The sequence below is a fragment of the Ranitomeya imitator genome, chromosome 5, assembly GCF_032444005.1.
Source record: "Ranitomeya imitator isolate aRanImi1 chromosome 5, aRanImi1.pri, whole genome shotgun sequence".
Taxonomy (NCBI): domain Eukaryota; kingdom Metazoa; phylum Chordata; class Amphibia; order Anura; family Dendrobatidae; genus Ranitomeya; species Ranitomeya imitator.
In genome coordinates this window covers 35,053,715-35,197,893 of record NC_091286.1, presented here as the reverse complement: position 1 = coordinate 35,197,893, position 144,179 = coordinate 35,053,715, and the positions used below count along the sequence as shown (strand labels likewise).

General features: G+C 44.6%; 1 protein-coding gene and 1 long non-coding RNA gene across 2 annotated transcripts; one reads left to right on the top strand and one right to left on the bottom strand.

The window, feature by feature from the left end:
* Positions 1-23,606: 23,606 nt before the first annotated feature.
* LOC138681209 (uncharacterized) lies at positions 23,607-134,210 on the bottom strand. The gene is made up of 3 exons (XR_011321898.1): positions 133,924-134,210; positions 57,482-57,565; positions 23,607-24,001 (listed from the first exon to the last, which is right to left on the bottom strand). It is a non-coding gene; the product is annotated as an uncharacterized lncRNA (long non-coding RNA).
* On the top strand, positions 130,983-142,195 carry ATF3 (activating transcription factor 3). The gene is made up of 4 exons (XM_069768523.1): positions 130,983-131,156; positions 135,488-135,732; positions 135,970-136,077; positions 138,839-142,195. Exons 2-4 carry the CDS (start codon positions 135,493-135,495, stop codon positions 139,055-139,057), a joined length of 567 nt encoding a protein of 188 aa, XP_069624624.1. The 5' UTR covers positions 130,983-131,156; positions 135,488-135,492; the 3' UTR covers positions 139,058-142,195.
* Positions 142,196-144,179: the final 1,984 nt, after the last annotated feature.

The following is a 144,179-nucleotide window of genomic DNA, read 5'->3' as shown; positions in this document are numbered from 1 at the left end:
AACGCTGGACACAGAGGCAGAACGCTGGACACAGGGGCAGAAAGTTGGACACGGGTAGAACGCTGGGCACAAGGGCAGAACGCTGGGCACAGGGGCAGAACGCTGGACACGGGCAGAACGCTGGACACAGGGGCAGAACACTGGACACAGGGGCAGAACACTGGACACAGGGGCAGAAAACTGGACATGGGCAGAAAGCTGAACACAGGGGCAGAACACTGGACACAGGGCCAGAATGCTGGACACGGGGCAGAACGTTGGATACAGGGGCAGAATGCCTCTGGACAAAGGGGCAGAACCCTGGACAAAGGGGCAGAATGCTGGACATAGGGGCAGTACGCTGGACACAGGGGCAGAAAGTTGGACACAGGGGCAGAACGCTGGACACACTGGGGCAGAATGCTGGACAAAGGGGCAGAAAGTTGGACACACTGGGGCAGAACGCTGGACACAGGGGCAGAAAGCTGGACACAGGGGAAGAAAGTTGGACACGGGGCAGAACGCTGGACACAGGGGCAGAGCGCTGGACACACTGGGGCAAAATGCTGGACACAGGGGCAGAAAGCTGGACACAGGGGCAGAACGCTGGACACGGGCAGAACGCTGGACACAGGGGCAGGACGCTGGACACAAGGGCAGAACGCTGGACACAGGGGCAGAAAGCTGGAGACAGAGGCAGAACGCTGGAGACAGAGGCAGAACGCTGGACACAGAGGCAAAACGCTGGACACACTGGGGCAGAATGCTGGACACAGGGGCAGAAAGCTGGACACAGGGGCAGAACGCTGGAGACGGGCAGAACGCTGGACACAGGGGCAGAAAGCTGGACACAGAGGCAGATCGCTGGACACAGAGGCAGAACGCTGGACACAGAGGCAGAACGCTGGACACAGAGGCAGAACGCTGGACACAGAGGCAGAACGCTGGACACAGGGGCAGAAAGTTGGACACGGGTAGAACGCTGGGCACAGGGGCAGAACGCTGGACACAGGGGCAGAACGCTGGACACAGGGGCAGAACGCTGGACACAGGGGCAGAAAACTGGACATGGGCAGAAAGCTGAACACAGGGGCAGAACACTGGACACAGGGCCAGAATGCTGGACACGGGGTAGAATCGAGATACGGGGCATGATTGGAGACACAGGGGGCAGGATGAAAGACATGGCGGCATGACTGGAGACATTGGGGCATGACTGGAGACAGATGGGGCAGGATTGGAAACAGATGGGGCAGAATGGAGACACAGGGGGCATGATTGGAGACATGGGGGCATGATTGGAGACGGGGCAGAATGGAGATACGGGCATGATTGGAAACACTGGGGCAGGATTGGAGACAGATGGGGCAGGATCATGGGGCAGGATGGATACGATGGAGACAGATGGGGCAGGATGGGGAGATCATATGGGGCAGAATGGATACTCATGAGGGCAGGATGGGAGAACATATGGCTGACGCCAGGAATGAGACACACGGGGGCTAGGATGGCGAATATTATTACCATAGGGGCTAATTAAGGGATATTATTACTGCAGTGATGTATTTATTTTATTTTTTGAGTATACTGTTTTAAATGGGGGGCAGTCCTGTTACTGTGTAGAGTGATACTATGTCGCCTTCTTCATGTGGTGTAATGTAGGAGTTGGGAAAATTAAGTAATGTGTTCTGCAAGCGGAACTCGAGATAACAGTGTTATTTCCTGCAGAGATGAGTCCTGGCTGCATGAAGTGATGGCGGTCTGTGCTGGATGAAAGATGAAAAACAAAGATGAAGGACTTCACCTGGAGATGTCACTGGTGAGTCAGTGTGTTACCTATACACTGACGCTATACACTGTATACTATATACAGCGGTCCTGTGTATAATGTCACCAGTGATCACTGTATTACCTATACACTATATACAGAGCTCCTGTGTATAATGTCACTGGTGATCACTGTATTACCTGTACACGGACACTGCATACTAAGTACAGATCTCCTGTGTATAATGGCACTGATGGTGACAATATTGTGGTTTTTTTTTATTACTGATCAGTATTGTAGTATTCAGTCACTATGTGGTGGTAATATGTGGTCTGGTCATGATGTTGTGGTATTTGTTCCTTGTATGTGATATTATTCGGTCACTGGTGGTAATATGTCATCTGGTCATAGTGCTGTGGTATTTGTTCCTTGTATGTGGTATTATAGGTCATTTTAAAAATTGAAAAATAAATAAAAATATACCTAAATTGTATTGCATATTTTAACAAATATTTAATAGGTTACAGTAGAGTAGGGCCTGGCCAAAAGTGTCTACCTTGTCATTTTGGTGGCTTAAAAAAATCTTTTGGCCAAAACAAAAGTTGCCGGCTATATGTGTGATCTGGTGATGGGAACTGTCAATGTGTGATAGGTGAGAAGTGGAGATTTTCCAATAGAGAGCAGTGGGACTGTGGACAGTTCGAGGGGCGGAGCGTGGAGGTGGGGCTGGGGTGGAGCCTGGGCGGAGTCTCAAGGGGGCCCCAAAAATGTTGCCAGTATGGGGCCCCGAAATTTCTAGTGGCAGCCCTGCCTGAAGTTTAACCAGAACTCGAACCCGAACCTCACTGAAAACAATGGAGACTCGAACTTTTGAGCTGGAAAATTCTCTCTCCTCTTGGACTTCCCCCGGAATTCTGAACATTGCAACAAACTTCTGGGAGAAGTCAGTGTTCAGCATTTAGCACCGGACACTAACTGGCTGGTACAAACCCCGAATATTTGAGTTCCATCATCTCCACTTGTGTTGTGATGATAATGAGATGACTAAACTCCACAGAACAGAAAGTATCAGCCTATTGTTAGACTTGTACTTAGTGAAAAAACTGCAAGTGTCTTGTCCCACGACTTGGAAATCATACAGTATTGTATTATCATTTTATTGCTGTTATACTGCTGTGCAATCAGTTTGCCTTTCAGAAGTTTGTCTTGTCTCTCTCCCTGTAGACCAGCTCTGATATCAGTAACCCCTCCCTTCTTCCCCAGGTTGCATTTTTCAGCCAACTTTCTGGGTTCATCTCTGTATATCTCTGGTTCAGAATTGTTTTTTTTTTACCTACTGCTACTATTACTATTGTCCATAATACAAGAATTCAGCCTGAGAATAAACTTTTTCTGGAATCTTCATACGTAACTCTGCAGTAGAATTGAAGCAATCTGATGAAATGTCCTTGTGTGAGTACTGGTTCAATACAGACATCCATAGAAATGTTGTCTAAAGAGCTCCACACTCACCTCACAGCCTCGTTATGGAGGCAGAATAGCAAGTTTTCAGAATGGTTTTAAAGATATATAGCGTCATACAAAAATTGGACAAAAACATAAATACATGTTTGTGAAGGGATTAATTTCTATCATAACCATATACTAATAAATTGCTCCTGATTCAATGTCCTAATATGACTAAATTGGTTCCAAATTAGGGCGTCACTAAATATAACGCACCGATGCTCAATAGTATGATGTGTAAAGCCCGTATACACTTTTGCAATTATTTTTCTTCCAATGCATCCAAAATATAGAATTCATACAAAAATGAGCTGTGTGTGCAAAAGTGAGTATCTTGTTTATGTCCTCCACATCTACTTTATATAGTAGCTCATGTTTTTTTTCCAGATATAGGTGTCATGGGTGTGTCAGATGCTACAGTCTCTCTGCATCTGGCTGCAGAAGGTCTCTGCGTTTGGCATTGCAGATGCCGTCTTGATCCTTCTGACTTTTGGACCCAGTGGCAACCTCCCTCCGTCTCTAATTGACACACCTGGACCTGGGTGTTTATAGACTCCCAGTCTGCTTCAGGGAGTCGCCGGTGATATTCACATTTTCCCTTGTGAAAGCTTGAAGAGATAGCAGTTGACTAACTTCCTCTCTGGAGCTGTTGAATGACGTTTGTTGTTACCTCTCTGAGTCTGCTCAAGTTAAGTTGCTTCCCCCTTGTTTGTCTCCCTTCTTTTCTTTAGTGTACAGTGAGGACTGACCAGTTCTCATCCCCCCTTCCTTATTCAGGGCCTAGCTCTAGGGATATACAGGGCTTAGGTTCCTGCTCAGTGATTGGTGCGGAACCAATATAGGGATGGTAGGGGAGGCAGGATGCTATTGGATCTGCCTAGGGGTCTCCACTCCCTATTTCTCTAGCGGTTCGGTTTCCTTCCCCTCGTATTGCACATAGTCTTCCCACACTGTGCGTGACAATAGCTGTCCATTTTTGGCATCTAATATGTCAACTAATATCCCTGAAGGACATCTAACTGGTTAAATCTTGTAGAAGTGAGATCTGGTACATTCTTTGAATTTTCTTTGCTGTAATCATCACTCTTCAGATCGGCCACTTTCATTACACAAATAATAGTAAAAAGACGACTTAGAAGAGCTTCATAGGCTTTCTAGAAAACAAGATCACAAGATGAATTAACCTTGGGAAAGTTCTCAGAATGGCAGAACATAAATTATTATTTACTAGGGATGAGCAAATAGTGAAATATTCGAATTTGGGAAAATCGGCACAAATAATTGCTAATATGCGCGAATCCAATGCAAGTCAATGGGAAAGCCGAATATTTTTCTGCTGGACCCAACAAACAGGTCTGGGGGCCTGAGAAAAAGCTGAAATGCATGGGAAAGAGCTAAAACTAAATGGGAACAGCATGGAGAAGATACTCACATATGGTATCTGGGAATAATGTCAGACTATTGCGCTGGTTTTACAGATTTTTAAAAAGACCTACCAAGCCAACATTTTTTTTTAAAGGGAAAAATGCTAAGAAACATTTTTTCCTTCATAATTACATGTATATAATGCAAAATAAAAAAAATAAAAAAATAAAAATTATACCTCCCCTTTAGCTTATGTTCACACTGAGCGTTTTGGCATTAGTTTTTCCTTTAACGTTTGGGCTCTCACTCCTACATTTGGGCGGACCCTCCCTCATGCCAAATAGTTAGCAAGATAGTGGAATACATATTCCCCATCCCTTAACAATGCCATTTCAAACATGCCCATTTAAATTTTGGGATTCGCCCGCCACCAGCACCATGTCCACCACGTCATTATGCGGCCCTCGCTTACAATTTGCAGTGTGCCAGTAGGTGCCGTGAAACCTCGGTGATGCCTATAGTGAAGTATGGTGGTGGTTCATGTGATTACTTCACTTAAAGGGAACCTGTCAGCAGGACTGTGCTCAGTAAACTACAGACACTGTCAGGTCAGCGCCGTTATACTGATTAAAATGATACCTTGGTTGATGAAGTCCGTCTTGTGGTTGTTTAATCTTTATTTGCAGTTTTCAGTTAATGATATTCTCCTGCTTGTGCCTGTGGGCGGGGCTGAGACACGCCTGTGGGCGGGGCTGTGAGGGGGCTTTATGTGGTGCTCTGCTTACATATGCATGTTTATTGGCTTATGACGGGTCACTGACCTCAGTCACCTGCCCCTATTTTACATACTGCATGGAATATTGTGTGAGAATCTCATTAATTGAAAATCACACATGCAGATTAAACAACAACCACAAGATGGATTTCATCAAACCAGGGATCATTTTTATTAGTATTACAGTGTCAAACTGACACTGTTTGTAGTTTACAGAGCACAATCCTGTTGACAGGTTTGCTTAAAGCATGATGAGGACTCTTCGATGTCTACAGTGAAACATGGCAGTGGTTAGGTGATGCCTACAATCAAGCATAGCGGTAGCTTGGTGATGCCTAAAGTGAAGCATGGCTCCATGATACCTACAGTAAAGCATGGCGGTGGCTTAGCGATACTCTGGATCTGCTTTTGCTTCCTTTGACACTGAAACCTTGCAAAGTGTGGAGGACAAGATGGATTTAATTATCAGGAAATGTTAGGAGAAAACATGTCTACTGCGAGGAATCTGAAACTTGGGTGTCATTGGACTTTCCAACAGGACAATGCAGGCTCCACTAAGGTTTTGTGTCAGACATCCTGGAAGATTCTGGAATGGATATTGGCCTCATTTGCATGGCAAATCAAACACTGATTTCTCAGTAACAGAGGAAAGAACTGGCACTGTATAGGCATTGCTGGACTTGTTGAAAGAGCGACATGCACATATTTCAGTGGTGAAATCCTGCTGACAGATTCCACACATTGCTTGTTATCTGTGTAAGGCAGCACAGGACAAGTCCCCCAGAGTGAGAGATGCACTTTTTTTAACTGCTCTTCACTTGGTCCAATAGATAAGGATTTTGAACTCCAGACCATTTCCCTCAATTAAAGGGATTTTATGGGATTTATCAAAATGGACTCAAAAGCCAGGAATAAGTTAAAGCGAAGCGGTTGAGATGTTTTACACATGGAAATAGTAGGTGTTGTCCTCTAACAAAAATTGTACTTTTTTTTTGCAGCGTTCCAATGTGACGGTCATGGTAAATCCAGCATAGGAGTCATATGCAAATCAAGGTATAAGTGGAATAAGTCATCATTGCACTCAAAAGAAACAGTCCAGGTGCACTGACACCACCCCAGTGCACTTCAAGCCTGATTTGCATATGACTTGTAAGCTGATTTCCCATGACAGGATCTCTAAAAAAAAAAAAAGGTACAATTTTTATTGGGGGACAAGTGCCTATATAGCCGTACCACTACTTCCATATAATAAAAACTTGTTGACGTCCCGTATAAATAAAAAGATATGCCCACCTCTAACAATCCAGCACTGCAGCTCTGGTGGTTCCAGAGGATCTAAGCTTACTGTCTGAACAGTCGGGCATTGGTCCTGTTCTGCCCTTAACTATATTGAGGTCGACTGACACAAGGTGAGGTTTTAATACTAGAGATAGGATAGGATCGTCCCTATTGGGTCACCTTGTGGTGGTGGAATCTTTTTTACACTTTTTTGATAAAAATAGTGTTAACCAAATACTCTATGTTAGTTAGACACACCATTACTACTTACTTGCTACAGTATATACGCTCATTTTGTTTTTTCTTGTTTTGTTTCTGTGACATGGCCACAGTGTTAATGTGCTCTTACACATTGCACATACAGTGGGGAAAAACAGTAGTCAGCCACCAATTGTGCAAGTTCTCCCACTTAAAAAAATGAGAGAGGCCTGTAATTAACATCATAGGTAGACCATAACTATGAGAGTCAAAATGAGAAAACAAATCCAGAAAATCACTTTGTCTGATTTGGCAAGATTTATTTTGCTAATTATGGTGAAAAATAAGTATTTGGTCACCTAAAAACATGCACGATTTCTGTCTCTCACAGACCTGTAACTTCTTCTTTAAGAGGCTCCTCTGTCCTCCACTCATTACCTGTAGTAATGGCACCTTTTTGACCTTGTTATCAATATAAAAGACACCTGTCCACAACCTCAAGCAGTCACACTCCAAACTCAACTATGGTGAAGACCAAAAAGCTGTCGAAGGACACCAGAAACAAAATTGTAGCCCTGCACCAGGCTGGGAAGACTGAATCTGCAATAGGCAAGCAGCTTGGTGTGATGAAATCAACTGTGGGAGCAATAATAAGAAAATGGAAGACATACAAGACCACTGATAATCTCCCTCAATCTGGGGCTCCACGCAAGATCTCACCCCGTGGGGTCAAAAGGATCACAAGAACGGTGAGCAAAAATCCCAGAACCACACGGGGAGGTGAATGACCTGCATAGAGCTGGGACCACCATAACAAAGGCTACCGTCAGTAACACACTACGCCGCCAGGGACTCATATCCTGCAGTGTCAGATGTGTCCCCCTGGTTAAGCCAGTACATGTCCGGGGCCATCTGAAGTTTGCTAGAGAGCATTTGGATTACCCAGAAGAATATTGGGAGAATGTCATATGGTCTGATGAAACCAAAGAAGCACTGTTTGGTAGAAACAAAACTCGTCATGTTTGGAGGAGACAGAATACTGAGTTGCATCCAAAGAACACCATACCTACTGTGAAGCATGGGGGTGGCAACATCAAACTTTGGGGCTGTTTCTCTGAAAAGGGACCAGGATGACTGATCCGTGTACATGAAAGAATGAATGGGGCCATGTATCGTGAGATTTTGAGTGCAAACCTCCTTCCATCAGCATGGGCATTAAAGATGAAACGTGGATGGTCTTTCAGCATGACAATGATCCCAAGCACACTGCCAGGGCAATGAAGAAGTGGCTTCGTAAAAAGCATATGAAGGTCCTGGAGTGGCCTAGCCAGTCTCCAGATCTCAACCCCATGGAAAACCTTTGGAAGGAGTTGAAAGTCCATGTTGCCAAGCGACAGGCCCAAAACATCACTGCTCTAGAGGACATCTGCATGGAGGAATTGGCCAACATACCAACAACAGTGTGTGCCAACCTTGTGAAGCCTTACAGAAAACGTTTGACCACTGTCAGTACCAACAAAGGATATAGAACAAAATATTGAGATGAACTTTAGTTAATGACCAAATTCTTATTTTCCACCATAATTTGTCAAATAAATCTTGTCATATCAAACAAGGTGGTTTTCTGGTTTTGTTTTCTCATTTTGACTCTCATAGTTGTGGTCTACCTATGATGTCAATTACAGGCCTCTCTTTTTAAGTGGGAGAACTTGCACAATTGGTGGTTGACTAAATACTTTTCTCCCCACTGCATATAAACTTATGTTCTAGCTCATTTTCTTGATTTTGCTGTAGTTTTTTTGTACCTTGTACACACAGGGTCGTGACTCGCCTGTTTGGGCTAGGCTTTTCATCTACGGTATATAACTTCCCATGGACAGGTGGCTGCACAGTCGGGGCCCCTGTCCTGCTCTGCCCTTATCTATACTGAGATTGGCTGATACGTCATAAGGTTTTAATGCTAGAGATAGGATAGGACCGTCCCGATTGGGTCACCTTGTCGTGGTGGCATGGCTTTTATGTTGTTTTTTTAAATCAAAATAGTGTTTACTAAGTTCTCTATGTTATTTACATGTACTATTACTCTTTACTTACTGCAGGGCATATACTGTTCTTATTTTTTTTCTTGCATTCGGTCTATGCTTCCTTCCTGCACTGATCACGTGGCGCACATTAATTATGGCTGCAGCGATCATGTGAACAACGCAACAAAGCAGCAGTCGGTGGGGACCACCAGCGCTGTGGTGCCATAGCAGAGAGAGATTAAAAAAATAAAATTAATTTTGATTTAACCCTTTCATGGCTCCTATCGACATTTTTATAACCCCCTATTAATTTAGAAATTCCCAAATAGGGCACACGAAAACGAAGTTTCTAAATTGGACAAACAGGGGATGAAATAAGTCGCTGGAAATGTTTTTCTTTCCCTCTGTCATTAGTATCAGATAATGACTATGCCGTAATTAATCGGATTACTAAATCTTGGATTGCGGGAAATACTTCTAAATATAACCCGTCTGGCAGCACGCTCACTATATAAACTCTATAAATGGGGTCTGTCCATCAAACTATCTTTTGCGGCGACTTGTCATTTTCGGGTCCCCATTAGTGCGGATCTGTGGATCTATTCATCCAGGCACAATGCTTCTATTAAGGAGCTGCTCTCCGACATGAGATACAAAGGAGGAAGCCGTATGAGAAAACAGCTTAGTCACCGCACGTGGTTTCTGGTCCACCTACCGAGCCCCGTGCGCTGTGGTTGTCAACAAATGATGTCACGCTGTACAATACATGCTCCAAACAAAGGACCCTCACTGTGCTCTGGTTTATTTCCCAGACGATGCTTAAAAGTTGCCGTCATCCAACCCTACCCCACCCCCATTCCTATCACACTTGCATAAAAATGTCATATAGATTTTTATTTTCCTCCATATTCTTTTTTTTTTCATTGTATAATTTTGCAATCTATTTTGGAAGTACAAACAGAAAAAAAAGGCAGAATTAAGATATCATAATCGGCGAATAGCCATAAAGGGTGCAGCTCATGAAACGTAAGTATAAAATAAATGATGTAATAGGTCCGAACCTTCAAAAGAAATTCTGAACATGATAGTAGCAGGAAAACTAATTAGAACAGAAAGGAAAAATAAATAAGTATAGAGAAAGGAGAGAAGGGACATGGATGTAGGACGGCAGGGTGACATAAAAAGAAATCACAAGATTTTTAAAGGGGATCTGTAGGTTTTTGCTATATAATCCCACAGCAGCACGATGTAGAGGCTGAGACCCTGATTCCGGCGATGTGTCACTTAGTTTACTGCTCGCAGCAGTGGTGATACAAGCACAGTTTTTTCTGCTGCAGATCTAGCAGAGCTCAGAATGCTGAGCTCTGTATTACCCCGCCCACACCGATTGGCAGATTTCTGTTTACACTGTGCATAGGCATAAAGCTGGCAATCAGTGGTGGGAGGTGGGATTACACAGAGCAGGATGCCTATATAGCACGAGACATCTAGTCCTGTATTGATAATCTCCTGCTGATAAAACACTGATTTAACAGAAACCAAAACATACAGTCTAGTGAGGCTACTTTCACACTTGCATCGGGCCGACGTACCGACGCACGTTGTGAAAAAAAATGAACAACGGGGGCAGCGGATGCAGTTTTTCAATGCATCCGCTGCCCCATTGTAATTTTCGGAGGAGGAGGGGGCGGAGTTCCGGCCGCGCATGCGCGATCGGAAATGGCGGACACGACGACAAAAAAACGTTACATGTAACGCTTTTTTTGTGCCGACGGTCCGCCAAAACACGACGCATCCATCGCACAATGCGTCGGCTAATGCAAGTCTATGGAGAAAAAACGCATCCTGCGGGCAAATTTGCAGGATGCGTTTTTTCTCCAAAACGACGCATTGCGACGTACGTCACACAACGCAAGTGTGAAAGTAGCCTAAGTTACACATTTCTGGAATCAGAGTTTCCGCTCCTACAACATGCTGCTCTCAGATTTGAAAGCAAAAAACTTGCTGACAGATTCCTTTTAAAGGGATAGGTGACATACAGGTGCTTCTCACAAAATTAGAATATCATCAAAAAGTTTATTTCAGTTCTTCAATATGAAAAGTGAAACTCAGATATTATATAGTCATTACAAACAGAGCGATCTATTTCAAGTGTTTATTTCTTTTAATGTTGATGATTATGGCTTACAGCCAATGAAAAACCCAGAAGTCATTATCTCAGTAAATTAGAATAATTAACAAAAACAGCCGCAAAGTTTTCCTAAGTGTTTACAAGGGTCCCTTAGTCTTTTTCAGTAGCTCCACAATCATGGGGAAGACTGCTGACATGACAGATATCCAGAAGGCAGTCACTGACACACTCCACAAGGAGGGGAAGCCACAAAAGGTCATTGGTAAAGAAGCCGGTTGTTCACAGAGCGCTGTATCCAAGCATATTAACCCCTTCATCCCCGGAGCTTTTTCCGTTTTTGTTTTTTGCTCCCCTTACTTCCAGAGCCATAACTTTTTTTATTTTTCTGTCAATATGGCCATGTGAGGGCTTATTTTTTGCGGGACGAGTTGTACTTTTGAACGACTCCATTGGTTTTACCATGTCGTGTAACAGAAAACGGAAAAAAAATTCCAAGTGCAATGAAATTGAAAAAAAAGTGCAATCAAACACTTGTTTTTTGTTTGGCTTTTTTGCTAGGTTCACTAAATGCTAAAACTGACCTGCCATTATGATTCTCCAGGTCATTATGAGTTCATAGACACCAAACATGTAAAGGTTCTTTTTTATCTAAGTGGTAAAAAAAACAAAATTTAATTTAAAAAAAAAATTGCGCAATTTTCCGATAACGGTAACGTCTCCAATTTTCGTGATCTGGGGTCAGGTGAGGGCTGATTTTTTGCGTGCCGAGTTTTTAATGATCTATTTTGGTGCAGATCGGTTCTTTTGATCGCCCGTTATTGCATTTTAATGCAATGTTGCAGTGACCAAAAAAACCCATAATTTTGGCGTTTTGATTTTTTTCTCGCTACACCATTTAGCGATCAGGTTAATCCTTTGTTTTTATCGCTAGATCGGGCAATTCTGAACGCGGCGGTACCAAATATGTGTAGGTTTGATTTTTTTTTTGATTGTTATATTTTGATTGGGGCGAAAGGGGGATTTATGGCAATGCACCGATGACCCCAATCATGTGACGGGGGTCAGCGGTCCGAGCACTTCCGGCCGCACAGCCGGGAGCGCTAGTTAAATGCCGCTGTCAGCGTTTGACGGCGGCATTTAACTAGTTAATGGGCGCAGGCGGATCGCGATTCCGCTCGCGCTCATTGCGCGCACATGTCAGCTGTACAAAACAGCTGACATGTCGCGGCTTTGAGGTGGGCTCACCGCCGGAGCCCAACCGCAGCCTTAAAAGGATTGTAAAGAAAAGGCCATTCACAAATTTGGGGATATTCACAAGGAGTGGACTGCTGCTGGAGTCATTGCTTCAAGAGCCACCACACACAGACGTATCCAGGACATGGGCTACAAGTGTCACATTCCTTGTGTCAGCCACTCATGACCAATAGACAACGCCATAAGTGTCCTACCTGGGCCAAGGAGATAAAGAACTGGACTGTTGTCAGTGGTCCAAGGTCTCATTTTCAGATAAAAGTAAATTTTGCATTTCATTTGGAAATCAAGGTCCCAGAGTCTGGAGGAAGAGTGGAGGCCACAATCCAAGCTGCTGGAGGTCTAGTGTGAAGTCTCCACAATCAGTGATGGTTTGGGAGCCATGTCATCTGCTGGTGTAGGTCCACTGTGTTTTATCAAGACCAAAGTCAGCGCAGCCGTCTACCAGGAAACTTTAGAGCACTTCATGCTTCACTCTGCCGACAAGTTTTTTGGAGATGGAAATTTCATTCTCCAGCAGGACATGGCACTGTCCACACTGCCAAAAGTACCAATACCTGGTTTACAAACAACAGTATCACTGAGCTTGATTGGCAGCAAACTCGCCTGACCTTAACCCCATAGAGAATCTATGGAGTATTGTCAAGAGGAAGATCAGACCCAACAACATCAGACCCAACAATGCAGACGAGCTGAAGGCTGCTATCAAAGCAACCTGGGCATCCATAACCCCTCAGCAGCGCCACAGGCTGATCGCCTCCATGCCACAGCGCATTGATGCAGTAATTGATGCAGAAGGATCCCCGACCAAGTATTGAGTGCAGTTACATACATTTCAGTAGGCCAACATTTCCAATTTTAAAATCTTTTTTTCAAGCTGGTGTTATAAAGTATTCTAATTTACAGAGATAATGACTTTTGGGCTTTCATTGGCTGTAAGCAATAATCATCAACATTAACAGAAATAAACACATGAAATAGATCACTCTGTAATGACTCTCTATAATATATGAGTTTCAGTTTTTGTATTGAAGAACTGAAATAAATTAACTTTTTAATGATATTCTAATTTTGTGTGAAGCACCTGTATATACTCAAATACAAAAATTATGATAAAAAGTATATTTATGTTGTTACACCGTTGGTTTTCTGGATTTATTTTATTGTTTGTTTAGTCATCGTTTGATATGAGCATTGTGCCTAGTCCTACCAATCAGTATTCTGCTCTTGTATCAGAACTTAGGTTGAGCTTCATGATCAGTTTAAAGCTATGGGGCTTCTCAAAAAAAGGTCCCGTAATATATTTATCATTAGCCCACTCCATACCATGTAGACTTGTGTGCAAAAAGTGTTTGCCCCCTTCCTGATTTCCTCTTCTTTTGCATGCTTGTCACACGTAAATGTTTCAGATCAACAAACAAATGTAAATATTAGATAAAGATAACACAAAATACAGTTTATAAATGAAGGTCTTTATTATTGAGGAAAAAAGAAATCCAAACCTACAGGGCCCTGTGTGAAAAAGTGATTGCCGCCCTAGTACAACCAGTCTTACATTATTTTACCCTCTTCATATACAATATTAAAGCACAGACTGGAAATCCTACTGAAATCTTAAATCTGGCAATCGAGCGCATTCAAGACCAGCGATGTACAATACCAACAACTGGCCGGACCAGCATATCTCTAGCTTAACTATTTTCCAAACTTGATGTGGAAATGAGTATTTGAATATCGCTCCCCCCAATATCGCTGCCTGGAAAGCCGACTTTCAGATATGAAGGAATATGAACTGGTAGAGCGGGTCATCTCTTAAAACATGTCAGCTACAAGGAATCTCTTGCTCTGGAATCATATAGACAGCAGATTGCCTTCAATCAGAACTATGTAATGCTCCACATCCCCTGTAGGGGCACTACAGGGAAATTTACCACTTGCTCTGTCATCATCTGATCCCTTCTTTAACGGGAACCTATCAACTGATTCATGCTCCCTAAACCACAGGCAGCATGAATCAGAGACCATGTTTTACTGTGGAACCAGGGCTGTGGAGTCAGAATTGTGGAGTCGGTGACCATTTTGGTGGAGTCGGTATAAAATGGACCAACTGCGAATACTAAAATATGTAATCACTGGGTGCAGTAGTACAATGCAGGATGCGCTGTAACTGTTTTCATAAGAATTTGGAAAATGTACAAAATGTCCTGTAAATGTCTGTACTGTTGGATCTCTGCTTTTAGTTCAGATGAGTCTGTGCTGCACTTTATGTACATGGTCAGTAGAGTCGGGAGTCAAGGAAAGTGAAGAGTTGGAGGTTTGGCTGACCCACTCCACAGTCCTGTGTGGAACGCCGTAGAGTTTCACAGAAAACATAGTTTGAAAAGCTATATGCCTCGGATAACTAGTCTGAGCAGGGCTGTGGAGTCGATAAGACAAACCTCTGACTCCGACTCCTCAAGTTCCATGACATCGACTCCGACTCTACCAAAATGGGCTCCGACTCCACGACTCCGACTTCACAGCCCTGACAGGACTGTGGAGTCGGTAAACCAAACCTCCGACTCCGACTCCACCAAAATGGGCTCCGACTCCACAACTCCGACTCCGCAGCCCTGACAGGACTGTGGAGTCGGTAAACCAAACCTCCGACTCCACCAAAATGGGCTTCGACTCCACAACTCCGCAGCCCTGATCTGAGGCATAGTTTGCGGGGACTAGTCATCTCAGCCACAAAGCCCTTTCTGGCTTTTAAAAGTATGTTTTCTACTAAACGCCGCAGGGTTTCAGAGTAAAACACAATCGGCTGCAATAACACATCCAGACGCTAATTCACGCTGCCTGTGGTTTAGGCAGAGTGCATCAGTGGACAGGTTCACTTTAAGGACTTTACTCCCACTCAGTGCAAAGCGTATAAATGTTAATAACTGATCATAAAAGTCTAAAATTACATTCAACTTCCCTGTTGTATAATTTTCAAATTCCTTTCCTGTCAAAGCCTTGTAAGAAAACGGAAGGTAAACTTAGAAATGTATGTCTACACCTCAAATTTACAACTCCCAGCAAGCTGATTTCACTTTCTAGATGACTATTGCAATTGGCTCAACAGATCCCTTTACAGGAATTGCACATTCCAGCCCAGTTATGAAAAGCAATATATGCATTAACCTGAGCAGTGTACATGTGCCGCCTGTGCCATACCCTGACCTGTGCCCCCTGTGCCTTATCCTGACCTGTGCCCCCTGTGCCATACCCTGACCTGTGCCCCCTGTGCCTTATCCTGACCTGTGCCATACCCTGACTTGTGCCCCCTGTGCCTTATCCTGACCTGTGCCATACCCTGACTTGTGCCCCCTGTGCCACGTCCTGACCTGTGCCCCCTGTGCAATACCCTGACCTGTGCCCCCTGTGCCATATCCTGACCTGTGCCCCCCTGTGCCATATCCTGACCTGTGCCCCGTGTCATACCCTGACCTGTGCCCCCTGTGCCATATCCTGACCTGTGCCCCCTGTGCCATACCCTGACTTGTGCCCCCTGTGCCTTATCCTGACCTGTGCCATACCCTGACTTGTGCCCCCTGTGCCTTATCCTGACCTGTGCCATACCCTGACTTGTGCCCCCTGTGCCACGTCCTGACCTGTGCCCCCTGTGCAATACCCTGACCTGTGCCCCCTGTGCCATATCCTGACCTGTGCCCCCCTGTGCCATATCCTGACCTGTGCCCCGTGTCATACCCTGACCTGTGCCCCCTGTGCCATATCCTGACCTGTGCCCCCTGTGCCATTCCCTGACCTGTGCCCCCTGTTCCATACCCTGACCTGTGCCCCCTGTGCCATATCCTGACTTGTGCCCCCTGTGCCATACCCTGACCTGTGCCCCCTGTGCCTTATCCTGACCTGTGCCATACCCTGACTTGTGCCCCCTGTGCCACGTCCTGACCTGTGCCCCCTGTGCAATACCCTGACCTGTGCCATATCCTGACCTGTGCCCCCCTGTGCCATATCCTGACCTGTGCCCCGTGTCATACCCTGACCTGTGCCCCCTGTGCCATATCCTGACCTGTGCCCCCTGTGCCATTCCCTGACCTGTGCCCCGTTCCATACCCTGACCTATGCCCCCTGTGCCATACCCTGACCTGTGCCATATCCTGACTTGTGCCCCCTGTGCCATATCCTGACCTGTGCCATATCCTGACCTGTGGCCCCTGTGCCATATCCTGACCTGTGGCCCCTGTGCCATATCCGGACCTGTGCCCCCTGTGCCACATCCTGACCTGTGGCCCCTGTGCCATATCCTGACCTGTGGCCCCTGTGCCATATCCGGACCTGTGCCCCCTGTGCCATATCCTGACCTGTGGCCCCTGTGCCATATCCGGACCTGTGCCCCCTGTGCCATATCCTGACCTGTGGCCCCTGTGCCATATCCTGACCTGTGCCATATCCTGACTTGTGCCCCCTGTGCCATATCCTGACCAGTGCCCCATGTGCCATATCCTGACCTGTGCCATATCCTGACCTGTGGCCCCTGTGCCATATCCTGACCTGTGGCCCCTGTGCCATATCCTGACCTGTGCCATATCCTGACTTGTGCCCCCTGTGCCATACCCTGACCTGTGCCATATCCTGACCTGTGCCCCGTGCCATACCCTGACCTGTGCCCCCGTGCCATATCCTCACCTGTGCCCCCTGTGCCATACCCGGACCTGTGTCCCCTGTGCCATACTGACCTGTGCCATTTCCTGACTTGTGCCCCCTGTGCCATACCCTGACCTGTGCCCCCTGTGCCATATCCTGACCTGTGCCCCCTGTGTCATACCCTGACCTGTGCCATACCCTGACCTGTGCCCCCTGTGCCATATCCTGACCTGTGCCCCTGCGCTATATCCTGACCTGTGCCCCCTGCGCCATACCCTGACCTGTGCCCCGTGCCATACCCTGACCTGTGCCCCCTGTGCCATATCCTGACCTGTGCCCCCTGTGCCATATCCTGACCTGTGCCCCTGCGCCATATCCTGACCTGTGCCCCCCTGTGCCATACCCTGACCTGTGCCCCCTGTCATACCCTGACCTGTGCCCCATGTACCATACCCTGACCTGTGCCCTCTGTGTCATACCCTGACCTGTGCCCCCTGTGCCATATCCTGACCTGTGCCATATACTGACCTGTGCCCCTTGTGCCATACCCTAACCTGTGCCCCCTGTGCCATACCCTGACCTGTTCCCCGTGTCATACCCTGACCTGTGCCCCCTTTGCCATATGCTGACCTGTGCCCCCTGTGCCATATCCTGACCTGTGCCTCTGCGCCATATTTTGACCTGTGTCCCCCTGTGCCATACCCTGACCTGTGCCCCGTGTCATACCGACCTGTGCCATACCCTGACCTGTGCCCCCTGTGCCACATCCTGACCTGTGCCATATCCTTACCTGTTCCCCTGTGCAATACCCTGACCTGTGCCCCTTGTTCCATATCCTGGCCTGTGATCCTTGTGCCATATCCTGACCTGTGCCCCCTGTGCCATACCCTGACCTGTGCTCCCTGTACCATACCCTACCCTGTGCCCTCTGTGTCATACCCTGACCTGTGTCCCCTGTGCCATATCCTGACCTGTGCCCCCTGTGCCATATCCTGACCTGTGGTCATTGTACCATAGCCTGCCCTGTGCCCTCTGTGTCATACTCTGACCTGTGCCCTCTGTGCCACATCCTGATCTGTGCCCCTGTGCCATATCCTGACCTGTGACATATACTGACCTGTGCCATACCCTGACCTGTGCCCCCTGTGCCACATCCTGACCTGCGCCCCTGCGCCATATCCTGACCTGTGCCCCCTGTGGCATATCCTGACCTGTGCCCGCCTGTGCCATACCCTGACCTGTGCCCCCTGTGTCATACCCTGACCTGTGCTCCATGTACCATACCCTGCCCTGTGCCCTCTGTGTCATACCCTGACCTGTGCCCCCTGTGCCACATCCTGACCTGTGCACCTGTGCCATATCCTGACCTGTGACATATACTGACCTGTGCCATACCCTGACCTGTGCCCCCTGTGCCACATCCTGACCTGCACCCCTGCGCCATATCCTGACCTGTGCCCCCTGTGCCATACCCTGACCTGTGCCCCCTGTCATACCCTGACCTGTGCCATATCCTGACCTGTGCCCCCTGTGCCATACCCTGACCTGTGCCCCCTGTCATACCCTGACCTATGCCATACCCTGACCTGTGCCATACCTACCTGTGCCATATCCTGACCTGTGCCATATCCTGACCTGTGCCCCCTGTGCCATACCCTGACCTGTGCCCCCTGTGCCATACCCTGACCTGTGCCCCCTGTGCCATACCCTGACCTGTGCCCCCTGTGTCATATCCTGACCTGTGCCATATCCTGACCTATGCCCCCTGTGCCATACCCTGACCTGTGCCCCCTGTGCCATACCCTGACCTGTGCCCCCTGTGCCATACCCTTACCTGTGCCCACTGTGCCATACCCTGACCTGTGCCCCCTGTGCCATATCCTGACCTGTGCTCCTCTGTGCCATATCCTGACCTGTGCCCCTCTGTGCCATATCCTGACCTGTGCCCCTCTGTGCCATATCCTGACCTGTGCCCCTCTGTGCCATATCCTGACCTGTGCCCCTGTGCCATATCCTGACCAGTGCCCCCTGTGCCATATCCTGACCTGTGCCCCCTGTGCAATACCCTGACCTGTGCCCCCTGTGCCATATCCTGAACTGTGCCCCCTGTGCCATACCCTGACTTGTGCCCCCTGTGCCATACCCTGACCTGTGCCCCTCTGTGCCATATCCTGACCTGTGCCCCTCTGTGCCATATCCTGACCTGTGCCCCTCTGTGCCATATCCTGACCTGTGCCCCTGTGCCATATCCTGACCTATGCCCCCTGTGCCATACCCTGACCTGTGCCCCCTGTGCCATACCCTGACCTGTGCCATACCCTGACCTGTGCCCACTGTGCCATACCCTGACCTGTGCCCCTCTGTGCCATACCCTGACTTGTGCCCCCTGTGCCATATCCTGACCTGTGCCCCTCTGTGCCATATCCTGACCTGTGCCCCTCTGTGCCATATCCTGACCTGTGCCCCTCTGTGCCATATCCTGACCTGTGCCCCCTGTGCCATATCCTGACCTGTGCCCCCTGTGCCATACCCTGACCTGTGCCCCCTGTGCCATACCCTGAACTGTGCCCCCTGTGCCATACCCTGAACTGTGCCCCCTGTGCCATATCCTGAACTGTGCCCCCTGTGCCATATCCTGAACTGTGCCCCCTGTGCCATACCCTGACCTGTGCCCCCTGTGCCATATCCTGAACTGTGCCCCCTGTGCCATACCCTGACCTGTGCCCCTGTGCCATATCCTGAACTGTGCCCCCTGTGCCATACCCTGACCTGTGCCCCCTGTGCCATATCCTGAACTGTGCCCCCTGTGCCATATCCTGAACTGTGCCCCCTGTGCCATACCCTGACCTGTGCCCCCTGTGCCATATCCTGAACTGTGCCCCCTGTGCCATACCCTGACCTGTGCCCCCTGTGCCATATCCTGAACTGTGCCCCCTGTGCCATTATCCTGACTGGTGCCCTCTGTGCCATATCCTGACCTGTGGCTCATGCACTATATCCTGTGCTAGTAAAATAAGTTAGTGAGTTTTTTCACAGTTACCCCACTTAGGATTTTTTCCTGATTTTCAGGACAAGGTATGGTAACGATTGGTGTAATTTAAAACTACAATTCATCCTGCAACGAACAAGCCCTAATACGGGAATATCGGTTGAAAAATAAAAAAAAATATGGCTCTTCGAAGAAGAGGAGGAAAATGACGACTTCTTAAAAAGCCACAAAAATATGGCACAAATGTCCTCTAGTCCCCAACCCTATTCAATTTTTTTTGTTTTACCATACCATACAATTTTTTTCTGATGAAAATGATTGATTTTGCGCAAATTTGAAGGATTAGGTGCAAAACGCATCAACAAAAAAACAACAAAAAACTGACTTAATAAAAAAAAACAAAAAACTCAAATGATGAGTAAAACCTTTGGTCTTTTTCTATTTAAAAAAATCAATTCAATATGTAGCCATAAAATAAATGTAAAAAACATACAAAAAAATACACGAATGTGGCTATGACAGAAAAAAAAGAGAAAAAAAATACCTATGCCTGTCATTAAGTGGTTAAAATTACCTTAGTAAATAATAAATATATGGAATAATTTAGTGAAAAAAATGTACAAAAAAATAAATTATGAAAAAAATACAATAAAATAAATCAACATAAAATCCGCCTGTAACGTCCAATGTGTCCTCTAATAACAACCTGCAGCCACACATAAATCTCCTGATTTTCCGACAACAGCTCATTCTATAGAGAAGTGGATATTTCCGGAATCCGTTCTCTCTTCCGGAAATTCTCACGTTCTGCACTTCCAGTAAACGGCAGCAGCCGGCAGAACCTCCTCGAGCTGGAGAATCAAGAGAACAATCGTTACTAGGCAACAGGATTCCAAAGCAAAATAGTAACCACCAGGATTCGCATCACGTGACCGCCGCTCTCTCCTCACCTGCCTCCGGCGTGCGCTGTGACGTCACGAGGCTTCGTTTCAGTACGAAGAGTAAATCCCCTTGCGCATGCGCGGTTGCAGCCTCTTCCCTTTCGCATTGTCCCTGTGGCTGTGACGTGTCTGGTTTTCCGGGCAGTAACGTGTCATTCGGAGGAGGAGGGAAGGGGCGGGGCTTGCGAGAGGCATTAACCCCTCATTGTACTGCCGTAACGGGAACAGGAATTTTCAGGCAGAATATTTAAAAGAAATTATTAAAAAGAATATTTAAAAGACAATACCAGGAGTGCTATAAAACTTGTGTAGGTTTTTTTTTTATTGTGATTAAAAAAATTCAAAACTTTGTAAAAATTAAAAATGAAAAAAAAAAAATGTATGGTCACCGTATCTTTTACATTTTTCCATTCAGGGGCATTTACAACATTTTAATCAATTTTATTGCGTTTTTAGGGGAATTGAAATCCATCTTTTGGTGTTTCCGTTTTTTTTCTTTGCAGCGTTTACCTTATGGTTTAAATCGTTTTATATTTTCATAGATGTGACGTTTACAGATGCGGCGATATTGATTATTCATATACAGATATAATTTTTTATTTTAATTTTGTTAAGGAGAGGAAGAGGTGATTACATTTTTGGTTTTTTTTTAAATTTGTCTTATTATTTATATTATTATTTTGATTACATTTCAGTTTATATTCAGTCTCCTCACAGGAGCACTTAGATACCAACGACAGGAGCACCAGATGGCAATGTCAGGAGCGCCAAGATGGTGGTGACAGGAGCACCAAGATAGCGACGATGGGAGCACCAGATGGGGGTGACAGGAGCGCCAAGATGGTGGTGACAGGAGCACCAAGATGGTGGTGACAGGAGCACCAAGATGGTGGTGACAGGAGCACCAAGATGACGGTGTCAGGAGCACCAAGATGACGGTGACAGGAGCACCAAGATGGTGGTGACAGGAGCACCAAGATGACGGTGACATGAGCACCAAGATGACAGTGACAGGAGCACCAAGATGGTGGTGACAGGAGCACCAAGATGATGGTGACAGGAGCACCAAGATGGTGGTGACAGGAGCACCAAGATGACAGTGACATGAGCACCAAGATGGTGGTGACAGGAGCACCAAGATGACGGTGACAGGAGCACCAAGATGACAGTGACAGGAGCACCAAGATGGTGGTGACAGGAGCACCAAGATGACGGTGTCAGGAGCACCAAGATGGTGGTGACAGGAGCACCAAGATGGTGGTGACAGGGGCACCAAGATGACGGTGACAGGAGCACCAAGATGACAGTGACAGGAGCACCAAGATGGTGGTGACAGGAGCACCAAGATGGTGGTGACAGGTGCACCAAGATGACGGTGACACGAGCTCCAAGATGGTGGTGACAGGAGCACCAAGATGACGGTGTCAGGAGCACCAAGATGGTGGTGACAGGAGCACCAAGATGACGGTGACAGGAGCACCAAGATGACGGTGACAGGAGCACCAAGATGGCGGTGACAGGAGCACCAAGATGGTGGTGACAGGAGCACCAAGATGACGGTGACAGGAGCACCAAGATGGCGGTGACAGGAGCACCAAGATGGTGGTGACAGGAGCACCAAGATGACAGTGACAGGAGCACCAAGAGGTGGTGACAGGAGCACCAAGATGACGGTGACAGGAGTACCAAGATGACGGTGACAGGAGCTCCAAGATGACGGTGACGGGAGCACCAGATGGCGGTGACAGGAGCACCAAGATGGCGGTGACAGGAGCACCAAGATGGTGCTGACAGGAGGACCAAGATGATGGTCACAGGAGCACCAAGATGGTGGTGACAGGAGCACCAAGATGACGGTAACAGGAGCTCCAAGATGACGGTGACAGGAGCACCAGATGGCGGTGACAGGAGCACCAAGATGGTGGTGACAGGAGCACCAAGATGGTGGTGACAGGAGCAACAAGATAGTGACGATGGGAGCACCAGATGGCGGTGACAGGAGCACCAAGATAGCGATGATGGGAGCACCAGATGGCGGTGACAGGAGCACCAAGATGGCAGCATCAGGAGCACCAAATGGCGGTGACAGGAGCACCAAGATAGCGATGGCGGGAGCAATAGATGGCGGCATCTGGAGCACCAAGATGGCGGTGACAGGAGCACCAAGATGGCAGTGACAGGAGCACCAAGATGGTGGCATCAGGAGCACTAGGGGATTTCACCAGGCTCCCTGCTGCTTTGGCAACACATCAGCTCCCAGGGATCGCGATTTGGGCTGTGAATAATTGTATTAATAATGGGACCAATGAGATGAGAATATTGGGTTGTGGCTGTGTAAAAGGGTGGTGCTGTTATGGACAGTAAGGAACACGCTGTCACTTTAAGAGGCTGCACCCCCTTGTCTGGCGTGATGGAATGTTCTGCTTCTCCCCTGCAATAATCGTTTTAATGAACCAGTCTGTGCAGAGTGCAGGTGTGGAGCTGGAGCAGCATGTGTGGAGCTGGAGCAGCATGTGTGAGCTGAGGCTGCTGCACAGAGGACTTTTGTGCTGATAGCTGAAAGAGAGAACTGTGTCCTGATATAGCTGCAAGAGAGCCACGAAGATACAGAGAGAGGGATTTACAGTGTCCAGGAGCATCCCTAGGATCAAGAAGCAAGGAGAAGACCACGTTTCACAGAGCTGACAGAAAGCCGTGCGCACCACTGTATTGGACTGCTGGGGGCCCCCCTGGGACTGGACCTGATTCTCCAACATCACCATGAGTTTGTTCCTGTTTTGTTGCACCTGTTAGGGCCTAGTGTAGGCTTCAATAGTCAGTACACGGGAGCCATGTGGCCTGCTTAGTAAAGGCCAGGGAGGTTATACGTAAAGTAGCATCATCACTTGTTTATTGTTTACATTTGCTTGTTAGACATATTTTGAGTCTGCAATAGTTGTAGCACCGTGCTGTTTTACGGAAAAGTTAAAGTTCATAACTCTTGTAAATTGTCTGTTGCCATTTTATACCCGTTTGCATCTTCCTCATTCCCTTCATTCCTTGCCCTCCAATAAATCTTCCCTTTGTTGTTTGCACCTGCCACCTCATCTTGTGTACAGTAGTCTTCCTGCACCGTGGTGGTCCCCCGGCCATCGCTTCAGCTGAACGTTGCGACCTTTGTGCATCTGTTTAACAGTACAAAAAAAACACATTAAAAAATAGAATAAAAAACACAGCAGTTTTCTACATGTATTTTTGACCACCAAACAGTCTCCACCAACCATCTCCCCTTATATCACAAGGCCCCTATTGTAGATATACCTGCAGGAAGTCACGGGATCGAATCGCCGTTATGTCACAATTTATGTTGATCCCTACAGGAACTAAAGGTCTCAAAAATCCCAACATTTAGTCAACATTTTTTCAGACTTTTTACAAAAGTAGTAAGCATCTTCATAAAACAACTGTGATTTCCATAGTTCCAAGCTTCATGTCACTGTGTAGTCCCAGCCTTACATAGGACTGCAGCTTCATGTCACTGTGTAGTCCCAGCCTTACATAGGACTGCAGCTTCATGTCACTGTGTAGTCCCAGCCTTACATAGGATTGCAGCTTCATGTCACTGTGTAGTCCCAACCTTACATAGGACTGCAGCTCACATCTCCCATTTGTGTCGCCCAACAGGAAGTAGGGACAGAACAATCATAATGATGATTCTGTTCTAGATGGGACGGACATATCATTGGTGCAACCCATGCAGCCATACAGGGGCCCTAGGGGTAAGAGGGCCACATCCACCACCAATGCAGGTGAAACTGTGCATTATGATGAGTTATTGGACTATAAAGGGCCCATATATGGTTCTTACACAGGGGCCCTTTTCTGTCTGTGTCCACTAATGATTCTAGACTTGGGGCAAATCTTTTTGCACAACCCATTTGCAGCACCCCGGGGTCCTGGTCGTTGCAGTAATATAATTTTCCTCTAGGGGGAAGTGATGTTACGTTTGGAGGCAATAAAGGAGATCTCTTTGCCAGGTACCACAAACATACAACACATTTCATACTCCAGTCCGCGAGGGGGAGCTATACTCCTATTTATTAGGGCACTCTTCACACTTAGGTAAAAATGGTGGCCTGGAAAGGAAGTTAGGCAGTTGCTGGCTGAGCTTTGCTCAGGTAGTTGGTCCCTGACAGGGGTGGGAGCCTGTCAGAGGCCCAGACGGAAGGTCACGGAGCTGCGCCTGCCCCACGTGCGGCAGTTCCTAAGAAAGGACACGAACAGAGAACTGTATTGTAGAGAGGGTGAAGAAGTCATAGCAAAAGATTGGATACCACTCCTGCACATCCTGCACAGGCTGCCTCCTTCTGAGGTGCAGGATCCCGGTAGCCGGAACACTGAGGGAGCAACAGTCCTTTATGCCTTGCCCGAGAGACCGGCAGGACAGCTAATTGCAAGTTACTAATCCGCCCTATACCCAGGAGGCACGGTGGCACCCACAAGAGGCCGGGGCATGATAGAGTCCCTGTAAAAAGCCTCAAGCCACCGGTCATACGGGTTGTCCTATCCATCTGGGGGACAGAGAGAGAGACATAACATCGATAACATCTACAACATCTGTGAGGACCTTATGAGAGGCTTAGCAGTAAGGTACTACAACATCAAGGTGCTAGAGGAAGGCTACTGATTTCCACCTGGATAAGGAGACTCTGGATTTGCCTCCAAACCGGCCGGACTCTGCCTTCCCTGTAGTCTGGTACCCTGGACTGTGGATGCTGAAGTCTTCAGTAAAATGGTAAAGAGACTGCAACCTTGTGTCCTCGTTCTTCACTGCGCCTCACACCATCCACCATCTACACACCGGGAGCCCTGGGGACACTCTTCACCTGTGGGAAGGTATACCATCTAGCTGCCGTAACATCACCCCAGCGGACCCATTAAAGCAGCGTCGGTCACCCTGACCAAAAACCGCAGGTGGCGTCACAAACATTCCCTTTAAAGACCTTTCCCCCTTTTTACAACAGACGTCCCGAGGGCCACGGACTGGATCAGCTACCGTGACATCCCCCTGTGAACCGAAGGACCCGGTTCCGAGTATTCTGCTGCCCTCGGGGGCGCTCCACATTCTTTGAGCCACAAAAGTGGTCGCTGGCTGCAGGATGGGAGCCCTGAGGACCACCTCCTACCTTCTGACATCTATGGGTCTTACTTTCATTAGCCAACCTGGCACGACGCCACATGAGCGATGATGTCGACCCAGGCCGGCTAATCTCAAGAAGATAGACATATAAGAAAAAATAGTAATCCAGCACCAAGGAAAATTGAAAAATATTCATTAAAAACAGGAAAAACCCTAAAGCGAGAATGAGAAAGCGTATTTGAAGCTCACGCGTTTCGGAAACTAGTGCCAGGTAACCTAGGAGTGAGGACTCGCTATAGTCCGAAATGCATGAGATCAAATATGCTTTTATTCCTCTTTTTAGTTTTACCTGTTTTTATTGAATATTTTTGAGTAAATTAGATTTTTTTTAACTTTTCCATGGTGCTGGATTACAATATTTTCCTATCTTCCTACTTCCTTCGAGCAGCTCAATCAGGAGATTTTTCATTATTTCTTTCGGTAACGGGTGAGCTGATGCACCTTACCTAACTACAAGAAGAGACGCAGATGCCAGGAAGGTAGGAGGCGATTCTCAACGCTCCTGTCCTGCGGCCACAGAATACCGATACGGCCTCGGTTGTGCAAATTATTTCACACTCTATTCTGTTCCCAACGGTTTTATTTGTACTGTGTGAATAGGCGCTGTTGACTTATAGGTGAGCAAAAAGATTGGCAGGACCCTTATCCGGCGGCCGCGAGGGTAGCATATGGTCAACGGACCGGAGTCCTGCAAAACCTCCCCGATGCGGCTACTGAAAAGTAATGACTCTGCAGGGTCTACTAGTCGCGTGGCCGGTCCGTCTAGGGCTATTACCCTTTCTGTGAAACTTCATCCTCAATTAGACTCTCGTGGACGAGTTTTACTACCAGAATCTGTATTTATCCGCGGCGGTGACTGTGCCACATTTAGCAGCTGACGGTACAGATGTCCACATGGCCGCGATTACACATCTCGTCTGTTCCTATTTATAACATTTCGGATTACTTTACTATCTAGAAAGAATCAGCTTTTTCGGCTGGATTGTAATTGTTTGCGGTAAGACCCGGGAACAATGAGGTCCCATTAGCATTACTCATCCCATACACAACAAAAGATGCCTTTTCTCCCCTCTCTTACGTGAGAGAGAAATCTGGAGAGCACGGCTCTTTTTTTTTTTTTTATTTTTTTTTTTACTTTTATTGTAGGTTTTTTTTTTTGTTAGCTTCAGTAATTGGCCCTTTGGGCTATGAGTCACCGCGGCTTACTCATGTTTATTATTGAAAAATATGATCCCGGTTAAATTTATGTATATATTCTGAAAATGATTCTCCCGCCCGATTGCTACGGATAGAATCTTTTTTCCTCCTCTTTCACTCCCCTCCTCGCACCCAGATTGCAGTTCTCACTGCTACGACTCATGAGTTTTTCCATCAGACGTAACTCCTGTGAAATTATGTCACCTTCAGCCGACCGAAAAGAAAGAAAGAAAGAAAAAAAAAGCCCGGTTAAGACATATGGAAGGAATGAGTCGTAATAAAATATTAATTGCTAGCACAGCTGTACGCGGCTCTAATCCGCACCAGTTATGTCGAAAATTTGAGAGCATTAAAATAAAAACCTCTCCATCTCATCTGTTATTACGGGCCCGATGAGCTGTGTGGCTCTTACTCACAGGTCTATGGAGTCATGTTTTGGTCTTACATCATGATCTTTCTTACATTCTGTGACTGCGGTGAGGGTGTATGTCATGTACAAAGTACTTTCTACTCACATAAGTGGTAGCAGATCCACGTTGGAGCCAGATGTATGTGCAGGTGGAGACAGAAGCCATACAGAGCCGGTACTGGGGGCGCCCGCCCGGGTCATGTAAGTAGATATCAGTCTTTATTTTATATGTGCTTGGTAAGATCTGTGGGAAAGCTTATGTTAAGGCTAACGCTCTCTTTCCACAGTCAGTATTCACAGCACTTTGGATGAAGCACATGTCCGATCCGTCCAAAGCGCTGCCAGCTTTTGTCCGCAGAATCACCGCATCCTATACATTGGACTGTGATATTTATCTTGCGGAGACTGAGCGTCTCCGCAAGATAAATAGACATGCTGCAGTCTAGAAAGACGCGCCGCATGTGCGTATACGCAGTCCCTGCACACATAATGGAGATGGGATTTCATAAAATCCCATCCACTATGCAGTAACATCTGGCCGCTGCGGATTGGATGTTGCGGATGTACGAACCTTCAAATCACAGCATTTACTGACCATGGAAACATACCCTAAGGGCCTATTCACACGTCAGTGTTTGTCATCCATTTTTTTTTATCCCCAGACAGAAATTTTGGGGTAAATCACATGGATGTTTTTTACATAAAAAAAAAAAAGAAAGCGTCTTACTTTGGTCCATATTGTGGACAGAACTATGCTATTTGAAGGAATGGGTTCGGTAAAAAAACGGACAGCACACAGGCGGCATCTACGTGTGGTCAGTTTTTCATGGACCAGTTGGTAAGGGAAACTTGGGAAACCTTAAGTGAAAAACCCGTTTGAGAAAGACGGATGACAGATGGATGGTAAAAATGGATGAAGAATTAACCATCACACAGAGGGACCGTCACATGGATGAAAAATGGACCATAACACAGAGATGAAAAATGGACCGTCACATGGATGAAAAATGGACCGTCATATGGATGAAAAATGGACCGTCACATGGATGAAAAATGGACGGTCACAAGGATGAAAAATGGAACGTCACATGGATGAAAAATGGACGGTCACAAGGATGAAAAATGGATCGTCACATGGATGAAAAATGGACTGTCACATGGATGAAAAATGGACTGTTACATGGATGAAAAATGGACTGTCACATGGATGAAAAATGGACCGTCATATGGATGAAAAATGGACCGTCACATGGATGAAAAATGGACCGTCACATGGATGAAAAATGGACGGTCACAAGGATGAAAAATGGAACGTCACATGGATGAAAAATGGACGGTCACAAGGATGAAAAATGGATCGTCACATGGATGAAAAATGGACTGTCACATGGATGAAAAATGGACTGTTACATGGATGAAAAATGGACTGTCACATGGATGAAAAATGGACCGTCATATGGATGAAAAATGGACCGTCACATGGATGAAAAATGGACCGTCACATGGATGAAAAATGGACCGTCACATGGATGAAAAATGGATGGTCACAAGGATGAAAAATGGATCGTCACATGGATGAAAAATGGACGGTCACAAGGATGAAAAATGGATCGTCACATGGATGAAAAATGGACCGTCACATGGATGAAAAATGGACCGTCACATGGATGAAAAATGGACCGTCACATGGATGAAAAATGGACGGTCACAAGGATGAAAAATGGATTGTCACATGGATGAAAAATGGACCGTCATATGGATGAAAAATGGACCGTCACATGGATGAAAAATGGACCGTCACATGGATGAAAAATGGACTGTCACATGGATGAAAAATGGACCGTCAGAGATGAAAAATGGATTGTCACATGGATGAAAAATGGATCGTCACATGGATGAAAAAAGGACCGTCATATGGATGAAAAATGGACTGTCACAAGGATGAAAAATGGATTGTCACATGGATGAAAAATGGACTGTCACATGGATGAAAAATGGACTGTCACAAGGATGAAAAATGGATCGTCACATGGATGAAAAAAGGACCGTCATATGGATGAAAAATGGACTGTCACAAGGATGAAAAATGGACTGTCACATGGATGAAAAATGGACTGTCACATGGATGAAAAATGGACTGTCACATGGATGAAAAATGGACCGTCAGAGATGAAAAATGGACTGTCACATGGATGAAAAATGGACTGTCAGATGGATGAAAAATGGACCGTCAGAGATGAAAAATGGACCGTCACATGGATGAAAAATGGACGGTCACATGGATGAAAAGTGATCGGTCACATGGATGAAAACCAAACCATGACACAGGAGAAAAACAGATCGTCACTCGGATGAAAAATGGTTCTTTTTTTTTGTGGCTGGAAAACCCTTCACAGATATCTGAACAAGACCTATATTTCTCGTATGTGTTCTCTCTGTGTCTTTTGCGGAGTAGAATACGAACCCAATAGAGATTTTGAGTCTGTCTGTCACACTATCAGTATTTGGTCAGTATTTTACATCAGTATTTGTAAGCTTAAACCAGGAGTGGAACAATCAGAGGAAAAATATAATAATATAAACACGTCACCTCTTCTGTATTTATCACCCACTCCTGATTTTGGCTTACAATACTGATGAACAATACTGACCAAATACTGACCGTGTGAATGTAGCATAACATTTATTTAAAAGAAAAAATAGACTGAATGAGGCCCAATGCTGAGATTTTGCACACCGAACCTGAACCCATCTGACATTGCGTCATCTGATTGTGGGGTATCTGCTGCGGTCAAGGGGTGACATTGTGTAATTGCTGATCTTGGTTGTAGTTCTCCGCTTTGCCTCATATCGAGAAGGGGGCGCTCCGATCCCAGATAATCTGCCCAATACGGCAGAAGGGAAAAAGACCATATAAACCAGGGAACGTTTTTAAAAGTTTTTCTGAAATTTTGTAGGATTTTAATTTACTGTCATAATGAAATTGTGACGTGTGTTTGGGGTTCATAAGGTGAGAATTCACCGAAAATCATATTCATGCCTATTTACATTAGTTTGATGGAGATTTGTTATTATTATTACGGTTTTAAATTTAGACTGCATAAAACATCACTGGACAGAAGATGCGGCAAACTTCTCACTGGTTCACACTGCGTTAGAGATTTGCACCATCTCCCGAGACGTGCTGGTGAATTTCTCCACCGTGCGGCACTTCTTGGTCGGCCTACTCTAGGCTGGTAATAATTTGGCACATTTTAAGACTTTAATGAGCCCTGCTTACCTTTTCTTACTTTTTACTATCTGGTAAGGTGCTAACGCTGTGTAAAATAATACATCTAGTACATCCGTTTTTTTAGTGCACTTTGAGCCACAATTTTTCTGAATTTTGCTATATTCACACTGAATTATTTTCTGCCAGGAAAATTTTCCACTGAGAACTATAGAGGTTTTTGGTGCTTTTTTTCTGCTTGTGATTTATTAAGGGTATTTTTACACTTTGCTTATTTGCTGTAGATTATGTTACAGAAAATTCTGCTACTGTCCCATTCATCAGAGGCACTGTCCCATTAATCTGAGGCACTGTCCCAATTATCTGAGGCACTGTCCCATTCATCTGAGGCACTGTCCCAATTATCTGAGGCACTGTCCCAATTATCTGAGGCACTCTCCCATTTATCTGAGGCACTCTCCCATCCATCTGAGGCACTGTCCCATTTATTTGAGGCACTCTCCCAATTATCTGAGGCACTGTCCCAATTATCTGAGGCACTGTCCCAATTATCTGAGGCACTGTCCCAATTATCTGAGGCACTGTCCCAATTATCTGAGGCACTGTCCCATTTATCTGAGGCACTCTTCCATTTATCTGAGGCACTGTCCCATTTATCTGAGGCACTGTACCAATTATCTGAGGCACTGTCCAAATTATCTGAGGCACTGTCCCAATTATCTGAGGCACTGTCCCATTTATCTGAGGCACTGTCCCATTTATCTGAGGCACTGTCCCATTTATCTGAGGCACTCTCCCATTTATCTGAGGCACTCTCCCATTTATCTGAGGCACTGTCCCATTTATCGAGACACTGTCCCATTTATCTGAGGCACTGTCCCATTTATCTGAGACACTGTACCATTAATCTGAGGCACTGTCCCATTTATCTGAGGCACTGTCCCATTTATCTGAGGCACTGTCCCATTTATCTGAGGCACTGTCCCATTTATCTGAGGCACTGTCCCACTAATCTGAGGCACTGTCCCATTTATCTGAGACACTGTCCCATTTATCTGAGGCACTGTCCCATTAATCTGAGGCACTGTCCCATTAATCTGAGACACTGTGCCATTAATCTGAGGCACTGTCCCATTAATCTGAGACACTGTCCCATTAATCTGAGACACTCTCCCATTTATCTGAGGCACTCTCCCATTTATCTGAGGCACTGTCCCATTAATCTGAGGCACTGTCCCATTAATCTGAGACACTGTCCCATTAATCTGAGACACTCTCCCATTTATCTGAGGCACTCTCCCATTTATCTGAGGCACTCTCCCATTTATCTGAGGCACTGTCCCATTTATCTGAGACAAACCCATTCAGATGAAAAGAACCAATTTTCAGTCACCAATTTTTGCCGCAAAATCAGCAGTTTGTGAATTCTCCTTAATTTCGAGGGTTTTTGTTGTTGTTCAGACAACAAGAAATTGACACTTTTGTTTTCTACAAGAAAAAAAAACACCTCTTAAAAAAACATCAGCAGGTGCGAAATAGGTGTGTTTTCGTTTTCACATTTAAATTAATATAAAGTTTATTCAACGAGCATTTTTGCATAATCTGCTCCAAAATCCACCCAAAAAATGCTCTGTGTGAACATATACTAAAAACCCCCCATTGTGTTCTAGCATTGCTGTGAAAATCTCCAAGGTTGGAATATGGGAAGCAGCACCACGGAGGGTCCGGGCATTGGGAAGGGGGGGTCCATCTGCGTTTACAGAATGTTAGATTTTAGCTGGATTCTCTGTGACATATAATATACTGGTTTCAAATAAAAAAAAATATTAATTGTCTCTAATCCTACAATATGCAGTAATATATCATTTAGGAGATGAAAAAAATATCATAAAACTGATTTCTGGTCTTCTCCAGCATGAATTACAGTAAAACATCATTTTTAAAATGTAAAACAATTGTTAAAGTTGTAGTATATGATACGAGAACATTTGTGGTGCCGAAGATTCCAGATGGAAATTTAGTCCAGTGATTACTTTCCTTGATTCTGACATGACAGTAGAGTTTTGTAGATTTATCCGAAAACATAGGAGTTCCAAAAAAATATTTCATCTTCAAATCCAGTGTTGGAAAAATAGTTTTGACCCTGCGGATCTCCGACATGATGGATGACGAATATGTTGTATGTGAGGCCCCATTTCCAAACAAAGGGCAAAAGTTTCAGTAACTACAGGATAGGTGATAAGTGTACGATCGCCGGGAGTCAGACCGCTCATCCAGAGAACAGGGGTCCCTAAGTCCCCTATGTGAATGGTCAGGGAGTGAACATTTGCCACCAATGTTCCATTGATTTTTTATTAAAAGGGAGTCAGAGTGTTTTACATCCGGAACATCGATGTACATAATTCCGCACTTCGGCCTCTATTACATTCCGTGTCCAGTTCAGCATGAAAAATTTGGTGAAAGACCCTCTAAAGCCTTGTTCCCACGTAATGTAAACTCTGGGATTTTTTTTTTATGTTGAAAATCCACTGTGTTTTAACAGCTCAAAGACAATGGACATGATTTCATAAAATCTCACGTCCTCTGTTCATTAGAGTAGCTGTTGACCTGTGTTTTTTATGCCTTTTTCCTCTATAGCCTTTTATTTCTAAACTGAAAACAAAAAGCGCAGTTGCATTTTTATCTGTTGGATCCCACTGTTTTTGTGCTAAAAGCGCATGAAAAAAAAAAAATCTTCAAATCTGCACCAAAAAGGTATAAAAAAAATTGGAAAAGGCATAAAAAATGCAGCAAAAATGCAATATCCAAAGCAGATTACTATTGCGTATTTTGGAGAATAAACAGCAGAGAAAAAGCAGAGTTTTTGCAGGTGGTAACATGGCCTTATTGAACACAATTAAGGCTATGTGCACACGTCAGGATTTTTTGCGGATTTTGTGCGGATTTTCCCGATAAAAACGCTATAAAATCGCTAAAAAAAAACGCAAACAATATGCATCCTATCATTTAGAATGCATTCTGCATGTTTTGTGCACATGTTTGCATTTTTTTCCGCAAAAAAAAAAACGCATTCCGCAAAAAGAAGTAGCATGTTCATTATTTTTGTGGATTTTTTGCGGATTTCCCATTAAATTGGAGTGTCCGGAAAAAAACGCAAAAAATCCGCTAAAAAAACGCGTAAAATCTGCACAAAAACGCGCAAAAGACGCATGCGGATTTCTGGCAGAAATGTCCTGATTTTGTTTTACTGTTTTCTTCTGGAAACCAGGGGATCATTCATTACAGATTATCGTAGCACAAACACATTGATCCTGGAATAGTATATGCTATATACTTACGGTATATTAAAACATAATAAATATTACATATATGTATACATACATTTTACTTATAATACCTTAAAAAATATATTTTTCAAAACATGTAGAAATCAGAAATTAGTAACAGGTTTTTACCTATCAGGGGGTTGACATTTTTTGAGATATATCCATAGAATAGGAATTAGCCCTTTAAGGACACAGCTTCTTTCGTCCTTGAGGACCTTAAAAATAGTTTTATTTTTGACTCCTGGCATTTTGTTAGCCATAGTTGTGTTATTTTAACAAGCTGTATAAAGGTTTGTCTTTTTGTCAGATGGGAAGTAGACTTTTTAGGAATTATTTTTGGGGTGTAGCGCCGCACCGCTGATCTTTGTTAGGACTCAGTATAACACCAGCAGCAGCCCCAGCGATCACTATGCCAGGGCTGACATACACAGTCACATAGGCAATAAATGGAGAGGGGGGTGCTTGCATGACTTTTCTTAATAACCCTTTAAAAACCAAATACTAAGGGTATGCTCTCACCGTTTTTGGATGTGGATTTTGCAGCAGAAACTCTTCAAAATCCAAGACAAATAACCAGGGGTGTAACAATCACAAGCGCAGTGCGGGTAAAGGGCCCACCGACACCAGTGCAAACTTCAACCAGATGCACAATCAGCTGAAGTGTATTGCAGTGCAGAGACCCGCCGGGTCTGTGCACTGCAATACACACTGCCGGCCAATCAGAGGCCAGCAGCTGACGTCAGCGTGCATGTGATTGGGGGAGCATGGCAGTGGCGTCGTGCAATCCCATCGCTTGCACTCCGAAGTCAGCTGTCAGCTTCAGAAGAGGACCTCACATGGCAAGGGAGCGAGGGAAGATCGTTAGAATCATTTTTTTTCTATGCATTGAAGAACAGTGGCAGAATGGGAGACATATTCCAGGATGGAGGACATGCAAGTGTTTCTCACAAAATTAGAATATAATCAAAAAGTTAATTTATTTCAGTTCTTCAATACAAAAAGTGAAACTCATATATTATATAGAGTCATTACAAATTGAGTGATCTATTTCACGTGTTCATTTCTGTTAATGTTGATGATTATGGCTTACAGCCAATGGCTTACAGCTGCTGTTTTTCTCTGATGTTTTTTCCCTGTCTTAGGCTGCCGTCACACTATCAGTATTTGGTCAGTATTTTACCTCAGTATTTGTAAGCCAAAACCAGGAGTGGGTGATAAATGCTGAAGTGGTGCATATGTTTCTATTATACTTTTCCTCTATTTGTTGCACTCCTGGTTTTGGCTTACAAATACTGATGTAAAATACTGACGAAATACTGATAGTGTGATGGCAGCCTTTGTCTGTCAGATTGGCACCGGTTTTAATCTTCCCCAAAATAGGATAGGGAGCCATGTGTACGGTCTGACCTACGCCTCTTCTGCCTTTCCATTGGTAAGGGACGAACCAGCACTGATGACTAGGGATGAGCGAAAGGTGTTATCTGAGCATGCTCATGTACTAACCGAGTGTCTTCATAGTGCTTGAAAAATATGTTTGAGTCCCAGCGGCTGATCAACAGCTGCAACATATGCAGGGATTACCTGTGGAAAAGCCGCGAGACATGCAACCGCGGGGACTCAAACATATTTTTCGAGCAAACCGAAGACACTCCGTCATCACTACTAATGACCTTTGTGTTATGTCCCACAACAGAGAACATGTGGCGGAGGTGTGGGTCACAGTGCACCCTATGACTCTGTACAGAGGAGGAAAAATGGGAGTTGATCAGCAGCAAAGAGGAGGACACTAAATACGGCATACATTACATTACAGCAGTATTATATTGGTCCTAGCAAATTAAAGGGGTCCACTGCCCTATTTGCCAACTATCTGTAAAATTCCTGGACAGACGGTAAAAAGGGCAAATTTTTTCCAGTGCCTGTAAAAAAATTGATGCAGCCATTATTTTTATTATAAGTCTGAGAAGCTTGTGTAAATTATTGTGATAGTCATTATTATCATATATTTCGTTATATTATTACTAATCTGTGTTATAAACATATACCCATCACAGTCCAGCCCTGGTTTCAGGAGTAAATTAAAACAGTAAAAGCTCAAACCAAAGTAAAAGATATGGACAACTGTTCCATTTTCTCTTCTGCAGCTTTAACATTGTGTTCTTTACCACGATCAGTGGCCTTATGTTCAAACCACCCGCAAAATTGGATCAGGAGTATGTCTGCCACGTCTGGGTGTCCAAGTTCAGTAGGTATATACGCCTGAAAATGATGGAAGGCAGAGCACACGCTGACTCCTTCTGCACCATCAATGGCCCCGTCGGCTCATACTCCCCAAACCCGTTTTGCCGGGGAGATTGAATGTAAGAGCCGAAGGGACACCAGAAAGTGGTGAAGAACATTGTGTAAATGGGGCCTTACTTTAATGGAGTTGTCCAGGTTTGGGGATCAAGTCTGCAGATCCTCTATGTGACTGCTGACTTGTGAATCCTTACAGTGTGCAGTGTGCGCTCTGTCAAGACTCTCCGGTGCCGGGAGTAGGCGGGCGCGTGACCAGGAAAAACAAAAGTGCAAAAGTGAAAAGTGCTGTCGAGAAGGGGATAAACAGTATTATTATTATTATTATTTATTTATACAGCACCATTGATTCCATGGTGCTGTACATGAGGAGTATGCAGCAAGCTCCCCGCTGACGGCAGCAGGATGTTATTATTTACCTTTCTGTGTCTATTCTGAAAGCTATAAGATATATTGCAAAAAATTATCACAAATCTGGTGTTAAAGAGGAACCATCGTTTTAATTTTCATGTCATAAATCAATACTACACAAGAAAATAAGCAAATTTAAAACAATTCTTATCAGAGAAATCAGCTTCTTTCTCCTCCTGGATTAATCTTTTACTCCCAGTTCACCGGGGTAATGTCTGTGCTGGGTCCTGCACCCTCTGTTTCCAATTCGGTCGCTGTGCCTTTATTGTGGGGGACACTTTACAGCGACAGTCCTGTTTTATTCCTGATTTTTTTTCCCTGATGTAACCTAGTGGTATGAACCCTGTGTGATTACCTTTCTTCTTACCAGCGTGCTCCACCGGTCCGCAGCTTATCCCATGGCCCCAACCCAGAGGTCGCTGTGTAAGTCCAGATCCATCTATAGAGGATGTATAAGAATCCGGTAAACAGAGTATCTCGCACTAAACCTGTCCGTGGAACTCTATTAACAGCTGCCAGGCTTCCACAAACAGTAACTGTGACAATGGGTACAATCTTCAGTGAAGAAAATGTTTTCAAATTTCTGAGATAGAAGATGACACTTGGTGCTTTTAAAATTCTATGGAGAAGGGAGTAGCTAGAGGCCGACACGAACAGTCTGATGGCGCAGTCAAACGGCTGTATAGCACGGACGACATCACAATACTTTGGCTAGCCGTCAGCTAGCATAGAAATACATGCTGCCACACTCGGGTCAGGAGAGCCACCGGCCAGTTCGAGCATTACAAAGCGCTCATCGTCCTTGTTATACGTCTGAGTGCTCACTGATTCTAGTTCTCCTGACACCACAGTCACGGTTCTCCATAGACCTTTATGAGCACTAATTGTCATCTATCTCGATAACATAAAAGTATTCATTATGCACTGATAGATTTTACTCGTGAATTGAGAATTTTGAGAGTGAAAGATTAGTCTAGAAAGAGAAGGTATCATGCTATGACGGTCTTCGGTAAGGAAAGGGGACTTCAAAGTGTCCCTAGAACTGGGACCCTAACTATCCCTGTCCCATCCCAAGGGTACTTTTAAAGGTAGAGAAGCCGGAGTCTCTGACCTTACTATGCCCCTTAATGTCCTAATCTGTCTCCTCCCCCAGGGGGTATGGGACAGATATGTTAGGGTATATACACGTAAGACCTTACTATGTTCCTTAATGTCCTAATCTATCCCCTCCCCCAGGGGGTATGGGACAGATATGTTAGGGTATATACACGTAAAGGTACCGTCACACTAAGCGACGCTGCAGCGATACAGACAACGATGTCGATCGCTGCAGCGTCACTGTTTGGTCGCTGGAGAGCTGTCACACAGACAGCTCTCCAGCGACCAGCGATCCTGAAGTCCCCGGGTAACCAGGGTAAACATCGGGTTACTAAGCGCAGGGCCGCGCTTAGTAACCCGATGTTTACCCTGGTTACCGTTGTAAATGTAAAAAAACAAACACTACATACTTACATTCCTGGTGTCTGGTCAGGTCCCTCGCCTTCAGCTTCCAGCACTGACTGAGCGCCGGCCGTAAAGTACAGCGGTGACGTCACCGCTGTGCTTTGCTTTACGGCTGGCCGGCGCTCACCAGTCAGTGCTGGAAGCTGACGGCGAGGGACATGACCAGACACCGGGAATGTAAGTATGTAGTGTTTGTTTTTTTACATTTACAACGGTAACCAGGGTAAACATCGGGTTACTAAGCGCGGCCCTGCGCTTAGTAACCCGATGTTTACCCTGGTTACCAGTGACGACACCGCTGAATCGGCGTCACACACGCCAATTCAGCGATGTCAGCGGGAGATCCAGCGACAAAATAAAGTTCTGGACTTTCCCCAGCGACCAACAATCTCCCAGCAGGGGCCTGATCGTTGGTCGCTGTCACACATAACGATTTAGTTAACGATATCGATGCTACGTCACAAAAACCAACGATATCGTTAACGATATCATTCAGTGTGACGGTACCTTAAGACTTTACTATGTTCCTTAATGTCCTAATCTGTACCCTCCCCCAGGGGGTATGGGACAGATATGTTAGGGTATAAACACGTAAGACCTTACCATGTTCCTTAATGTCCTAATCTGTCCCCTCCCCTAGGAGGCCTGGGACAGATATGTTAGTGTATATACACATAAGACAAACAGGGATAACAAAAAGCAAGTAAAAGAGAAAAATGTTCCAGCTTCTTGATAAAATGTTAAACTTTAATCCATCATATAAAATAGTAGAAGACACACTCCTGGGACAATGCCATATCACAAGTGAAGAAAGCTACGCGTTTCGACCATACGGTCTTTGTCACAGCTGTGACAAAGACCGTATGGTCGAAACGCGTAGCTTTCTTCACTTATCACAAGTGAAGAAAGCTACGCGTTTCGACCATACGGTCTTTGTCACAGCTGTGACAAAGACCGTATGGTCGAAACGCGTAGCTTTCTTCACTTGTGATATGGCATTGTCCCAGGAGTGTGTCTTCTACTATTTTATATGATGGATTAAAGTTTTACATTTTATCAAGAAGCTGGAACATTTTTCTCTTTTACTTGGATTTGCACTACGTCGAGTCAGGACGAAGTTCCGTGCTCCTTGCACATATCGGTGAGCTGGCTTTTTTCTTTCTTTGTGCATAACAAAAAGCAACTTGCATACAAAAACTATTTCCAAGGGTAGAGAAGAATAAAGAGAAGGATAGGAATGGAATAGGTTAATGGAGAAAGCATACACCCAAAAACAGCAAGCAATAATCTCCAGCAGCAACTACGAACTCCAGCTTCAGCACACCAACTCCAGCAAGCCAGGAAGCAAAACTTTCACAGGCAGGGATGAGAAGGTTTGGCCAGGTTTTATAGAGAAAGAAAACAAGCAGGTCAGGAGCATCTGTGCGATGGAGCTGCATGTCTCTAACCAGCATAAAGAGTCGTTAGCCTCTTCAGTGCCAAAGAAAGCAAAGTACATTTAACATGAGGAACAAAACGTCTAAATGGATAAACTGTGATTCACAATACGTAATGATCACCTAACCCCAAATCTCTCAGGAGGACGTAACATAGTAACATAGTAACATAGTTAGTAAGGCCGAAAAAAGACATTTGTCCATCCAGTTCAGCCTATATTCCATCATAATAAATCCCCAGATCTACGTCCTTCTACAGAACCTAATAATTGTATGATACAATATTGTTCTGCTCCAGGAAGACATCCAGGCCTCTCTTGAACCCCTCGACTGAGTTCGCCATCACCACCTCCTCAGGCAAGCAATTCCAGATTCTCACTGCCCTAACAGTAAAGAATCCTCTTCTATGTTGGTGGAAAAACCTTCTCTCCTCCAGACGCAAAGAATGCCCCCTTGTGCCCGTCACCTTCCTTGGTATAAACAGATCCTCAGCGAGATATTTGTATTGTCCCCTTATATACTTATACATGGTTATTAGATCGCCCCTCAGTCGTCTTTTTTCTAGACTAAATAATCCTAATTTCGCTAATCTATCTGGGTATTGTAGTTCTCCCATCCCCTTTATTAATTTTGTTGCCCTCCTTTGTACTCTCTCTAGTTCCATTATATCCTTCCTGAGCACCGGTGCCCAAAACTGGACACAGTACTCCATGTGCGGTCTAACTAGGGATTTGTACAGAGGCAGTAGACGTGACACTCTTGTGACAGAAGGAAGCAGACTTCTCTGATAAAATATATTACAAAGTTTCTTATTTTCACGTGTATTATTGATTTATAGAAAAATAAATAAAACTCTTTAATTACTCTTTAATAAAAATTAGTAGCTTCATCACGGGCTACTTTTTAGAGATGAGCAGCGCCTGGAATCCTTCCCTGCGTGTCTAGAAACCTGTTAAATTGTTTGGATTGGTGTGGACGGTTTTCCAGTATTAATCACACGTCTTATACAGATCTGTGAACACCGACTCTTATCATTAAGTTTTATTTTTAAGCAATAGACCATCGGAGTGACATTCAACAACCCCTTCTAATCTGGTGATAATACCCCTTGGCTTTTCTAGGAAAAGCTCGCCATGAATTAGAGCAAATGTTAAGTTCTGAAAGTGACACCAAGGTGGTCCTGCCGCCGACCGGGGCTGTTCTGTGACTCATTTGACATTAAGAAAACATCATTAGGTGACATAAGTCAAACTGAAACCTACTGTATGACTAAGAGAATACGAGAGAAAGTATTTTACAGGCAGAGGCGCATATCAGCAGGCTGAAGTAAGACACTGCCGATAACAGCTGAAGTAGAGGCTGAGGAATATACTCAGGAGTTATGTGAGCGGGGTCATCGGATTTCATTGAATAGGTTTAATAACACATAGGAAGCTATAAATAATGGAATAGACTAATAGCGCAATAATAGAATCCGCTGTATAATAATATAGAATTCCACATGGCGTAAGATAATAAGGATAGTTGGCCACGACATGTCCACGTAAACCTTTCTTATATTGTCATTACGGAACATACTCTTGAAACTTTAACAACATAAAAAATGTAAAGGGTAAGTAAAGTTGTAAACAATTTTTTATATGGGGGTTCCGCCAATCACTAAAATGTCTATGGATCTGTTCTCCATTCAGCTGGCATCCAAGGATTAACTTCTTCACGTTGATTAGTTGGGGGGGGGGGGGGGGGGTCAAAGAATCGAGACCAAAAATGCAATAACATGCCAAAAAGTATCTAAAAGTTAAAATTCCATGCAAGCTCTACAGGCAGTTTTGATCTGATATAAAGTTGGTGCAAATCGATCCACAAGATCAGGTCCAGCGGCCATGTTAGTGATCTGTGGCCGTTGGATGGAAGCCCTGGGAACTGTCTTTTACCTGTCGGCATCCATGGCTCTTCTTTTGATTAGCCAGCATGAGGAGACGTCTTAGGTACTTTATGACCCAACGATGATGGCTAATCGAAAGAGAAGCCATAAATGCCATCAGGTAAGAGGAGATTCTCAAGCTTCACGTCTAGCAGCCACAGACTACTGCCACGGCCAATGGACCGGGTCCTGAGAATTGGTGCACACCAACTCTCGTCTGAAGTAGAGATGAGCAATTCAATTCGCTCTGCCTTGGTCCGTTGTCCTGTTTGGTCCACCGAGACACCCGGTCCACCCGGTCATCACCTCCGCACCCGGAATCCTGGCCAACTATGGCGCTTACTAAAGGCCGTGACATCATTGACTCACGAGAGATCTAGTCATTAAACCATTATGACGTACATTGTGCTATAGGACCCATTAAGCACCTGAGGTGCCGGGGATGACATGGCAGAAGTAAGAGATGGCGGAGGATCAAACTGGACACCAGGCCAGGGAAGAACAAATAGAATTACTCATCTTTGGTCTGTAGTGATTTTTTTTTTTTTTACTTTTTGCCTTAGGCTGCCGTCACACTAGCAGTATTTGGTCAGTATTTTACATCAGTATTTGTAAGCCAAAACCAGGAGTGGAACAAATAGAGAAAAAGTATAATAGAAACATAGACACCACTTCTGCATTTATCACCCACTCCTGGTTTTGGCTTACACATGCTGATGTAAAATACTGACCAAATACTGCTAGTGTGACGGCAGCCTTATACTCACATGTTATGCTCTCATGTTGAATTTTTGCAGCATCTCTTGACAGGGAGATGCGTTTTTATGCTTTTTATCCCCTTGCATTTTCATTGTTTTTCAGCTGCGTTTTTCCCAATCATGTGAATGTGTGAAATAAGCTGCAAGAATTGACACAATGCAGATTTGAAATAAAAAGCAACAAAAACATTTAGATGGTTGAAATAAACAAGAAAAAAGCAACATGCACATGAGATTTCAGAAATCTCATTCATTGTGCTTGTACTGTAAAACGAGTAAAGAGCGTATTGCAAAAGAAAAAAGAACTCCGCAAAAAATGCAGCATGTGAACAAACCCTGGTACAGCTTGACCACAAAATAAGAAAAGACATGGCTCTTGAAATGTGATGCTAAAAAGATTTACTCCGTGCTTGACCAAAAGATGCATTAGAAAGTGGATAAAATGTGATGCGGCAGCCGTAGTCCTGTATAATGATACAATATGAAAGTGCTTGGTCATGTTGTAGGTACATGTATATACAGTTAGGTCCATATATATTTGGACAGAGACAACATTTTTCTAATTTTGGTTATAGACATTACCACAATGAATTTTAAACAAAACAATTCAGATGCAGTTGAAGTTCAGACTTTCAGCTTTCATTTAAGGGTATCCACAATAAAATTGGATGAAGGGTTTAGGAGTTTCAGCTCCTTAACATGTGCCACCCTGTTTTTAAAGGGACCAAAAGTAATTGGACAATTGACTCCAAGGCTATTTCATGGACACGTGTGGGCAATCCCTTTGTTATGTCATTCTCAATCAAGCAGATAAAAGGCCTGGAGTTGATTTGAGGTGTGGTGCTTGCATTTGGAAGGTTTTGCTGTGAAGTAAACATGCGGTCAAAGGAGCTCTCCATGCAGGGGAAACAAGCCATCCTTAAGCTGCGAAAACAGAAAAAAAAAAAACGATCCGAGAAATTGCTACAATATTAGGAGTGGCAAAATCTACAGTTTGGTACATCCTGAGAAAGAAATAAAGCACTGGAGAACTCACCAATGCAAAAAGACCTGGGCGCCCACGGAAGACAACAGTGGTGGATGATCGCAGAATAATCTCCATGGTGAAGAGAAATCCCTTCACAACAGCCAACCAAGTGACCAACACTCTCCAGGAGGTCGGCGTATCAATATCCAAATCTACCATAAAGAGAAGACTGCATGAAAGTAACTACAGAGGGTTCACTGCATGGTGCAAGCCACTCATAAGCATCAAGAATAAAAAGGCTAGACTGGACTTTGCTAAAAAACATCTAAAAAAGTCAACACAGTTCTGGAAGAACATTCTTTGTACAGATGAAACCAAGATCAACCTCTACCAGAATGATGGAAAGAGAAAAGTATGGCGAAGGCGTGGTACAGCTCATGATCCAAAGCATACCACATCATCTGTAAAACACGGCGGAGGCAGTGTGATGGCTTGGGCATGCATGGCTGCCAGTGGCACTGGGTCACTAGTGTTTATGGATGATGTGACACAGGACAGAAGCAGCCGAATGAATTCTGAGGTATTCAGAGCCGACATACTGTGTGCTCAGATCCAGCCAAATGCAGCCAAACTGATTGGTCGTCGTTTCATACTACAGATGGACAATGACCCAAAACATAAAGCCAAAGCAACCCAGGAGTTTATTAAAGCAAAGAAGTGGAATATTCTTGAATGGCCAAGTCAGTCATCTGATCTCAACCCAATTGAGCATGCATTTCCCTTGTTAAAGACTAAACTTCAGACAGAACGGCCCACAAACAAACAGCAACTGAAGACCACCGCAGTGAAGGCCTGGCAGAGCATCGAAAAGGAGGAAACACAGCGTCTGGTGATGTCCATGAGTTCAAGACTTCAGGCAGTCTTTGCCAACAAAGGGTTTTCAACCAAGTACTAAAAATGAACATTTTATTTAAAATTATTGAATCTGTCCAATTACTTTTGGTCCGTTTAAAAACAGGGTGGCACATGTTAAGGAGCTAAAACTCCTAAACCCTTCCTCTAATTTTATTGTAGATACCCTCAAATGAAAGCTGAAAGTCTGAACTTCAACTGCATCTGAATTGTTTTGTTTAAAATTCATTGTGGTAATGTCTATAACCAAAATTAGAAAAAACGTTGTCTCTGTCCAAATATATATGGACCTAACTGTAACTGACGTTGCGCCATTATCTTTCCCGCTCCTGATTACTTTGTGCTTACCCTCTTGTTGGTAGGGTCATGCTCTCCAGCTTTTAGCACCCTATATTCTTATTTATTAGTGTAAAATATGGATGTTTTCCAGAAACAAGCAGTAGTGTATGTTGCTGAGTGAAAATTGCACACTGTCATTTTAGTGATCAGTGCCTAGTGACCAGTACGTTGTAGTGACCAGTACCTTATAGTGACCAGTATGCTGAAGTGACCAGTATGCTGTAGTGACCAGTATGTTGTAGCACCCAGTACATTAGGAACAGCTCATTCTTCTGTAGACACCAAGCGTAAATTAGGCGGGCTCTATTCAGTACAGAAATGCCAAACATGTGGGCTTTAAATGTGGTTTAGACACACTGGGGCTCAGACGGGAAAGGGCGTAAGATTTGGGAGCGCAGAATTTGCTGAATTTATCCTTAGGCCATCAATGTTAAAATCCTGGACAACCCCTTTAAACGAACGGCATCAGAGAGAGGTATATAAACCTCCATAAGTTACCATTACACCCATAATGTGGTTGTGCACATGGCGTCTCCTGCTACGTCTCTACCAATCAGAGTATTCCCTATGCTGACTTCCTGCTGACCGCCATCCTGCTTCCCACCAGGGACAGGGCAGCTGTACTCGCCGAATCTCATGTGCACAGTACGTTACCCAATCACAAAATCTCTCTTTTTTGCAATCTGCAGAAATGATGCAATGCAACCTCAGTTTCACTTTATGCCAAGGGAAGAAGAACTGTAGTAACCCTGAAATGATGCTCATGTTTTTTGCACTTTCTTGTCAGCTACAATGGGGTCTCTGTTTCCAGCCCATCAATATCACTGCGGTTATTTGCTTCTTTATGGTCCATATTATAATGACACTTGTAGATTTCACTTTCAGTGGTCCCAAGTTTTTGACTGAGACAAAGATCTTTATTGTTTGCTGAATTAAGTAAGGTAATTAATAACTTATATGGATTTAGTCGTTAGAGCTTGACAGGAGGGGGTTCAGGTTTAAAGTCTTGTACAGAATGAAGATATTGATTTTATACCCTTTTTATAGGCCATCAATCTCCTATCAGGGTGAATCCGACACTCAGCAGCTCCATGATCAGTTGTTTGCAGGTCCCATGGCCATTGGAATAAATGGTGTAGGAAAGCACAGCTCCAAACTCTGCGTAGTCACAGGGGCTCTTCTCAAGTATTGCAGCTCAGATAACAATAACTTCAATGAGAGCTGAGCTGCAGTACCTGAGATCAGCCATTACGTACTGGATGGCGCTGTGCTGTTCCAGCTATGAACACTTCTTGTGGACAGACCTGCTAACATCTCATCAGGGACTTTGCCAGGTGTTGGATCCCCACTGACCTGACAGTGATGACCTAGCCTATGTTAGCTAAGTCCTTGACAATTATGAGGACAGAATGGAGTAGGCTTGATCACACTGGTAGTCCTGAACTGTTATACCCTCAATCACACTTGTTAAAGCCAGGGCTACACGGTGACTTTGGCCACGACACCTATCGTGCAACCATAGTTTTGTACATTGTTGCACAATACAAATGAGCAGGGTCGCATTGCACCCCCAAGGTACTACGATTGTGACAAGCAAGTCACAGAAAAACCATCACGTTCACAGTACCCTCAGAACCGCAATGCGACCCTGTTCACTTGTATTGTGCCGCGATATAGCAAGAACACCCAGCGACCAAAGTCGTGGAAAAAGTCACCTTGTATTCTCAGTCAAAAGGAAACCTGTTACTGGATTCATCCTGGCCAAACCATGGGCAGCACGAATCGGAGTCTGGCTGCACAATGGCACCCAGGAATATTTTTCTTTGAAACACTTTGGCAAATTCAGAGAAAATATACTTTAAAAATCCATCCGGGTCCAAGGCTGGAGACATGAGACTAGTCCGGTGTTGACCCCAGCTGGCTATTCCCAGTGCTATACCGGGTGATTGACAGGTCTCTTGTTATGGAATAGACCTGTCATTCACCTGAGACCTATTGGGAGAGGCCAGCCGTGGGAGATGTCGGACCAGTCAGGCCTCTCCCTAGAGTCCCTGGCCGGAGCATTTAACTATATTTTATCTGAGCTGCCAGAGAAAAACATACCTGGCTGCAATCATACAGCCAGACTCATGCCGCCCGTGGTTTGAATCAAGGGACAGATTCCCTTTAATTACTTGTGCAGATAGTCAGGCTTAGGCATGCTTCCACTCATGCAGTCCGGACAAGTGAGTGCTCCTCACACTCATCAGGCATGTGCTCCCTGCAACATTCATACCAAAGCCTAGGCATGTGCACATACATACAATCCTCTCATATGTACGGACAACCAGGGACAGGCATGTAGCTCCTGAACCACACCATGCACCGTACTCAACATTTCAACACCTCCAAACAGGACATGTAAGCCTTTTCCCCTGGACCACCCGAAAGCATCCAGGAGCATCTACTTTTGGGTTAGGTTTCCCTTTTGTGGTTCACAAGATTGTTCTGTCAAAATCGGGATTGGACAAGTTTCCTTCCCCTTAAAATACATATATAACAACTTTTTTTGGTGCATGACAGTCAACTTCCGACATCTTTCATTCGCTGTAAATCAAATGCCCAAGTTGTCACCAACCGTTCATACATGGCGGCAATCTCAAAGTTAAAGCTTGTGCCAAGTAATCTTTACAGTCACAGGTATCTTCTTCTTGCTGGATCACTTCTTCTAACTGCACCTCATTTAATGCATTCGTTACCCCATACACTGTGTGCAGAATTATTAGGCAAGTTGTATTTTAGAGGATTATTTTTATTATTGATCAACAACTATGTTCTCAATCAACCCAAAAGACTCATAAATATCAAAGCTTAATATTTTTGGAAGTTGGAGTGGGTTATTTTTAGGTTTGGCTATCTTAGGAGGATATCTGTTTGTGCAGGTAACTATTACTGTGCAGAATTATTAGGCAACTTAATAAAAACCAAATATATTCCCATGTCACTTGTTTATTTTCACCAGGTAAACCAATATAACTGCACAAAATTTAGAAATAAACATTTCTGACATGCAAGAACAACCCCCCAAAAATTAGTGACCAATATGGCCACCTTTCTTTATGATGACACTCAGCCGCCTCCATCCACAGATTCTGTCAGTTGCTTGATCCGTTTATGACCAACATCGCGTGCAGCAGCCACCACAGCCTCCAGACACTGTTCCGACAGGTGGACTGTTTTCCCTCCCTGTAGATCTCACATTTTATGAGGGACCACAGGTTTTCTATGGGGTTCAGATCAGGTGAACAAGGGGGCCATGTCATTATGTTTTTTCTTTGAGACCTTTACTGGCCAGCCACGCTGTGGAGTAGTTGGAGGCATGTGATGGAGCGTTGTCCTGCATGAAAATCATGTTTTTCTTGAACGATACCGACTTCTTCCTGTACCACTGCTTGAAGAAGTTGTCTTCCAGAAACTGGCAGTAGGTCTGGGAGTTGAGTTTCACTCCATCCTCAACCCGAAAAGGTCTCACAAGTTCATCTTTGATGATACCAGCCCAAACCAGTACCCCACCTCCACCTTGCTGGCGTCTGAGTCTGAGTCTCTGCCGTTAACAGATCCAGCCTCTGGCCCATCAAGAGTCAATCTCATTTCATCAGTCCATAAAACCTTTGAAAAGTCAGTCTGAAGATATTTCTTGGCCCAGTCATGACGTTTTATCTTATGTTTCTTGTTCACAGGTGGTCGTTTTTCAGCCTTCCTCGCCTTGGCCATGTCCCTGAGTATCGCACACCTTGTGCTTTTTGTTACTCCAGTAACGTTGCAGCTCTGAAATATGGCAAAACAGGTGGCAAATGGCATCTTGGCAGCTTCACGCTTGATTTTCCTCAATTCATGGGCAGTTACTTTGCGCCTTTTTTGCCCAACACGCTTCTTGCGACCCTGTTGGCTATTTGCCATGAAACGCTTGATTGTTCGGTGATCACGCTTCAAAAGTTTGTCAATTTCAAGACTGCTGCATCCCTCTGCAAGACATCTCACAATTTTGGACTTTTCAGATCCCGTCAAATCTCTCTTCTGACCCATTTTGCCAAAGGAAAGGAAGTTGCCTAATAATTAAGCACACCTTATATAGGGTTCTGATGTCATTAGACAACACCTCTCCTCATTACAGAGATGCACATCACCTGATTTACTTAATTGGTAGTTGGCTCTCAAGCCTGAACAGCTTGGAGTAGGACAACATGTATAAAAAGTATCATGTGATCAAAATGCAACTTGCCTAATAATTCTGCACATGGTGTACCTATAATTCACAACTGACTTTTCTTTACAATTGCATGCCCCAATTACTAGGGAGGAGCACAGGACCGTTTATATCGGATTAGTGCTATCCAAGATTTCGATGGCTAGCACTAGTACCCATGTTATTCTGTGGGGCCTTGCATATGTCTGATTTTTTTCCTTGGACAGAGTGGTGACATGTTCAATTTTGATCTGAGTGTCAGATCAAAATATGCAACACAAATCTATGGGTCCGAGGAAAACATCGGACCGCACTCATATGACATGAACTGGCTGAATGGAAAAGGTGGAGAAAGTTTTTTTTACTCTTCACCTTTGAGAAAAACTGATTCAACTCTGATCTCTACCTGATCAGCATAATCAAACTCTTTTTCTCGGACGGAGAGAAGATTGTAGCGTGCACCTGCCCTTTGAATACGAACAAATTGAGCTCCTATAGCATGAGCAAATGTATTTCAAGACTTCACCATGGGCATTATTTATCGATTTAATTTTAATACTTGTATTGCGCCATCATATTCCACATCTCTTTACAGGCAGCATCATCACTGTCCCCATTGGGGCTCACAATCTAGATTCCCTATCACTATGTCTTTGGAATGTGGGAAGAAACCGGAGGAAAGCCACACAAACATGGGGAGAACATACAAACTCCTGGCAGATGTTCTCCTTGGTAGGGTTTGAACCCAGGAACCATAAGATACATTAGTAGATAGATATATAGAGAAAATTAGTGACTTGTCTCCAGATAAAAGAGAACAAAAGTAATTAAAAAAAATAAATAAATAAACAAAAAATGCAAAACTTAAAAACAACAACACTGTAACCTGCACACTGTGCGGCTTGAGGCCATATCTAGAAGCATTGCTTACATAGGGTAACACAATACCATAAAGGGTCCATGTGCTGCCAGATGGTGCACTCTTACAAATTGTAATATTTGTGAAATACAACCTGAAATACAACCTGTAGATACAGTATAGACCTATAGATTTCCATTGTACTTATAGCACAGTGCCATTGTCAGCCCCTGCCCTATAGCTGACACTGTGGTCAAATTCGGGGAAGTTTGAGGTTTCACTTGTATGATGAAAAGCAGATCAACTCGCAGTAGTTTCATTTCACTGTAATCATAATTTTATAGATTACAGTTCTATAATGAACAGAAATAAATCTATTCTGTATGTCATATTACAGTTTTGTTTATTTGGTGGTATTTTACTTTTTCACAGAGATCCAGATTTTATGGTTTAAACAGCTGGGGCAAATGAAAACTATCAAGATAGACATTTATTCTACCAAACGATTACCAACTGAATAATACCGCCAAACAATGCTCAAATAATACTGCCACACAATGCTGAAAATAATACTGCCATACAACCCTGAATATAATACTGCCATACAATTCTGAAAATAATACTGCCATACAATGCTGAAAATACTACTGCTAAACAATGCTGAAAATAATACTGCCATACAATGCAGAAAATAATACTGCCTTAGCAGTATTTGGTCAGCATTTTACATCAGTATTTGTAAGCCAAAACCAGGAGTGGAACAATTAGAGGAAAAGTATAATAGAAACATATGCACCACTTCTGTATTTATCACCCACTCCTGGTTTTGGCTTGTAGTTGCAAATACTGATGTAAAATACTGACCAAATACTGCTAGTGTGACGGCAGCCTTACAGTGCTGAAAATAATACTGCCATACAGTGCTGAAAATAATACTTCCATACAGTGCTGAAAATAATACTGCCATACAGTGCTGAAAATAATACTGCCATACAGTGCTGAAAATAATACTGCCATACAACGCTGAATATAATACTGCCATACAATGCTGAAAATAATACTGCCATACAGTGTTAAAAATAATACTGCCATACAATGCTGAAAATAATACTGCCATACAGTGCTGAAAATAATACTGCCATACAATGCTGAAAATAATACTGCTATACAATGCTGAAAGTAATACTGTCTTACAGTGCTGAAAATAATACTGCCATACAATGCTGAAAATAAAACTGCCTTAGGCCGGCGTCACACTCGGCGTAAGACAATACGGTCCCAAAATAGTGGTCCGTAGCTCCTCCGTAGGCAGGGTGTGTCAGCGTATTTTGCGCATGGCATCCTCCGTATGTAATCCATATGGCATCCGTACTGCGAGATTTTCTCGCAGGCTTGCAAAACCGACATACGGATATACAAGGGATCCATGTGCTCAAAAAATAATAAAAACATATATACTGTCTATATACAGTTAGGGCCAGAAATATTTGGACAGTGACACAATTTTCGCGAGTTGGGCTCTGCATGCCACCACATTGGATTTGAAATGAAACCTCTACAACAGAATTCAAGTGCAGATTGTAACGTTTAATTTGAAGGGTTGAACAAAAATATCTGATAGAAAATGTAGGAATTGTACACATTTCTTTACAAACACTCCACATTTTAGGAGGTCAAAAGTAATTGGACAAATAAACATAACCCAAACAAAATATTTTTATTTTCAATATTTTGTTGCAAATCCTTTGGAGGCAATCACTGCCTTAAGTCTGGAACCCATGGACATCACCAAACGCTGGGTTTCCTCCTTCTTAATGCTTTGCCAGGCCTTTACAGCCGCAGCCTTCAGGTCTTGCTTGTTTGTGGGTCTTTCGTCTTAAGTCTGGATTTGAGCAAGTGAAATGCATGCTCAATTGGGTTTAGATCTGGAGATTGACTTGGCCATTGCAGAATGTGCCACTTTTTGGCACTCATGAACTCCTGGGTAGCTTTGGCTGTATGCTTGGGGTCATTGTCCATCTGTACTATGAAGCGCCGTCCAATCAACTTTGCAGCATTTGGCTGAATCTGGGCTGAAAGTATATCCCGGTACACTTCAGAATTCATCCGGCTACTCTTGTCTGCTCTTATGTCATCAATAAACACAAGTGACCCAGTGCCATTGAAAGCCATGCATGCCCATGCCATCACGTTGCCTCCACCATGTTTTACAGAGGATGTGGTGTGCCTTGGATCATGCGCCGTTCCCTTTCTTCTCCAAACTTTTTTCTTCCCATCATTCTGGTACAGGTTGATCTTTGTCTCATCTGTCCATAGAATACTTTTCCAGAACTGAGCTGGCTTCTTGACGTGTTTTTCTGCAAATTTAACTCTGGCCTGTCTATTTTTGGTATTGATGAATGGTTTGCATCTAGATGTGAACCCTTTGTATTTACTGTCATGGAGTCTTCTCTTTACTGTTGACTTAGAGACAGATACACCTACTTCACTGAGAGTGTTCTGGACTTCAGTTGATGTTGTGAACGGGTTCTTCTTCACCAAATTAAGTATGCAGCGATCATCCACCACTGTTGTCATCCGTGGACGCCCAGGCCTTTTTGAGTTCCCAAGCTCACCAGTCAATTCCTTTTTTCTCAGAATGTACCCAACTGTTGATTTTGCTACTCCAAGCATGTCTGCTATCTCTCTGATGGATTTTTTCTTTTTTTTTCAGCCTCAGGATGTTCTGCTTCACCTTAATTGAGAGTTCCTTTGACCGCATGTTGTCTGCTCACAGCAACAGCTTCCAAATGCAAAACCACACACCTGGAATCCACCCCTGACCTTTTAACTACTTCATTGATTACAGGTTAATGAGGGAGTTAATTGCAGCCCTTAGAGTCCATTGTCCAATTACTTTTGGTCCCTTGAAAAAGAGGACGCTATGCATTACAGAGCTATGATTCCTAAACCCTTTCTCCGATTTGGATGTGGAAACTATCATATTGCAGCTGGGAGTGTGCACTTTCAGCCCATATTATATATATAATTGTATTTCTGAACATGTTTTTGTAAACAGCTAAAATAACAAAACTTGTGTCACTGTCCAAATATTTCTGGCCCTAACTGTATATATACTAGATTGTGGCTCGATTCTAACGCATCGGGTATTCTAGAATATGCATGTCCCCGTAGTATATGGACAATGATGATTCCAGAATTCGCGGCACACTGTGCCCGTCGCTGATTGGTCGAGGCAACCTTTATGACATCATCGTCGCCATGGCAACCATTATGACATCTACGTCGATACTGTGCCCGTCGCTGAATCAGAAACGTGAGATGTCTACGTCCTTTATGACATCATCGTCGCTGTGCCCGTTGCTGATTGGTCGAGGCCTGGCGGCCTCGACCAATCAGAGACGCGGGATTTCTACGTCGATGCTGTGCCGGTCTCTGATTGGTCGAGGCCTGGTGGCCTCGACCAATCAGAGAGCCGGGATTTCCAGGACACACAGACAGACAGACAGACGGAAAAACCCTTAGACAATTATATATATAGACTAGATTGTGGCCCGATTCTAACGCATCGGGTATTCTAGAATATGCATGTCCCCGTAGTATATGGACAATGATGATTCCAGAATTCGCGGCAGACTGTGCCCGTCACTGATTGGTCGAGGCAACCTTTATGACATCATCATCGCCATGGCAACCATTATGACATCTACGTCGATACTGTGCCCGTCGCTGAATCAGAAACGTGGGATTTCTACGTCCTTTATGACATCATCGTCGCTGTGCCCGTTGCTGATTGGTCGAAGCCTGGCGGCCTCGACCAATCAGAGACGCGGGATATCTACGTCCTTTATGACATCATCGTCAAGTGTCAGGAGGACTGATCAATATAGAAGTGTCAGGAGGACTGATCAATATAGAAGTGTCAGGAGGACTGATCAATATAGAGGTATCAGGAGGACTGATCAATATAGAGGTATCAGGAGGACTGATCAATATAGAAGTGTCAGGAGGACTGATCAATATAGAAGTGTTAGGAGGACTGATCAATATAGAAGTGTCAGGAGGACTGATCAATATAGAAGTGTCAGGAGGACTGATCAATATTGAAGTGTCAGGAGGACTGATCAATATTGAAGTGTCAGGAGGACTGATCAATATAGAAGTGTCAATCAGACTGGCGGCCTCGACCAATCAGAGACGCGGGATTTCTACGTTGATGCTGTGCCGGTCTCTGATTGGTCGAGGCCGCCAGATCAATATAGAATGTCAGGAGGACTGATCAATATAGAAGTGTCAGGAGGACTGATCAATATAGAAGTGTCAGGAGGACTGATCAATATAGAGGTATCAGGAGGACTGATCAATATAGAGGTATCAGGAGGACTGATCAATATAGAAGTGTCAGGAGGACTGATCAATATAGAAGTGTCAGGAGGACTGATCAATATAGAAGTGTCAGGAGGACTGATCAATATAGAAGTGTCAGGAGGACTGATCAATATTGAAGTGTCAGGAGGACTGATCAATATTGAAGTGTCAGGAGGACTGATCAATATAGAAGTGTCAATCAGACTGGCGGCCTCGACCAATCAGAGACGCGGGATTTCTACGTCGATGCTGTGCCGGTCTCTGATTGGTCGAGGCCTGGCGGCCTCGACCAATCAGAGAGCCGGGATTTCCAGGACAGACAGACAGACAGACAGACAGACAGACGGAAAAACCCTTAGACAATTATATATATAGATATATGTCAGTAGACACATATATGTATACTAGATTGTGGCCCGATTCTAACGCATCGGGTATTCTAGAATATGCATGTCCCCGTAGTATATGGACAATGATGATTCCAGAATTCGCGGCACACTGTGCCCATCGCTGATTGGTCGAGGCAACCTTTATGACATCATCGTCGCCATGGCAACCATTATGACATCTACGTCGATACTGTGCCTGTCGCTGAATCAGAAACATGAGATGTCTATGTCCTTTATGACATCATCGTCGCTGTGCCCGTTGCTGATTGGTCGAGGCCTGGCGGCCTCGACCAATCAGAGACGCAGGATTTCCAGGACAGACAGACAGACAGACAGACAGACGGAAAAACCCTTAGACAATTATATATATCGGGTATTCTAGAATATGCATGTCCCTGTAGTATATGAACAATGATGATTCCAGAATTCGCGGCAGACTGTGCCCGTCGCTGATTTGTCAAGGCAACCTTTATGACATCATCGTCGCCATGGCAACCATTATGACATCATCGTCGCTGTGCCCGTTGCTGATTGGTCGAGGCCTGGCGGCCTCGACCAATCAGAGACGCGGGATATCTACGTCCTTTATGACATCATCGTCGCTGTGCTCGTTGCTGATTGGTCGAGGCCTGGCGGCCTCGACCAATCAGAGAGCCGGGATTTCCAGGACAGACAGACAGACAGACAGACAGACAGACGGAAAAACCCTTAGACAATTATATATATAGATATATTAATATTTCATACAGCGCTAGATAGCTTAAAAGCCGGTAATTCAATTGCCAGCTTTTGCTATCTCCTTCCTAAACCCGACATGATTTGAGACATGGTTTACATACAGTAAACCATCTCATATCCCTTTTTTTTGCATATTCCACACTACTAATGTTAGTAGTGTGTATGTGCAAAATTTGGCCGTTCTAGCTATTAAATTAAAGGGTTAAGTGGCGGAAAAAATTGGCGTGGGCTCCCACGCAATTTTCTCCGCCAGATGTGCCAGATGTGCCTTTTCTGGGGTGGCTGGGGGCAGGTGTTTTTAGCCAGGGGGGGGCCAATAACCATGGACCCTCTCCAGGCTATTAATATCTGCCCCCAGTCACTGGCTTTACTACTCTGGCGGAGAAAATTGCGCGGGAGCCCACGCCAATTTTTTCCGCCATTTAACCCTTTAATTTAATAGCTAGAACGACCAAATTTTGCACATACACACTACTGACATTAGTAGTGTGGAATATGCAAAAAAAATGGGGATATGAGATGGTTTACTGTATGTAAACCAGGTCTCATATCATGTCGGGTTTAGGAAGGAGATAGCAAAAGCCGGCAATTGAATTACCGGCTTTAAAGCTATCTAGCGCTGTATGAAGTAATAATATATATACATATATGTGTCTCACTGACATATATATATATATATATATATATATATATACCTATTCTATGTGTACACATTTATTCCACCTATTCTATTGTAAGCTGTCAGTGTGATTTTACTGTACACGGCACTGAATTGCCAGCTTTTCTCGCTAACACCGCTGCGTATTTCTCGCAAGTCACACTGCTGGTCCGTGTGTAATCCGTATTTTTCAGGCCCCCATAGACTTGCATTGGCGATTTTTTTTGCGCAATACGGTGACAAACGCAGCATGCTGCGATTTTCAACTGCCGTAGAAAGCCGTATAATACTGATCAGTAAAATACGGCAGATAGGAGCTGGGGCATAGAGAATTGGGCCGTGTGTAATGCGTGTTTTACGGACGTATTTAATGCGCTCATACGTCCGTAAAACTCGCTAGTGTGACGCCGGCCTTACAGTGCTGAAAATAATACTGCCATACAGTGCTGAATATACTGCCATACAACTCTGAATATAATACTGCCATACAGTGCTGAAAATAATACTGCCATACAATGCTGAAAATAATACAGCCATACAGTGCTGAAAATATGGTAATACTGCCATACAGTGCTGAAAATAATACTGCCATACAATGCTGAAAATAATACTGCCTAACAGTGCTGAAAATAAAACTGCCTTAGAATGCTGAAAATAATACTGCCATACAATATTGAATACAATACTGCCATACAATGCTGAAAGTAATACTACCATACAATGCTGAAAATAATACGGTCTTAGAATGCTGAAAATAATAGTGTTGAAAATAATACTGCCATACAATGCTGAAAACAATACTGCCTTATAGTGCTGAAAATAATACTGCCATATAATGCTGACAATAACATTGCCATATAGTGCTCAAATAACACCATTATACAATGTGCCAATAACAGTGACATGCAGTGCTCAAATGATACCGCCATACAGTGCTCATAAACTACTATACAGTGCTCAAGTAATATCCCATAAATTTCTCAAATAAAACCGCCATACATTGCTCAATTATACAATTGCTCTGCTATCTAGGGCATGAATAATACTGCCATGTAGTGCTCAAATAATATCAACATGCAACACTCAAACATTATTGACCTATCGACATGCCGTTCTCAAACAATACCATGAAAAATGACTCCTGTGGTTCAGGAAGAGCCGTCCTGCATACCCTCTATATAGTGTACAACACCAATTTCCCAAAAATTGGGACGCTGTGTAAAATATAGAGAATAGCAGTATGCAATTGTGGAGCATCACCTATTCTTTTTACAACAGTCTGTAAACATCTGGCAAGCGAGGAGACCATTGCTGGAGTTTTGGGGGAAGAACGTTGTGGTCTGATGTCGGATTGTCGATGCTCCACAGTCCGGGATCTTCACTTCTTCACAATGAGTTCTGGAAGATTTTCGTGAGAACCCAATAGTGACCGTCGGCCTGGCCGCATGTTCCGAACCCATGAATCTCTTGATGATATTATGTACCATAGATGATGAGATATTTAATATCTTTGCAATTTTACCTTGAGGAATATTGTTCGGGAACGGTTCCTTAATTTTTAGATGTAGTTGTTTTCCCTTTGGTGAACCTCCGATCATCTTTGCTTCTGAAAGATTGAATTAAAATGAGAATTAATGAAAAAATAAATAAATAATTGTCTCCCCCCCCCCCCCCCCCACTTCACCGTCCTCGGCTGTTATCACCGATCTGCCATGTTGATGTTATCTTGACTTTCCCAAAAACAAAAATGATAAAGCTTTAGCTGAATATATAATTTAATAACGTGACTTTTATTTTGTTTAGTTTATGTGGATGATTTTTATTTTATTTGAATTTAGTTTTTGGAGATTTTTTTTAATTTAATTAGGGGATTTTTTTTTTTTATTTTGTTTTTAGGGTCTGATTTTAAGTTTGTAATGTTCTCCCTTAGAACTAAACTAATATATTTATCGTTCAGCGTCTCACATTTTATCTAGCACATACTCGGTCACCTACTCCCCGGAGGAGACTCCGTATCACGACCTTTGTGGTTTGTGGCTTTGGTTTATTCCCCCCATGTGTCTCTTCTAACATTCAGAGTTTGTGGTGTCCCCGGTAGAGTCTGATGTAATCGTAGAGTCACAAGCTGTTTTGTGTCACATCGTCACCTTCTCACTTCTGTCATTTCTGCACCTTCTCACGTAACCTCAAATATCAATGTGGGCGACAATTACTCCTATTGCTAACTGTTAGCCGGCCAGAAATCAGGGTTATACCTATTACAAGTGATTTGTACACTTCTATCAAATTTCACAGCCATTACTGTAAAACCTATTGTAAAGAACAAACATTTTCAGGAATTGTATTTGGGAAATTGGTAAAAGTACACAGAAATTACAGCCGTCGTATTGTCCTTCAAGGGGATTTCCACCAATAACAGTGAGGCCATGTCAATTAGAAACGTCATCAATGTCTGATCGGTGGAGGTTGGACTACCGGGAACAAAAAGCCAAACCTCTCCGTGCCGTGATCTGTACAATGACTGGTAACACCTCTATATGCAGTAGATAACACAGGATCCACCATTCACAATAGTTGATAACACAGCTCACCTCCTCCTCCTGTACAATGACTGATAACACCTCTGTATACAGTAGATAACACAGGAACCACCATTCACAATAGGTGATGTCACAGCTCACCTCCTCCTCCTGTACAATGACTGATAACACCTCTATACAGTAGATAACACAGGATCCACCATTCACAATAGGTGATGTCACAGCTCACCTCCTCCTCCTGTACAATGACTGATAACACCTCTATACAGTAGATAACACAGGATCCACCATTCACAATAGGTGATGTCACAGCTCACCTCCTCCTCCTGTACAATGACTGATAACACCTCTATATACAGTAGATAACACAGGATCCACCATTGACAATAGATGATGTCACAGCTCTCCTCCTCCTCCTGTACAATGACTGATAACACCTTTATATACAGTAGATAACACAGGATCCACCATTCACAATAGGTGATATCACAGCTCACCTCCTCCTCTTGTACAATGACTTTTAACACCTCTCGTTGGAGCGCCCCCAGACACAGGGCCACAAGTCACTCGGTACCGGTCCCTTCGCCTTCGGTTCTGCGGTTGTCACGGTGGCTGGACCCGGTCATGACCCTGCTAAGGGGCGTCCAATGAAGGTGGTAGTACAGTCTGTCAGGGGTTCGTGACGCCACCTGTGGTGTTCGGTCAGGGTGACCGACGCTGCTGTGGGGTCCGCTGGGGTGATGGAATGGCAGCTGGATGGTATACCTTCCCACAGGTGAAGTATGTCCCCAGGGCTTCCCGGTAAGGTGGATGGTGATGGTGTGAGGTGCAGGCAATAACGAGGACACAAGGTTGCAGTCTCTACCTTTTTACTGAAGGCTTCAGTACACTCAGTCCAGAGCACGTTCAACAGGGCTATCAGAGACCGGCCGGTCCGATGGGCACATCCAGAGTTTCCCTCGCAGATGGAAATCGTTGCCTACCAATAGCGCCTGTGTGTTGTAGTCCTACCCTGCTGAGCATTCGGAATAGTCCTCACAACTGCTGATCTCGTTCGTTCGTTCTCTACAGCTCTCTCTCTCGTTCTTTGGTTCCAGATGTTGCTAGTTTCTAACGTCCCCCAGGTATATTTTGGCTAGGACGCCACCCGTTTGACGGGAAGGCTTGGAGGTCTTCCGGGACCCTAGAGACGCCCCTCTCCCAATGTTGCCCCCTATGTCTTTGTAGGTGTAGAAGGTAGACAGCCAACCTATAATCAACTGTCCAGCGGAATTTGAAGTAAGGCCTGAAGTCAGTTACTCCTACGGTGATCCGGCCACCGACTACGCGCCTCAGTAAGATGTTGCCTGTCTCTCTCGGCACGACTCTTACTGGCTCTCCTTTGTGCTGATCTCGTTTACACTGTTCCACAATATTCTTCCCTTCTTGTCTCTCTCTTAGGATACCGCCGCAAGGTAGTGCAGGCGCGGTTCCGTTACGTTCTGTTCGCTAGGCACCTGCCAGGTTCCCACGCCTGACAGGGACCCCCCTGTGTCTTCTCCCCGCAACACCCCCTGCCACGGGATGTTGCCCGGTTCCAACCCAGTCAGCTTCTGACTAACTTCCTCCCCAGCCCCTAGTTTTACCAGTGTGAGGAGTGGCCCAATAAATAAAGCCTTTTTCTCCCCCTAGTGGCCGGAGTGTGAAGTGTAATGTGTTCTAGTGCTACCTGGTCAGGAGAACTCCTTAGTGCCATCAGACGTACCGCTGCTCCCTTTAGCGGCAGAGCGCCATACTGCAACGACCAGGTCTCTGGGGCGCTGCACTTATACAGTAGATAACACAGGATCCACCATTGACAATAGGTGATGTCACAGCTCACCTCCTCCTCCTGTACAATGACTGATAACACCTCTATACAGTAGATAACACAGGATCCACCATTCACAATAGGTGATGTCACAGCTCACCTCCTCCTCCTGTACAATGACTGATAACACCTCTATACAGTAGATAACACAGGATCCACCATTCACAATAGGTGATGTCACAGCTCACCTCCTCCTCCTGTACAATGACTGATAACACCTCTATATACAGTAGATAACACAGGATCCACCATTGACAATAGATGATGTCACAGCTCTCCTCCTCCTCCTGTACAATGACTGATAACACCTTTATATACAGTAGATAACACAGGATCCACCATTCACAATAGGTGATATCACAGCTCACCTCCTCCTCTTGTACAATGACTTTTAACACCTCTCGTTGGAGCGCCCCCAGACACAGGGCCACAAGTCACTCGGTACCGGTCCCTTCGCCTTCGGTTCTGCGGTTGTCACGGTGGCTGGACCCGGTCATGACCCTGTTAAGGGGCGTCCAATGAAGGTGGTAGTACAGTCTGTCAGAGGTTCGTGACGCCACCTGTGGTGTTCGGTCAGGGTGACCGACGCTGCTGTGGGGTCCGCTGGGGTGATGGAATGGCAGCTGGATGGTATACCTTCCCACAGGTGAAGTATGTCCCCAGGGCTTCCCGGTAAGGTGGATGGTGATGGTGTGAGGTGCAGGCAATAACGAGGACACAAGGTTGCAGTCTCTTTACCTTTTTACTGAAGGCTTCAGTACACTCAGTCCAGAGCACGTTCAACAGGGCTATCAGAGACCGGCCGGTCCGATGGGCACATCCAGAGTTTCCCTCGCAGATGGAAATCGTTGCCTACCAATAGCGCCTGTGTGTTGTAGTCCTACCCTGCTGAGCATTCGGAATAGTCCTCACAACTGCTGATCTCGTTCGTTCGTTCTCTACAGCTTTCTCTCTCTCGTTCTTTGGTTCCAGATGTTGCTAGTTTCTAACGTCCCCCAGGTATATTTTGGCTAGGACGCCACCCGTTTGACGGGAAGGCTTGGAGGTCTTCCGGGACCCTAGAGACGCCCCTCTCCCAATGTTGCCCCCTATGTCTTTGTAGGTGTAGAAGGTAGACAGCCAACCTATAATCAACTGTCCAGCGGAATTTGAAGTAAGGCCTGAAGTCAGTTACTCCTACGGTGATCCGGCCACCGACTACGCGCCTCAGTAAGATGTTGCCTGTCTCTCTCGGCACGACTCTTACTGGCTCTCCTTTGTGCTGATCTCGTTTACACTGTTCCACAATATTCTTCCCTTCTTGTCTCTCTCTTAGGATACCGCCGCAAGGTAGTGCAGGCGCGGTTCCGTTACGTTCTGTTCGCTAGGCACCTGCCAGGTTCCCACGCCTGACAGGGACCCCCCTGTGTCTTCTCCCCGCAACACCCCCTGCCACGGGATGTTGCCCGGTTCCAACCCAGTCAGCTTCTGACTAACTTTCTCCCCAGCCCCTAGTTTTACCAGTGTGAGGAGTGGCCCAATAAATAAAGCCTTTTTCTCCCCCTAGTGGCCGGAGTGTGAAGTGTAATGTGTTCTAGTGATACCTGGTCAGGAGAACTCCTTAGTGCCATCAGACGTACCGCTGCTCCCTTTAGCGGCAGAGCGCCATACTGCAACGACCAGGTCTCTGGGGCGCTGCACTTATACAGTAGATAACACAGGATCCACCATTGACAATAGGTGATGTCACAGCTCACCTCCTCCTCCTGTACAATGACTGATAACACCTCTATATACAGTAGATAACACAGGATCCACCATTCACAATAGGTGATGTCACAGCTCACCTCCTCCTCCTGTACAATGACTGATAACACCTTTATATACAGTAGATAACACAGGATCCACCATTCACAATAGGTGATATCACAGCTCACCTCCTCCTCTTGTACAATGACTGATAACACCTCTATATACAGTAGATAACACAGGATCCACCATACATAATAGGTGATGTCACAGCTCACCTCCTCCTCTTGTACAATGACTGATAACACCTCTATATACAGTAGATAACACAGGATCCACCATTCACAATAGATGATGTCACAGCTCACCTCCTCCTCCTGTACAATGAATGATAACACCTCTATATACAGTAGATAACACAGGACCCACCATTCACAATAGATGATATCACAGCTCACCTCCTCCTCCTCCTCCTGTACAATGACTGATAACACCTCTAGATACAGTAGATAACACAGGAACCACCATTCACAGTAAGTGATGTCACAGCTCTCCTCCTCCTCCTGTACAATGACTGAAAACACCTCTATATACAGTAGATAACACAGGATCCACCATTCACAATAGGTGATATCACAGCTCACCTCCTCCTCCTGTACAATGACAGATAACCTCTATATACAGTAGATAACACAGGATCCACCATTCACAATAGGTGATGTCACAGCTCACCTCCTCTTGTACAATGACTGATAACACCTCTATATACAGTAGATAACACAGGATCCACCATACATAATAGGTGATGTCACAGCTCACCTCCTCCTCTTGTACAATGACTGATAACACCTCTATATACAGTAGATAACACAGGATCCACCATTCACAATAGATGATGTCACAGCTCACCTCCTCCTCCTGTACAATGAATGATAACACCTCTATATACAGTAGATAACACAGGACCCACCATTCACAATAGATGATATCACAGCTCACCTCCTCCTCCTCCTCCTGTACAATGACTGATAACACCTCTAGATACAGTAGATAACACAGGAACCACCATTCACAGTAAGTGATGTCACAGCTCTCCTCCTCCTCCTGTACAATGACTGAAAACACCTCTATATACAGTAGATAACACAGGATCCACCATTCACAATAGGTGATATCACAGCTCACCTCCTCCTCCTGTACAATGACAGATAACCTCTATATACAGTAGATAACACAGGATCCACCATTCACAATAGGTGATGTCACAGCTCACCTCCTCTTGTACAATGACTGATAACACCTCTATATACAGTAGATAACACAGGATCCACCATTCACAATAGTTGATGTCACAGCTCACCTCCTCCTCTTGTACAATGACTGATAACACCTCTATACACAGTAGATAACAAAGGACCCACCATTCACAATAGATGATATCACAGCTCACCTCCTGCTCCTGTACAATGACTGATAACACCTCTATATACAGTAGATAACACAGGATCCACCATTCACAATAGATGATGTCACAGCTCACCTCCTCCTCCTGTACAATGACTGATAACACCTCTATACAGTAGATAACACAGGATCCACCATTCACAATAGGTGATGTCACAGCTCACATCTTCCTCCTGTACAATGACTGATAACACCTCTATATACAGCAGATAACACAGGATCCACCATTCACAATAGGTGATATCACAGCTCACCTCCTCCTCCTGTACAATGACTGATAACACCTCTATATACAGCAGATAACACAGGATCCACCATTCACAATATGTGATGTCACAGCTCACCTCCTCCTCCTGTACAATGACTGATAATACCTCTATATACAGTAGATAACACAGGATCCACCATTCACAATAGGTGATGTCACAGCTCACCTCCTCCTGTACAATGACTGATAACACCTCTATATACAGTAGATAACACAGGATCCACCATTGACAATAGGTGATGTCACAGCTCACCTCCTCCTCCTGTACAATGACTGATAATACCTCTATATACAGTAGATAACACAGGATCCACCATTCACAATAGATGATGTCACAGCTCACCTCCTCCTGTACAATGACTGATAACACCTCTATATACAGGAGATAACACAGGATCTTATATAAATGCTTTATATAGATGATCGTATAAAGAAGTTTATTGATGCTAATGTCCATGAAGTGCAGAAACCAGGAGTTTAATATTAGGCCTAGTGGCAAGTGTTAAAATTATATATTTTTTCTTGTAATATGAAAATTATTAAATCAACATTTAATAAAACTAAAACCCTGAATTAAACAATAGATCATTTTCTGATGACAGTGTCCCCTGTAATAATCGTGGCCGCTCTCCTTTGCACCCGCTTTAGTTTAGCTCTGTCTTTCTTATATTTTGGTTACATTTTATATCCAGATGCTAATTTCACAAATCACAAGAAGTGTTGGGTAAAGTAATCAATATTTTATACTTGTTTTATCTACATGGGAAGGAGAGGAGTGCTGTACATGACATTTATTATGAATACACGCTCCCTTTACAAATAAAAGAAAGTGAAAGTTACGCAGGAATCAATAACCATTTCAAGAAACAGAACTTTTATTATCCAGGTGAAGAGTCCTGTTACAGTTTCCATTTTAAGGGTGTTTTATCTGGTGTTTGCAGTTTTCTATGGCAATTATCAAGATAATGATACTCCCTGTCTGTCCAAAGGTGAGACCCGTCATGTTATTCTGGAGCACGTGTTCCTGCAGACAGCGCTCGTATTAAATGGGAAAGTCTCGTCCCTTACAGTAAACACATCAAAGCGTTATTCCCAACATTACATGTTATCATCAAATCAAAAGATAACTTGCAAATCAATGGGGGTCTGATCGCTGGGACCACCACTGATCCCAAAAGTAGGGAATGCCATGTTGGAATGCTCACACATGCATTCTCTATAAAAGATTAGTTCTGCGCTCGGCTATCCCGACAGTCCCATAGACAATATTCCATTTCAGAACCCTGCTCTCAGGATCAACGGTGGTCCCAGCAATTGGACCCCCAACTATCCACGAGTTATCCTATAGGTAGCTGATACATTTTCATTTTGTGAATAATTCTGAAAAGTGTATTTTCATAACTTTTTTAGGGCTAGGATCACACAATTGATTTTCTCTCATTTGAGAAAATCGGATCGATTATGCTAATCAGAGTTTGATAAGATTTTCTCGGATGCAGAGAATGAAAAAAAAACAACCAAATCTTCATCTTCTCCCTTCACTGTCTCCGTGAATTGGATCAGATGTCATCCGAGTGTGGTCCAATGGACTTAAATGTACTCTGATTATTGGCACGGCCCCATGGGGAGGAGAGCTATCCATCAACACAACGGATAGAACTCGCCCAATTATTAAGGTTGTGTGCACGACTCGCACGAGCCCCAAAGAGTTTGTCTCATGTTCTACTGTTAGAACACTGCCCCCTTGCTTTCCAGCTTCCTTCCTGTTGCCGATGGGCGGTACACACATGCCTGACAGTTTGGGGCAGCATCATCATCCCAAACTGTGCACTCTCTGCTGCTGCAAGCGGATTCAGCCTGGGAATGGCGCAGTGACACTGAAGCTAGCTTTGATCCAATCATCTTTTCAGCTTTAGAGTAGCACTTACAAGCTCTAAGGAAAAGAGCTTGTAAGCGCTGCGCTCTTTTCCTTGGAGTCTTGTCACCCGTGATAGCCTGCAATGAGCAGTGAACAATAACAGATTCGTCTCTGGTGCATGCTGATTAAAGTTTAGTGTTGAAAAAAAATTCTATTCTATAGAATCAGGTTTTGGCTCAAAAAACGCAGCAAAATATGATACCGCGTTTTTGGTGCGTTTGTCACACCCATTCAAGTCAGTGGGTGAAAAACCCTGAAAGTAGTGACATGCTGTATGTCCCAAAAACCATGCAAAGCACAAAATACCGCTGGCAAAAAAAAAACAATGTGTGTGCATGAGATTTCTAAAATCTCATAGGCTTTGCTAGTGCAGCGCCCCAGAGACCTGGTCGTTGGGCCACTCCTCACACTGGTAAAACTAGGGGCTGGGGAGGAAGTTAGTCAGAAGCTGACTGGGTTGGATTCAGGCAACATCCCGTGGCAGGGGGTGTTGCAGGGAGAAGGCACAGGAGGGTCCCTGTCAGGCGTGGGACCCTGGCAGGTGCCTAGCGAACAGAACAGAATGTTACGGGACCGCGCCTGCACACCCTGCGGCGGTATCCTGAGAAAGAGACGCGAAGGGAAGGATATTGTAGAACAGTGTAAACGAGATCAAGCACAAAGGAGAGCCAGTAAGAGTCGTGCCGAGAGAGAGAGAGGCAACATCTTACTGAGGCGCGTAGTCGGTGGCCGGAACACCGTAGGAGTAACTGACTTCAGGCCTTACTTCAAACTCCGCCGGACAGTTAATTATAGGTTGGCTGTCTACCTTAAATTTCCTAAGAAGACATAGGGGGCAACATTGGGAGAGGGGCGTCTCTAGGGTCCCGGAAGACCTCCAAGCCTTCCCGTCATACGGGTGTGTCCTAGCCAAAATATACCTGGGGGACGAGAAACTAGTAACATCTGAAACTAAAGAGAAAGAGACAGAGCTGTAGAGAACGAACGAACAAGAACAGCAGTTGTGAGGACTATTCCGAATGCTCAGCAGGGTAGGACTACAACACACAGGCGCTAGTGGTAGGCAACGATTTCCATCTGCGAGGGAAACTCTGGATGTGCCCATCGGACCGGCCGGTCTCTGATAGCCCTGTTAAACGTACTCTGGATTGCGGATCCTGAAGCCTTCAGTAAAGAGGTAAAGAGACTGCAACCTTGTGTCCTCGTTATTGCCTGCACCTCTCACCATCGCCACCTACACCACTGGGAAGCCCTGGGGACATACTTCACCTGTGGGAAGGTATACCATCCAGCTGCCATTCCATCACCCCAGTGGACCCCACAGCAGCGTCGGTCGCCCTGACCGAACACCACAGGTGGCGTCACGAACCCCAGACTGTGTACCACCTTTATTGGACGCCCCTTAGCAGGGTCGCAGACCGGGCCTAGCCACCGTGACAACCTCAGAACCGAACCAGAGAGGCCCGGTACCGAAACGCGTGGCCCTGTGTCTGGGGGCGCTCCAAGTTGGCGTCATGAACAGGATCGTACTTAAGCCTGAAGAATTGGGTCATGTGTGCCTTGGAACTGTGATTGAAACGTGTTGGACTGTAGTTTATTGCAAAGACTGTGTACTGCTATTGCCGCAAGATTCCCGCCAAAACCGGCACCATTGCAGCGCCACGAGGGGCGCAGGGAAAGAAGAAGGGCGTGAGTAAGCTGGAGAGCGCGAAAGATAATGGCCGCCCAGTCTAAATATTTCTGCACCTTGAGGACGTGTCCGTCAGCAGCAGATATCCGCCTCCTGATCCTCAATGGGGGCGGAGGAACAAGAAACGAAACCGCCCACGAAGGAGAGAGCGGGAAAGAGACCAGGAAGCGACCCACGTGGAGGACGCCATGGCTGACCGCTCAGACCCAGACTGCAGGGTCGAAGCAGAGGGCTCCCCTAGCTACCCGGATGAGCATCACAGCCAGAGCCTCACATCTGGGACCGGTCTCCTACAGGGCGAGATGGAAGATCTTGTGGAGCAGCTTCTCCAGTGGCGGCTTGAGACCGAGGCCTCGTGCAAAGAGGGACCCGCAGAAGAACTCCTGACTCTGGAACCTTCACCACCGTTGGAGTCGGTCGCACCGGAGGAAGCCGCATCGAACGGTGAGTCCGCCGATCCCACCCCGGCCGCGGAAGACCTGCTGATCGGCCCGGTCACGGCGCCCCCTATCCCTGGGACCCACAAGCTCCAGCGCCTTCCACAATGGGACCAACCCACGGGCATGGAGCACTTCCTCAAGGCCCCGATCTCGCCGCTTACCATGCCAGGCGAGGTCTACGCAGAGCGTACGGTGTGCCGCTGGGTGAACCCGGGGTCGAACATCATGGGGTTCCGCGGGGTGCAGACACAGGAGGGAGAGATGGTGGAGGCCCTTAGCTGGGAGCAGTACCAGGCCCTGCTGGATCGGCAGTGGGAGGAGACGGAGAGACAGCACCAGGCTCAGGGGGAAGCCCACTACCGGAGAGACCTTGAAGTGAAGGACCGGGCCCGCAAGGACCGTACCACCCCCTAGGCCCCGCGCAGGCAGGGCACAGTTGTTGAGTTCCAGCTCCGTGGTGGATGGGGCTTCATCAAGGAGCCGGACCTGTATTCCGAGGTTTTCGTAAACCGAAGGGATGTAGAGTCCCATCTCAAAGAAGGCCACCCGGACCGGGATCTGTACAAGGGGGGACGAAGTCACCTACACCCGGCACTTCGGGGAGAGGGGTTGGTTCGCCCTGAATGTGCGCAAGCGACCAGCCCCCATGACATCATCGACCAAGGCGGCGGCGAAGCTGTCCCCCATAGCGAGGGTGCCCCCTTGTGACCGGACCACGACCGTCACCAAGACCACAATGGTGACCCCTACATGCACTGTTGTGAAAACCACCACTTGTACTGTGGACACTGTTACTACGGTGGTGGCAGAGAGCTCGACCTCGGGAGTAGTTGGCGCCTCGGTTGTTGCGAGGTCCAGGACCATCGCCACACAGACTCCTGACTGGAGCCCGGGATCTCCTGTGACCACACCGAGTGCCCGCGAGTACCCGGCGGGGTGGCCCCGTCCACTGTTGCCGGTGGAGTTGTGGCAGCCACTAACGCCGAGGAAATAAACCTTGGAGACCCGAATTGTATATAGTTAACTGTTTCCTGCTGTTGCTGCTACTTTGAACCCGACCAGGGTTAACTCCTAGGGGTCCCTTTGTTTACCCGGGATCCCTATTGTTTTCTATTTCTTTTCTACGTTTGCACAAGGTTCATCATTGTTTTAAAGACTGCCGGATCATGGACGGTGAATGATTCAAAACTGTTTTTGTATATAGTTTGCACCTTCTTAAAGGTGTTTCCTACTGGTTTTACAAGCGAAAGAAGACTTTGCGAAGATAATGCTTCTGGACATGACGCAGAAGGTCTTGCTTTCAGTGGACTTGCAGAAAGAGAAATAATCTGCACTACCTCTTAAAGACTTGGGTCCCTCTTAAAGGGAATGTTACCTGAATGTTGCAATAAAAAGTTGAAACGTTAATAATGTTGAAATTTAGGAAGTTTGATAATGTTGACAGAGACTGAGGACAGGAAAGCTTGAAATGAACCCGTAGGGGTTAGAGAGAGTCCTCCTGAGAGATGTAGAAAGATGGTCGGCACAATGGCAGTAGGCCCAGCCAAGGAGCTAGGCGGTCCTGCATTGGTGAAGTTGGAACGGAAAGAAAGTTGAATTGCTGTTATAGTAGGCCTTTAGTGGGTTCAGCTTATACGCCCTTAAAGGAAAAGTTAAATCAGAGTTTGCACTTAGTAGAATACCCGGCTGGGTACTGAGAGTTATTTATAGTCAAGGTGTTATTTAAAAATATTTAACTTTTATTTGTTTTGTTTGTAACGTTCAAGTGTCCTTACCTCCCATAAAGGGAAGCACCTTTTCTATTTACTTGTTCTAAGCATTTCAAAAATTTTGTATGTCTTTTGCTGTATTATATTGTTGTTCTTCTTCCCAGTCCAGGAGTACTGGATTTAATCGGGGGGGAGTGCAGCGCCCCATAGACCTGGTCGTTGCAGTATGGCACTCTGCCGCTAAGGGGAGTGGCGGTACGTCTGATGGCACTAAGGAGTTCTTCTGACCAGGTATCACCAGAACACATTACACTTCACACTCCGGCCACTAGGGGGAGAAAAAGGCTTTATTTATTGGGCCACTCCTCACACTGGTAAAACTAGGGGCTGGGGAGGAAGTTAGTCAGAAGCTGACTGGGTTGGATTCAGGCAACATCCCGTGGCAGGGGGTGTTGCAGGGAGAAGGCACAGGAGGGTCCCTGTCAGGCGTGGGAACCTGGCAGGTGCCTAGCGAACAGAACAGAACGTAACGGAACCGCGCCTGCACACCCTGCGGCGGTATCCTGAGAAAGAGACACGAAGGGAAGGATATTGTGGAACAGTGTAAACGAGATCAAGCACAAAGGAGAGCCAGTAAGAGTTGTGCCGAGAGAGAGAGGCAACATCTTACTGAGGCGTGTAGTCGGTGGCCGGAACACCGTAGGAGTAACTGACTTCAGGCCTTACTTCAAACTCCGCCGGACAGTTAATTATAGGTTGGCTGTCTACCTTAAATTTCCTAAGAAGACATAGGGGGCAACATTGGGAGAGGGGCGTCTCTAGGATCCCGGAAGACCTCCAAGCCTTCCAGTCATACGGGTGCGTCCTAGCCAAAATATACCTGGGGGACGAGAAACTAGTAACATCTGGAACTAAAGAGAAAGAGAGAGAGCTGTAGAGAACGAACGAACGAGAACAGCAGTTGTGAGGACTATTCCGAATGCTCAGCAGGGTAGGACTACAACACACAGGCGCTAGTGGTAGGCAACGATTTCCATCTGCGAGGGAAACTCTGGATGTGCCCATCGGACCGGCCGGTCTCTGATAGCCCGGTTAAACGTATTCTGGATTGCGGATCCTGAAGCCTTCAGTACAGAGGTAAAGAGACTGCATCTTTGTGTCCTCGTTATTGCCTGCACCTCTCACCATTGCCACCTACACCACTGGGAAGCCCTGGGGACATACTTCACCTGTGGGAAGATATACCATCCAGCTGCCATTCCATCACCCCAGTTGACCCCACAGCAGCGTCGGTCGCCCTGACCGAACACCACAGGTGGCGTCACGAACCCCTGACAGACTGTGTACCACCTTTATTGGATGCCCCTTAGCAGGGTCGCGGACCGGGCCTAGCAGATTTTCATCGCATCCACTGCCCCATTGTGAGGTGCGGGGAGGTGGGGGAGGAGTTCCGGCCGCGCATGTGCGGTCGGAAAAGGCGGTCCGTCGGCAGCAAAAAACGTTACATGTAGCATTTTTTGCTCCCAACAGTTCGCCAAAGCACGACGCATCCGTCGCACGACGGATGCAACGTGTGGCAATCCGTCGCAATGCGTCGTCAATACAAGTCTATGGGGAAAAAACGCATTCTGCAAGCACTTTTGCAGGATGCGTTTTTTCTGCAAAACGACGCATTGTGACGGATTGCAGTTAACGCTAGTGTGAAAGTAGCCTTATAGTCAGAGTTGCAATTTTAACTTCTGCCCTAATGCACAGGAATGAAAGGCAGAGAAGCAGGAAAGATTTACCTAAAATTGGTGGTATATTCTAGTTATAAAAATGTAGAAATACATGAATGTCTAAGCCGGTTGTAATGAACCAGTGTGAACCCTGCTGTAAGATATCAGCGGATCCAAGAATGTAATGAACATAACTTTCATGTATCGTGACATAAGGCGACGGCATCAGTCAGCGCTCTGCTGTTCTTGGCATTGACCGCCTTCCTGCAGATTGCTGCATGCACAAAGTGCTGTCTGACATGTTCATGTTAATCAGGGACATATAGGAAAAGTGTCTTCTCAGAAATTTGGCTCGAGTTTAACCTTTTGTTTGCAACCCCCCCCCCCCCCAAAAAAAAAAAAAAGGGGGCCAAGAATGTAAGGAAATTCTTCAACATTGGCTGCTGCAGAACCGATGTATCACTCTCTAGATACTCGTCTTCGTTTTTTGGCCGTTGGCGAGTTCTACGAAATGTCTGCTATTTCCTCCAATGGGAATTGTTACTAAATTTTACGATTTAATGCCTTCTGCCAGGAGGAATAAGCACATTGCAGTTGAAAAAATCTGTAAAGTTTTCTTGCAATATTTTAATCAATGCAGAGCCTCTGACCTAGCCAAATCAGTTCTCATGCTTTGCACTGACGAGGAGCAATACCCCCTGAAACACCGTGTCTGCAAATTGGGCTTTTACCCTAAGTCATATTGCAAGGTTCGTTTAAAGGGTTGATTGCTGCTTCCAACAGGTGGCGCTATAGAGTTCAAGCTCTGAAGAGGCAATTTGCATATTAAATTTCCCAGAAGAGCATTGCGCGGCAAAAAAAAAGCCTCTTACCTTGGCATGTCAGAGCCGGTATGCCACTCTCCACAAGGAGAGCCCTTTAACCCTTAGACCTCAATTAATGTATAGATAATTTTAAACATTTAGTATAACGTGTCCAATATCTCAGGGAGGATGGAAGATGCTCCTGAAAAAGTGGTCCAATAACCCTGCAGGAAACTTATCGAAATTCCACGGCATTCACCAAATGGAAAAAAATTAGTGGAATGGAACAACAATAAAATGATCTTTTGCTGTAATCAATCTGCCCGCGCTGAGAAATTAAGCTTAAAGTCCCATGCAAATTATCTTAAAAGTGCATTCTTGATGTTCTGCATTGACACGCCCCAATGCACTTCCAGACTAATTTGCATATGGCTTCAAAGCTTGATTTCTCAGCACTGGCACACCGGATTTCTACAAGACGGGTATCATTTTTATTGTTGCGCCAGGAACTTTCACCCAAACCATTACACACAGCATAGCTCAATGGACTGTATAGTGGAAATGACTGGGTACTACACATCCGCCCCCTATTCAAATCAATCAAGAGCGGATGTGTAGCACCCGGCTGCGGCCACTGAGCTGTCCAGCTGTGGAACTGAGCAGATCCAGATGACACCGACACTGGGAACAGCAGATCGGCTGTTGAGAGGAGTGAAAACTAAAGAAGGACGAGGCCAGATAGTCCCGAGATCATCCGGCTGGGTGAGTATACGGTTTATGACCGTTATGGCTGCAAAGCAACATTTCTAACCACTGAGCCACCGCCGTATGTCACATTCTTGAATGGCGTGGCAGGAGACACCGATGGCTCCAGGTCGTGATTTCTGATTGTTCTTCAAGTTTCTCACGAAGAACAGAAGTGAAGCGCTGTTGTGATAAGGTTGTTGGACTACAATGTTCTCCTCAGCTTTGATACCACATAACACTACATCTGGGACATTTTTGGCATACTTCTTCATCGAACACCTCTAAGAAAACATAGTAGTAGATGGAGAAAAGTATGTGCCCCCTCCACATTACATCTACAGGAGCTTTACTGACCTCCCATCCTATATAAAAGGCATTAATATGGAGTCTTTCCCTGTGCAGACAGAACGGCTCCCTCTCTTCTGGGAAGCATTTCTATAAGATTTTGGAGGCTGTGGAAACCTTCTCCCCTTCATCCAGAGGAGCGTTTGTGAGGTCAGTCCCTGATGTTGAGGAGAAGCCGCCGGACTCACAATCTCCAGTCTAGTTTATCCAAAAGGTGTTGGATGTGGATGAGGAATCTGCTTGAAAAGTGATGTTCTTCAACGTCAGATTTACCCAACTTTGTGTTTTTGGACCTTGCGCACTGGGCACAGTCATGGGGAACAGAAAAGGGCCTTCAAATTGTTTCACAAACTTGGAAACTTCAGCTATGTACGATGTCTTGTATGGTGGAGAATTAAGATTTACCTTCACTAGAAATAAGGACCGAGACTGACCCCTGATAACAGCCCATAGCATTATCCTCCTCCACCATCTGTACAGGGGGCACAATGCAGTCAGGGGGTAACGTTCTCCTGGAATCACCAAACCCAGACTCCTCCATCAGACACCAGCTACAGAAGTGTGATCCGTCACTGCGCAGAATACGTCTCCTCCAGAATCCAGTTGTGGCTTCTTTACATCACTCCATCCGACGCTCGGCATCGTGCTTGGTGATGTAAGGCTGCATGCATGTTCATCAGTGGTTAGCCCTGTTACATTGCAGCATGGTGGTCTGGGGTCCATATCCCATCAAAAACAGCATCTGAAAGGAGTTTGTATGTTCTCAACGTGTTTTCGTGGGTTTCCTCCGGGTTCTCTGGTTTCCTCCCGCACTCCAAAGATATACTAATAGCAAATATATATTGTGAGCCCCAATGGGGACAGTGATGATAATGTCTGTAAAGTGCTGTGGAAATTAATGGCGCTATATGAATGAGCAAAATACCTACCCCAGAACTGAGATTATCTTGAACCTTTCTATTAATTTAAATCCCTGTTTATTTTATGTTTAGGAGTCCAGTGGGAGGTCCTATTAAGTGAATATCAACCTTTTCTGTATGACTGTGCATAGAGATATCTGTCAATCACTAGACAGAACCACCCACCGGACTCCTAAGCACTGAAATAGCAACAATTTCAATGAATTCAATTAAATGTAAGTTATAATTAATCTATATATTAATCTGCTAAGCTCCCTGTGATCTCTAATACACTGCCCAACGAAAGTACTGAATGTACAATATGAAAGGTTCCCTTTAAAGCAGTGATTTTTTTTACAATTTGTTATAATGGTCCCTCGACCATGATCTGATCATAGAGGTTTAGCAAACCTTTGCAATGTCTTGTTAAATCTGCCAGAAAGTGTGAAATCCAACTATAGCGCCACCATAGGGGAAATGAAGTATTACACAATCCTCATTGAAGCGTGTAACACTAAGGATCCTTCAGTCATTCGCTTTGTAGCTGTAAACTTCTCAGACTAATTGGTTTTTAAAACTAGAAAACCCCTTTAATGAAGACTAAAAGTCATGGGACTTGAGTCCTATAAGAAAAAAGTAATCAGTAATCTGATTTAGAAGTGATGATCCGGGATTCCTGCTCTCAGCTACTGACTAAGGCTTCTTTCACACTAGCGTCGGAATCTCCCCGTCGCAATGCGTCGGGGAGAGATTCCGACGCTAGCGTTTAACGTACTGCACAATGGAGGCAGCGGATGCATTTCTCCGGCGCATCCGCTGCCCCGTTGTAAGGTGCGGGGAGGTGGGGGCGGAGTTCCGGCCGCGCATGCGCGGTCAGAAAAAGCAGTCCGTCAGGAGCAAAAAACGTTACATGTAGCGTTTTTTTCTCCCGACGGTCCGCAAAAGCACGACGCATCCGTCGTTCGACGGATGCGACTTGTGGCAATCCGTCGCAAATGCGTTGTCAATACAAGTCTATGGGGAAAAAACGCATCCTGCAAGCACTTTTGCAGGATGCGTTTTTTCTGCAAAACGACGCATTGTGACGGATTGCAGAAAACGCTAGTGTGAAAGTAGCCTAATGTGCCCTGATGATAAGTAACGCTGATAGGAGGCTGTGCTCCGGAGATTGTATTAAAGCTCGGACTTGTTGCATCATGTGCACATCAAAGTGAAAGAATCTAATGAGACAAGTACCACTTCTTCTTTATCACTTTTCTAAAAATTTACTTTCACAATATTTTTTTATTTTAAGCTTTATATATCTGTAAAAAAAAAAAAAGGGGGTACGGAGGCTGATTACACTTTTCTTGTTTAAATTTTGGAGATATTGACTTTTCAACCAAAGGGGTGTTAACAGGAATTCTTCTCTTGGGGGCGTTTGCTTTTACCCCTGTATGACAATCATAACAAGACAGCATCATAGACGGGAGACAATAGGAAACGCCTCCAGAGAAGGTCAAAACTGGTGTGATCTGGTACATGATCTGTCCCACTTGATCACATGGAGAAATCCACGTCATTGCAGCTCCAGGAGAGGAGGAGAAGTGATTGGGGGAGCCGTGTTCGTCACAAACAACGTTCTGAATCTACCACATTTATCGGGGAATAATGTCCTGATACCTGAGCGTTTTGTGTAACTACAGTGCAACTCTCCTCCTCTCCCATCGCTGTAATAAAGCGACTGGAGTGAAGAGTTCCCAGCGTGGAAAGGTTAGATACATGAATTCTCACCCGACGACGCAGAAAATGCCTGTTTTGACTTTCTCCGGAGGCGTTTTTTTTTTTTCCCCTGTATAACACTGTTTTCTTTTGATTGGGCAACATTATACAGGGGAAAAAGTAAACGCCCATAAAGAAGAATCTCTGTTACCACCCCCTTAGTTGAAGGTGAAATTATCATATTGGGCACCCTAAACTTCAAGACCCCATATTTCCACAATGAAGTGGAGACAAAAATTTTAATCAGCCCCTTTTTTACTTATACATACAGCTTAAAATAAAAAAAAATATTGTGAAAGGTCAATATCTTTCAGATGTTACACTTATGAGGGTCTAAAATGATGAGCTGTAGGGAGTTGTTTGGTGGGTCATTACCAGAGTTGATCAAATGTATTAACAGTACCCTGGTATCAATAGTTCTTGGCTACCAGACTAGAGCCTTGTCACCTCCACCTCCTTACCAGCATCCCTGGCAGGAGCCCTGGTAGATATTATGAGCGCAGGGCGTCCGTCCTACCAAACAGAAGAGGCATCAGGAGTCTGAGCAGGTAGGAGGAGGTTCGCAGGACTCTGGGCCAGCGGCCATGATCTACTCTAGTGACCAGTGGACCTTTATTATTATTATTATTTAGAAATTATTTTTACTCCCTTTAGAATCAAAAATCTGTGTTTCAGTCCTTGCCCCCTAAAACGGCAACTTATTTTCTAGGAATCCCTTTACAATGCATGGAACTTGTGGAAACGTCTTATAATATTCTGGTATTTTGGGTTAGTGCCCGACATGTACTCTATTACTGCTCTCACAGGGGTCATCACTTGGTTTCTCAATTTTCTTAAAGGTGACTGCTTACCCCAGATGTTAAGTTGATCACATTATGTCCTATTGCTGAGAACCCAGCCGATCGACTCAATTTTACAATCAACCTGGCAAAAAGTGTTTAATTCCTCTACAGCGCCACCACTGGTGAAATAAATCATCACACACTCATATTAAAGGGAACCTGTCACCCCGAAAATCGCGGGTGAGGTAATCCCACCGGCATCAGGGGCTTATCTACAGCATTCTGTAATGCTGTAGATAAGCCCCCGATGTTACCTGAAAAAGGAGAAAAAGACGTTATATTATACTCACCCAGGGGCGGTCCCGCTGCTGGTCACGTCGGATGGGCGTCTCCGGTCCGCTGCGGCGCCTCCTATCTTCTTTCCATGACGTCCTCTTCTGATCTTCAGCCACGGCTCCGGCGCAGGCGTACTTTGCTCTGCCCTGTTGAGGGCAGACAAAGTACTGCAGTGCGCAGGCGCCGGGCCTCTGACCTTTCCAGCGCCTGCGCACTGCAGTACTATCCTCTGCCCTCAACAGGGCAGAGCAAAGTACGCCTGCGCCGGAGCCGTGGCTGAAGATCAGAAGAGGACGTCATGGAAAGAAGATAGGAGGCGCCGCAGCGGACCGGAGACGCCCATCCGACCTGACCAGCAGCGGGACCGCCCCTGGGTGAGTATAATATAACGTCTTTTTCTCCTTTTTCAGGTAACATCGGGGGCTTATCTACAGCATTACAGAATGCTGTAGATAAGCCCCTGATGCCGGTGGGATTACCTCACCCGCGATTTTCGGGGTGACAGGTTCCCTTTAAAATCATATTTATATCAAAATGGGCTGCACATGTAATACAAGGACTTGCTGGGTCCTCCAGTGAAAGTCTGTTAAACAAGGATCCTTAATGAAGTCTCTTCTTTCTCTCTAGCGCTCTTTGAATGACCCTCCAAAAAGTTTTCTAAACTAGTAGTCACTAGGGTTGAGCGAAACGGGTCGAACATTTTCAAAAGTCGCCGACTTTTGGCTAAGTCGGGGTTTCATGAAACCCGATCCGACCCCTGTGCGGGGTCGGCCATGCGGTACGCGACTTTCGCGCCAAAGTCGCGTTTCAATGACGCGAAAAGCGCCATTTCTCAGCCAATGAAGGTAAACGCAGAGTGTGGGCAGCGTGATGACATAGGTCCTGGTCCCCACCATCTTAGAGAAGGGCATTGCAGTGATTGGCTTGCTGTCTGCGACGTCACAGGGGCTATAAAGAGGCGTTCCCGCCGACCGCCATCTTACTGCTGCTGATCTGAGCTTAGGGAGAGGTTGCTGCCGCTTTGTCAGAAGCAGGGATAGCGTTAGGCAGGGTCCATTAACCACAAAACCGCTTGTGCTGCAGCGATTTGCACTGTCCAACACCACCCTCGGTGTGCAGGGACAGTGGAAGTTTTTTTTTTTTTTTTTTTCCCCTCAGCGCTGTAGCTCATTGGGCTGCCCTAGAAGGCTCCCTGATAGCTGCATTGCTGTGTGTACGCCGCTGTGCAAACCAACTGCTTTTTTCAAAGCACAAATCCTCTTGTTCCTTCCTTTCTGCACAGCTATCTTTTTTGTTTGTCCACACTTTTTATTTCATTTGTGCATCAGTCCACTCCTTATTGCTGCCTGCCATACCTGGCTGAGATTACTGCAGGCAGGGAGATAGTAGCTGCCTGCCATACCTGGCTGAGATTACTGCAGGCAGGGAGATAGTAATTGTAGGACATTCCCTGTTTTTTTTTTTGTTTTTTTTTTGGTGGGAGATTAAGATTGGCAATTTGGCATTTCTGCTAGAGTGCCATCCCTGTGTGTGCCATCTCTCTCACATAGTGGGCCATAGAAAGCCTTTTCATTTTTCTGTATTTTTTTTTGTGGGGTGTATAAATTCTCCCTGATAAAAATACAGTGGGAGATTAATATTGGCCTTTGGGCTTGTGTGCCAGTCCTGAGTGTGCCATCTCTCTCACAAATAGTGGGCCATAGAAAGCCTATTTTATTTTTTTTGGGGTTTTATAAATTCTCCCTGAAAAAAAGGGAGATTAATATTGGCCTCTGGGCTTGTGTGCCAGTCCTGAGCGTGCCATCTGTGCCAGCCCTGAGCGTGCCATCTCTCTCACAAATAGTGGGCCATAGAAAGCCTATTTTTTTTTTTTTTTGGTTTTATAAATTCTCCCTGAAAAAAAGGGAGATTAATATTGGCCTCTGGGCTTGTGTGCCAGTCCTGAGCGTGCCATCTGTGCCAGCCCTGAGCGTGCCATCTCTCTCACAAATAGTGGGCCATAGAAAGCCTATTTAATTTTTTTTTTTGTTTTATAAATTTTCCCTGAAAAAAGGGAGATTAATATTGGCCTCTGGGCTTGTGTGCCAGTCCTGAGCGTGCCATCTGTGCCAGCCCTGAGCGTGCCATCTCTCTCACAAATAGTGGGCCATAGAAAGCCTATTTAATTTTTTTTTTTGTTTTATAAATTTTCCCTGAAAAAAGGGAGATTAATATTGGCCTCTGGGCTTGTGTGCCAGTTGTGAGCGTGCCATCTGTGCCAGTCCTGAGCGTGCCATCTCTCTCACAAATAGTGGGCCATAGAAAGCCTATTTAAATTTTTTTTTGGTTTTATAAATTCTCCCAGAAAAAAAGGGAGATTAATATTGGCCTCTGGGCTTCTGTGCCAGTCCTGAGCGTGCCATCTGTGCCAGTCCTGAGCGTCCCATCTCTCTCACAAATAGTGGGCCATAGAAAGCCTATTTTATTTTTTTTGGGGTTTTATAAATTCTCCCTGAAAAAAAGGGAGATTAATATTGGCCTCTGGGCTTGTGTGCCAGTCCTGAGCGTGCCATCTGTGCCAGCCCTGAGCGTGCCATCTCTCTCACAAATAGTGGGCCATAGAAAGCCTATTTTTTTTTTTTTTTGGTTTTATAAATTCTCCCTGAAAAAAAGGGAGATTAATATTGGCCTCTGGGCTTGTGTGCCAGTCCTGAGCGTGCCATCTGTGCCAGCCCTGAGCGTGCCATCTCTCTCACAAATAGTGGGCCATAGAAAGCCTATTTAATTTTTTTTTTTGTTTTATAAATTTTCCCTGAAAAAAGGGAGATTAATATTGGCCTCTGGGCTTGTGTGCCAGTCCTGAGCGTGCCATCTGTGCCAGCCCTGAGCGTGCCATCTCTCTCACAAATAGTGGGCCATAGAAAGCCTATTTAATTTTTTTTTTTGTTTTATAAATTTTCCCTGAAAAAAGGGAGATTAATATTGGCCTCTGGGCTTGTGTGCCAGTTGTGAGCGTGCCATCTGTGCCAGTCCTGAGCGTGCCATCTCTCTCACAAATAGTGGGCCATAGAAAGCCTATTTAAATTTTTTTTTGGTTTTATAAATTCTCCCAGAAAAAAAGGGAGATTAATATTGGCCTCTGGGCTTCTGTGCCAGTCCTGAGCGTGCCATCTGTGCCAGTCCTGAGCGTCCCATCTCTCTCACAAATAGTGGGCCATAGAAAGCCTATTTTATTTTTTTGGGGGGTTTTATAAATTCTCCCTGAAAAAAAGGGAGATTAATATTGGCCTCTGGGCTTGTGTGCCAGTCCTGAGCGTGCCATCTGTGCCAGCCCTGAGCGTGCCATCTCTCTCACAAATAGTGGGCCATAGAAAGCCTATTTATTTTTTTTTTTTGTTTTATAAATTTTCCCTGAAAAAAGGGAGATTAATATTGGCCTCTGGGCTTGTGTGCCAGTTGTGAGCGTGCCATCTGTGCCAGTCCTGAGCGTGCCATCTCTCTCACAAATAGTGGGCCATAGAAAGCCTATTTAAATTTTTTTTTGGTTTTATAAATTCTCCCAGAAAAAAAGGGAGATTAATATTGGCCTCTGGGCTTCTGTGCCAGTCCTGAGCGTGCCATCTGTGCCAGTCCTGAGCGTCCCATCTCTCTCACAAATAGTGGGCCATAGAAAGCCTATTTTATTTTTTTGGGGGGTTTTATAAATTCTCCCTGAAAAAAAGGGAGATTAATATTGGCCTCTGGGCTTGTGTGCCAGTCCTGAGCGTGCCATCTGTGCCAGCCCTGAGCGTGCCATCTCTCTCACAAATAGTGGGCCATAGAAAGCCTATTTATTTTTTTTTTTTGTTTTATAAATTTTCCCTGAAAAAAGGGAGATTAATATTGGCCTCTGGGCTTGTGTGCCAGTTGTGAGCGTGCCATCTGTGCCAGTCCTGAGCGTGCCATCTCTCTCACAAATAGTGGGCCATAGAAAGCCTATTTAAATTTTTTTTTGGTTTTATAAATTCTACCAGAAAAAAAGGGAGATTAATATTGGCCTCTGGGCTTCTGTGCCAGTCCTGAGCGTGCCATCTGTGCCAGTCCTGAGCGTCCCATCTCTCTCACAAATAGTGGGCCATAGAAAGCCTATTTTTTTTTTTTTTTGGGTTTTAGAAATTCTCCCTGGAAAAAAAAAGGGAGATTAATATTGCCCTTTGGGCTTGTGTGCCAGTACTAAGCGTTCCATCTCTCTCTCTCTCTCTCTCAGTCAGTGGGCCATAGAACGCCTATTTTTGGTTTTATTTGTTTTCTAAATTCTCCCTGAAAAAATCATTTTATTTTATTTGGTTTCTAAATTCTTCCTGATAAAATCACATTTTTTTTATTATTTTTTTTTCTAAAGTCTCCCTGAAAAAAAAAAAAAAAAACAGTGGGAGATTAATATTGGCCTTTCTGCTTGTGTGCCAGTCTTGACTCCTGGGTGCGTCATCTCTCAGTCAGTGGGCCATAGAACGCCTATTTTTGGTTTTATTTGTTTTATAAATTCTCCCAGAAAAAATCATTTTATTTTATTTGGTTTCTAAATTCTTCCTGATAAAATCATATTTTTTTTATTATTTTTTTTTCTAAAGTCTCCCTGAAAAAAAAAAAAAAAAAACAACCAAAAAAAACAGTGGGAGATTAATATTGGCCTTTCTGCTTGTGTGCCAGTCTTGACTCCTGGGTGTGCCATCTCTCTCTCTCTCTCTCTCTCTCTCTCTCCAATTGTGGTCCATAGAAAGCCTATATTTTTTTTCCTTGATTTGGGTTCTAAAATCTACCAGAGAAAATAACTACATCAATCATTGGTAGAAAAATATTGGCCTCTGGGTTTGTGTGCCACTCCTGACTCCTGTGTGCGTCATCTCTCAGTCAGTGGGCCATAGAACGCCTATTTTTGTTTTTATTTGTTTTATAAATTCTCCCTGAAAAAATCATTTTATTTTATTTGGTTTCTAAATTCTTCCTGATAAAATCATATTTTTTTTATTATTTTTTTTTCTAAAGTCTCCCTGAAAAAAAAAAAAAAAAAACAAAAACAGTGGGAGATTAATATTGGCCTTTCTGCTTGTGTGCCAGTCTTGACTCCTGGGTGTGCCATCTCTCTCTCTCTCTCTCTCTCTCTCCAATTGTGGTCCATAGAAAGCCTACATTTTTTTTCCTTGATTTGGGTTCCAAAATCTACCAGAGAAAATAACTCCATCAATCATTGGTAGAAAAATATTGGCCTCTGGGCTTGTGTGCCACTCCTGATTCCTGTGTGCGTCATCTCTCACTCAGTGGCCCATAGAAAGCATATAGTTTGTTACATTTGTTTTCTAAATTCTCCCTGCAAAAATCTTTTTTTTTTTTTGGGGGGGGTTTCTAAAGTGTTCCTGAAAAAAATAAAAATAAAAAAAAAATAATAGTGTGACATTAATATTAACATTTGTGCTTCAGTGACAGTCCTGCGTGTGGGGCATCTCTCTAATTTGCAGCCACCAAAAAAAGAGTGTGTAACATTGGGCCTGATTTTCGCTGTGGTCTCACCAACCTGTAAAGGGGTAGCTAAATCATACTGAAGTTATAGCTCACCGTGTAAGTTGTGTGACTGCAACAAATAACGTTAGTTTGGTTACGTTTTTAAAACAATGAGGAAGTCTAGTGGAAGAGGTCGTGGCCGGGGGCGTTCATTGTCAGCTGGTAATGAGGGTAGTGGTAGTGGTGGAGCATCAGGTGGTCGTGGGGGAAAAAATATTGCACCTAAGTCTGGAGCTGTGGAGCCAGGTTCGTCGTCCGGCTACACAAGGCCTCGAACGCTCCCTTTTCTGGGATTAGGAAAACCGCTTTTAAAGCCGGAGCAGCAAGAGCAAGTTTTGGCTTATCTTGCTGACTCAGCCTCTAGCTCTTTTGCCTCATCTCGTGAAACTGGTAAAAGTAAAAGCAGCGCGTCGTTAGTGGATGTTCACGGTCAGGGACAAGTCACTTCCTTGTCCTCTTCAGCAAAAACAACAACAGAGAAGAATGCAGCAGGCGACACAACGGGTTACTCCATGGAGCTCTTTACACATACCGTCCCTGGCTTAGAAAGTGAAGCAGTTAACAGTCCATGCCCATTACAAATTGAATCTGACATGGAGTGCACTGACGCACAGCCACAGCCAGACTACTATGCTGGTCCTTTGACTCAGACCACAACATTGCCCTCGCAGGGTGCTGATCAAGAATCAGACCCTGATGAGACTATGTTGCCCCATCACGAACGCTATACCACCGAACGACACGGTGACACAGACGAAGTTGCGCAGGAGGTACAAGAAGAGTTATTAGATGACCCAGTTCTTGACCCCGATTGGCAGCCATTGGGGGAACAGGGTGCAGGCGGCAGCAGTTCTGAAGCAGAGGAGGAGGAGGGGCCGCAGCAGGCATCAACATCGCCACAGGTTCCATCTGCCGGGCCCGTATCTTGCCCAAAACGCGTGGCAAAGCCAAAACCTGGTGGAGGACAGCGTGGCCATCCGGTTAAAGCTCAGTCTGCAATGCCTGAAAAGGTATCCGATGCTAGAAAGAGTGCAGTCTGGCATTTTTTTAAACAACATCCAATTGATCAGCGCAAAGTCATCTGTCAAAAATGTTCTACTTCCTTAAGCAGAGGTCAGAATCTGAAAAGTCTCAATACTAGTTGCATGCATAGACATTTAACCACCATGCATTTGAAAGCTTGGACTAACTACCAAACGTCCCTTAAGGTTGTTGCACCCTCGGCCAATGAAGCTAGTCATCAACGCAACATCCCTTCCGGCAGTGTAGGACCACCATTTAGCGCACCACCTGCTGTATCTGTGCAGGTATCTTTGCCAGGCCAAAGCAGTCAGGGTCAGGGAATCACCAGTTTCGTAGTAGGAAACACTGCATCTAGGGCACCGGCGGCAACAATACCATCTCCCACCGTCTCTCAGTCTGCCATGTCCACCGGCACCCCCGCTAGTTCCACGATCTCCAGCTCTCCAGTCCAGCTCACCCTACATGAGACTATGGTTAGAAAAAGGAAATACTTAGCCTCGCATCCGCGTACACAGGGTTTGAACGCCCACATAGCTAGACTAATCTCGTTAGAGATGATGCCCTACCGGTTAGTTGAAAGCGAAGCTTTCAAAGACCTGATGGACTACGCTGTACCACGCTACGAGCTACCCAGTCGACACTTTTTTTCCAGAAAAGCCATCCCAGCCCTCCACCAGCATGTTAAAGAGCGCATCGTCCATGCACTCAGGCAATCTGTGAGCACAAAGGTGCACCTGACAACAGATGCATGGACCAGTAGGCATGGCCAGGGACGTTACGTGTCCATCACGGCACACTGGGTAAATGTGGTGGATTCAGGGTCCACAGGGGACAGCAAGTTTGGGACAGTTCTGCCTAGCCCACGGTCTAGTAAACAGTTGTCTGTAGCCGTTCGCACCCCCTCCTCCTCCTCCTCCTCGTCCTCCTGCAGAAGCAAGAGCTCGTCCACAGACCGCAGTCGCACAAACACTCCATCCGCACCTGCCACTGTTGCACACCAGGTCTCCCATTATGGGGCAGCTACTGGCATACGTCAGCAGGCTGTATTGGCTATGAAGTGTTTGGGCGACAATAGACACACCGCGGAAGTTCTGTCCGAGTTCTTGCAGCAAGAAACGCAGTCGTGGCTGGGCACTGTAGATCTTGAGGCAGGCAAGGTAGTGAGTGATAACGGAAGGAATTTCATGGCTGCCATCTCCCTTTCCCAACTGAAACACATTCCTTGCCTGGCTCACACCTTAAACCTGGTGGTGCAGTGCTTCCTGAAAAGTTATCCGGGGTTATCCGACCTGCTCCTCAAAGTGCGTGGACTTTGCGCACATATCCGCCGTTCGCCTGTACACTCCAGCCGTATGCAGACCTATCAGCGTTCTTTGAACCTTCCCCAGCATCGCCTAATCATAGACGTTGCAACAAGGTGGAACTCAACACTGCACATGCTTCAGAGACTGTGCGAACAGAGGCGGGCTGTTATGTTTTTGTGGGAGGATACACATACACGGGCAGGCAGTAGGATGGCAGACATGGAGTTGTCAGGTGTGCAGTGGTCGAAGATTCAAGACATGTGTCAAGTCCTTCAGTGTTTTGAGGAATGCACACGGCTGGTTAGTGCAGACAACGCCATAATAAGCATGAGCATCCCCCTAATGCGTCTGCTGATGCAAAGTTTGACGCACATAAAGGATCAGGCGTCTGCACCAGAGGAAGAGGAAAGCCTTGATGACAGTCAGCGATTGTCTGGTCAGGGCAGTGTACATGACGAGGTACCGGGCGAAGAGGAGGTGGAGGATGAGGAGGATGATGGGGATGAGTATATTTTTAATGAGGAAGCTTTCCCGGGGGCACGGGAAATTGGTGGCGTGGCAAGGCCGGGTTCTGGTTTTTTGAGGGACACAAGTGACGTAGATTTGCCTGCAACTGCCCCTCAACCAAGCACAACCGCAGATTTGACAACGGGAACTTTGGCCCACATGGCGGATTATGCCTTGCGTATCCTCAAAAGGGACACACGCATTACAAAAATGATGAACGATGACGATTACTGGTTGGCCTGCCTCCTTGATCCTCGCTATAAAGGCAAATTGCAAAATATTATGCCACATGAGAACTTGGAACTAATATTAGCAACAAAACAATCAACTCTTGTTGACCGTTTGCTTCTGGCATTCCCTGCACACAGCGCCCGTGATCGTTCTCACACGAGCTCCAGGGGCCAGCAGACCACAGGTGTTAGAGGGGCAGAAATCAGAAGTGGCGTTGGCCAGAGGGGTTTTCTGACCAGGTTGTGGAGTGATTTTTCTATGACCGCAGACAGGACAGGTACTGCAGCATCAATTCAAAGTGACAGGAGACAACATTTGTCCAGTATGGTTACAAACTATTTTTCATCCCTTATCGACGTTCTCCCTCAACCGTCATTCCCATTTGATTACTGGGCATCCAAATTAGACACCTGGCCAGAATTGGCAGAATATGCATTGCAGGAGCTTGCTTGCCCGGCAGCTAGTGTCCTATCAGAAAGAGTATTCAGTGCTGCAGGTTCAATACTAACAGAAAAAAGGACTCGTCTGGCTACCCAAAATGTAGATGATCTAACCTTCATTAAAATGAACCACAACTGGATTTCAAAATCTTTTGCCCCACCCTGCCCGGCTGACACCTAGCTTTCCTATGAAAAGGTCTTGCCTGTGGACTATTCTGAATGACTTTTCCAATCTCGTAATTTTCTTCACCTGATTGTCCAGCATACGACATGTTTCCACCTCACGAAATGGCCAAACTCCCCACACGGGGCCGTGCTATCGCCACTTTGCGCTTGGACCCTTGAGAGTGCTGTTTGTCTGAAGAGGTGGGTGTGGCCGCTTTTGGTCGACGGCACTGCCACTGGGTCCCTCATAGTACAATAAAGTGTCTCTGGCGGTGGTGGTGCGCACCCAACGTCAGACACACCGTTGTAATATGAGGGGCCCTGTGCCTGTAACGCCGGCCACAAGACAGTTCCCCCCCCCAGCTCAAACAGTGCTCTACCACTAGCAAAATTATCTCTCACAGCTTCACCAATGTGTAGTCTAGGCGCTGACATCCTTCAATGCCTGGCACTGACAATACCATTGTTTTGACATTTTTGTTATGTTAGGCCTTCGAAGCCTGTCTGCGGTCCCTTCTTTCTACAACTACTACACTGACCAGGCCACTGCTGGCCGTGTTACCCTGGAACCAATTTAAAAGTGCCTACAGTCAGCCCAATTTTGTTATGTTAGGCCTTCGAAGACTGTCTGCCGTCACTCCTTCCACTAGACTTCCACTGACCATACACTGCTGCCCATGTACCCCTGGAACCAATTTAAAGTGCCTACAGCCAGCCCAATTTTGTTATGTTAGGCCTTGGAAGCCTGTCTGCGGTCACTCCTTCCACTAGACTTCCACTGACCAGACCACTGCTGCCCGTGTACCCCTGGAACCAATTTAAAAGTGCCTACAGCCAGCCCAAGTTTGTTATGTTAGGCCTTGGAAGCCTGTCTGCGGTCACTCCTTCCACTAGGCCTCCACTGACCACACCACTGCTGTCCGTGTACCCCTGGAACCAATTTAAAATTGCCTACAGCCATGTGTTATTATTTTAGGCCTTCGATGCCTGTCTGCGGTCACTCCTTCCACTAGACTTCCACTGACCATACACTGCTGCCCATGTACCCCTGGAACCAATTTAAAGTGCCTACAGCCAGCCCAATTTTGTTATGTTAGGCCTTGGAAGCCTGTCTGCGGTCACTCCTTCCACTAGACTTCCACTGACCAGACCACTGCTGCCCGTGTACCCCTGGAACCAATTTAAAAGTGCCTACAGCCAGCCCAAGTTTGTTATGTTAGGCCTTGGAAGCCTGTCTGCGGTCACTCCTTCCACTAGGCCTCCACTGACCACACCACTGCTGTCCGTGTACCCCTGGAACCAATTTAAAATTGCCTACAGCCATGTGTTATTATTTTAGGCCTTCGATGCCTGTCTGCGGTCACTCCTTCCACTAGGCCTCCACTGACCACACCACTGCTGTCCGTGTACCCCTGGAACCAATTTAAAATTGCCTACAGCCAGCCCAATTTTTTTATTTTAGGCCTTCGATGCCTGTCTGCGGTCCATTCTTTCAACTACTACTACACTGACCAGGTCACTGCTGCCCGTGTACCCCTGGAACCAATTTAAAATTGCCTACAGCCATGTGTTATTATTTTAGGCCTTCGATGCCTGTCTGCGGTCACTCCTTCCACTAGGCCTCCACTGACCACACCACTGCTGTCCGTGTACCCCTGGAACCAATTTAAAATTGCCTACAGCCAGCCCAATTTTTTTATTTTAGGCCTTTGATGCCTGTCTGTGGTCCATTCTTTCAACTACTACTACACTGACCAGGTCACTGCTGCCCGTGTACCCCTGGAACCAATTTAAAATTGCCTACAGCCATGTGTTATTATTTTAGGCCTTCGATGCCTGTCTGCGGTCACTCCTTCCACTAGGCCTCCACTGACCACACCACTGCTGCCCGTGTACCCCTGGAACCAATTTAAAATTGCCTACAGCCAGCCCAATTTTTTTATTTTAGGCCTTCGATGCCTGTCTGCGGTCCATTCTTTCAACTACTACTACACTGACCAGGTCACTGCTGCCCGTGTACCCCTGGAACCAATTTAAAATTGCCTACAGCCATGTGTTATTATTTTAGGCCTTCGATGCCTGTCTGCGGTCACTCCTTCCACTAGGCCTCCACTGACCACACCACTGCTGCCCGTGTACCCCTGGAACCAATTTAAAATTGCCTACAGCCAGCCCAATTTTTTTATTTTAGGCCTTCGATGCCTGTCTGCGGTCCATTCTTTCAACTACTACTACACTGACCAGGTCACTGCTGCCCGTGTACCCCTGGAACCAATTTAAAATTGCCTACAGCCATGTGTTATTATTTTAGGCCTTCGATGCCTGTCTGCGGTCACTCCTTCCACTAGGCCTCCACTGACCACACCACTGCTGTCCGTGTACCCCTGGAACCAATTTAAAATTGCCTACAGCCATGTGTTTTTATTTTAGGCCTTCGATGCCTGTCTGCGGTCCATTCTTTCAACTACTACTACACTGACCAGGGCACTGCTGGCCGTGTTACCCTGGAACCAATTTAAAAGTGCCTACAGTCAGCCCAATTTTGTTATGTTAGGCCTTGGAAGCCTGTCTGCGGTCACTCCTTCCACTAGGCCTCCACTGACCACACCACTGCTGTCCGTGTACCCCTGGAACCAATTTAAAATTGCCTACAGCCATGTGTTATTATTTTAGGCCTTCGATGCCTGTCTGCGGTCACTCCTTCCACTAGGCCTCCACTGACCACACCACTGCTGCCCGTGTACCCCTGGAACCAATTTAAAAGTGCCTACAGCCAGCCCAATTTTTTTATTTTAGGCCTTCGATGCCTGTCTGCGGTCCATTCTTTCAACTACTACTACACTGACCAGGTCACTGCTGCCCGTGTACCCCTGGAACCAATTTAAAATTGCCTACAGCCATGTGTTATTATTTTAGGCCTTCGATGCCTGTCTGCGGTCACTCCTTCCACTAGGCCTCCACTGACCACACCACTGCTGTCCGTGTACCCCTGGAACCAATTTAAAATTGCCTACAGCCATGTGTTTTTATTTTAGGCCTTCGATGCCTGTCTGCGGTCCATTCTTTCAACTACTACTACACTGACCAGGGCACTGCTGGCCGTGTACCCCTGGAACCAACATCAGAAAATATAAAAATAAGTATTTTGCTTATAAAAAAGAAAATACTGGTGAGATATCAAATGCAGACATTTTAACATTAAAAACAAACACACAACTAAAATCTGGTACAGTACTAAAAATGGCCACCAGCTACAATTACTTTCTCCTGCAAGTAGTTAACTGAAAGTTTTTTTAAATTGAAAACACACATATGGCATCCACCGAGTGTTGTCCTGTCGCGTCTTCTTTATATTATTGCCGAGAAGATGCAAAATAATGAAAATAATAAAATCATTAATTACCAAAATAATAGAGAAAGTCAACACCACATTGCAAATAAACATTCATTCCAAATAAAGAAGCAGGGCGCGTCCGAGGGTGAGTATATACCTAATAAGAATCTAATCACCCTCGGACGCGCAATGCTTATTTCCAACAGCCTTCCTTCCTAAGAATCAGCCCTTCCGTCGTGTAGAGAGACGTTGTGTTACACTCCAAGGTGTTCCCCAGGTTGCCTTTCCTGAGCTTCGATCTTCCGGCTCTCGTTTAGTAGTTCTTGGAAACTACACTGCATTAGGCCTTCAAATTGGGTATGGGGTGTAGAGAGAGGGTGTGTTACACTCCAAGGTGTTCCCCAGGTTGCCTTTCCTGAGCTTCGATATTCCGGCTCTCGTTTAGTAGTTGTCGGAAACTACGCTGCATTAGGCCTACAAATTGGGTATGGGGTGTAGAGAGAGGGTTTGTTACACTCCAAGGTGTTCCCCAGGTTGCCTTTCCTGAGCTTCGATCTTCCGGCTCTCGTTTAGTAGTTGTTGGAAACTACGCTGCATTAGGCCTTCAAATTGGGTATGGGGTGTAGAGAGAGGGTGTGTTACACTCTAAGGTGTTCCCCAGGTTTCCTTGCCATTGCTTCGGTCTTCCGACTCTCGTTTAGTAGTTGTAGAAAAGTACACTGCATTAGGCCATACAAAATGGGTATGGGGTGGAGAGAGATGGTGTGTTACACTCCAAGGTGTTCCCCAGGTTGCCTTTCCTGAGCTTCTATCTTCAGGCTCTCATTAAATTGTGGTTAAATGGAACAACTGCATTTGGCGTACTAGTTGGTTTGGGGCCTACTATCGGTGTCTGCCACTCCTTGCTGTTCTCCTCCACTGAACAAAGCTGTGCCGCCTGTTTACTACGGTTGCCAATTTTGAACTGCATTTCGACTACTTACTGATTTGGCCCTACTCTCTGTGTCAGCCTCTCATTCCAGTTGTCCTCCACTGCAATGCCCCCTGGTTATTCCTGTGTTACCAATTTTGAACTGCATTTAGCCCACTTTCTTCTTTGGGCCTATATCTGTGTTTCCACTTCATCGTGCCCATTGCCCAGCCAGTGATAGATGAGTCTGCTGGTACATTGACCCATAACGCAACATTCCCCGTGCACGCTACACAACAACATTGTGACCCTGCTGAAAGTCAGGTTGCTCTTCCCGCATACCATACCACCTTACACGGGGACAAAGAGGAAGGTGCAGATGAAAGTGCAGGTTCCTTCATCAGGTGGGGGGAGGAATACTAGTTGGCGACGTCACTGGCACAGGGCCTCTCATAGTACGCAAAAGTGTTGCTGCCGGTGGGAGGCGCCCCCGCCGTGCAAACACACCGCTGTACTTTGAGGGGCCCTGTGCCAGTGCCAATGCCAACGAGTGGGCCCCCCCTGCTTGCTCAGGTTCACAGCACTTGCAAAGTTGAAATACTTACCTCTCCCTGCTCCACTGCCGTGACGTGGTCCAGATTTCCTGGGCCCACTAATTACTTGAACCAGCCCTACCCCCCACAACTTTAGCCAAATGACCCCCAATTTCAAATGCCTTCCAATTATTATAAGGTAAATTACGCTTGACAAGCTTCATTAAGAAGAATGGATGGTTTTGACATTAAAATGGGCACTCTAGGTGTTTTCCTGGCCCCCACTCACTGCCGACTATGCTGCCCCATTGACTTGCATTGGGTTTCGTGTTTCGGTCGATCCCGACTTTACGTCATAATCGGCCGATTTCACTCGACCCGACTTTGGACATAGTCGGGTTTCGCAAAACCCGGCTCGACTCTAAAAAGGTCAAGGTCGCTCAACTCTAGTAGTCACCAAGACCTCCACAGTATGATTGAGGGGGCTTATATATAGGTTTCAGAAGTCCCACCCTAAATACCCGCCCAAAAAAATACAATTACTTTTTAGAAAGTGTATAGAAGTGAACCTTTAGGCTATGTGCCCACGTTGCGTTTTTTTTTTTTGCGTTTTTTTAAGCGTTTTTGCTTACATTAAGCATCCCATTATTTTAATGCATTCCGCAATTTTTGTGCCCATGCTGCGTTTTTTTTTCCGCAGCGGAAAAGCATTGCCGAAAAAAAAATGCAAGATGTTCATGAATTTTGCGGAAAATCGGCAGTTATGCTGCTATAGAATTGTATTTCGACCATTGGAAAAAAAACGCTAAAAATCCGTGAGAAAACAAAAAAAACACACACAAAAAAAAAGGAAGCGGATTTCCTGCCAATGGAGTCCGGTTTTGATCAGGAAAATTCTGCAACGTGGGCACATAGCCTTAAAGGGACTCTGTCACCTGAATTTGGCGGGACTGGTTTTGGGTCATATGGGCGGAGTTTTCCGGTGTTTGATTCACCCTTTCTTTACCTGCTGGCTGCATGCTGGCTGCAATATTGGATTGAAGTTCATTCTCTGTCCTCCATAGTACACGCCTGCGCAAAGCAATCTTGCCTTGTGCAGGCATGTACTATGGAGGACAGACAATGAACTTCAATCCAATATTGCAGCAAGCATGCAGCCAGCGGGTAAGGAAAGGGTGAATCAAACACCCGAAAACTCCGCCCATATGACCCAAAACCAGTCCCGCCAAATTCAGGTGACAGGTTCCCTTTAATCTGGACCAGACCTACAAACTATGACCTCCCATATCACTTGTGACCATGGCTAACAACTTCTGTTTTCTGATGAGTTTATATTTGGAGAAAAAACAAATGTTCTATTTTTTTTTTCTTCCTCCAAAAGAGAACTTAAACATTACAAAACACGGAAAACAAAGACTTTCAGTTCCAAAGCGAATGTAAACATCCCGGCCCGTCATGTGCCTGTTAAAGGGACATGACGCTTAATATTGACCGCTCGTAAAAAAAAAAAAAGCAGTAGTATTGGACGGGCTGTTGGCATCAGTCGCACACACACGTCTGGTATTGTAACCTCAGTAATGCCACTGCAGAAAAAAGGGAATGCTCACAAAAACACTGCAGCCTTGCAAAAGTGTAGGCGCCCCAAATCAAATCACATTTTCTGTCGTTAACACAAATAACTCTCAGGAACCTGTTTATCATTGACCACACCTGAAAGGGCCTTAATGACCTGACATTTTTTTCTTCATTTTCATTCAGACATCCATTTATCACATATGTAACTAATTTGTGTTTTTTATGCATAGAACGTGTACGTATTACAGTCTATGGACGTGTTCACATCTTTTTTTTTGCGCCCAATAGTCTACAAAATAGTAAACCAAAACTCGCTGGGTCCTTGAAATAGATAGATAGCACATGGATGCCATTTACATGTTTGTTTTTACTGTTTAATGGGTAGGAGGAGATACTTGGAAATAATTATTTTATTTTGTAAATGACAAAAAAAAAACAGATACCGCACTGGTGGTATAAATGGACATACCGACCCCAACAAATAAAGTCGGTGATGAAAAATGGTCCGTTTTTTTTTTGCATGCAGAAATAAAACCCCTAGGCATACGTCGTGTACAATGGCTGTCCATGCACTGATATTACGCACGATCGGTGCGTGCGGAAGGATCGCACCTTTTCCACTAATACTCGGGTGTTAGGTCTCAGAACGAGATTCGCCAGGAAACAATTCCAGAACCTGAATGAAGTGACCCCGAGGCGTCTCCTGGTTTTCTGCCTGCACTCCACAGTCCTGAGCTCTCTGAGCAGCTGACTGCAGAAAATAAAGATAATTGACTCTCATAAAGTAGGAGAAGGCTATAAAAAGCCAACTAAATGCTTCCTGCTCACAATTTCCACTGTCTGTAATGCAAAAAAAAAAAATGGAACTTAAATGAGTTGTTGGGACTGGAAAACCCTTTTTCCAATACCCTGTTAGCAGAGGCGGACACATCATATGTGCAAATGGTGCAGCTACATAGGGGCCCTGCAGGAAAAGGGGCCACTGTTAGCTACCAATTACTGGTAAATTAGTATGGGGGTGTGGGATTTTCTGGAGTGTCCTATGGCTAGCATCATAGAGGTACAGGTATGTCACAAGTCAGTGCAGGTGCCGGCTGTGTTATACAGTCAGCGTGAAATGCGACCAGCAGCAGTCAGAGCTCCGATCACTGCTGGACAACCGCTTACATGCTGATTCCATGTCTAGCAGCAGCATGTATGCGGTTCGGTGATGGTGGAGCGCCCGTTTCAGCTCTCATTGTCTCCTCCACACAAAGTGTGCCATTGGGATGACATAACTGTTGGGGTCCTACTGAAGGACCCCCTGTCACTACCATGTTTGTGCCGCAGTGGCTGAGTTTCATAACCGATTGTGATTTTTACTATGTGCTGCTGTACTGAGCTCTGGCAGCATTTAGTAAAATTGATCAAATCAGATTCAAAGAGGGACTAAAAAGTAAGTGAAAAGTTAAAAAAAAGTTTAAGAAAAACATTAGTCTGCAAGAAGAAAAGCACGAACATGTGAACAGCAGGATCTATCTATTATCTATTTATGTATGTATCATCTATCTATTATCTATCTATCTATCTACTGTATCTATCTATGTCCTATCTATCTATTATATATTATCTATACAGTATATTATCTATCTATCTTCTATCTATTATCTATCTATATATCTATCTCCTATATATCTATTATACATCTATTTATCTATCTTCTATCTATTATCTATCTATCTATTATCTATCATCTAATTATCTATTATCTATCTATTATCCATCCATCTATTACTGCTGTATACTGTCTGTATAGTTAATGGTTTGTAGAGTCCAGTCTCACAAATTTGCTGTTTATTTAATTGTCGTCATATGTTCTCTGCGCTCGTACTGAAGTGTACATCGAGCTATAGGGTCAAATCAGGACACTATTTATATTAGACTTCGGATGTTTGATCCTGGGACCTCCACCAGAAATCTCCGGGCAGTCCCCTTTAGTCGTACCTCTCATGTTTTCCATCTGCTATGCCATGTTACGCTTTAAACAAGAAGCATTTATCATTATTACTAGTGGTGTTTTTTTATAAGGGATAATTGGATCTGAATGTCACTGAATGTCCATACGTTACACGCCATCCTTGTATTTGTGGTGCAGGGACCAGTTATGGCCATTGACAGCTCCCGACTGTCAGGTTCTTTGCAGGACTCTGTGTCTGTTTCACTTATATTCATCGCTCATTAGAGATCAGTATAAGTTTTAAAGACACAGAGTCTCTGGTCAGCGGTGATGTGCTGACATTGTATGGCAATGCAAAGCTCAGCTCATAAGAATAGGTTGGTATATATACATATATACTATACTATACATATATATCATGGAGTTTCAATCACACATTCAAGGGGTAACGTTTCTCTTTGTGAAGAGTGACATGTCAAGCCTGACATGCCAAGGTGAGGAGACTTTTAAGCCGCAATGCTCCATATTGTGACACATTGCTATAGGAGTGAGCACTGCAGGGATATATACAAAGCTGATCTGTGACAAGTATTGTGGTCCCCACCGACAACGAGTCAATGGATCTTCGGTGATTCTATGTTTTATGCCTGCGTGACCTTGAGCTGCTTGCACATTTTTCAAGGTCGGATGACCCCTATTTATATAGAGGTTTTCGGACGCTATTCAATTAGACCTGGCAAGTCATTTCTTGAGATCACAAAGTTCAGTAATTACCTAAATCAAAGCATCGCAAGGGTTCACAAATTGTATGGAGATAATAATAGTTTTCTTAAAAAGGACCTGTCACTTTTGATAAATGTGATTCTTTTTCCCCTTGTGTAAATGCAGCGTGTTCTCCTGAATCCGTCATTATTTTTCTTTTGTTTCTATGTCTATCAGTTCCTGAGATATGACCCTCTCTTTCCTATAGTCTGTTTCATCCAAGTGGGCGTGACCATCAACTATTCTATGTGGGTGTATTCTTGATGACCACACCCCCTTGGTAACAAGACTAGATTTGTATACAGGGAAAAGCGGGCCAGATCTCAGGAATGGAGAGAAGCAGGAAGAAAAGAAAATCTACTCCAGATTCAGGAGAACAGCAGTATTAACACCAAGTGGAAACTATTACATCTTATTAGTAAGTGGCCAGTCCTTTGTAGTTCCTATGAGGGTTTCCAAATCTCAAATATCCTTGGCTCCGTAACTTTAGCATGATAGTAAACCTTCCCCTCCAGTGCCTAGCATTCTTTTTATTCTTTCACCATAAATCAAGGCCTCATTGCCGCCTTAGGCTGCTGCCTATACTGCCTACTCCTCTTTCTGGTTCTGGTAAGAATGTATAAAGCTAATTTATAACCTGCAGTGTTCTACCTAAGATTTCCTGTCCCTGAGCTATAAAAATGTCCCCTAGACCTGCGTTTATCAATATCACTGCGTGATTATCTCTTATTGCATCTGACAAATATTTATTACAGAAAATAGAAATATAATTGATATTCAGGTAACATCTATTGCATGTGAAATATTTATAACATCCGGCACATTTAAGTTCTGATGATGAATAAATGCGGTATGAAATGGGTTGAAGTATGTAAACTATTCTCCTAGGGTCTAGCCTTACGCCTGAGGAAATGATGCTGGAATTTTAAGACTGTGAATATGACTTATTATAACAGTTTTTATTTTTTACAGTCTCTGTAGGTATATGGAACTCACTCTTTATTCAGTGTTTATTAATGTTAGGTTTTAGCTCCATTTCACAATTTTACCATCTAGATCTAATTTCTCAATTGTATTTGCTTTCATTTTTAATAGATTATATTATTTTTAAGGTAATATAACCACTTGGTGTGTATGATGGCATAGTAGGCCTAGGTAGCGTTATTTTACCAATTAACAGCTTCTCCCCAGCTTCTATATGTATTTTGTAGCCTCTTTTTAATTTATTTAACCAATATTTGCCCCATACTTTCCAACTTTTTGACCAGCCTTCTGGAAAAATAGAGTATGAGACGCGTAAAGCAAATTATAATAATCTTCATTTTTATATAGCGCTAACATATTCCGCAGCGCTTTACAGACATTATCTTCGCTGTCTCCGATGGGGCTCACAATCTAAATTCCCTATCAGTATGTCTTTGGAATGTGGGAGGAAACCAGATTACCCGGAGGAAACCCTCGCAAACACGGGGAGAACATACCAACTCCTTGCAGATGTTGTCCTTGGTGGGATTTGAACCCAGGATGCCAACACTGCAATGCTATCCACTGAGCCACCGTGCTGTCCAGAAAATGGATGGAAATTTTCCCATTGTAGACGGCACCATCCCTATGGTTCTTCCATGCTCCCACAACGTTTCTTTCAAACACCCCTTCAGCTGCGTGTGAACACATATTTAATGGGGATCTATTTGGGATCAAAAAGAGCCAGCACTTTTTGGTAATTGGAGCCAAATGATCCAGTTCACCAAAAAGACTGGATAGTCCAGTCTTCAGTCTTTTCGGAGAAACTGGATCATTGGGCTCCAATCAGTGGCGTAACTACCGCGGTCGCAGCGGTCGCCAGTGCGACCGGGCCCGGCGGGTCAGGGGCCCGGGCCCGGCAGGTAGGCTTGGACTGGCAGTGCCTCCCCCCGCTCCAGGGCCCCCCCCCCCCCCGCCGCCGCCGCTGCCTTGAATACTCACCCTGCTCCAGCGATGGTCTCGGCGTCTGCACTGCAGCTCGTTCCTGCTTGAGCGTTCACGTGACACCGCTCATTAAGATCATGAATATGCGCATATTCATGATCTTAATGAACGGTGTCACATGACCGCTCAAGCAGGAAGAAGGTGCTGCACCGGCGCCGCCGCCTGGAGTCGGGACAGAGCGCGAGGGATGTCGGCACGGCCGTGCAGTAGGACAGGTGAGTATGAGGGCCGGGGGGACGGGGGATGAAGGAGGACATAAGCCGGCGCGCCGAGCAGGAGCGGAGAGATAAGCCTGCATACAGGGCGGAATATAAGCCATGCAGGGGGGAATATAAGCCATGCAGGGGGGGATATGAGCCATGCAGGGGGGAATATGAGCCATGCAGGGGGGGATATGAGCCATGCAGGGGGGAATATAAGCCATGCAGGGGGGAATATAAGCCATGCAGGGGGGAATATGAGCCATGCAGGGGGGAATATGAGCCATGCAGGGGGGAATATGAGCCATGCAGGGGGGAATATAAGCCATGCAGGGGGGAATATAAGCCATGCATACAGGGGGGGGGGAATATGAGCCATGCATACAGGGGGGAATATAAGCCATGCATACAGGGGCGGAATATGAGCCATGCATACAGGGGGGGAATATGAGCCATGCATACATGGGGAGATATGAGTCATGCATGCAGGAGGGGTAATATGAGCTATGTATATGGGATAGGAGGGAGATGAGCCATGCATACAGGAGGGGGGTCATTATACAGTATTGAGCATCATGTGTGGCCGTTATACAGTATGGAGCATCATTTGTGGTCATTATACAGTATTGAGCATTATGTGGGATCATTATACAGTATGGAGAACTGTGTGGCCGTTATACACTATGGAGCACTATGTGTGGGTGGTCATTATACAGTATGGAGCACTGTCTGGCCATTATACAGTATGGAGCAATGTGTGGCCATTATACACTATGGAGCATCATGTGTGGCCATTATACACTATGGAGCATCATGTGTGGCCATTATACAGTATGCAGCATCATGTGTGGCCATTATACAGTATGGAGCATCATGTGTGGTGGCCGTTATACAGTATTGAGCATCATGTGTGGCCATTATTCTATGGGGGTTACATTGAGTTGTATGGCAGGGCTGCAGGGGGGGGCCCCATTTGGAAGTTCGCACCGGGGCCCCTAACTTTGTAGTTACGCCACTGGCTCCAATTACCAAAAAGTGCTGGCTCTTTTTGATCCCAAATGGATCCCCATTAAATATGTGTTCACACGCAGGTGAACCCATATTTATGGTAAAATCACTGCATCCCAATCACTGCATTCCTCTGCTTGCCAATACCACCGAAACTCTCCCCACCCAGCCTAAAAAATTCATGCAGGTAGGCAGAATTTCGGTTGTATCGGTAAACAAACACCGTTATTATACACCCAGTGATGCCGGCTCCCATCGTTCACAAAACGTAGCCGACTATTTGTGCTGGATCATGTGCGAACGATCCATCACTGCCCTCTACCGAAGAAACCTTCTAGAACTGCTGATTTCTGAGAGGTTTAGGGAAGATTTATTATATGTGACAGATTTACAGATCTCGTCTTGGATTCCAGAAACTTTTTCCTTATTTTGTGAGCCTTCTTATGCCGGATCCTTAACTCCCCTAATAATGATCTGTAGGAGAGTTGGGGGTCCCCGTAAACATTCAATTATTGACTGAACCTCTTTATATCGGTGGGTATTAGGTTTACCTTGTGTTCTCAATGGGGAGATGGTTATTACTGATGGGCGAGCGTGCTCGGAACTTCTCGATACTCAATCCGGGTGCTCCATCGAGCTAAGCCAAGTATCGTGTGGTGCTCAAGTGCTAGGGTCCCCGTAAGAAGCTGACTTGAATTTTCTGAGTCAGAGAGAGACAAACAGAGAGAGAGTACGTCCTCCGAAAGGAAAAAGGTTCCAGTTTGCTTTTCATTTCCATTTTATGCTCGCTAATCATATTGAACCCATCCAAGCATCCAACAGGCTCGGTTTGAGTACCGAGGACTCGAGCATTCCAGCTCAATCAACACTAATGGTTATAAGCTGCAAAATTACTTTTTATTGTTTGTTGTGAACGTAACCATAACTTGATAAATCTGTCTACAATTTGTTCCCAGTGGAACTTCAGAAATGTATACATTCATTATGGAAAATATGCTGAAACCTTTATTACAGTATTCAGTGAAAGTAATCATTGCAGACTGGGCCATTCATTTATGTAATAATAGTGAGTCTGTTACTAAATATCTAAGTAACATCACGTAAAATAATATTAAATGGTCTGCAATATGTAATATGCTTCCATTATAATAGCTGATTTACATGTATAAGTTGATTATTTTATATGTTAACCTGCCAAATGTAGATTGGTCAGGACCTGGTCCGGCAAATTTTATATATTACATTAGTATTATTTTTCTTTGGGTTTTCTACTGTGCTAATTTCAGCTTCCTGATATGACAGGGGCCTTGGAATAAACAAGGTAGCACCTAATCCTTATTAAGACCATGGGGGTGTCTGGTTTGAGGTCCATTAATCCAGAAGTCCTCCTTCAGTTTCATCTTTTAGTGTTTTATTACCATATAACATACATCTGGTTCTTACTGTATTACCCGAGACTTTACTTGGGAGATACACGTCGTATTCTGCCCCAATTCTTAAATTCACCTTGATAGAAAAAAAAAAACAAGTTCACATTCACATGAACATAAATTGGAAGATCTTGATAAGGTCAGCAGTAGCTTAAAAGGGACATATCATTAGGTCATAAGTGGTCAGATTGTTTTCTAATTTTATTGCTGTTGTTCCTCTGAATATTCAATGTTTTAATTTTTAATTTTTTTTTTAAACCTACCATAGAGTTTCAGAGATATGGACCTTTTAAATTAGTGCTATTTTTTATGGCCTTTACCCATGGGGCGTGGCTTATATGGTAATAATGCAGAGCAGCCTGAAGACACGACCCAGAGGATCCTGTGAGCACCACCCTTTTTTGGCAAAGTCAACAAAAATTAGTAATAAATTAAAAAAGACCATTTCTCTAGAATCATACAGTGAATAAAAAAAGAAAAAACAAAGGAAACCAGCAGGAGTAAGATAAGAGCAAAAACTGGATACTACTGAGCTGGTGACAGGTCCTCTTTAAATATAGAGTCAGTTATCAGTATACCATATCAGGTATTATGTCAAACATGGACTGGATTTGCCACATTTCTATGGAAGTTTTGGGAATTCTGTTCCCTTCTGTAGAACTGTATGCAAAGTACCCATGCATTTGGCAAAAATAGAAAGGGCAATCTTTCGTGAAAAAAACTCATACCGGTAAGTAAATTTTTCTTTTTGTTTCAAAACATTCCAATAGTACAAACTTTTTTTCATGATGATGGTGTATAATAGATGAATTTTTGGGAAGAGTCATATTTTTTTTCTAAACACCTAATTATTCAAATTCATATTTTTTGGCCACTGAACCTTCCCCAAAGCAGGAAATAAAAAGCAAAGAAAACATTGTATATACCATAAAATAAAGCCAACCAAAAATATAGCTTGTCACATACAGTATATATATATATATACAGTATATGCAAGTTTGGCATCGCCATAATTGTACTGAACTGGAGAATCATAATGTTAGGTCATTTTTAGCTGAACGCCATAAAAACAAAACGCAAAAAGCAATGGTAGAATTGAATTTTGTTTGTTTTTTTTCACCACTTCCCCTCTTAGAATTTTAGTACGTTGGGTAAAATGAATGGTGTCATTTAAAACTGCGACTTGTGTTGCAATAAAAATAAACCCTTGTACGATTGTATTAATAGAAAAAAAAAGTTATGGCCCTTGAAAGAACAGGGAAAAAATTAAGTCCGAATCCAAAAATTGTCAGGAATGTGTTATTGACGCTTGTCGGTGAGGTTCTGATGCGCAGTCATCTGCCATGATGGGCTCCGGCAACACCGTATATAAAGAGAGCAATAACAATTTTACATTGCAATTATATATTAAGAACCAAAGGTAATAAAATAAATATTTTTTCCCTACTTTTGTCTCTTTTCTCATGGGACCTAAATTAAGAGTAAGGGCAGCCTTTGAACTCCTGTCCCTGTACCTTGGGTTCCCTTTGGAGCTGCTAGATTAACCACTTAAAAGGGATTTTCCACGCTTGTAAACTAAAATGTGTTTTTTTTAATTTGAATAGGTCCAAACTTCTCCTCTTGAATAATCATACTTAGAGGGTTTTTCCAGTTTCTAAAAGCAAAATTTAAAATCAACATCCCATTATGTGAAACAAAAAATGAATATTTACCGTGCATCTTCTATATTCAGGTTTTCCACAGCTGTAATTAAGACATTTCTATCTCAAAATTCATAAGATCGAGGCCCCTATAATTGTAGATGAAAGTCGTCCTCCTAATCTTTCAATTTCTACAAGACCAGCCGACTATCTGATATTTATGGGGGCTTCCAAACTGTACACTGAAGATGATGTTGGGGAAGAGATGGATCAGGTACTGGGAATTAGAATTCCCGATCCTTTATTTTACGAGGGAGATAAGCCGCAATCAGAGGTATCAGCAGCAAATTTCTCTTCTCTCCCCATTGAAAACACATGAATGCAAATGTGTATGAAGGAGTCGGGAGAGATGGCTGCTGGCCAAATGAACATATGGCTGACTGCTATCTCATGTGGCCGGCTTTACAACAACTTCCTAGACTTTTAAACAACAGATGATGGTGGCCTGAGATATTAGTCATCTCTGAACACGCTACATCAGACGCTTTCACAACCTCAAACCAACTGTGGCCACCGGAGTTACAGAATGGGATTTTAGCAAGATTCCTGCGGGAAGAGTAATTAATCCACTGGGTTAGTGGGTCACCAATCAAGGTAACTGATACATTTGTGGTTTTGGCATGATGACCACAAGCAACATCTGATACTGTATACTGGTGTCCAGTTCAAAGGTGATTCACACATTAGTTAAAGTAGATAGCAGTCACTAATGATGGCACCAGCAGGAGAACCTTAGTGGACCACAAAGGGGAATATCACAGCTAGTATTTAGCTGCCTAATAGATGGTCCTTGATATTGCAAAATGTATTGGTAAAAAAAGTCCTGAGTCCGAGGCACTGATCGGAAGGTAATTGCTACTTAGCTGCTTGTTCTGACGTGAGCCGATGGCTCCCGGCTCAGAGCGGTCACAGAACCGCTCCTGGTGACGATTCATCGACTTTCTGTGATGTCACTTCGACAGAGCAATTCCTTCTCTTCCGCTCTGCTCAGTTTAGGGGACATCATTGCAGATTTCATGTTGATTGACAGCTGTCTCATCACTAAGCCACTAAGTGCAGTAAGTGTGAGAATCTGCACCAGGAGCGGTTTTGTTACTGCACTGTGCTGGGAGAGATCCTTGCACAGGAGAACAGGCTAGGTAGTTAGCACGAACAGATCATCAATTAGATCTAATTGGTTATTTGTGAATTAGCCCATAAAAAATAAACCCTGGAGGCAAGAGATTGACCATCTCCAAATGTTTTCTGATGAACCTTTGAAGCCTACTATTGTATTAGTGCTTGGTCCCAATGGAGGATCTGCTGATACCCTGGTGGGCCAGTCTAAAGCTGGCAGTATATATTAGATGGTTGTTGGCTGAACAATGCTTCGGCTGATCGTTTGGCCAACCGTCATCTCAGCCGACTCCATTATACAGGAGCACTCGTTCAGCCGATTGCTTTCGTGTTCTCTACGAGAAAGCCGCCAGATAACACTTTGGTTTACTGGCTTATCTCTGGGAGAACAATGCGATCAGCATGCCAAAATTGGACATGCGTGATCCACATCTCCCCCGTAGACCAAACCCATTGATATCGGTGGTTCCAGCCAACATTAGTCTAAGGTTTATGGAGTATTTAAAGGATATATGTTAAACTCTGGCCCACAAGGTGAGTATTCTTGGCCAGCAATGCTGAGCAGAAGGGGGGTCTGTTCGGCATCATACTTTCAACTGTATCGGCACACTATTTGGAGCACTATGTGGGGCCCAATATACTGTGGAGCACTATATGGGGCCGTTATACTGTATGGAGCACTATGTAGAGCCCATTATATTGTATGGAACACTATGTGGGGCCATTATACTGTATGGAGCACTATGTAGGGCCCATTATAATGTAAGGAGCACTATATGGGGCCATTATACTGTATCGAGCACTATGTGGACCCATTATACTGTATGGAGCACTATGTGGTGCCATTCTACTGCATTGGGTACTATGTGGGGCTGTTGTACTGTATGTAGCACTATGTGGGGCCCATTAAACTGTATGAAGCACTATGTGGGATCATTATACTGTATGGAGCACTATGTGGTTCCGTTATACTGCATTGAGTACTATGTGGGGTTATTATACTGCATGGAGGACTATTTAGGATCCATTATAATGTGTGGAGGGCTGTGTGGGGAGTACAGTTTGGGAATCATACCGTGATGAGGTCTCCATACTTCTTTTTTATCCTTTGTTATTAGAAGCTTAAATTGGGCAGTATGCTTTTTACTGCTTTTACATTACATATTATATTATTTCAATATTTTATTCTAAGATCTATTAATTAAAACGTACTTTGTAGGACAACTCCTTTAAGTTTGTTAAAGTTCATTGTTACATTTGATGATAAGGGAAAACTTCCTCAATTGTAGACATTTTTTTAACAAATCAAGGTCTGCCCGAGACTTTGTCCAAGTTTTTAGTTTTGTCCCTCTGTGTATTTGGGTTTGACATCTCTGCCTTAAATGTGCTGTTCAAGAAAACTCAACATTGTAATATAGTTTCAACGCAGTTGCATCCTTCATACAATGGCTGGGATTCCATCTATCGATTTCTGCGTTGTAGGACCATTATGTAGCAGTGCGTTGGCCGCACAGGGTGACATGTTACTATGCAGTACAGTTGTTATTAGCAGCTCATCCATATAAACAAATTTAAGGTGAAGTTTGTCCATTCAGCGCCCACACAAACGTCTGGTGGAGTCCACATTGCACCACTGTAATACTTGCACGGTTCACCCATACACGGATATTATATTTTGCTGGATTTTGATAGACGAGCCGCTCTAATCTTTTCATTAATCAATACAACTTGACACTTCAAGTGAGGAAAAGCTCGTATTGTTCTTCTGAGCCCAGTATACAAAGGAACAGCTGTGACATTACCTGGATTGACACCGTTTCACACGGCACATTGCTGTGGATGGGGCACGAACGCAACTTGTACAACGTCAAGAAAAAGACGGCCTTGAGCGGAGAGCGGACATAAGAGCTGAAGTGTTTTCTACATAAATCCTCATCTGATTTATCAGCTGTCATCTACATTACTAAGTAAGGCAGCCAGCACTGCAACATTCCTACAGAAAACAGCCATATGGTAGCCGTGCACGTAGCATCCGCTGCTCCTTGGTGATGGTGACCCCTACGTGGTAGAGGGACCTTTTTGCACCCTACGGCCTTAGCACCGTTTATGTATCACAGCATAACCAGACAGAGTCAACAAAATTGGAATCTTATAAAACATCTTATAAGACACAGCTGAAGACAAATTGGTTCCTCTGCAGAAGCCCCGATATCACTTTAAGGGCTTGTGCACTCGCCATTTAAATCGAGCGAGTGCTATCTTTCGTTTTCACCGATTGCACTCGTACCCATGTTATTCCATGGGGCCGAGCACATGTGTGGCATGCACGATTTCTCTCCGAGAATAAGATGGCACTCGTCCATTCAGTTCTATGGGTCCGTGTAAAAAAAGTGTCCATCTGAGTGCATGGAGTGACATAATGGAGAAACTTTGTTTTTTCTTTCCACCTTCAAGAAAATCGTATCCCACTCTGATCAGAGTCTCATTACAATTATCGGACTATTTTTCTCAGATGGAGCAAAACTGGTTGTGTGACCCTAACATGAGTAATGCCTCACTCCAATGTTCATTTTTCAACTTATTCTATTCATGTTTTTCACGGTTGGAACACATGCCCATTATAGTCTACGGGGCTGCTCTCAGGTCCAAGTGTTTTTGCTGACCGAGTTTCCATGGAAAAAAAAAAAACCAAACAAACCAAAAAGAAGACACGTTGGTCGAATTACTCTTTCAAATCATTTGGACCATGAATAAACAGCACATGGATGCCATCTATATATCAGCCGAGTGGTTTTGTTTATTGTTTAATGAATAGAACTTGGGGGGAAAAAAAATCATACGACAATACCTGATGAAACATTGATGGTAAAAACGGCCACAAAAGGATGAAAACTGGATTCAATACACACGGATGAAAAACATTCCTTATGTTGTATGCAAAAAAATGTCCGAAACATAAAATGAACGCACATGAACAAAGAAAGGAACAAAAGGATGTCCAAACAAAAATGGAAAGAAAGAACAAACAAATAAAAGTCTGAATCAATCCAATGAACAGTGATCAATCATCCAATGAACGCATAAAATGCTCGTTCGTTGTGGATTGGATCATTTAAAAAATCGTTTTCCTCAGCACTTGGTTCTGTGTAAACAGTAGATGTGCTGCATATCACATGATACTGTTTGGAGAGAGAATGATTGCATTAGTGAAAGTTCTGTCTCCATCAATATTCGCTGATGGAGGTTTCTCCATTTTCTCCTGTCAAACAGTCCTTGAAAAACGGACAGGATGGCATCCGAGTACTGTCTGATAATTTTCATAGACCCATAGACTTGCATTGGTGAAATTGATCAAGACTCAGATCAAGATCCGGACATGTCTCTGTGATTTTGCATGGACTACTCGGTCTGAAAAATTCACGGACATGTGCACAGCGCCATAGACTGTAATAGGTGTAAGTTCTATATGTGAAAAATATAGACAGAACTCGTATGGGAAAAACTGAATGCACTCTAACAGCTGATAAAAACAAAATGGTCTGTTCTAGAAATTACAGTAGATCATTTTTTTGGAATATTTCTAGGTTTTCCATTTATCCACCACTTCTATGGAACTTTTGTGTGTGTGCCGCTGATACTAATGGCACTCAAATTTATGGTGCAGTCAGACGTCCGTATAACACAGACAATGCTCGCTTCGCAGAGTACGGACTGGCCGGCGGCTCTCCTGACCGCCGCATAGTAATACATGCTGTCACTCTTGGATCATGAGAGCCGCCGGCCAGTCCGAGCATTGTGATGCGATTGTTGTCCGTGTTATACGGCCGTCTGACTGTGCCCTTAACACCGGACGTTAGATAATTTTTGTTATACTATCCTCAGTAAAGGAACATTCCACCATGATATGTGATTTATACTTTCCATTTTTTTTTGGGAATATCACTTGCTCTGCAGAATGCATCACATGAACATTAATTAACTCAGTTACTGAACCCTGATAAATAAAGATTTCAGGAGGGTTCACATGTACTTTATCTATATTTTTACTGCGACCTTTATAATGTGGAGGCTTAGTACAGATCTGGTCCACTACAATCTTTATTGTGAACATCAATTTAAACCATTGAAATAAGTATTTTTTTCAAATACATCGTTTTTTCATATTAGCCTGTGAGTGGCGCTATCGCTACTCACTCAATGCCGATATGTAACCCCCAGCTGCAGCCGCCACTGATATCCGGTGGTATCACTGAGGGTGACCCAGTCTCACGCAGACTGCGGCCACTCCTCCCATATTGAATGGACTGTCGGCGGTGTTTCATCGCACTTCACGACCGAGTATCGAGTGGCGCCGTAAACGATGCATGTAGTAATTTTCGAGGTGTCAATTTGTTGCCTAGAAACGTATGCGGTTGTTAGCTGAAGCAATGCAGCAAAAAGATGCATTACGGTCTATGTGAAAGCATGCGTTCGCAAGCACATGCGTTTGCTTGCGTTTCTGAACGCATGCGTTGTACGACAGGAAAACCAATTAGCCACCCCCCACATACAAACTGATGAAAGGAGGGAGTGGGCATTGGCAGGCTTGGCTTCCACTAGGAATTTCAGGGCCCCATACTGTCAAAATTTTGGGACCCCCTTGAAACTCTGCTCAGGCACCACCCCCAGTTCCACCTCCACCCCTCAAACCTTCCACAGTTCCTCCACCCTCTCTTGGAAAAGCTCCACTTCTGGCGAATATTGGTCTGCACTTGGACCGTGGTGCATGGACGGACCGCAGGTCTCCTGATCTGAAATTTGCAGCCTCAGAGCATGTATGAGGATGCTGGTCAGGAGATCGGTGCCCGGTCCATGCACTGCTGTGCGAGCGCAGACCGACAGCCCTTCAAAAATTATACTGTCATAATAATATAAGATGTTTCCCGATCATATATAGCCACTTGCATCAATAATTTCCCACCCCCTTCCATACCCCAAAGAAACCAATAAGCTACTGGATGATCCCGAGCTGCTGCCTGATGTTACAATTGGGCTTTTGGTTTTGCAGCAGCTCAGGATCATCCAGTAGCTTATACATTCCACTAGCCTCCGCCTGGGCCCTGTTGGATGCGGCCCCCAGTCCCTACTAGCCTCCCCCTGGGCCCTGTTGGATGCAGCCCCAGTCACCACTAGCCTCCCCCTGGGCCCTGTTGGATGCGGCCCCCAGTCCCTACTAGCCTCCCCCTGGGCCCTGTTGGATGCAGCCCCAGTCACCACTAGCCTCCCCCTGGGCCCTGTTGGATGCGGCCCCCAGTCACCACTAGCCTCCCCCTGGGCCCTGTTGGATGTGGCCCCAGTCCCCACTAGCCTCCCCCTGGGCCCTGTTGGATGCTGCCCCCCCCCAGTCACCACTAGCCTCCCCCTGGGCCCTGTTGGATGCGGCCCCCAGTCCCCACTAGCCTCCCCCTGTGCCCTGTTGGATGTGGCCCCAGTCCCCACTAGCCTCCCCCTGGGCCCTGTTGGATGCTGCCCCCCCAATCACCACTAGCCTCCCCCTGGGCCCTGTTGGATGCGGCCCCCAGTCCCCACTAGCCTCCCCCTGGGCCCTGTCGGATGCGGCCCCCAGTCCCCACTAGCATCCCCCTGGGCCCTGTTGGATGTGGCCCCAGTCCCCACTAGCCTCCCCCTGGGCCCTGTTGGATGCGGCCCCCAGTCACCACTTGCCTTCCTTCATCAGCCACACAATACCAGTACAGACAAAGACACGATGAGCCACCTTAAGCCTGTTTTTGCCAGAGAGACTCACCCTGCTCGCCCGCCCTCCGCCCTTCACCTCCACCTGATCTGCCCTCCGCCTGATCGTCCGTCATCCGCCCCCAGTCAGAAGAACAGAATGGCAGAAGTGACGACCTCCAAGACCACCCAACCTGAAACAGCGAGAAGGGGTTATAGCACAGTGCCCACTGGACGGAGTCACACAGGGGAGAATGAGATACAGCTAAGCACACGGGATCACACAGGAGAGGATTAGATACACAGCTCAGCAGACAGTATCACACAATATAGGATTACGTTTGGTTCCCATTGCGTTAATGGGAACGCGCTAACGGACAGCGTTGCACGGCGAAATTAACGCCGTGCAACGCGTCCGTTAGCGCGCCCATTCACGGCAATGGGAACGCGCAGCACTAGCGCGTGCCATGGTCGGCACGCGCTAGCGACGCGCCAGAGGTTTCCTGGCGCGCCGCGGACGCTGCTTGCAGCGTCCGAGGCGCGCCCGCGGTCTGTTCCCCGCTCTCGCAGATCGGGGATCTGCGAGAGCGAGGACGTTACCGCGACCCCGGGACGCGGCCACATTAAAAACATTGCGTTAGCGCAACCCGCTAGCGCTAAACGGGTTGAACTAACGCAATGTGACCCTAGCCTAAGACACAGCTCAGCAGGCAGTATCACAAGAGAGAGGATGAGATACAGCTCAACAGACAGTATCACGCAGGAGAGGATTAGATACACAGCTCAGCAGACAGTATCACATAGGATAGGATTAGATACACAGCTCAGCAGACAGTATCACACAGGAGAGGATTAGATGCAACTCAGCAGACAGTATCACACAGGATAGGATTATATACAGCTCAGCAGGCAGTATCAAACAGGATAGGATTATATACAGCTCAGTAGACAGTATCACACAGGATAGGATTAGATACACAGCTCAGCAGACATCACATAGGAGAGGATTAGATACAACTCAGCAGACAGAAACACACAGGATAGGATTAGATACACGGCTCAGCAGACAGCATCACACAGGAGAGGATTAGATGCAACTCAGCAGATGGGATCCTCAGAGAGACTCACCCTGCTCGTCTGTCATCTGCTGTCCGCCCCTGCGTGACACACCGCACGCTGCTCTCTCGGCTCCGGAATGAGGAAGTGGAGCAGCGTGTGATGTCAGGCAGGACCATGATGCACCTGGGCCGGCAGCAGCTTTTAAAGGTTCAGTGCCATTTTCCGTTCACCGGATGCATTAACAACACTGTAGGTGTATCTTTAAAACACCACAGTGCTGTTCTGCATAGGGGGTTCGGAAGCTTTGAACAAAATGTCCAGGGGCCCAATGAGGAGAAGCAAAGAGAGGGGGGCCCGAGCTGCCAGCGTGTTTGGGCCCCCCTTTTTGCTCATCACCGGGCCCCATACAGTAGTAAGGGCAGTAATGCCCTGATGGCGGCCCTGTTGGCAGATCACTAATCTCAGCAGACTGGGAACAAGAGCAGAAAGAAGCAGGAACCTGGGAGGAATCAACACTCTGAACAATGTGAGTATCAAAGCCAATGTCTTTATTGTCTATTTTCTGTCTCTATGTCCTAATTTCCGCCATTTTTTTTCTTTCTGCATGCATCAGAATGTCATCTGCTTCTGAGGAGGAGCAACGGCCTGGGCCTGTACAAGGGGAAAATGTCAGTGAAGTGAGTACTCACCTCTTCAGATTGGTAAGTATTCACTGTCACATCTACACATGTGACAATTTTTTTCCTTTTTTTAGAGCAGTTCTTCCACTGCGGCAGAGGCTGAGCAGGAGCAGCAGGGACACGGTCGGGTGGCAAGGCGGCAGTGTGTAAGTATAGCTGACTGTTTATTGTATTCTGACTTTACAATTCTTGAATGTTCATTTCTTTACTTTCTTCTTTCTTTACCTTTTTCTTCTTGACTCCTTTATTTTCTTGACTTTTAATATTCATGCCAGTTTTCTGTCTCTGTTTTCTTTCTTTTCCTTATGTTAATGTCACCAACATTAATGTCTTTATTTATTTTTTAGGTTCCAGAACGGGATGAGGACCTCATTGAAAATAACCTGCTAATCTCCCTGGTCCATGAGCGAGTCCCGTTGGGGGACACCCGGGCTCCGCAGCACTCGGACAACCTATTTTGTATTAATGTATTTTTTTCTTCTTTTTTTCACAGCACATGGAGCAGCACTCTTGACCCTGGTTCTGGGGCGGTCCTTCATCAAGCTGCCACGGACCCATCCCAGCCTTCCAGCAGCGCTGCAGCAAGTGGGCCTGCCACACACACTGGAGACCAGGAAGCTGGTCCATCAGGTGTTCCCCTGTCCCAGTCCTCTGCCTCTTTTTTGGGGGGCTCTTCCCAGAAGCAGCAGAGGGCCTCGGACAGGTCACTCATGCCCGAGTTTTTGCAATTGAGCTCAGTCTTTCATGATGGACTCAAGGCGATGGGTGACCGACTGCATAGTGTCATAAACCATATGAATACATGTATCCAGGAGGTCACCAAAAGCCTTGACCAAGTGAAAGCCGACCTCCAGAGGCCAGCATATCATTTTTTTAATCAAATAGAGAAGGGCATGTCGGAACACCTTAATCCTGATCTCCAGCTTAGTGTCATGCAAGCCTGCAATGCTGCTTACATGCAGGCTATGCAGCAGAGTCGGTATTTTAAGCAGACAGTGGCGGCATATCCACCTGTGTCAACACTGTGACGCTTGACCTCAATGTCGAGCTCTGCTGCATACCACTGCACGGCCACCTCCATTCCAAGCACTGCCGGACACCACTACAGCACCACCACCATGTTGGACAGCCCACCGCCACCACCATGACAACTGCTGCTCCAGCTTGGACCTCCTCCACTGCCACCACCATGCAGCAGCAGGACCCTGGAATGGCCTTCCCTACCACTATGCAGCAGCAGGATACTGGCATGGCCTTCCGCTCCACCACCATAATGCAGCAAGACCCTGTCATGGCCTTCCACTCCACCACCACTACGATGCAGCAGGACCCTAGCATGGCCTTCTGCTCTACGAGCACAATGGACTCTGGCATGGCTGTACGCTCTACGAGCACAATGGACTCTGGCATGGCTGTACGCTCTACGAGCACAATGGACTCTGGCATGGCTGTACGCTCTACGAGCACAATGCAGCAGCCGGACCCTGACAGGTCGCCCACCATGACCAGGTCGCAACAAATGAGCCCACCGAGGCTCCCCAGACCACATAGATCCCAAAAAGGCAAAAAAATAAAAAAAACAGCGTACTATCTGTATTCTTCCCCCATGACCTCCCAATGTGTCTGTAATGTCAGGTTTGTCTCACCCTTCCAGTGTGTCTCAGGCCTCTCATGTGTCAAGCCCCATCCCCGAACTCCCAGACCCCACTACTTTAATTGCCCCTTCTCCTGCCACCCCTGCGTCGTCCACACTTAGCCAGGCCTCACAGCTACACACCCCCCAGTTCCGTCACTCTACCCCAAACAGGCGCAGTTAATTTTTTTTTTTGTTAAAAAATAATGTTTTTGCCCCCAATAATGTTTGGTTATTTGTGTATTTTGCCGCTGGCAACACACAACATGCGCCTAATAAAACACTGCGCCGGACACTATAATTTTTTGCCAACTCATAGCTCCTGTAGTTATTAAGTACAACACTGCAGCTTTGTGTGTTTGGTATAGAGCTATGAGGTGGCAAAAAAAAATAGCTTGTATTTTCTCCATAATCTCTTCAGTCTGATTAATCTGTGTCGCAGACTGAAGAGAAAATGGCGGTAATACAAAGCAGAACTATACTCAACAGGTCATGTGTCATAAATAGTGAGTTCATGATGCATAAAACTCTGTGTCTTGAACTAATTATTTATGACACCTGACCTGGTGAGTAGAGAACTGCCTTGTAAAACATCCATTTTTTCTTCATTGTACGTAATCTATTTCACACAAACTGAAGAGACGATGGAGGTAATACAAGGCATATCTATAGTCACCTGGACATGTGTCAGAAATAGTGAATTCATGAGGCTGTTATTTGTGCATCATGAATTCATTATTTGACACCTGACTTGATGAGTGTAGATCTGCTTTGTATTATACCTCCATCGTCTCTTGAGTCTGCGTCCAATAGATACTGCAGAACAGAATCAGGATGTAATGACATCAACTACCTTATCACTAGCAACTTAAGTGGTTTTTAGAGGAAATACATAGGAGACTCGATCAAGATATCAAAACACGAAGTTTATTAACAAAAAATATTTGTACATTTAAAACATAACTGGTACAGACCCAAACCCAACAGGACATTTTACACAATATTGTCTTGCCATGCCACACGTCCAATATCAGAATCAAAATAGGCAGCAAATTGGTTCCGCATGTGACCAACTTCAACAGTTTACCGCAGCAGGTGATGCTGGTAATCTGGCAATGGGTTTGCAACTGGTTCATCCAGTTCAATGTTGGGTCGCTCCTTAGCCATTATGTAATTGTGGAGAACCACACAGGCTTTGACCACCTCATCGACTGTCTCCATTTTTAGATTAATGGCTGTCCCAAGAATGCGCCATTTTGAAACTAGAATCCCAAAGGTACACTCTACTGTTCTTCGGGCCCTGGTTAGTCTGTAGTTATAAATCTTTTTAGTGTGGTTCAAGTCCCGACTGGAATATGGTTTCAGTAGGTTTTCACACATCTGAAAGGCCTCATCCCCAACCATAACAAATGGCATCAGTGGGCCTTGAGTGTTGGGGAGAGGTCGTGGCAGTGGAAAATTTAAATTTTTGCCATACACACGTCGGCCCATATCAGAGTTCTTGAAAGTCTGTGAGTTATTGTGACGGCTAAAAGCTCCAATGTCCACGGCGATGAAGCGACAGTCCGCATCTGCTATTGCAATGAGCACAGCAGAAAAATATATTTTTTGTAGTTGAAGTACTCTGATCCTGTTCTGGCGGGTTTGATAATGCGTTTGATAATGCGTATGTGCTTTCCATCCACTGCTCGCAAACAATTGGGGAAATCACACACACTCCACACTCCAATTTCCATCCACATGTCCTCCGTGGGTAGGGGTATAAATTCATCCTGGAGAACGTTCCACAAAGCCCGGCAGGTGTCCGCAACTATTCCAGACAGGGTGGAAATTCCAAGCCGGGACTGAAAGTGGAGGGATGACAACCTCTCTGGTTGCCAGAAATCTGAAATAAAATAAAAAAATAAAATTACAATCAATTCCATTTATGGTGGGGTTTATCTAAAGACATAAAGAAAAATACAAATAATACATGGCAGACCAACAATAATTATGCCAGCCATTTGTTTAGAATTATTACGTACCTTAATGTAACCAGGAGACTGGAATCGCTCTACGGAGCTGGGTGTCCTGTCTCCAGATGGCTCCTTGGACACGACCAAGCAAATCCTGAAAAGAGTCTTGAGACATCCTGGTATATTCCAGGAATTTGTCCGGGTTGGCATTAAGCTCGCCATATAGCGTGTGATAGGCTCCACGGCTCTCCCGGAGTTCAATAATGGGGTGTCTCCAAAAACGCCTACGCCGTGTCCTTCTCTGTCGTTCTCTATTTCTTTGTTGCTCCCAAGCAAACGCACAGGCAAGAAACAGCTTGATGCTTAAATCCAGGTTAAAATAAAAGCTCTCCATGTGAAGATCCATCATGACACAGGATACAGTAGCAAACTGCGAAGATTTCAGCAGTCCAAGGGTCTATATATAGAGATGTCATAATACACGCCCATTGGCGGTGTCTGTTTATCTAGATTTTTCTCCTGTTAAATTTTCCACCATGCGCACAGAAAACGCAAAAGCATGCAAAACGCATAAAAAAGCGGGTAAAAGTCGCGTTTTTTTAACTGCATGCGTTACCTTATGCGTTTGTATGCGGTTTATCGTGCGTTTGAGGTTGCGGATTCAACACTGCGGATTGTAACACAAATGTGAAACTAGCCTAAGTCTGTGAATGACAGGTCACTACTGATATTGGGCAGCGGAGGGGAATCACAGACAGGGAGGAGAAGAAGTATGCAAATAAATTTATATACCGTATATACTCGAGTATAAACTGAGATTTTCAGCCCACTTTTTTGGTCTGAAAGTCCCCCTCTCGGCTTATACTCGAGTCATACCCAGGGGTCGGCAGGGGAGGGGGAGCGGGGGCTGTCTAGTTATACTCACCTACTCCTGGCGCGGTCCCTGCACGTCCCTGCTTCTTCCAGCGCTGCAGCTTCTCCCTGTAGTGAGCAGTCACATGGTACCGCTCATTACAGTAATGAATATGCGGCTCCACCTCCCATAGAGGTGGAGCCGAAAATTCATTACTGTAATGAGCGGTAACGGTGACCGCTCACTACAGGAAGAAAATGTGACGCCGGGGAACAGACGTGCAGCGATGGCCCCAGGAGCAGGTAAGTATGACGGGGGGAGTGCGCAATACTCACCTGCTCCTCATTCCACCGTCAGCGCCGCTGTGTCTTCCGCAGTGACGCTCAGGTCAAAGGGCACAGAGATGTGATTAGTGCGCGCCGCCCTCTTCCATAACGTCGGCACAGAGGATGGGAAGACACAGCGGCGGTCAGCGGTGGAACGGGAAAGGTGAGTATAGCAAGTGCCGGGGGCCTGAGAGGTGAGTATGTAATTTTTTTATTTTTTTAATCGCAGCAACAGCATATGGGGCAAATATCTGTATGGAGCATATTATGTGGCCATGTGCAGCATGATATGGGGGCAAACATCTGTGTGGGGCATCTTATGTGGCCATGTGCAGCATGATATGGGGGCAAATATCTGTATGGGGCATCTTATGTGGCCATGTGCAGCTTGATATGGGGGCAAATATCTGTATGGGGCATCTTATGTGGCCATGTGCAGCATGATATGGGGGCAAGTATCTGTATGGGGCATCTTATGTGGCCATGTGCAGCTTGATATGGGGGCAAATATCTGTATGGGGCATCTTATGTGGCCATGTGCAGCATGATATGGGGGCCAGTATCTGTATGGGGCATCTTATGTGGCCATGTGCAGCATGATATGGGGGCAAATATCTGTATGGAGCATATTATGTGGCCATGCGCAGCATGATATGGGGCAAACATCTGTGTGGGGCATCTTATGTGGCCTTGTGCAGCATGATATGGGGGCAAATATCTGTATGGGGCATCTTATGTGGCCATGTGCAGCATGATATGGGGGCAAGTAGCTGTATGGGGCATCTTATGTGGCCATGTGCAGCTTGATATGGGGGCAAATATCTGTATGGGGCATCTTATGTGGCCATGTGCAGCATTATATGGGGGCAAATATCTGTATGGGGCATCTGTATGGGGCAATGTGCAGCATTATATGGGGCAAATATCTGTATGGAGCATCTTATGGGGTCATAATCAACATTTGTGGAGCATTATATGGGGCAAATATCTGTATGGAGCATCTTATGTGGCCATGTGCAGCATGATATGGGGGCAAATATCTGTATGGGACATCTTATGTGGCCATGTGCAGCATGATATGGGGGCAAATATCTGTATGGGGCTTCTGTATGGGGCCATGTGCAGCATTATATGGGGGCAAATATCTCTATGGAGCATCTTATGGGGTCATAATCAACATTTGTGGAGCATTATACGGGGCAAATATCTGTATGGAGCATCTTATGTGGCCATGTGTAGCATTATATGGGGGCAAATGTCTGTATGGGGCATCTTATGTGGCCATGTGCAGCATGATATGGGGCAACTATCTGTATGGGGCATCTTATGTGGCCATGTGCAGCATGATATGGGGGCAAATATCTGTATGGGGCATCTGTATGGGGCCATGTGCAGCATTATATGGGGCAAATATCTGTATGGAGCATCTTATGTGGCCATGTGCAGCATTATATGGGGCAGTTATCTGTATGGAGCATCTTATGGGGCCATGTGCAGCATTATATGGGGCAATTATCTGTATGGAGCATCTTATGGGGCCATGTTCAGCATTATATGGGGCAATTATCTGTATGGAGCATCTTATGGGGCCATAATCCACATTTGTGGAGCATTATATGGGGCAAGTGTCTGTATGGAGCATCTTATGGGGTCATAATCAACATTTGTGCAGCATTATATGGGGCATATTTTAATATGGAGCATCTTATGGAGCCCATCATAAACTTTATGGAGCATTATATGGGGCTCTTGATTCAATATGGATATTCAAAAACACTTAAACTACTGATGTCTCAATTAATTTTACTTTTATTGGTATCTATTTTTATTTTTGAAATTTACCAGTAGCTGCTGCATTTCCCACCCTAGGCTTATACTTGAGTCATTAAGTTTTCCCAGTTTTTTGTGGCAAAATTAGGGGAATCGGCTTATACTCGGGTCGGCTTATACTCGAGTATATACGGTAATTCATACAATGTGATTTTCTGGATTTTTTGGGGGGACTTTCTATCTCTCAATGTTAAAATTAACCTACCCTTAAAATTATAGACTATTCATGTCTTTATCAGTGGGCAAACTTACAAAATCAGCAAGGGATCAAATACTTATTTCCCCCACTGTATATAAACACACACACAAAATATGCATAGTGTCTATCTCTCTAACTATCCTTTATAGCAGAAGTTATTACACTCTTTCATTACATTGCCCTTCCTAACCTGTTGTTCCTGAATTGTGCTGTCTGATAAGGGCAGGGCTGAATTACCCAGAAAGACTTGGTAGTTTCTAAAGCCCCGGGGGTGTAGGAAAGCCCAAACACCACCTTCTGTATTGGTGGGACAATCTTCACAATAATTTTATGAGTCATATGTGAATAACCCGAGGATCATTTTTATTTAATTACATTAATCTTCTCATGAGACCAGACAGACCTGGATTATGGGATTTTCTTATTTATCAGACTTACAGATTTGTTCTCAAGTTTGAAAGTTATCTTTGTGATTGCTGGGGATCCGGACGCTGGGATCCCCACTGATCCCGTGAACTAGGGCTCTGAAGATTCCCATGTGAATGGAGTGGTGATCAATCATGCACACTACCGCTCCATTCATTCTTATAGTAGTGCCGAAGACCACCTGAGTGCAGCACTCCGATAACTCCGGTGGTCACATTAAAAATTAATAGAGTGGCAGTACGCATGATCACCGCCACTTCATTGAAATGGGGCTCTGGTTACTGAGATCGGTGGGGATCATAGCGGTCAGAACTACTACCCTATATCTCATGGATAGGGGAAAACTTCTAACCTTCAGACTACTCCTTTAATTAAAACAAGAAGGCGTAAAACATTCATAGTGATGCAAAGTGAAAGTTAAAGGGATCTTAAAAATTTATTTTTGAATACCATTCTAAGGGCGTTTCTAAGGCCCCCATGCACATTAGAGCTGTGATAGCTCCTTTGTTTACTACGAGAAAGCCACGGTCAGGTTCTTCTGTGTCACGGTTCCCCCCTCAGTGTGTCTGGGATACAGTTACTGACAGCTCAGCCATCCAATCTGGTACAGGGGCATGCTGAAGCTGTCAGTGCTTTGATTGACAGCTCAGTCATCCAGTCTGGTGCAGGGGCATGCTGTACTGTTAGTGTGCTGATTGACAGCTCGGCTGTCCAATCTAAGACTGGGAGGCATCGGCTGTCTCATTATCCCAGGTGATTGCCTTGCTACTTAACTGAGCTGTTTCTCCCAGAACTCTGCCAGACGTACTGTACATTAAGCTACTGAGGTTTGTGCTCTCTGTGCCTTGCGTTCTGTATGTTGATCTTTTGTTGCCTGATTTTAGACCTAGTTCTGACCATCTGTCTATTTAACCCCTTCTGCTTTGATCCGTTATCCTCCTGGTATTCTGATCTCAGAACGTTACCTGACTATGCTTTTGTCTCTTCCTTCTGTTTATGACGTACCCTCCTGGCTTCTGACCTCGGACTCCTTGACTATCTTGACTCACAGCTTGGCCGTGAGAAGCGGCTAGCGTCACACTCTGGTAGCAGCTTATCTCACTGCCAAGCAAAAGGAGCAGTGTTCAAAATTCCAAACTCCTACTCCTCAAAATCATGTCACACTTTTCCATGCTTCTTCCACATCCCTTCGACGCCTCATACACCCACCTTCTTTCCCCCCTGGACAGTAGAATTCATCTCATCAGAGAGGTCTCCTGCTTACTCACTTCGAGGTCTCCTGCTTACTGGGAGCCTTTGAGTGAGTTGGGGTTAATTTTCTCAAATGCTAAATATCCAGATTAGGCTTAGGATTTGCGTAATTTTACACTATATAGACAGCTGGAATAAAATAAAGTGAAATTCCACCCTTGGATTCACTGTAATTTAGGCATTTTTTACTTTTGCTCTTTCATTTTTTTTTCTCCTTGTGTTCCAAGAGCCATAACTTTTTTATTTTTCTGTAGACACAGCCACGCCATAGGAGGGCTAATTTTTGGCGGCATCACTTCTAGTTTTGAAAAACACCCTTCATTTTACTGGAAAAATCAGGATAAAAAATCAAAGTGTAGTGAAAATACAAACAAAAAAATAAATATTTTTCTTTCAGGGTTTGTGATAAATAAAATGACCTAGCAACATTATTTTCCAGGTCAGTATGATTATGGCAATATCAAACTTGTCCAAGTTTTTATTATTTTAGTGATGAAAAAAATTCTGAGGTTGTAAAAAAAAAGATTTTTGCCACCATTTTCTAAGACCGGTAACTTTATTTTATTGTCCAAGGACCCGTATGAGGGCTTGTTTTTTGCAGGTTGACCTGACATTTTTATTGATATTATTTGGGGGTACATATAAAACTTAGGAAATATTTTAGTTATGCTTAGAGACTTTTGCCAATTTTTGTATGTACAGTTCGCTTATTTTGTGTGAATACTAGGGGGAGCTGTTACTAATTTAGGGCTCTGTTTAGGTGACCATAACTGTGCCCATTTCTTCCATTAACTTAGTAAATAAGCATAACGCTAATAGCTTGTGAATTGATTTTCAGTGCTTCCGGGCAGATAAAACTCTACAGGACAGAGATGTAATTGAGGTGAATCAGATCTCGGATTAGGACAGGTGAGACTAATAGCTAACCACAGGGCGTCAACCAAGAATTTGTAAAATAAGCAAAATTTACGGATAGGAGACAAGAAAGTCTTAAACAGGTAAATGCATATAAGATACACCAGCTAGTATCAGGGGGTGCAAAGTCCCCATACACTGTAGATAGTCATCAGACACATGATAGTTCAGTTGATTGTTCTTCCAGTAGTTATCTCCCGACTTTCCCAAACATAGGAGTGATTGCTTGGCCTAGCGGAGTGATTGCTTGACCTAGCGCTCCTGTGTTCTCCAGGAGAGAGCCGCTGTCAGGCATCTTTGGCGGTGTCTTATCTCTTAGAGAACAAAAGGTTCAGAAGTCTGAAATCGGACATGCCAAATCTTTATCTCCCCTGGCATAATCTGTCTGGTGCCAAAACAATCTTGCCTTTCAATCTTGAACCAGGAAAATTCACCTTGTACTTACCGGGGAGCTCTCAATATTAAAAGCTAATTTATTGGTAATTTACTCACAACGTTTCTTCCCCCATGAAACAAATAACATCTGGATCAGGGAAGAGAACACACATTTTAAGAAGGGAGTCAAGCGCACTCTCCCACCATAGTTCTCTAATGCCATTCCAGAGACTCTTACAGTATGCAGAGACCAGCAAAGGTTATCACTGTACGATCTTTTGCACGTTATTTTCAGTGCCCAGTATACAAAAGAATGGCCAATAATCCATACAGTGAAACCTGTAAAAACTAGAAAAGAGAACAATCAAAAATCACAGATCTGATGTAAAGCTTGTTCCACTTGGAAGATCGTCTACCATCTATCCATTCTTTCTGCAACAGAAGAATTCTTACCCGCCCCAGCTGCAGTAGTCGCAGCTCCTACAAAGGTGAAGAACATATATGAAGAAGGCCCATCATACATTTTGTAAGAACCACTCTACATTGAAACTGTATCAGGAGCACAAATCACCACCTCAGGTACTAGCCTCTGATGTTCATGCCGAACGTCTGATTAGGTCCTTTAGTCGCCTTCAACTGGATAAACCGGGCTCTGAGTGTCCAGGGGCACCTCTTAGAGGGAGGGGTACTGTCACAAGGATGTTTTCAAAGTTGTTGCAAGCTGTGTTTTTTTTAACCCTTTCCTTTTCCCCTACATATCTGTATATTACTTTATTGCCTCTCGGGCTATACATGTGCCGACTAGACATGCGTGGCCTCTCTCAATACAAGGCTGGTACGTCTAATCAGAATTTTGCCTGAAGTATGCAAATCTCATGGTGAGAATCCTGACAGCGTGCACTGTGCGCGCAGTGAGGACTCACAAGTCTGCAGTGACGTAAAGTGACTACAGACTTGAGCCCAAAACCTTGACAACCCCTTTAACTGTTCTTGATTGCTAATCTCCTTTAGCACAGTAAAGGCAGATGTGGTAATCTACTGTATTTTTGGCAAAGAAAACCATTGTATCTCTGAAATGCGTGATGATAAGAATGTGGGAAGACCTGGTGTTATTGATAATGTGGTTACCTTCTAATTACCATAGAAATACGCCCAACTTTAAATATGTGTCCTTCATCATCCTTAAGAATCCCAAAGCTTTCTGTGTTTGGTTGTGTCATGGCAGCTAGACAGGGGCACAGTGTGGGTTACCAGCATCTGGGGCAAGGCAAGTATTCTGTGCGCCCTAACCCATGGTCTGTTCGCATTCCCTGAGTCCTCTTACTCCACCACGAAAATGTTTTATATTTTACGAAAGTAATGATGTAATTTATTATAGTTTGCCCTTTGGTCATCCTTGTTTTTAGCATACAGTTTTAAAATTAAAAAGTTACACATTGTTATAATATATTTTTCCACTTTTTATTACATTTCTATTCTTTTGAACCTTAGTTAGGGTTAAAAAAAATAGCATTATAATATATTTGGGGTTTGCATACTTTTTCTAACCCCAACTAGGGCTAGGGTTAGTGTAAAAAAACAATCATCACAGACATGGCCCTATCCTGGATCTCATCATACCTAACAGATCGGACATTCAGCGTCTCCCACTCACACACCACCTCCTCACCTCGCCCTCTATCTGTCGGAGTCCCACAAGGTTCAGTTCTAGGACCCCTGCTCTTCTCCATTTACAATTTTGGCCTGAGACAGCTCATACAATCTCACGGTTTTCAGTATCACCTCTATGCTGATGACACACAGATCTACATCTCTGGACCAGATATCACCTCCCTACTAACCAGAATCCCTCAATGTCTGTCCACTATTTCATCCTTCTTCTCCGCTAGATTTCTGAAACTTAACATGGACAAAACAGAATTCATCATCTTTCCCCCATCTCACGTGACCCCCCCAACGAATCTATCCATTACAGTAAATGGCTGCCCACTCTCCCCAGTCCCACAAGCTCGCTGCCTCGGGGTAATCCTTGACGCTGATCTCTCCTTCAAACCATATATCCAAACCCTTTCCACTTCCTGCCGACTTCAAGTCAAAAATATTTAACAAATCCGTTCATTCCTCAACCAAGAATCTGCAAAAACCCTAGTCCATGCCCTCATCATCTCTCGCCTTGACTACTGTAACCTCCTGTTCTGTGGCCTCCCCTCGAACACTCTCGCACCCCTCCCATCTATTCTAAACTCAGCTGCCCGACTAATCCACCTGTCCCCCCGCTATTCTCCGGCCTCTCCCCTCTGTCAATCCCTTCACTTCCTCCCCATTACCCAGAGACTCCAGTACAAAACCCTAACCATGACGTACAAAGCCATCCACAACCTGTCTCTTCCATACATCTGTGACCTCGTCTCCCGGTACTTACCTACACGCAACCTCCGATCCTCACAAGATCTCCTTCTCTACTCCCCTCTTATCTCCTCTTCCCACAATCGTATACAAGATTTCTCTCGCGTATCACCCCTACTCTGGAACCCTCTACCACAACATATCAGACTCTCACCTACCATCGAAACCTTCAAAAAGAACCTGAAGACCCACCTCTTCCGACAAGCCTACAACCTGCAGTAACCACAGATCGACCAAACCGCTGCATGACCTGCTCTATCCTCACCTATTGTATCCTCACCCATCCCTTGTAGATTGTGAGCCCTCGCGGGCAGGGTCCTCTCTCCTCCTGTACCAGTTGTGACTTGTATTGTTCAAGATTATTGTACCTGTTTTTATTATGTATACCCCTCCTCACATGTAAAGTGCCATGGAATAAATGGCGCTATAACAATAAATAATAATAATAATAATAATAATAAAAAAAAATAAAAATAGAAAAAAATAACATAATAGACACTTTTTTAATTTGCCAGAGCAGGTTTCTGTCTCTACTCTCACAAAAGTACACACTGCAGCACATTTTATTATTATTATTATACATTTTTATAGCACCATTTATTCCATGGCGCTTTACATGTGAATATGGGGCAAATATAGACAAATACATTAAACATGAGCAGATAACAAGGCACACGAGTACATAAGGAGGGAGGACCCTGCCCGCGAGGGCTCACAGTCTGCAGGGGGTGGGTGAGGATACACTAGGAGAGGGAAGAGCTGGCTGTACGGCTGTTCAGTAGGTTGAGGATCACTGCAGGCTGTAGGCTTGTCGGAAGAGATGAGTCTTCAGGTTCTTTTTGAAGGTTTCTATGGTAGGCGCAAGTCTGATGTGTTGGGGTAGTGAGTGACTGAAATTCTGGACCCCCCCCCCCCAACACCCAACACCCCAATAGAACTTGCCACCCGGGACAACCATCTCTGTGCCCCTTCTCCAACTATGCGCTACTGCTGCTAAGTGCCACCGATCAAAAAAAGTGGATGGTTTACATCATATAGCTTTACCCATATGGACAGAGTTCTCCCATAGGTCTGGATCCCTCCGTGTACATTCTTCTTGTTTCCTAAATATACAGTGACCACTCATTTTGTGCTAAAAGTTTACATTTCTAATTGCATTTTCAGACTTTTTAATTGTTACAAAGACCCATTGATTGCTAAAATAGAAGGGCATTGGTCCAAGACCCAAGACGGTCTTATTAAAGAGTCTAGGAGTCTGTCTTTAGTCTTGGAGAAGAGTAACATTCGGCTGAATGCTTCCTTTGTTTTAGCACCTTTTCCTCAACAAATCAAAACTTCTGACATGCTTTTATTACATTTCAAAACTTTTACTGAAAGGGCAGTAACTTAAAAGTGAATCTTCATCTTTTATCATTCTATTACTTTTAGGTCCACAATTATATGCTTAACATTTTTTTTACATGTCATGCAGCCACCACTAGGGGGAGCTTAGGCGCTCACTGCATACTGTCATGTTATTGAGTGGGTGCTGTGTATAGAGTGAGCCGATAAAGAGGAGCTGTCGTGTACCCAAACTCCTTACTGAGAGTCCAGCTACCGGGAGATAATGAGGATCTTTTAACATGATTTTCAATGTGAAATTAAAAGTAAAGAAAAATGTTTTATTCCACTCTACAGCTACTATTACATTTTTTGTCCAGTTCAACATGAAAAATTTGGTGAAAGGTCCTCTTTAAGTCATAGAGTCGTGCCCGGAGTGATTTCTGTCACTGCTCAGTACACCGTGAACGGGGCCATGCCCTAAAACTTTGACAGTTGTAATCCTGCTTGTACCGATAATGAGAAGACAGAAAGTTTTAGTATAAGGCTAGTGTTCCGCGAGCGTAAATGTTCTCATCCGAGAGAATAAGGTCAGAGTTTGATCACGGTGTGAACTGATTCTCTTGGAAGAGAAGATGGAGAACAAAATTTCTCCATCTTCTCCACTGTGTCAGTGCTCGCAAATTGGACTGCACTCACATGTCATCCGAGTGCAGTCCGACGTTTTCCACGCACTCATTGACTTGCATGGATCAAAGTTAGGCATGCCGCAATTTTTTTTTTTCACCAGACCTCTTCTGTATGAGTAAAACATGGCCCCATTTTCATAACATTGGTCCGCATACGATCCAATGTTTGGACCGAAAATATGGTGGTGTGCACAAGCCCTTATACTTAGTGGTTAGTGTGAAAATAGTAAGACTTTTTTTTCAATATAGATAAAGATACTGAATATTGAAAAAAAAAGAAATACTTTAACAAAAGGTCTATTTCTAATGACTTTATTCCTTTACCATGTCCCCTTTCCGGCGAGGTCCATTTTGTAATATTTATGCGTAGTTAAATTTTTTATGAGATCTGTTAATGGAATAAAAAAAAAATAATAAAAAATCAATTAAACTGAAGTCAGTAACAAGTCCATATAAATGTAGTAAGAACTACTAATACATAACTATCTGAGGCCACCGACTGTGACTTACACTGAGGTTATTTCATCAATTTCAAGCTGGAACTTTCACAGCAGGAGCGTCACAAAGTCAGTGTACATCAATTTACTCCCTCCACATAACATTTCTTAAGTGGTCTTTTAAATATACAGTAATGTTCCAGACAGCTTGATTACTAGTAACTAACAGTCTGAAATAGTGGAATAGTACATATTATACTTTTTCCTTCAGGTCTGGAAAAAAAAGACAAAAATTACATAGATATTAACCCTATTTTCCATTTTTTGCTTCCCTTTTTCCCAGAGCTATAACTTTTTTCATTGCCTAATGACATAGCCGGAAGAGGGTTGTAGTTTTGGTTTACACCATACATTTTATCACATAATAAGCTGAATAATAAGAATAAAAAAAAACAAGTGCGCTGAAATGATGAAAAAGAAACACTCAATTCTGCCATTGTTTTTTTTTTTTCCTATTTATGGAGTTCATTATACTGTAAAAATAACATGTGACGTTATTCTCCAGATGAGTAAGGTCATGGAGATACCAAACTTATAAAAGTTTCCTATTATATTTTTGTGGTTGAAAAATAAATTTGGTTTGTGTTTGGTTTTCTGAGGCCGAGAACTTTTTTATTATTCTGGCGCTGAATTTGTATCAGACCTTACTTGTATTGCGAACTTTAGCTTTTACTCTTATCATTTTGGGGTACATCGGGCACTTTGATAGTTTTTAATGTTTATTTCGGGGGAGGTGCAGTAACCAAAAACCTGTGATTGTTTGATCACTTATCTATTACGTACTTGAAAACTTCTGTGTTGCAGGATATGGTAAAAATAATAAGATCCTGGCTGGACTTCATAGGAGTACCAAGATGGCTGCAATGGGAGTATTCGTAGCAACTAGTGATGAACGAGCATATTCGGAAGGGGTTGTCCGAGCGCGCTGGTGCGCTAACAGAGTGTCTTTGGCGTGCTCGGAAAAATGTTATGTGTTATCTTCGGTCAGTCCCCGGCTATGTGTTATTCTTGGTTAGTCCCCGGGTTATCTGTTATCCTCGGTTAGTCCCCACCTATGTGTTATCCTTGGTTAGACCCCGGTTATGCGTTATCCTCAGTTAGTCCCCGGGTATATGTGTTATCCTCAGTTAGTCCCCGGTTATCTGTTATACTCGGTTAGTCCCTGGTTATGTGTTATCCTCAGTTAGTCCCCGGGTATATGTGTTATCCTCAGTTAGTCCCCGGGTATATGTGTTATCCTCGGTTAGTCCCTGGTTATGTGTTATCCTCGGTTAGTCCCTGGTTATGTGTTATCGTCAGTTAGTTCCCGGATATATGTGTTATCCTCGGTTAGTCCCCGGTTATGCGTTATCCTTGGTTAGTCCCCGGCTATGTTTTATCCACGGTTAGTCCACGGTTATGTTATCCTCGGTCAGTCCCCGATTATGTGTTATCCTCAGTCAGTCCCCTGTTATGTGCTATCTTTGGTTATTCCTCGGTTACGTGTTATCCTCGGTTAGTCCCCGGCTATGTGTTATCCTCGATCAGTCCTCCCGGTTATGTGTTATTCTCGGTCAGTCCCCCCGCTTATGTGTTGTCATCGGTTAGTCTCCGGTTATGTGTTATCTTCAGTTAGTCCCAGGTTATGTGTTATCCTTGATCAGTCCTCGGCTGTGTAATCCTCAGTTATGTGTTATCCTCGGTTTGTCCCCAGGTATGTGTTATCTTCGGTTAGTCCCCGGTTATGTGTTATCTTCGGTCAGTCCCCGGCTATGTGTTACCCTCAGTCAGTTCCTGGCTATGTGCTTCCTCGGTTAGTGTCCGGTTATGTGCAATCGTTGGTCAGTCTCTAGCTATATGTTATCCTCAGTTAGTCCCCATCTATGTGTTATCCTCAGTTAGTCCCAGGTTATGTGTTATTCTTGGTCAGTTCCCGGCTGTTATCCTCAGTCAGTCCCCGACTATGTGTTATCCTCGGATAGTCCCGGGTTATGTGTTATTCTCAGTCAGTCTCCGGTTATGTGTTATCCTCAGTCTCTGGCTATGTGTTATCCTCAGTTAGTCACCAGTTATGTTATCCTCAGTCAGCCCCCGGTAATGTGTTGTCCTCGGTTAGTCCCTGGTTATGTGTTATCCTCGTTTAGTCCCCGGTTATGTGTTAACCTCTGTTAGTCCCCATTTATGTGTTATCCTTGATCAGTCCTTGGCTATGTGTTATCCTCTGTTAATCCCCAGTTATGTGTTATCCTTGGTCTGTCCCCAGTTATGTAGTATCTTCGGTTAGTCCACGGTTATGTGTTATCCTCGGTTAGTCCCTGGTAATGTGATATCTCCAGTTCGTCTCCACTCATGTTTTATCCTCAGTTAGTCAGCGGTTATGTATTATCTTCAGTTAGTCCCCGGTTATGTGTTATCCTCGGTTAGTCCACGGTAATGTGATATCTCCAGTTCGTCCCCACTCATGTTTTATCCTCAGTTAGTCAGCGGTTATGTGTTATCTTCAGTTAGTCCCCGGTTATGTGTTATCCTCGGTTAGTGCCCGGTTATGTGCTTTCCTTGGTCAGTCTCCAGCTATATGTTATCCTCAGTTAATCCCCAGCCACGTGTTATCCTCAGTTAGTCCCCGGTTATGTGTTATTCTTGGTCAGTTCCCAGTTATCTGTTTTCCTCAGTCAGTCCCCGGCTATGAGTTATCCTCATTTAGTCCCCGGTTATGTGTTATCCTTGGTTAGTCCACCTCGGTTATGTTATCCTCCTCGGGTTAGTCCCTGGTTATGTGTTATCCTCGGTTAGCCCCTTTATGTGTTATCCTCGGTTAGTCCCCCTTGGTTATGTTATCCTCGGGTTAGCCCCCGGCTATGTGTTATCCTTGGGTTAGTCCTCGGTTATGTGTTATTCTCGGTCAGTCCCCGGCTATGAGTTATCCTCATTTAGTCCCCGGTTATGTGTTATCCTCGGTTAGTCCCCCTCGGTTATGTTATCCTCGGGTTAGTCCCTGGTTATGTGTTATCCTTGGTTAGCCCCGTTATGTGTTATCCTCAGTTAGTCCCCCTCGGTTATGTTATCCTTGGTTAGCCCCCGGCTATGTGTTATTCTCGGTCAGTCACTCCAGCTATGGGTTATCCTTAGTTAGTCCCCCAGCTATGTGTTATTCTCGGTCAGTCACTCCAGCTATGGGTTATCCTTAGTTAGTCCCCCAGCTATGTGTTATTCTCGGTTACGCCCCGACTATGTGTTATCCTTGGTTAGTCCCCGGTTATGTGTTATCCTTGGTTAGTCCCCGACTATGTATTATCCTCGGTTAGTCCCAGGTTATGTGTTATCCTCGGTTAGCCCCCGACTACGTGGTATTCTTGGTCAGTCCCTCCAGCTATGTGTTATTCTCAGTTAGTCCCCGGCTATGTATAATCCTCGGTTATGTCCAGGATATGTATTATCCTCTTGGTTATGTCTTATCCCCGGTTATGTGTTATCCTCAGTAAGTCCCCGGCTATGTATTATCCTAGGTTAGTCCCCGGCTATGTATTATCCTCGGTTAGTCCCCGGCTATGTATTATCCTCGGTTAGTCCCCGGCTATGTATTATCCTCGGTTAGTCCCCGGCTATGTATTATCCTCGGTTAGTCCCCGGCTATGTATTATCCTCGGTTAGTCCCCGGCTATGTATTATCCTCGGTTAGTCCCCGGCTATGTATTATCCTCGGTTAGTCCCCGGCTATGTATTATCCTCGGTTAGTCCCCGGCTATGTATTATCCTCGGTTAGTCCCCGGCTATGTATTATCCTCGGTTAGTCCCCGGCTATGTATTATCCTCGGTTAGTCCCCGGTTATGTTATCCTCTCAGTTGTCTTATCCCCGGTTATGTATTATCCTCGGTTAGTCCCCGGCTATGTGTTATCCTCGGTTAGTCCCCGGTTATGTATCATCCTCCTCGGTTAGTCCCCGGCTATGTATTATCCTCGGTTAGTCTCCGGTTATGTATCATCCTCGGTTAGTCCCCGGCTATGTGTTATCCTCGGTTAGTCCCCGGTTATGTATCATCCTCGGTTAGTCCCCGGCTATGTATTATCCTCGGTTAGTCTCCGGTTATGTATCATCCTCGGTTAGTCCCCGGCTATGTGTTATCCTCGGTTAGTCCCCGGTTATGTATCATCCTCGGTTAGTCCCCGGCTATGTATTATCCTCGGTTAGTCCCCGGCTATGTATTATCCTCGGTTAGTCCCCGGCTATGTATTATCCTCGGTTAGTCCCCGGCTATGTATTATCCTCGGTTAGTCCCCGGCTATGTATTATCCTCGGTTAGTCCCCGGCTATGTATTATCCTCGGTTAGTCCCCGGCTATGTATTATCCTCGGTTAGTCCCCGGTTATGTTATCCTCTCAGTTGTCTTATCCCCGGTTATGTATTATCCTCGGTTAGTCCCCGGCTATGTGTTATCCTCGGTTAGTCCCCGGTTATGTATCATCCTCCTCGGTTAGTCCCCGGCTATGTATTATCCTCGGTTAGTCTCTGGTTATGTATCATCCTCGGTTAGTCCCCGGCTATGTGTTATCCTCGGTTAGTCCCCGGTTATGTATCATCCTCGGTTAGTCCCCGGCTATGTGGTATTCTTGGTCAGTCCCTCCAGCTATGTGTTATTCTCAGTTAGTCCCCGGCTATGTATCATCCTCGGTTAGTCTCCGGTTATGTATCATCCTCGGTTAGTCCCCGGCTATGTGTTATCCTCGGTTAGTCCCCGGTTATGTATCATCCTCGGTTAGCCCCCGACTATGTGGTATTCTTGGTCAGTCCCTCCAGCTATGTGTTATTCTCAGTTAGTCCCCGGCTATGTATCATCCTCGGTTAGTCTCCGGTTATGTATCATCCTCGGTTAGTCCCCGGCTATGTGTTATCCTCGGTTAGTCCCCGGTTATGTATCATCCTCGGTTAGTCCCCGGCTATGTGTTATCCTCGGTTAGTCCCCGGTTATGTATCATCCTCGGTTAGTCCCCGGCTATGTATTATCCTCGGTTAGTCTCCGGTTATGTATCATCCTCGGTTAGTCCCCGGCTATGTGTTATCCTCGGTTAGTCCCGGGTTATGTATCATCCTCGGTTAGCCCCCGACTATGTGGTATTCTTGGTCAGTCCCTCCAGCTATGTGTTATCCTCGGTTAGTCCCCGGTTATGTATCATCCTCGGTTAGTCCCCGGCTATGTGTTATCCTCGGTTAGTCTCTGGTTATGTATCATCCTCGGTTAGTCCCCGGCTATGTGTTATCCTCGGTTAGTCCCCGGTTATGTATCATCCTCGGTTAGTCCCCGGCTATGTGTTATCCTCGGTTAGTCCCGGGTTATGTATCATCCTCGGTTAGCCCCCGACTATGTGGTATTCTTGGTCAGTCCCTCCAGCTATGTGTTATCCTCGGTTAGTCCCCGGTTATGTATCATCCTCGGTTAGTCCCCGGCTATGTGTTATCCTCGGTTAGTCTCTGGTTATGTATCATCCTCGGTTAGTCCCCGGCTATGTATCATCCTCGGTTAGTCCCCGGCTATGTATTATCCTCGGTTAGTCCCCGGTTATGTGTTATCCTCTCAGTTGTCTTATCCCCGGCTATGTATTATCCTCGGTTAGTCCCTGGTTATGTTATCCTCTCAGTTGTCTTATCCCCGGTTATGTATTATCCTCGGTTAGTCCCCGGCTATGTATTATCCTCGGTTAGTCCCCGGCTATGTATTATCCTCGGTTAGTCCCCGGTTATGTATCATCCTCGGTTAGTCCCCGGTTATGTATTATCCTCGGTTAGTCCCCGGTTATGTATCATCCTCGGTTAGTCCCCGGCTATGTGTTATCCTCGGTTAGTCCCCGGTTATGTATCATCCTCGGTTAGTCCCCGGTTATGTATTATCCTCGGTTAGTCCCCGGTTATGTGTTATCCTCTCAGTTGTCTTATCCCCGGTACTACTCCGCCGGTCATTGCCAGGTAACAGTGACACAAACACAATAACACGCTCAGCAGCGCCCTCTGCCTGCAGCACCGCTCACTGTGGTGACAGCGGAATAACAACACATAAACATACAGTGTATTACACATATACACATCTGCGCCCTCTAGCGGTAGTAGCGGTGTACTGTGCGCTCCCCGCCGCTCACGCCGGGCGTGCAGCAGGAGTTAACAGCCCCAGCCCTGTTATGGAGAGAGGCTTCCCCTGCGCCTCCTCCTCGTCCTCGTCCTCCTCCTCCTCCTCCTCCTCCTGGCTTGCATCACCAGCTCTCAGCTCACTCGTTTTGCTATTCTTGGAATGACGTCAGGCAGCATTCCTGAACTGCCCCTCCGCTCTGCTATATAACGAGGTGATGCAACCCTGCCCGGGAGAGTGAGGCTCACACACTGCGCTGCTGCTGCTGTACACGGCTGCCAGTCCGCGCCAGGGACCCTCAGTGACACCATCCGGGCAGGTAACGGGCAGGGGGGCTCCTGCTACAGCTCCAGCGGCGGCGGCAACTTCTCCACAACTTCTCCCTGTGCACTTGGTTTCCCTCTTCTGGGTCCTTTGTGTTTCTCAACTTTACTACTTCACTTGTGACTTTCTCATCCTGACTCATTCACCCAGAAGTATCTATTATCTATCATCTATGATCTATCTATCTATCTATCTATCTATCTATCTATCTATCTATCTATCTATCTATCTATCTATCTATCTATTATCTATCATCTATCTATCTATTATCTATCATCTATTATCTATCTATCTATTATCTATCTATCTATCTATCTATCTATTATCTATCTATCTATCTATCTATCTATCTATCTATCTATCTATCTATCTATCTATCATCTATCTATCTATTATCTATCTATTATCTATTATCTATCTATCTATCAATCATCTATCTATTATCTATCATCTATCTATCTATCTATCTATCATCTATCTATCTATTATCTATCTATCTATCTATCTATCTATCTATCATCTATCATTTATCTATTATCTCTATTTATTATCTATCTCAAATCTATAGATCTTTTCTTTCTTTCTTTTTCTTTCTCTTTTTCTCTTTCTTACTCTTTTTCCTTTTGTCTTTTTCTCTTTCTTTCTCTCTTTTTCTCCATTTCTCTTTCTTACTCTCTTTTTCTCTTTTCTTTCTCTTTTTCTCTTTTCTTTCTCTTTTTCCTTTTGTCTTTTTCTCTTTCTTACTCTCTTTTTCTCTTTTCTTTCTCTTTTTCCTTTTCTTTCTTTTTCTTTCTTTCTCTCATCTTCTGTCATATTTTCTATAAATGAGAACTTGATACAATAGAATGTTTTGTAAATATGTTCGATGTAACACTAGTGATTCCCTTCTACGACCCTCCTATAGATGATTGGCCACATACTCTCATTTTACACCTTTTATGACCTTTCTGCCACCAATTCCAGAACTTCCATGGGCGACTCCAGAACCTCAGTCACCAGTTTGGACATTTCTCGGCCACTTTGGCTCCTGGGGACACGGGGGAATAGTATAGTAGAGACAATAGTTTTTCTCCCATTGTTTCTTCCCTATTCTCTCTGTAGTGATGAGTTGTGCCGCCGGCTCGGCTCTGCTATTTCTGTGTATAAATACTATGAGTGCGGCATTGATCCTGGCACTATACGATCAATAGAGGTTTTTATTAGACGCTCGATTCTGTTAATTCTGCATGTAATTGTTAGTGTATAGGAATAATTATTCTAGAAAGTCATACTTGTATAATTAGTATAAATAGATAACTATATGGTTAATATAAAACAATACTCCTATTATTACTTTATTGGAATGACAATACTCAATGACTCAAATAATATAACTATGCAATATAATTAATAGAAATATCACTTTGACACCCTAAAGATAAAAGCAGCCCCTGAGCAGATCTCCCTGTTCCCCTTCTCTTATAATGAAACGTTATTATTATTCATTTTTATAGCGCCATTTATTCCATGGCGCTTTACACGTTGTGTAATTAATTTAATTTATTATTTACTATGATGACGTAGAGACCCCACTAATTATCCTATAGACACTCTGTGTACAGATGTAGCAGAGCTGAGTTTCTCATTCTACAGGACTCATCCTGGTGTCATCAGACCAGAACTTTCTCATCCATCAGTCCATATAGCTATAGAGTTGATTGTACAGAATATGGTAGAGATGATTCCGTGGTGGTCTCTTCTGCGCCGCCGGTAGTGCCCGCCGCCTCTGGTGTGTGCCGCCGGGGAATGTGCGTGTAATTGAGCACAACAGGCACACAAGGAGCTCAGCCTTCTGATGAAACTGCCTGGTAATACTTTCAGTTCACTCTCTTGCTGTTCTGCTTGTTGCCTAGAGGGGGCGGTAGTGAGACATTCCATGATTCGCTATCTGAGCCCTGTAGGATAACGTTCAGCACTATGGGGCGGTAGATGGCGCAGGTGACACACGTACGATGAAGTACAGAAATAAAAGCAAGAAAAAAAAATGAATTGGGCATAATAGGATTATTTAATATTCTGTACTGAGACGTGGATGGTCAGAGAAGGGGTCTCCTGATGGGTCGTATATAGGACTTGCTGTCTATCTGTTATCAGTTATTTCGTCTCTCTCGTGTACGTCCATAGGTGTGAATGAGGATAGCAGCTTGCCTTATACCTGCTGGTTTGGGGTTCACGGTGGCGTAACTTTGAAGCTCGTTAGTGTAGTGCGAAAATCTCCCAATTATAAAGAGTCTTCAATAATATCCGTCTTCTTATATGGGCCATAGGGATATTATGTGCTCCCCCTGCACCCACTATAGTTATGCCCCTATATGTTCCCACAAGTCATATATGTGGTCCACAAGGTGCCGTAGATATATAACCTTAGGTCAAAAGCTGGGAATTTAGACTTTAGTCTCTCTAGGTCTAACTTTTACCTTTCCAGGGGTGTATGGCGTACCCATAAATAGTCCGAGGCTGGCACTTGGGCACAATATAGACTAGAATCGTGTCTCCCCATCAGCGCCGAAATTACGACTCCTGTCTATCAGGTTGAGCTTAATGTAGACCTAGGATTAAATCTCAACAAATCCAGCTCTGCTACATCTGTACATGATACAGCGCGGCCCCTGTATTATTGACCATCACGTGACCTTGTCACCGTCCTCACTGATGACCTCGGGCACGGTTGCCCGCGCCGGTTACACAATCACCAGGGTCTTCATTTCCTGGGGGAACATCACCTGTTTCCTGGTTTCATCAGAGGAAGGAGGCGATGGCGTCCTCCGTGTAGAAACAGCAGCGCAGTGTCAGAAAGCTCCAGGTCACTGCCAGGGCGCGGGGTTAACGATCCGGCTGACGATTTAATATTAACCTCATGTCGTCACGAGCTTGTCATATGAGGAACCTGGGTGATCGGATCATGTGATGCCGCGCGGTTCCGCTGACGCGCACATAGACATGGGGGGGGGTGTAAGGCGCAGTCGCGGTTATCTATTTATCTCTCGTATTCGTCCTCTAGCTAGCGATCTGAGACTTGTAGTCCCACAGGGACCCTGATGTGACCGATCCTTTTAATTTATAATCTGGATGTAAAAATAGCGCGTGGTTCTTGGGTAATTATCGGCCACGAGAGGCTATTTATACGTCGGGTTAACTTTGCACTTTGTCACATTCACTACAGCTCAGCAGCGTATTGGTGCTTCTGACGTATTTTATCACTGCGTGCCCTGACAATTCTCAAAAGTGCTTCCTCATAGAGCAGTAATCTCCATATATATCACCGATCCAGAGGAAAGGTGACTGATAAATGTATGATCACTGGGGGATCCAGCTGTGGAGACCCCCACCGATCCTAAGAATGGGGGTCCCAAAGTCCCCTGTATGAACGTGGCAATAGTGAGCTCCATTCACTGCCTGTTAGACTGGGGGTTGCACATTCCCACTACCTCTCCATCTTCAAAGGAGACTTTAGGACCCCCACTATTGGGATTGGTGGGGCCTCGGCAGTCAGACCCTGAGGGATCGTATATTTAGCCTCTTTCCTGTTGATACAAAAAAATTCTATATACGGTATATATTTATTCATATCTTGTATTGTTTAAGATTACTATACTTGTCTTTTATTATGTATACCCCTCCTCACATGCAAAGCGCCATGGAATAAATGGCACTATAATAATAAATGAATAATAATAAAAAAAAAAAAAATATATATATATATATATATATATATTTGTGTGTGTGTATGTATGTGTGTGTATATATGTATATATATGTATGCATATATGTATGTATATACAGTATATATGTGTGTGTGTGTGTGTGTACATATATATATATATATATATATATTTGTATATATGTATATATATTACACATTTTTATAGCGCCATTCATTCCATGGCGCTTTACATGTGAATATATATATATCCTGGAAACAGCGCCAGCCTTGTCTATGGATGTGCCTGGTACTGATGAACTTGCACTATCTGGCACAGCTCATAGACAAGGGTGGTGCTATTTTCCCAGTAAAATAAAAATCTATCTTTAATTAAATCTTTTTAGTTTGCTTTATTTATGCAATTGTATAAAAATCAAGAAAGTGATCACTATACGCCTGATAGTATTTGCCATTCAGGCGTCTGGGAAAGCTGGGTGACAAGGGCGTTTTGAGCTCTGGAGGTAGCCAAACTTAACTTTACAGCCTTATGAATGTAGGACTGCTTATACCCTTTCTTGTATGAATCTGGATTTCCCAGAAGTTTTACAGGTTGGTGATAATGTCATTGTTTTTTTCACTTTCAGTAAAGATGATGCTCCAGCACCCAGGTCAAGGCTCTGCAGCCGAGGTCAGCGCAACCGCCATTGTCCCGTGTATCTCGCCGACCATGACTTTTGCCTTTGAAGACTTCACAAACTTGACGCCTCTCGTTAAAGAAGAACTCCGGTTCGCCATCCAGAACAAGCGCTTTGCCACCCAGCCACTCTGCAGCCTGGACACGGTGGTGGTAGCCGATAGGCCAATCGAACTGACCATGGCCAAGACAGAGGTAGGTTATAGAAAACATGAACATGTGACCACAGAACATATATTAAGAGATCGCATAGAGATAGAAAATCATGGCGCCATACCCGTCCACAGGTAGTCTGGTTTTGCAGCTCCATTGAAGTCAATGAGGCTAAACTGCAATACCACTTTCAACCTGTGGACAGGTGTGGTGCTGTAATAGGAAGGAAGCATTTGTGTTTTTCTATGTACAGCTCCTTTAACCCTGTCTCTTTTTCAGTTTGTACCGGAAGAAGATGATAGAAAAAAACGAAGGAGAGAACGGAACAAGGTCGCAGCCGCCAAATGTCGAAACAAAAAGAAAGAGAAGACAGAAAGTTTACAGAAGGTAAGAGGTGACTGTCTTAATGTTATGCAAACTATGACTAATGTATTATTGAAAGTGGTTGTAGAGTGTAACGAAAGCAAGTCTGCCTTCCAAAAAACAGCGCCACCCTTGTGGACAGGTTGTGTATGGCATGGCATCTCAGCTCCATCCTCGTGAAGAGGGGTGAGTTGCAATTCCACACACATCCTATGACCAGTTGTGGCAGTGTTTTTTGGAAGTAAGCAGCCCTGTTTTTCCAAACCTAGACAATACCTAGAACCACTTTGTATAGTATATTAGGGAATTGCAGAACTAGCAACTTCCTAATTCATATGATTCCTTTTCAATATTCTTGAACGTGGCTGTAAAGATGAAACTTTATTTTAAACTTCTTTATTTAAAAAAAATTGCACACAAAAAAACTTATTTTTAAGTTCAGTCACATGCACCATATAAAGACCCTCAAAGATGTCAGTCGTGTTTTCAATATGGCGTTTCCCCATCGAATATTACGATATTTATATAACTTTGCCACCGGCGTGAATAAAAGCCATATTATTCATAAGGTTTATTTAAGGCCAGGACCGAGATCCCTAATGATTTCCACTAAATGAGTTCTTACAAGAACCAAAAACCAGATTGTATTCATTCGTCACAGTCCAATGTAATAGCAATTCCAGAGTATATGACCCCATAGAAAACCATATAATCCAGTGCACATAATTTGTTTCACATGTGCCAGTCAATGCAGATGGTGGATACAGTTTCTTTTGCACTATGTTGACGGCAGCATATGATTTAACCATATAATAAAAAAGTTTAAAAATGAATAATAAATATACAATGGGGCTCATAGACCATATTACCGTATCTATTTATTAACATATGACTACAATTTACACCCTCTAATAACTGCTAATACTAATGACTCAAATGGGGATATTTCCATCATAGATGTATGTGGCACTATTCTAGATTCTGCAATATGTAAGAAAATCACAAGAGAGGGGGTGGAGTGTTTATTAGGGTTTAAAGAAGACCTGTCATCAGGTCAAAAGCGTCCACTTCTCCCTTGAGAATTCAGTTTTTCATTTTTCTAAAATCTGCCATACAGTTCTAGATATATGGGCACTTTTTATTTAGTGCTAATTTCTATGGTATTTACAAAGTGGGCGTGGCTCACGGTATAATAATAAGGAGTGACCTAAAGACACGCCCCAGAGGATCCTATAAGCACCGCCCTCTTGTTAAACAATGCAGAAATTGGCACTAAATAAAAAGGCTCATATCACTGGAGCTATATGGTGGATTTAAAGAGAGCAAATAACAGAATACTCAGGGGAACAGCAGAAATAAAATAAGAGAGCTACTTTTGATTTGGTGAGAGGTGCTCTTTAATAATATGTGCTGGCAATGTGCCAATATCTAATATTCCTCTCCAATCAAGAGATATGGCTAACTTTTCCCTGTCTTAAATAAATGTAGTCTTTTTTTTTTTATTTTTCCTTAACTTTTCTATATGTGCATGTTCTTGAGAACCTCACCCTCTTTGATAAAAAAAAAAATACTAGCTTTATATGCAGGGAAGATGGGGCCATATCTCAACAATGGAAAGGCTCAAGAACAAAAGAAAAACAACTCCAGGTTCAGAAGAACAGTAGCCTTTAGACCGATTTATATTTAAAAAAAAACAATAATTGCATATTTATGGGAAGTGACAGATCCTCTTTAAACTCAGTAGTAGTGTCCCTAGTGGTAACAATGAGAATTGTTTTTATTTTATTTAGGCCGGTTTCACACGTCAGTGGCTCCGGTAGGTGAGGTGTCAGTTTCCTCACGTACCGGAGACACTGACTCACGTAGACACATTGAAATCAATGTGTCTCTGCACATGTCAGCGTGTTTTCATGGACCGTGTGTCCGTGTGCAAAACACGGAGACATGTCAGTGTTCGTGGGAGCGCACGGATTACACGGACCCATTAAAGTGAATGGGTCCGTGTAAAACACGTACCGCACAAGGACGCTGTCCGTGTGCAGTCCGTGTGCCGTGCAGGAGACAGCGCTACAGTAAGCACTGTCCCCCCAGCGTGGTGCTGAAGCCGCCATTCATATCTTCTCTCCAGCAGCGTTCACTGCAGAGAAGATATGAAAAATCCTTTTTTTCGTGTTTACAATAAAGATCCCTGTCCCCTCCCCCCTCCCACCCCCTGTGCGCCCGCCCGCTGTTAATAAAATACTCACCCGGCTCCCTCGCAGCATCATCTCAGCGCCAGCTTCTCCTGTATGAGCGGTCACTTGGTGCCGCCCATTACAGTCATGAATATGCGGCTCCACCTCCCATAGGGGTGGAACCGCATATTCATGACTGTAATGGGCAGCACCACGTGACCGCTCATACAGGAGAAGGTGCGGCGCGGAGAGGATGCTTTGAGGGAGCCGGGTGAGTATTTCTGCTGGAGAGAAGATATGAATGGCGGCTTCAGCACCAGATGCAGGGGACAGCGCTTATCTCTAGCACTGTCTCCTGCACGCTCCGTGTGGTACCCAGTCGGCACACGGGCGGTACACGGCTGCCGCACGTGTGCCACACGGATGGCCTACGTGAGCTCACGGACACACGGATAATTACGGTATCGATTTTTCCGGTACCGGAATTATCTGGACGTGTGAGACTGGCCTTACAGGTACTAGGATTCCACTTTTTTATGTGCATCTCTCATTTGTCTGTCATCTAATGCTAACCATAAACTAAAAGTTTTTTTTTCACATTGTTTTAAAAGGAGTCAGAAAAATTGGAATCTATCAATGCAGAACTGAAAGCCCAGATTGAGGAACTTAAGAATGAGAAGCAACACTTAATCTACATGCTGAACCTCCACCGACCCACCTGCATAGTCCGAGCCCAGAACGGCAGGACGCCAGAAGACGAACGCAACCTCTTCTTTCAGCAAATCAAAGAAGGAACCCTGCAGAACTTAGTGACCGAGGGCGTAAACTGAGCCGCTCTCTGACGTACTATACATAAGACTTTAAAAAAAAATCCTCACTGTCGCCCTCTGGGGGCTTCATGTGCACCAGAGACACTCGAGCAGAATCCTTTGCAAGGAAAAAAGCCTTTGATCTAGGTACCACCACGTGGTTCGAGCGGAAGGATTTTGCATTATGGTGTTTCGAAAGCCGCCACTGACATGTCATGGTGTCGCTGTGATCTATCCACTTGCTATTAGTATTGTCCTATAGCAGCACGATAGGATTTTACTTTACACTTTGTGCAATTATTTTTTTTTTTATACGTTGTGGAATACGAGAAGAAAGAAGAAAGCAAATCAGTGTTCAAGAGGCAATAAGGAGATGCTGCTGACGCCCGTCCAAAGCACCATGGACTGCCTTACCATTAATCAGAGGACTGGTCACCATTACTTTTCCATGTATTTATAGTGTTGCTGGTCTTGTGCTATGTTATAAGGTCCAGTTATTAATGAGGGACAGTCATTAACAAAGACCTGACACTTGGCATCATTTTTTTTTTTTACCTAGCGTAAAAGCCGCCGTTCTCCTGAATCTGGCGATGTTTTTATTTTATTCCTGCGCCTCTCCGTTCCCCAGATACGGCCTCTTCTTCCTTGAAGGTAAATCTAGTCTTGTTACCAAAGGGGTGTGGTTTTAAGTAGACTCCCACAGGGGAATTATGTGAGTTACGCCCACTTGGCTATGAAGACCAGATTTACTTACAGAGAAGAGACGGATTTATCTCGGGAAAGGAGAGGAGCTGGAAAAAACTAAAAATATAGTTGGATTCAGGAGAAGAGCGGCTTTTACACCTTGTAAAAATCTTATAGATTTATGACAAGTCCTCACTAGGAGGTAATGAGATATGAGGCACTTGCATTGGGTCAAAGTGTGAATGAATAAGTTCTAATTAATTAGTACTACCTGCAAAATGGCAGTAAGTGGCATAGGAGCTTTCTAGTATAATCTGAGACACTAGGCCTCATTTATTAAAAGTGTCTAAAAGAAGAACAAATGAGAAATCTGCTATGAAACGGTAAAATGAAAGTAGAGTTGTTCAAAAGTAGTAGTAACCGAGATTTATTGGGCAGACCTTTCATAAAGACACCTAAAGAGGTAGCAGGGCTGAGTTTGTCACTGAGGCCTCCATTGTGTGTGATTAATAGTTTGCACAGTGTGATTTAGCTCTGCTACATCTGCCCCCAAAAATAAAATATATATATATATATAGATTGCCTTTGTTGTCCATAGCAACCAATCACAGTGCAGCTTCCATTGTACCAGAGCAACTGAAAAAATGAAAGCTGAACTCTGATTGGTCGCCATGGGCAACAAAGACACTGCTGATAAATGAGGCCTAAAGTTAGGCCCTTTATCAACAAGCTAATTAAGCAATGCATTATATCAAATAGTCCAACACTAAAGCTGGCCAAAGCCAGGAAATAATTGGCGAGCTATTAAGTTGGCAGATGACTCTCCCCCCCCCATTTTTATATTGAATTAAGTAGGGTTGTCTCTGCAAAACAATAGGATCAAACAGTAAAAATCTCTGCATTTCCCTATTCCCAGTCCAGAGCCTCGTAGACATTTCACTTCCTTGCTGACTGTCTCCACTAAACATGGCGACGGTTCCTACTTTGCTGCTCACCCTTTAACCGAACAAAAGTCCTTCACCCACCTCCCCCCAAAAAAGTATTAAACTAGAAATGAAAAGTTGGTCATTTATTATTTCTGTTGGACTCCAACTCTCATTATGTTTCCCGCTATTCAGCAGACTGGGCCCTAAATCAAGGGAAGATCCAAATATAATTCATTTCTAAGCACTTTTGTTCACGACGCCCCATTGTCGGCATTAATATCTCCACAGATTCTACCTAACATTTCATGTATTTTTTTTCTCAACGTCGCTCACTTCACGTGTAACGACGGCGAAGCCAAAAATTACCTCAGAAAAGCGAACTCCACACACGTGCGCCATGTGCCGGTCTGACATGTATGACCTCTTTATATTCTGTAACAGAAATGACATATTAGTACATGTTAGATGGAAGTTTGTTGTTCTTTTACAGTATGTCTGTCTGTGAGGGAAGGTGGGGATGGGGCGGGGGCAAATGGCGGCGTTAAACTGGAATAAAACATTACAAAATGCACGTCAGCTGGTTCAGACCGTGTAGTCACTATGATTTGTATGTAAAATTTAGAAAAAAATATGGCTGCTTTCTCCCCAGGAACAAGGCCGCTTCACTTCAGATTCACTTCAATAGATCCGAGTTGCAATACCAGACACAACCAGTGGACAGTTGTGGCGCTGTTTCTGGAAAGAAAGCAGTCATGTTTAGCTGCTTATAATACACAATCTGTAGATGACATGAATTATTTCCTAGGAGGGGGTACGAGATTTGGGATGTGCCGATGGTAGGATTTGCAAAATAACGTGCAAGGCAAGGTTCATATAGGGCAATGGAATAATGGCTCTTAAATGGGTATTCTAAAATTTATTTTGTTACCCTAACAATGCAAAAATGAAAGACGGAACTTGATTGGTTTCCATGGGGAAAAATATAATGTTGTTGAATGCATAAGACTCCATGTATTTCAGTTTTTGGGTGCCATAAGCGTGAGCGTGCGCTACATCTCTAACAATCACATTTACCATAGGAGAATTGGATGGAGTTCTACATCCTCTGCAATCTGATTGCTGTGAATCCATATCGATGGATAGGGGAAATCTCGGGTGACGTCACCCATAAACTTGTTATTTACTGTTCTGGTTCCCACTATATATATAATATATCCGGATGTATTACATGTGACGCAGGCGTCATGTTTATTTTTTTTCCTTTGGCTTTTGTTATTTCCATGTCTTTAATGGCATGTACGTTAATCATGTTAGCAGTATGTATAAATATATTATTATTAATATTATTGTTTTTTCATTTCTGTGTAACATCTGCAGGTTCAGTTATCGTTGTGGTACTCAGTTTTACAGCGCTCACGATATTACAGATGTGAGAGGAATTGCATGTTTTAATGTATGTTCTAATTATCGAAAAACGGTACTTTATTACCATTCTTTTCTATTATGAGGTTTTTGCGTTTTGATACTTTAATAAATATGTGATTTTAAAAAGAAAACAAGTTTACCTTTTATTGTGCTTAAGAGGACCTGTCACTTATCAGTATTACGTCATTATGATTTACTAGATGGCAGCCCGATTCTAAAGAATCGGGAGTCTAGAATCCATATATACTTTATTTATTCAAATGTAAGAATAATACAATTAATAAATAATAGTAAGAAAGAACAAAAATAATAGGCAGTATATGGAGAAAACCCCAAACAAAAGTTCAAAATTGGTGTGAAAATGTCACTGAACCACTTCACAACTAAATATATATAGTTTTGGTAAATGGTATTATCATTTTTTTGACGAAATTCGGCAGGAGCTTGAAGAGCAACGTCACTGGGCCCGCCTCCACGCAGTAGAAACTTGCTGTGAGGTAAAAATTCAAAAATCACACCAAAATGGCGGGCGGAGTGTGTCACAGTACGGCACGTTTCTGATTGGTCGCTCGCAGCAGGCGGCAACCAATCAGACACTGGACACTGTTGACGTCACTTAGCTCCGGACATTAGCTCCGGACATTAGCTCCGGACATTAGCTCCGGACATTAGCTCCGGACATTAGCTCCGGACAAAGCCATGGAAGTTGGCACAAATTGCAGGAAGTAGTATTCTAGGCAATTAATCTCCGGACATTAGCTCCGGACATTAGCTCCGGACATTAGCTTCGGACATTAGCTCCGGACAAAGCCACGGAAGTTGGTACAAATTGCAGGAAGTAGTATTCTAGGCAATTATATATTAGATAAATATATAATCGCACTGCACGGTGTTGGGCTTATGCACAGCACCCACTTATGGAAACATGGATGTTAGTGGAGAGAGCAATGACAAAATGCAAAAGTGACCAAAACAACAGCCAAAAAGATGAGAACAGAGAAATGGTCTGTGGTCACCCCTGCAGAAGCGATCCTTTTATAGGGGTTGTATAGCTAATAGCCGATCACTTCTACCTGTCGCCTGTTCTATTTTCCCAACAGCAGGAGAAATTGATTCACAACCAGTGTTGCCTCATAACTAGACAGGTTGATTTCACAGAAGTGATTGACTTGGGAGTTAAAATTATGTTGTTTAAGTGTTCCCTTTATTTTCTGAGCTGCGTAGGTATATATATATATATATATATATATATATATATATATATATTCATATTCAACTTTTTACCTGACATATACATAAAATCACTCCAGGGAAGAAACTGGAGTGAAGTTGCTTTTCACGAATCGGTCTAAAACATCAGGAAAAGCCACAGTGATTTAAAAATCAGAAAACGTGCTAAACAAGAAAAAACAACTTAAAAGGTTAGAAGATACAAATCATCTGATGAATTTGTCGCAAATCACAAACTCACAAATTGAGAGGAATTTACTCCAAATAGCGATAATGCAAACATAAATCGATAGATATTACATCAACAAGGTGGGCGACTTGAAACTTAATCAGACCTACATTCTGTTTTTATTTTGCACAAAATAATGCAGAAATAGTTTTCTGATGCTTTTTTAAAAATCTGATGCATATCAATTCGTGCTGTGAAAAAGCACCTTTTTGTTGCGGACTTTACCCATCTATTTCAAAGGGAAAATTTGCAGTTTACGCCTGGCTTTGAAAATGCATCTACGGTAAACACACACGAATGTGTGCTGAAAATTAAGTACAGATTTTAGTTTAGAAACCGGCATGTAAAATCCACACCATATATATATGCAAATGTGTCCCAAGGCTAATAGGATCTCAAAAAAAGTGCAACATGGTGTCAGCATCTCATATAATCTGGCTTCTTTATTCGAGACTCGATACAGTACAGAAAAAAAGTGCAAATACGATGTTTTCAGTCTATGATAAGTCGTCTTCAAGAAGTTAGAAGTTATAAAATACCTTTTTATGCTTCTCCTATACTTTGAAATTTTGGGTTAGATTGGGGTTATGTTTCATCATGAAATTGGTCATTTACGAGGTTATTCCCATCATTTAAAATGATCATATAC

Bases quoted from the DNA above. Each gene is read 5' to 3' on its own strand.
- ATF3 (XM_069768523.1), top strand. From the start codon at position 135,493: ATGATGCTCCAGCACCCAGGTCAAGGCTCTGCAGCCGAGGTCAGCGCA. The intron at 135,733-135,969 runs GTAGGTTATAGA...TCTCTTTTTCAG, and splicing joins TGACCATGGCCAAGACAGAG to TTTGTACCGGAAGAAGATGA. The intron at 136,078-138,838 runs GTAAGAGGTGAC...TTGTTTTAAAAG, and splicing joins AGACAGAAAGTTTACAGAAG to GAGTCAGAAAAATTGGAATC.